The 144,179-nt window shown below is 42.2% G+C and overlaps 5 protein-coding genes across 8 annotated transcripts; 2 read left to right on the top strand and 3 right to left on the bottom strand.

The window, feature by feature from the left end:
* Positions 1-22,892: 22,892 nt before the first annotated feature.
* Positions 22,893-35,498, bottom strand: BATF3 (basic leucine zipper ATF-like transcription factor 3). Of its 2 annotated transcripts, none has more exons than XM_070396122.1 (3): positions 35,387-35,498; positions 31,710-31,814; positions 22,893-23,476 (listed from the first exon to the last, which is right to left on the bottom strand). In XM_070396122.1, the coding sequence occupies exons 1-3, from the start codon at positions 35,447-35,449 to the stop codon at positions 23,291-23,293; spliced, it is 354 nt and encodes a 117-aa protein (XP_070252223.1). In that variant the 5' UTR covers positions 35,450-35,498; the 3' UTR covers positions 22,893-23,290. The 2 variants fall into 2 exon arrangements, with proteins under 2 accessions (XP_070252223.1, XP_070252222.1); XM_070396121.1 differs by lacking the exon at positions 35,387-35,498 and adding an exon at positions 34,807-34,973.
* A 20,220-nt stretch (positions 35,499-55,718) lies between these two features.
* On the bottom strand, positions 55,719-82,751 carry NSL1 (NSL1 component of MIS12 kinetochore complex). Its single transcript, XM_070395761.1, has 6 exons — positions 82,505-82,751; positions 78,568-78,646; positions 72,515-72,645; positions 68,438-68,492; positions 58,047-58,114; positions 55,719-57,330 (listed from the first exon to the last, which is right to left on the bottom strand). Exons 1-6 carry the CDS (start codon positions 82,736-82,738, stop codon positions 57,052-57,054), a joined length of 846 nt encoding a protein of 281 aa, XP_070251862.1. The 5' UTR covers positions 82,739-82,751; the 3' UTR covers positions 55,719-57,051.
* A 103-nt stretch (positions 82,752-82,854) lies between these two features.
* On the top strand, positions 82,855-96,928 carry TATDN3 (TatD DNase domain containing 3). Of its 3 annotated transcripts, none has more exons than XM_070395762.1 (10): positions 82,855-82,960; positions 84,799-84,831; positions 86,464-86,537; positions 86,745-86,829; positions 89,062-89,124; positions 90,017-90,126; positions 90,286-90,341; positions 91,342-91,454; positions 94,186-94,266; positions 95,945-96,928. In XM_070395762.1, the coding sequence occupies exons 1-10, from the start codon at positions 82,895-82,897 to the stop codon at positions 96,086-96,088; spliced, it is 825 nt and encodes a 274-aa protein (XP_070251863.1). In that variant the 5' UTR covers positions 82,855-82,894; the 3' UTR covers positions 96,089-96,928. The 3 variants fall into 3 exon arrangements, with proteins under 3 accessions (XP_070251863.1, XP_070251864.1, XP_070251865.1); XM_070395763.1 differs by having other exon boundaries at positions 94,189-94,266; positions 95,945-96,581; XM_070395764.1 differs by lacking the exon at positions 82,855-82,960 and adding an exon at positions 83,013-84,228 and having other exon boundaries at positions 95,945-96,581.
* Positions 96,929-101,514: 4,586 nt separating this feature from the next.
* Positions 101,515-103,395, bottom strand: SPATA45 (spermatogenesis associated 45). The gene is made up of 2 exons (XM_070396096.1): positions 103,119-103,395; positions 101,515-101,597 (listed from the first exon to the last, which is right to left on the bottom strand). Exons 1-2 carry the CDS (start codon positions 103,393-103,395, stop codon positions 101,578-101,580), a joined length of 297 nt encoding a protein of 98 aa, XP_070252197.1. The 3' UTR covers positions 101,515-101,577.
* Positions 103,396-116,688: 13,293 nt separating this feature from the next.
* On the top strand, positions 116,689-143,921 carry FLVCR1 (FLVCR choline and heme transporter 1). Its single transcript, XM_070396024.1, has 10 exons — positions 116,689-117,426; positions 123,192-123,336; positions 128,285-128,425; positions 132,136-132,203; positions 133,139-133,242; positions 135,223-135,333; positions 136,011-136,116; positions 136,330-136,441; positions 140,364-140,431; positions 140,601-143,921. The coding sequence occupies exons 1-10, from the start codon at positions 116,788-116,790 to the stop codon at positions 140,673-140,675; spliced, it is 1,569 nt and encodes a 522-aa protein (XP_070252125.1). The 5' UTR covers positions 116,689-116,787; the 3' UTR covers positions 140,676-143,921.
* The last annotated feature ends 258 nt before the right edge of the window (positions 143,922-144,179 follow it).

The following is a 144,179-nucleotide window of genomic DNA, read 5'->3' as shown; positions in this document are numbered from 1 at the left end:
TAGTTTGCCCACGGCTGGTCTAGTATGTGCTCAATTAGTCCTTCTCTAAGTTGGGTCCCTGGGCAGACTGTAGCAAACATCTCCTGAAATGCAAATTAGAAATGGAAATTCTTGAGCCTCAGATATACTGATTTAGAAACTGCGGGCAGGACCCAGGGACTAGTACTTTTAATAACTTCTCTGATGATGCTGATACAAACTAAATCCACTTGGCTACATGTTTTAGTATGAATGTCTCAGGCTAAACGAATGTCTCGTTTAGTTGCATAAAAGCCCAAGGAAGTTTGTTTTCTCTGATGTACAGATGAGAAACATAGGGTTTGGAGGAGTTAGTGACTTGCCCCAGGTCCTCACCTGGCAAGTGAGCCCCAGCTCTGTGTGGCCATGCACTGCTACCCTTTCCCCTCACTACTGTAATGCCTCTCAGAAATGGGGTGGTTCTGCTCCAAGAGGGTTTCCTGCAGCATAGGTGGGAGGCGGAGTAACTGGGGAAGATGCAACATCCCCCTGGGCTGATGAACACAATAGGCAGCTATTTTTACATGATTTGCAAGACCAACTGGATTGTTGTCTTTTATAAAAATAGGCAAGTATTTAGTGCTAGGGCTGTCCCACTATTGAGCTGGCACTAAGAAGGCATCACTACTAGTTTGCAAGGCACCCTGAGCACCCGCCATCTGTCAGCATGAGTTTGGGCGGCACTGGCATCTATTGTGGTGCCTGAGGATGATGACAGCATCAGTGATGAGCTGGGCTCCCACGGCTCGAAGACTGTGTTCTAGAGGCTTTGCAACATATTACCCACCCAGTGTCATTATGCCCTTTCACAGGTGAGAACACTGAGGTCTAGAAAGGCTCAGAGACAAGAGGCTCAGGCTTGCCCGGCTCTAACGATCATTCCTTCCATTACGCCACGCGCTGAGAAGCCAACGCTCAGATCCAGACCAATCTGGCCCTGGCCTCCGCTCTCGGGTCCACTTCCCCGCTGGTCCCCCTGCCTCAGAACAAAGCCAACTGGAGCCCACGGCGCTGATGCGGAGGGTGTCAGGTGCTGAGCCCTAAGGAGCCCACGAGAGACCCGTCAGCGGCCACGAGATGGCGCTGTGGTTCAGGAGACTCGGGATCCTGCCCGACACCAGCTCCGAGGACCGAGGGCCGGGAGCCTTGGGGAATGAGACCCATCAAACCAGAGCCTCCCTGCTCGCGACCGGACCCGAGGGCGCGGAAAGAAATTGTTGAAGACGCTCTCCCCCGACTTCCAACGGAATCCCTCTCCCCGTCCTCCTACCCCTCCGACCTCCCTGGCGGGGAGGCCGCATCCGGGAGAGGCCAGCCACCGCGACTCCGCAGCGACTCTGTCTGCGCTCAGCGGAGCCGCTGCTCCGCCGCCGCCCCGCCCCCCCCTCCGTCCCGCCTCCCCGGCTCAGCTCCGGCCCCGCCCAGCCGCCAGCGCCGGCCTGTGCTCTCACGCATTACTGTCTCCGCACGCTCGCCATTCATTATTGCAAAAGTAAACATCAAACATGAGCTCTTCGCTCTAAGGCCAGTTCCTACTTCAAAACTAAGCCATCGAAGGTCCTTCTTTATGTAAAAAAATAAGTTACAAACAGGAGTCAGAGCCCGTGCCTGCTGTCACTCGTCTTTCCCGAAGTCCTTGCCATCACTTCACACACACACACACACACACACACACACACACACACAGGGGTGTCCTCTGTGCACACGCTCTTGCTGAGGCAGAATCTTGCGTTCAAATCCTGGCTCTTCCATTAAAAACCGTGGGACGCGGACCAAGGTCTCCTTGGGGCTCGCCTTTCTCGCCAGTAGAAGGAGACTCATACTAGCACCCACCTTATGGGTGGTCGGAAAAATTAAATACGTATAAACCATTGAGAAGCAGGCTTGTCACATAGCGAGTGCACAGTGAGGGTGGCCCTTGTTCTTTCTTTTCCGCTGGCACTGTGTGCGCCGGTCCTTCGGCATGTCATACGGGGTTTCTTTGTGGCTGACTTTTCTACAGGCCAGGGGGCTGGGTTACATATCTCTATGCTCACAAGGACCCGGCGCAAGCCCTCACCTGGCGCACAGCGGGTCGGAGCGGGTCGCAGTGACCGCCACCAACCACACCTCTGGCTGCAATTCTGCCTCCATCTTGTCTTCTCTCGGGTGATGGGTTCTTACCTGGACCTGCTGGTGCAACGGCAGGGGGTCCCCTGGCCGCCTCTGCTGTGGGACCGGGGGTGCCCCGTTTTGAGTGACGAGAGCTTTAGCCTCATACAGTTAGCGGCCCCCCCTTATCTGAGGGGGGTACATCCCAAGACCCCCGTGGATGCCTGACACCGCCAACAGTACCAGACCCTACGTATATATATTGTTTTTCCTGTACATACCTACCCACGATAAATTTAATGTATAAATTAGGCACAGTCAGAGATTCACGACAATGACAATAAACTACAACAATTATAACCCTATAGTTGTCATAAAAGTTATGTGAATGTGTCTCTCTCTCTCAAAATACCTTATGGATCAATTCACTCACCTTTTCACTTGAAGGAAGCACTTTACGGATTTTCTTGGGCATTTCTGAATTGCCGGCATCACCGCTCTTGCGCTTTGGGGCCCTTCGGAAGTAAAGTAAGGGTTCCTTGAACAAAGCACAGCGACACAGCCACAGTTCCCCATAACCAAGATGGCTGCTAAGTGAGCAACGCGGCGGGGCGTACAGAGCGTGGGGACGCAGGGCCACAGCGTGGGGACGCAGGGCCACAGCGTGGCGACGCAGGGTCCTCAGCGTGGCGACGCAGGGTCCTCAGCGTGGGGACGCAGGGCCACAGCGTGGGGACGCAGGGTCCACAGCGTGGGGACGCAGGGTCCTCAGCGTGGCGACGCAGGGTCCACAGCGTGGGGACGCAGGGTCCTCAGCGTGGCGACGCAGGGTCCACAGCGTGGGGACGCAGGGCCACAGCGTGGGGACGCAGGGTCCACAGCGTGGGGACGCAGGGTCCTCAGCGTGGCGACGCAGGGTCCACAGCGTGGGGACGCAGGGTCCTCAGCGTGGCGACGCAGGGTCCACAGCGTGGGGACGCAGGGCCACAGCGTGGGGACGCGGGGTCCACAGCGTGGGGACGCGGGGTCCACAGCGTGGGGACGCGGGGTCCACAGCGTGGCGACGAGGGACAAAGGGCAGGCTCACGTCCCAGGAGGTTCGAGCAAGATCACGCGAGATATCATTCTTACTCAGAATAGCGTTCAATTTAAAGCTTATGCGCCTGGCCGGTGTTGCTCAGTGTTTGAGCCTCGACTTCTGAACCAGGAGGTCACGGTTTGATGCTGGTCAAGGCACATGCCTGGGGTTGTGGGCTTGATCCCCAGTGGGGGGCGTGCAGGAGGCAGCTGACCAATGATTCTCTCTCATCATTGATGTTTCTTTCTCTGTCTCCTTCTTCCTTCCTCTCCGAAATTATTTATTTATTTATTTATTTACTTATTTATATTTTTAAGACTTATGAATTGTTTATTTCTGGGGTGTTTTGTTTTTTGTGTTGTTTTTGTTTTGATAATCCTCACCTGAGGACATTTTCCCCATTGATTTTTAGAGAGAATGGAAGGGAGGAAGACAGAGAGAGAGAGAAACGTTGATATGAGAGAGACACATTGATTGTCTCCCTCATGTGCTCTGACTGGGCTGGGGATCAAGCCTGTGACTGAACCCCCAACCCTTCAGTCTGAGGGCCCACACTCTAACCAGCTGGGGCTATTTCTGGGATTTTTCCATTTAATATTTTCAACCCGTGGTTGACCACAGGTAACTGAAACCTTGGAAAGTGAAACCTGGGTTAAGAGAGGACTACTGTATTCTCCCCTTCTGCTCGCAGGGGTGAGAGGCATGTCCAGAGTGGGTGGGTGGCGGTGTCAGAGTTGTTTTATTTCCACTTAGTGTTGGAGAGAAAGTGTGCTCCGTGTGCAGGCCAGCTTGGGCAGAGGGGAAGAGCCTGGCTCCAGAACCTTGGCCAGGTTAAGGCAGCACGGACCTCTGGCCTCTACTGTGCATGGCCACAGAGGTGAGCAGCTCGGCTTGTAGATGTTTGTGTCTGGAGTTCTTTGGGATTTTTATTTATGTCCTTCCTGACTTCTCCATCTCTAAGAGTCAGGTCTTTCCTGGCAAAAGGCATGGCTGGTGGTGCACAATCACTCCATGGGTGTTGACTGACTAACTGATGGGCCGATGGGCTCTGGGGGCTCAGCCAAGCGGGGTCCCAAGCAGATCTTTCAAGAAGCTGCAATCCATCTCATTGAGTCCCTCAGAGAGCCCTGCGGAAGCTGTTCACAGATCACTAAGATGTCAATAAAAAGCTAACCACATATGCAAATGAGGGTGTTAGAGGTGTGAGGTGACTTGGGTGGTGGAAAGGGCTTCTGGTTTATCTAGGAAGGCTTCCTGGTTTGGAGGTGGAGGGGGCTGAAGATTTAATTAAAACAGATGCAGTTTGACTGAGTGAGAGGAGGGTGGGGTTTTAGGACATAACCCACCCTTTCCTGGTTCAGCTCCTCAATTGAGTCATTCCAGAGTTCCCCTGCCAGCCACTGGGGAACGTTCTAGTGTATGACATCTCTCAGGAAGCTAGCTGAGTTTCCTGGAAAACTTCATCCGAAGAAAGCAAATCTACCATCTCCACCCCTACATCTTTCTTAGAAATCCTAGGTGTCTGCAGCCAGGAATGAATGAAATGGAGGCCGAGGATTAAGCAATAACCAAATCTTGGTTTGGGGTACCCTGGTGACTATCTGGTTTCTAGGCAGGGCCACTTGATGGCATCGACTCTGTGGGTGAGGACACATTCACATGAGAAATTCGAGTGAAGCCAGGGGAGGGAGGTAGCTGAGGGGCTCTGGGACATCCTGATCTCTTGCTCAACTGGCAGAGCAGCCAGCTGCTCAGTGGAGTCCCAACCTTCCCAGTTCCCTCTCAGGACTCTGAGAGGGATCTAAACCCTGGGTCTCTCATTCATTTACCGTGAGCTCATCAAGTTGTGTTTGGCCAGAGGCCTTGGGTGTCTCGGAAAGAGCTTTTGGTTTGGTTTCATTTGTTTTTGTTTGGTTTTTATTTTTGTCATGCTTTTCCTTTGAAATAGGAAGTCTGCTTTGCCAAGACTGAAATGAAACACTGGATTGGAGGTTGGGTTAGAGCACAAGAAGAAATTAAGATTTTTATCCTTTGTGTCACCCTCTTTTTAACTGTGAAATACAAAATACGTGTTAGCCAACATTTCATCTTGCAGATCAGGTCCTATTATTACCCCCACTTAACAAATGAGAAAGCTAAACCCAGAAGAGTTCTGTGAAATGCCCAGGTCCACATGGCTAGTAAGTTGCAGGCCTGATGTACCGGTGTAGTGCCAAGGGCCCCAGTGCTTTTGAGAGCTTTCCAAATATTTTAATTATTTTTAAATCAGAAGGAAAAAAATGAATTTTTAGGTCGAATACAGAGCAACCTGTGTGTGACAAAGTGCTAAGAGTTTGGACTAGGTAGATTACAAGAGGTTTCATGAAGGAGCTGGGATTTGAGGAGAGGGGAGTTAAACATGACAGGAGAGAGATGGGAAAGTGGAGGCATTTTGAAGAATGGAGAATTCACTGGTATGGGGGAAACTGAGGCAGCTGATATAGAGGTTGTGGTCATCAGTTGAAACTTAGTTCCAAACTTACTTTCGAATTTTTAACAATACATTTCACACCAAGAACCCACATTTAACTATTGAATGCCATCAGTAGGACTTAAGGCCTAATTGTTACTTAACTTCACAATGATTATCCTATATAATAGAAGGGAAAATAGGACTTCTGTTTTTGTTCATAGTTTTTCTCTGTTAGATATTAACGAATCTTCATTCTTTAGCAGTTAGTGTCCACCAGTAATTAACAAATTGTCCAAAAGGTCATAAGAAATCATCTCACTTCCTCGTTTTTGCATGAGAATGACATACACACACCAGCTTTGCAGTATGGTTTCCGTGGAGCCGACTGGAGGTCTACAGGCAGGGCTGCTCAGAGTGAGGGCTTGGCCAGGGTGTCTCAGGAGACGAGGGGACGGCACGGGCTGGAGGCTTGGGGTACTTTTCCCGGCTTTAACCTAATGTATATAACATATGAATAAAGGGCTTCAAAGAAACATTTCATTTTTATTATTTTTAAATTTTTTATTTATTAACCAAGAGAAAGAGAGAGAGAGAGAGAGAGAGAGAGAAAGATTTGTTGTTCCACTTATTTATTCATTCATTCACTGGTTGTTTCTTGTATGTGCCCTGACCCAGGATCAAACCCTCAACTTTAGTACATCGGGATGACACTCCAACCAACCAAGATACCCAGCCAGGGCAGAAACATTTCATTTTTAAAAAGAGAGTCCTTTAAAAAAAATACATTTGAAAATCACTGCTATAAGTACTTCAAGAAAGGTTCATAAGAACTCCAGGAACTAGTTTACTAGTATTTATTTATTCTCTGCCTATTTCAAGAATAACTTAAGGTGACTTACGAAAATAGATATGACACAGCAATATATATATATATATTTATATATTGAGGTAAAGAAAGAAATGGAAAGGAGGACAGACAATGCTAGGAAAAACCAGATGTCGCCATGGTAAGGCTTAGGCCAGTGATGGCGAACCTTTTGAGCTCGGCGTGTCAGCATTTTGAAAAACCCTAACTTAACTCTGGTGCCGTGTCACATATAGAAATCTTTTGATATTTGCAACCATAGTAAAACAAAGACTTATATTTTTGATATTTATTTTATATATTTAAATGCCATTTAACAAAGAAAAATCAACCAAAAAAAATGAGTTCACGTGTCACCTCTGACACGCGTGTCATAGGTTCGCCATCACTGGCTTGGGCCCTAATGCCCATGCTGAGGGCTGGCCAGCGGGTTAGGAAGCGCAGCTTCAGCTGGCAGGTGTGGTCCCCAGGAGGGTAACAGAAACACAATCATCCTCCCTCCATAGAAGGAGGAGATAACATCCTGGGCAGGGCCCTGAGCTCCCCACGGATGCTCCTAGATAATTAGAGAGAGCTCTTTAGAGGAATCATTTGACCTTGGACGGGCATGTCCTCCTCCCTCCTAGCCACCATCCTCATCCTCCTCTTCCCTACAGACCCCCAGACCAGGACAAGAGGAAAGCTCTGCCGGGCCACCTGGCTGTCCTCAGTCCTCTAGCCACAACCCCCACCCCAACACACACACACTACCCTATATGTACCAGTCACCCCCTCAAAAATAATCAGAGAGTGACAAGCCCAGAATTGCACACCCAAGTATCTCTACTAAATAAGAATGGTTAACATTTACATCTTGATGACTCTGCACCAGACACTGTTCCAAGCACGTTCTATGTGTTAAACACCTGTGCTGCTTACAACCCTAGGAGGTAGGTACTTTTCTTATCCCCATTTGACAGGTCAAGAACCAGAGGCACAGAAATAACTTGCTCAAGGTCATCAACTGTTGACAGTGCTGAGATCTGAACCCAGTTTGGTCCTGGGCTCTTAACTATTCGCCATGCAGCTCTCAGTCTGCCAACAGGTTACCACCCGCTAGCTGGGGACGGAAAGTTAGAGATGCTGTCCCTGAGCTGAAGTCCCAAGTTTTCTCCTCGAGTGGACCCTACAGCCTCATTCTGGTCTGTCCTGTTTGGTGGCTGCAGGTGGCCACTCATTGGTGTTGTGGGTCCCAAAGCAAACCTAAGCTTTGAGGGCATCAGGGACCTCAGGGCAGGCCTTCCTCATGACAATTCAGTGAGCAAGAATATGCAGGACGGCATCTTGGTTGGCCCATATTTTCTCTTACTCACAGTAATAATTACTGAGACAAGTGCCACTTAGAGCCAGATGCCGTTCTAGGGGAAACTGACCTAGGTAAGTTCAGTAACTCCCTAGAGGACATGGCTAATTCTCCTGGGCTTTCTCCAGGCCACCCACCCCTGCACTCTACCTGGTCACCATCCTGTGCCCTTGTGCTCCCTAAACCCATTTGCACAGAAGTTCCTCCTTGAACGTTCTCAGGATCTTTCTGTCCTTCAGAAGTTCCTCAAAAGCCAGGGCTGTTGTTTATTAGTTCTCTTCATGTCCTCCCCGCTCCAACATGAAGTTCTTCCTAAGGTGGACCCCAGTCAGTTAGATGCTCCAACTTCGTGGCCATGACAGCATTAGCAGCAGACACGCGGAAATGAGGAAACAGCCAAAAATCGAGTTCCCTGAACTTCATCACTCCAAACAGCTTTTTACCTAACCACCCCAGAAAAACACCTACCCATGAATGCCCACGGCCCAGCATCATGCAAATGAGGTGGCAGCTGCTGGGCAGGTTCCAGAGCCATTTGTGTCCACACCCACCACCCGGTAGAACCCAAATACAGGCAGGAAAACCCTGCCCCTCCAAGCTCATCCCTGCTGTGATGACTCAGAGAGAAACTATGCAGTCATTTACTGGGCAGCCTCTAAAGGCAGCCTTTTCACTTCCCTGCCATTCCTCCAGCACACCACCCTCACCCCCACCCCCATCCCACCCCCACCCAGCACAGGCTGGGAGAGGCCATTATAGTAAACGAGCTGTTAGCAGCTGTCATTTCAGGGCAACAACAGCAACAACAAAATACGATTGCTCAGCTTTGCTCAGGAAAACAATCACCCAATCCCGAGTGACCCATGGGCTGCAGGGCCACCAGAAGGACACTGATGCGGGGCCTGGCTTAGGTCTTAGGAAAACACCATTCATCTGGGCAGTACACAGACTACGGCAACGTAGTGGTTGGACCAAACTTAACTTGTATAAATCTATGAGGAAACGAATTTCTAAGCAAACAAATTTAATTATTTGTTTATTTGTTTAATGCACATATAAAAACACATGCAATGAGGACTAGAAAAAAAAAACTAAAAATGGCCCTGTTGTCAAGGAAAAAAGGGGTAAGTTAATGAATCGCAGCACCCTAATTCATGGGTGAGAATATGGGATTTTCCAGCTGTTTGGAGACCCTTGTGTCTAGCAGCAAAACAGACCTGTGAATCTCAAATCCTCCTTCCTTCACTGACTTGGAGCAGATCCAGGGTCTCTCCTTTTTAACCCCGTGTCACCTGACACAGTGATAATTCATATCCTGGAAAGAAATAAAAACCCTTGTGCTTTACAATACTGACGTAATTTACTTTTAAAAATTCACACTGCTCTCTCTACCTCGCTTTTTCTGAATTGGTGAGATGACCCCAAGGAATAACTTGTAAAAAAATCACTTGGGCTTCAGAATGTACTAAGTCCTCGCCACTCAAAGTCTGGCCCACGGGCCAGCGGCATTGGCATCAGGGGCAGCTTGTGAGAAATGCAGACTCTTTGGGCCCCATCTCCTGGGCCAGGATCTGCAACTCAGCAAAATCCCCAGACGCTTCCGGTGCACAGGAGAGTTGGACATTATCTTCCTGGGCAGAGACTTTCCTTGCAGAGTTTTGCTCCCAGTGATGCTAGCAGAGACTGGTCCTCTCTGAGCATGTGCCTTGTCCTGGGGGCGGCCAGCCCTGGGCCTTATTGAGGCTGGAGGGAGCCCTGCAAGAAAAGATCACAGAGGGGGGTGGGTGCATGTCTTGACCTTGGCAGCTGGCCTCCAGGTCAAGAGGAGCAATGAGGGGGAAGATGCCTAGAAAGCAGGTTCTTCCAGGGCACCGTGGGTGGCACAGGCGACGTCTGGACCCTGTAAGGGGAAGCACCTGTCTTGATGCAGGAGGTAGGAAAGGAAGAGAGGAGAGAAGGGTCAGCACAGTGGCCCACAGGGTCCTATTTCAGCCCAGCCCACAGCAGGCTGAGGAAGGGTCAAAGGCCAGAAAACAGGCTGAGAGCTGGACTCAGACCCAATTCAGAGGCCCTGGCCTATCTGCTCTGACGTGTGCTGAGATTAGGAGAGACACAGGCTATGTCCCGTGGACAAGGCGGTAAGAGCTGGCCTGCCGAGCCTCCCGCTAATAGACCAGAGGAAGACAAGGGGGAGTGGGGCTGGCACTGATTTAAGACAAGTCACGCCAACTGCTGCACAGGAAGGCTTATGTAACTCTCTCTGGACAAGCCCTGAACCCACAGGATGAGCGCAGGCAGCAGCCACACTCCCTCTCTCCCTGAAGGCAGAAAAGGCTGCAGTCAGCATTTCTCTCCCCTCGCCATTTCCCAGGCAGAAGTCACACGCCAGCTGGCAGTGTCCCCCAGACCGCAAGGACATAGATCAGCCCTTTGAGGTAACTGCTGAATTCCTCTTCCTTGACTTTAAGGGATGGAGAAAGCCCTCACAAATCCCCTCACAATCTCTTCTCTCTCCACTCTTTTATACGCTCAGTGTAGCTGAGGGGTTTCAACAGTCACGTCATCAGCTTTCAGCTAATTTTGGAGTAAATTTTGCACACAGTCTAGCATTTTCTTTGGAATGTAGCCTGTCCTGTAACTTGACAGCTGAGTCAAAACTTCAACATTAGCCCTGACCGGTTTGGCTCAGTGGATAGAGTGTCGGCCTGCGGACTGAGGGGTCCCGGGTTCGATTCCGGGCAAGGGCATATGCCTTGGTTGTGGGCATATCCCTAGTGGCGGGTGTGCAGGAGGCAGCTGGTCGATGTTTCTCTCTCATCGATGTTTCTAACTCTCTATCCCTCTCTCTTCCTCTCTGTAAAAAAATCAATAAAATATATATTAAAAAAAACTTCAACATTACATCTGGTGGTATGTGTCATACAAAAAAAATACTGGGAAAACCCAAAGTGTTTATCAATACTGGTTCAGTAAACTGTAGAATATTCATTCATGAAATATTGTGCAGTGTTTAAAAAAAAAATAATATGTGGCCCTGGCCAGTTTGTCTCAGTGGATAGAGTGTCAGCCTGCGAACTGAAGGGTCCCGGGTTCGATTCCGGTTGGGGCACATGCCCAGGTTGCAGGCTTGATCCTCAGTAGGGGGCGTGCAGGAGGCAGCCAATCAATGATTCTCCCTCATCATTGATGTTTCTCTCTCTCTCTCCCTCTTCCTTCCTCTCTCAAATCAATAAAAAAATATTTTTTTTAAATATATTTTATTGATTTTTTACAGAGAGGAAGGGAGAGGAATAGAGAGTTAGAAACATCGATGAGAGAGAAACATCGATCAGCTGCCTCCTGCACACCCCCTACTGGGGATGTGCCTGCAACCGAGGTACTTGCCCTTGACCGGAACCGAACCCAGGACCCTTCAGTCCCCAGGCCGACGCTCTATCCACTGAGCCAAACCGGCCAGGGCAATAAAAAAATATTTTTTAATAAAAGAAAGAATAATGTGTGAACTTGAGATGGTATCCAAAATATATTATGCAAAAAAGCAATGATCTAACTAATATTGTTATACTTGTGTCTGAAAGGAGAGGGGGAATAATGTTCACATGCATGTCTTTATGTGCATAGAATATTTCTGGACTTACATCCTAGAAATTGGATTGTCCACTGCTTCTAAGCAAGGCACCTTGAAGGTCAGAGTTTGGGGGAAAGACTTAGCTTTTCGTGTGTACTATTTAGTATTTCTGAAATTTTTTACTATGAGTATATATTACATTTTTTATTTCCAAAGCATTATAGAGCCATTTACAATGGTGATTATGGAAATTAATGTAGCAACATGGGAACTTTTGTGATGTAATGTTAACTGAACAAAGCAAGATCCAAAGTCATTATGTAAAGACAAGCAAGTAATGATGAAAATGAACAAAATTTCAAAATTTCAGAGTACTTATGTTACAGTGCTGGGATATGAAAAAATTTAAATTCCTTTATGATAAAATAATCTCAACAAATTAAGAATAGACGTGAACGTCTTCAACTTGATAAAGAGAAATTCTGAAAAAACTCTAGAGCTAACAACAGACCTAATGGTTTAAAAAACATAAAAATAACCACACAAAAAACCTGAATGCTTTTCTCTAAGATAGGGAACACACAATAAAATGATGATTGCTCTTAACACATTTATTAAATATTATGCTGCAGCCCTTAGCCAGTGTGTAAAACAAGAAAAAGAAATCAAAGGCGCAAGGTTTGGAAAGGAAAAACCAAAATCTTCTCTATTTACAGGCAACATGATTGTCTACATAGAAAATCCCTAAGAATTCAAAATAAACCCAACCAGACTAAATCTGATAAATAAATTTAGCAAGGTTAAAGTATATAAGGTCATACAATAAAACACACACACACACACACAATATGCCAGCAACAAATAATTGGAAAATTATAATCTTATAAATCCTATCTATAATAACGTCAGAAAGCATAATATATTTAGGGATAAAGTTAATGAAAGATGTGATAGACCTCTACACTGAATATTATAAAGCACTGAATAGATGTAAAACATTATATTAGCTGAGAGAAATTAAATCACATTCAAATAAATAAATAGATATATCACATGAAGGCATTGGCAGACTCAATATTATTAAAATGTCAGTTCTCCCTAAATTGATCTATAGATTCAATGCAATTCTGTTGAAAAGAGTGGTGGTTTTTAGGTTTGGACAAGGTGATTCTAAACTTATATGAAATTTTAAAATTAATACAATGAATCTAAAATAGAATAAAATAAGCTGGGCTGGTGTGGCGCAGCAGTTGAGCATCGCCCCAGGAACCAAGAGGTCATTGGTTCAATTCCCCATCAGGGCACATGCCCAGGTTTCGGGCTGGATTCCCCAGTGGGGCGGGGGGCAGGGAGCATGCAGAAAGCAGCTGATCATCTCATCAATGTTTCTATCTCTCTCCCTTTCCCTTCCTCTCTCTCTAAAAAATCAATTTAAAAATATTAAAAAAAATAAAATAAAATAGAATAAAATAGACCAATGCTGCAACAGAAACACATACAAGGTTCTACCACAGCACAGAAGAAGAAAGAATCTCTCTCACTAGGTAAGTCAGAGGAGGCTCCTTACAGAAGATGCCATTTGAACTGGGAGTTGAAAGATGATTAAGTACTTACCAGGTGGAGACATTCATGAAGGGTATTGATTTACTTAGGTTTCGTGCATCATAAGGAACTAAAACTCATTGCATTCGTCACATGATGGGATCGCATGTGGAACTGTCCAGGAGATAAAGTCCCATGGAAATCTTTGGTGAAACCTCACAAATGCTGGGCTTCAAGGGGAGTTCTGGATCTGAGGCTCCTCTCCTGGCCTCCGCAGCCGAAGGCCTGAAGGCTCTCTCTCATCTGTGTCCATCTTCTCACCTCCTACCAACTGCTTTGTTCTCTCTGTATTTTCAGAGATGAAGCTGGAGGGCTAGGTTAGAACCAGATGGTAAAAGATCTTGTTTGGCCAGGCAGGTTGGCTTTTATCATTGTAGCCACTGAAGGTTTTTAACCAGGAGAAAGAAAAGATCAGATTTGACTTGGAGGCAGATCTTTCTGATGATGTGTGGAGAAGCCAGAGGCAGGCAGACCAGGGAGTAAGGTATTCTAAGTAAGAGATACTGAAGGTCAAGACCAATGGAACTCAGTGAATATGAAGATTAGTTTGTAGCAAAATACATCCTACCCTGGTCAAATTTTTTTAAATTTCTTTATTGATTAAGGTATTACATATGTGTCCTTATCCCCCCATTGCCCCCCTATCCCCCACTCATGCCCTCACCCCCATGTTGTCTGTGTCCATTGGTTAGGCTTATATGCATGCATACAAGTCCTTTGGTTGATCTCTCCCCCTTACCCCCACCCTCCCCTACCTTCCCTCTGAGGTTTGACGGTCTGATCGATGCTTCTCTGTCTCTGGATCTGTTTTTGTTCCTCAGTTTATATTGTTCATTATATTCCATAAATGAGTGAGATCATGTGATATTTATCTTTCTCTGACTGGCTTATTTCACTTAACATAAAGCTCTCCAGTTCCATCCATGCTGTTGCAAATGGTAAGAATTCTTTCTTTTTTACCACAGCATCGTATTCCATCGTGTAGATGTACCTCGTCAAATTTTTAAAATATCCCCTTAGGAAATGAGGGGAAGAAGAGTTAAAGCATATGTATTTTGAAAATACAACTCCCCAGTTGATCCTGGTTGAGAACTACTGGTCCAAACAAAGTGATGCCGACGGAATTAGAAAAGTGAGAACAGATGGAAGGTAGGGATGGATTTGGGGACCAACTGGACTTGGTGGAAGAACCCCAGGTACCTCTGTGATTTTTAGCTGGGGAAGCTGGGTAGATAATGGTTTCATTTTTTCAGGATTTGTGAAATAAAGAGAAGTGTAAGTTTACATATGGGTGTGGGAATGAGAGACTTTGAGAGGAGAATTATGTCTACACACCTCCAGAGAGCTCAGGAATTCCGTCCCACTGAATGCACACCCAGCAGGCAGAGAGCTAGAGATGGACTCCAGTCCTCCCTTTAGTTTTTGCCTCTATGGGGCAGACCCTGCTGGTGAGAAAGGTATTCTCTGGGCATTCATTAGTTGGATAGATGCTGCATTCTAGGCCTCTGAATAAGTATAAAGCAATTCTCTTCATGGTTTCATTGGTGATGGGAATGTTCTTTAACATGGACTTTGTTTGCCCCTAACCAACTGGCCTGTAGTTTAGAACGCTGGAACCAATTTGACCCATATTGATCAGGATCCAGGATTCCACTCTGATGGTTCTACCGAAGAGCTTTTACAGAGAGAATTTACAGGGACGTCGGCAGGATTAAGGGAACCAATCAAGAATGTTGAGGCACCCAAGAGATATCAACAGTGGGGCGCTGTTACCATCTAGTCCTGAAAAGGCAGAGGGAGAGGATGGTACCACTGGGGCCCAGTGGAAATGAGCTGGGGAGCGGGGGTTGCAACAATCACTGAGGAATGCAGCCACTACCAGAACCCAGGCTGCAAACCAGGAAGGGCCAGGCAAGAAACACTGGGCTGACCTCTCCCTCCTCTCACCCTCCAGCCTCCTCTGGCTCCCTTTGGTAATGCTGATTGGAACCAGCCATCAGAGAGCACAGAATGGAGTACCAGTATGTTCGGGTTGGCCTCGTGACACAGAGCGAGGCCAACCACACACTGGAACACAGCCTGTGTGAGGCGGTGGCGTGGATGTGAAATGGCAGAAAGGCCAACCCCAGGAAGTCGAGATGCTTGGATTCCTGACAGGCCTGATGCACACCTCACACCAACCGTCTTGAGGGCACAACACTGGCATCTGGGGCCTTGACCGCTTCAGCTGTAAAATGAGTAGGTTGGATGGACCACGTGGCCTTCTCAGGCTTCCAGGTAAGATCCCTTGACTATGCTGTCAGTCGGCTTCCCCTTTTGCCCAAGCACAGACTGGGCTGGGCGCTGTGCTCACTGCTCCAGGGGCCCCCACCCCATGCCATAGGGTGCTGTGCCCAACAGAGGAGAACCCTGGCCTGGCCAGCATCTGGGACTAGACCAGGAGCGCCTTCCTTTCTTCCAGCGAAGCCTGGGACGTGCAGAGTCAACCAGGGGCTTTCTTAAATGTATTTCTCACTGCCATGAGGCACATTCAAAAGGAAAGCGAGCACATTCATTTCCAGAGAGCAACAGCTTCACAGACCTTGAGCTGCTGCAGCTCCAAGTCCTGGTGCCCCCCGCTCAGTTCCTGATAACTGAAGATGAAACTTGAACAGCAAAAGGGAAGTCTCCTGTCTCCTACAGGGTATCAAATCCTGTTTCTAGACAGTTTCAGTTCTGAGTGACACAGGATTCCATATTTTCTCACCCAATAAGCTAGAAGGCAAAGAACCTCCAGTGACCACCAACCACATTTGCAGGGACCTGGGGTGAAATGGAAGTGAACCGCAAAGCGTTTTCTGAAATCCGGGTTTGAAAGGGGGGTCTGGATATTTCTGAAATGCATCATCATCTTTCCCCTTATTAATGTGAAGAATTGGTCTGGCAAGTGCACAGATTTGCTCAGTCTCATCTGGGGCCCAGAGTGCCTCTCCTGCTTTTACTTTTGTAGCTTCCTACGGGGGTCAGATGACTCAGAGATGTGAGCCTCGTCCTTGGCTTTTGGAAGTGGGAAGATGGGTGCATGCGGGCCTCAGGGTCACTCCAAGGGCGGCCTCAGGGAGATGCCTACTCCTTTGTCGTGACCATGAAGCATCCTAGGCCATGGGAGAACAACCCCAAGGACTTCACTGCCTTCAAAGCATTTATTTGCAAGTACAGGTCCGGTTATGTGTTATTAATTGTATGGGCTCTGTAATTTAATACAAAGGATAAAAGAGGGAACAAAGAAAGAAAAGATGAAAAAGAAAAAGGTGGAAGAGGTGTTAGTAAGGGTTTCCAAGCATGTGAAAATACACAATTCAGAGAAAAAGGTGATGTGTCTGCTGAACAGAGGAAAGGGAGATGTTTCCGTTTGGGTCCAACCAAGTTTTCCCACTGAAGTCAAACGCCAGCACAGGTAGATACAAGGCGCTGTGGGATCTTTCACTTCAGGACCCGTTCATCGGTGTTTTAGTTATTTAAACGAGCAATAACAATAGAATGGGGTGTATGCTATGACTCACACACCAAGTCAAAGGAAGCACACAGTAAGAGCACCTAAACCAGTGGTTCTCAACCTTCCTAATGCCGAGACCCTTTAGTACAGTTCCTCATGTTGTGGTGGTCCCCAATTTAATTGTTACAAATTGAACATAATTAAAGCATAGTGATTAATCACAAAAACAACATGTAATTATATATGTGTTTTCCGATGGTCTTGGGCAACCCCTGTGAAAGGGTCGTTCGACCCCCAAAGGGGTCGCGACCCACAGGTTGAGAACCGCTGACCTAAACCAATGTGTCAGGGATCACAGGAGGCTGCTGGAGAAAGTGACATTTGGCCTGTGATGTAAAGGATGCTTAGGAGATGGAGGAAAAGGGAGGAGGAGGAGCAGCAGATATGAGGACCTAACTCAGGATAACACAGCCCAGGACAGCGGCGCAGGAGGAAGGGCCCCAGAGGCTCTGCTCCTTGGCGGTGACACTCAATGACACGGCCTGGCTTTCTCCAGGTCCCCAACAACACCGGGATCATGTCACCCGGTTTAAAAGAAATTTCAAAAAAAAGGGCCAAATCATAGCTGTTATTCAAATATGAAATTAACAGGTATTAAAAAATATTTACTTATTAAAAGTTAAATAAGATCATAAAGATTAAAGGTAAGATCAATAGGAGACCTGAGTGTTTATATCCAGTTTAAAACAGAATTCAAAGAACAGGCGTATTTATAGATTTGGAATGTTGAAATGAATGTGAAAATGGAGCCAAACTGGTTTTTTCCAGGGAAAGAGAAGGTGGAGAGTAAATTGACCTTTTATGGTCAAGACATAAATTTTGGGTCTATGACTATACATTATTATTATTATTTTTGATTTTTAAGAGAGAGGAAGGGAGAAAGAGAGAAAAACATTGATTGGTTGCCTCCTGTATGCGCCTGGACCGGGAGGATCAAATCTAAAACCTAAGTATGTGTCCTGACCAGGAATCAACCCCCAACCTTTTGGTGTATGGGCATGACTTGACTATACAAATTTCGGGCGCTGCAACCAAGGTACATGCCCTTGACCGGAATCGAACCCGGGACCTCTCAGTCCTCAGGTCGACGCTCTATCCACTGAGCCAAACCGGTCAGGGCCATACAAAATAATTTATAGCTATAACCCTGGCTGGGTGGCTCAGTTGGTTGCGGGTGATGACTATACAAATTTCATTTGTAACAATGAAATTGGGGGTCACCACAACCTGAGGAACTGTATTAAAGGGTCGCGGCATTAGGAAGGTTGAGAACCACTGGTTTAGGTGCTCTGACTGTGTGCTTCCTTTGACTTGGTGTGTGAGTCATAGCATACACCCCATTCTATTGTTATTGCTCGTTTAAATAACTAAAACACCGATGAACGGGTCCTGAAGTGAAAGATCCCACAGCGCCTTGTATCTACCTGTGCTGGCGTTTGACTTCAGTGGGAAAACTTGGTTGGACCCAAAGGCATTGCCCGCAACCAACTGAGCCACCCAGCCAGGGTTATAGCTATAAATTATTTTGTATGGCCCTGACCGGTTTGGCTCAGTGGATAGAGCGTCGACCTGAGGACTGAGAGGTCCCGGGTTCGATTCCGGTCAAGGGCATGTACCTTGGTTGCAGGCACATCCCCAGTAGGAGGTGTGCAGGAGGCGGCTGATCGATGTTTCTCTCTCATCGATGTTTCTAACTCTCTATCCCTCTCCCTTCCTCTCTGTAAAAAATCAATAAAATATATTTTTAAAAAATTATTTTGTATTGATATCAAGTAGCTACAATTTACAGAGTTGTAAAATGGCTCAAAGACACTGAACGACAGTAATTGGAATACCTGAGGGGTGTCCTCTAGACAACACATCCTCTTCCCATGAACTTTTCCCCTACAAGACCAACCTATTCAATTTCATTCCTTTTCCCTCTCCAGACCAGGGCACTGGTGATTCGGGTATGAACTCCTCAGTGAACACCTGGTAAGTTAAGTAACCCTGAGCAAATATTAAAGACAAAAAGTAACAACTGTGGAAAAAAATTAAAATATAGCTCTATTTACAATGTTTAAATAAAATTGAAGACAATGACTGAAGCGATGTGTTTCCTGTCCATTTTCTACCCCATGCCTCCACCTTATCATCACCAGCCTATTGTCACTTCCGACTCTTGTTGCAGGGCCTTTAGGAAGCAACGTCACTGCTGACTTATGGGAATCCCTAATTTACAACAGGCAATCTGACCGAGATGAAGAATTACAGGAACAAAGGAAGTAGGTCAGGTCCATGCTCTTAAATGGGGAAACCACAATGAGGAATTCACATCATAAATAGAGTAATATTAAGTGATTTTTAGAGGGTTGGAAGGGGGTGAGGGACTGAACTAGCTGAAGATGAGGGAAGGAGTAGCCATTCATTCAATCAGTCATTCAAACGGACACTTTTAGTGCTAGTCACCTGGGGTAGGTGCTGTGGTTAGCAACCAGAGATAAATGGGTAAGTAAAATAGGACCCCTGACTTATAGTTATTTAGAATTTAGGTAGGAGTGTTCCTTGATTCAACCAGATGAAAAATATCATGAAATTTCTTCTGCTCAAACTGAGACAGGTCTTCAGGTGAGATTTTAGAAGTTATATGATTAGGTGGCCCTTTAAGGTGTGTGTGTGTGTGTGTGTGTGTGTGTGTGTTGGGGGGTCTTCCCTTGCTGGTCCTGTTCCCTGTGACACACACAATGGGTATAACACTGCAGATTATTTGAACACTACCTAATTAGTAAGTAATTACAACAAACGATTAATAAATTATTTTATCATTTTAAACTACATAGTATTTATTTTTATAAGTAAAGGTATTGGTTTATTGCCAGAATAAATAAATAATTGGTTAAAATAGGTAGTTAACTATTAATAAGTTCTGTAATAAATAAAGAATCAATAGCAAAGTCCCCACCACAGTTCAAGAACTGCTGCGAGGTGCACTCGCTGGTTCTTTCCCTCCGTGAAGCTCTGGATGCTGGTGGGCCTCCACTGGTGGGTCTCAAACTCTCTCACTTTCTCAGTGTCAAAAAGTACTGCCAGGCGAACTGAGCCTTCTGAGGGTTTACAACATTTGGGAAGGTGCTTCTTTCTGCCTTGCCTCCCTCCTGTCTAGAGGAAAGATTGCAAGGAAGCTGGGCGAACGCCTGGAAAACAGCCCTGCTCTCCGGGCCCCTGAGCCCTGGCACCTGCGCTATCCATGAACAGGTCCCCCTGGATTTGTAGCGAACGCTGACGCCCTGCCCATGGTAGCTGAGAACTTAAACTAGTGCAAGACAAGTCTTGACTAACAGACAATAGATAAGGTAGCGGGTTATTAAGGGAAATCGGGGAAGTTCCGAGGGCACCTCTGGCATTTAAGGACGGTGTCTTTGAATGCGAACACTGGACTCTCCCTCACTTTCCCTCGGTGTTGTGGCTGGAATTCTGGGCCAGTGGCCTTTTGTCTGATCTGTGATGACATTTCTGATCTTCCTAAGAATCTTGTACCAGAAAAGGTCATGCTGAGCACCCAAAAGAGCAGATGCACTGCTCGGGGCAGAGTCTGCCTTGAACACAGCCCCGGATTTAGGACACAAGCTCTCCCAGCATGCCATGCCACACACAGGCACCGGCTGATGGTGATGATGTCCACGGTGACAAAGTAACCACATGAATCTTCTTTGTCCCAAATGGTTGGGCAGGGAGGGGGAAGGGGGGACGGGGAGACAATTCCATCAAGGTGGTCAATTTCCAAGTGGGTGATCCAGGAATGTTTCCATGACCCTAAGCATAGAGCAGTTTCCAGAGATTCTGGCCTTGGCTACCTCCACTCTCACTGGGGAGGGGCTTTCAATAGCATACCCTCCTGGGGACTCCGCATAACTTCCCCAGCAGCAGGGAGGGTTTCGGTTCTGAGCTCAAAGATCCCCATCACCTTCTTTCCTTTCTTCTCTTTCCCTTCTTCCTTCCCTTCACTCTCTCTCCTTTCTCCTCTCCATTCTTCTTTCCTTCTGCTCCCTGGCCTTCTATTATGAGCCTTCTTGCTGTGTCGTGGATGACTCTGCCAGATCCTCCGGGGCGCGGGAGGGGGCGTGCAGGGGGGGGGGGACATGTCAGTGAGATTCTCAGCTGCCCCTTTTCTTCTAGCTCCTGCCAGGGTAGAGCCCTTAGCCCTGGTAAGTCCACGGGACTGTGGGAACCCGAGCATTGATGGGAAAGAAGAGAGGGGCTTTTGGGCCTCTCACTTTCCTGTTCATTAGAGTCATCATTCTCAGCCAAGGTTTGGGGTGAAAACTGGGGCCTGATTCAGTGATGGAAATCCCAGACTTCAAGGCTGGGCTGGTGCAAGGCAAGGGCGGGATTGCGGACAGGAAGTGGTGTGGCTGCGTGGGTGTGAAGGAAGGGCTTCCTCCCTCGCTGACACTTTCTCAGCCTCCCGCCCCTCCCCCGACCCAACAAACAGCCAGCGCAGACGCCGTGCACAGGGCCTGGCACACAGCAGCAGTGTGGGTAGAACCAAGCAAATCCAATCCCACCAACTTGTCTACTCCCCTTGTCTACGCCTGGAATAATCGAATAGTTCTCAGATTTATACAGATTTTCTGCTTTGCCAGAATAGGAGCTGGGGAGCTGAAACAGCCCTAATGTTAATGGGAGCTTGATAAGAATATTCTTCACAGCCACGCTCAGTGAACATTTAGTTTTCAGAACTCTCGTCGCATCTCCAGTTGTCTTAGAGGGGACTTGGCCCCAGCACCATGACTCACACCCTGGGCTACCCTAGTTTTGGTTCCCTGACTCCAAATGTACTGTTTTGACATCAAAAGTGAAGGTCTAGCTGCCCCTACATGTGAGATCGACCTCAATGAATGCACAACTTAGGGAGGCAACCCCCAGTGTTCAGCAACTAATTTGAATAAAGTCCTTGATAGCAGACCAGGCCATTGGCACACTGGAGCAACGTGGCTGGACCTGGGCGGGGTGGGGGCATTAGGAACTTGGAGGAATCACATACGATGTGGAGAGTTAGAAAGCAGTCATGCTCTCTGGGCACCTGGGCACCTGGGCACCTGCACTGTCCATCAACCTGACCAGGTGAGTGATGGAGCCCTTTTATAAAACAGGTGAAAGCAGACCGAGAAGCAAGTTTGGAGGAAAGACGATGGGGTCATGGGTACAGCTTTGAACGTGTTGAGCGGATGCGCTTGTGAGACTCATGACGGGAAGCTGCACATACAGGTGGCCTGCAGGAGAGAGCTGGGTTCTGGGCACGGAAGGGGAGGTATCAGTCTAGGAAGAGATGGGGACTGAGGCCCCAAGAAGAGGAGCCCCTTTATACTGAGAAGCAGGCAGAGAGAGAGGAAGAAATGCAGAACCCAGTATCGTAGGCTGTTGGGAAGTTAGGGAGCTTGCTGGGACCTCGGAGTGGGCCGTTTCAGTGGGGTGGCAGGGACAACGGCTGCACCTTCTGTGGCAGAGACTACGAGTAAGTCATGAAATCCAGTTCCTCCACCCTGAGCATGAAGCTAAATTTCATTTCCCGACCTCCCCTGTAGCCGGGTGAGGCTGTAGGACTGAGGTCTGGCCCACGGAGTACGAGCAGAAAATGATCCCCTATCACCTCTGAGAAGTAGCCTCTCCCCACCCGCCCCCATGGACCCCTCCTCCCAAGTCTCCCAGGCAGAGTAGGGGATCCAGGGGGGCTGGAATGCCCTGGGGGTACAGAGCAACTAAATGGAAGGAGATTGGTCCCTGAGTTATTATCTGGAGCCACGGGGCTCGGGCCAGTGGGGCCAGCAGGTGCAGACACGCAGGGGTTAGCAGTGGAGTGGGTGAGCAGCCAGCTGGACGGCAGTGGCAGTAGGGATCAGAGCAGATCAGCGGTCAGGAAAGCTAAACGGGTCTAGCTGTGACCCAGCTGGGGTGACAGGGAAGTCCCTTTGGCCTTTGCTCTGCAGCCCCCCAAAGTCGCCTTCCCATCCAGCTTGGATGAGGCTGCAGGGGAGATGACCAGGAGGGAGAAGCAAGGCCCGTGAGGAGACAGTGGACACCCCTTCAGGAAGAGAAAATATATTATGTCTCTAAATTCCAAGAACTTGCCCAGCCAGTGTGGCACAGTGGTTGAGCTTCAACCCATGCACCAAGAGGTTGCTGGTTGGATTCCCCATCAGGGCACATGCTTGGGTTGCGGGCTGGTTCCCCAGTAGGGGGTGTGCAGGAGGCAGCCAATCAATATTTCTCTCACTGATGTTTCTATCTCTTACCCTCTTCCTTCCCCTCTCTCTAAAATTAACAAAAAAATTAAAAATAAATAAATTCCAAGAACTTGCCCAAAAAGAGAAACAATAACACTCTTTATTACCCAATTCTAGAGAAAATGATTCTGCACAACGGCGGAACCTCGTAGCTGCCATAGTGGAAGTGAAGTGAGTCATGAGGGTGGTCTCCCAACCTGGGTGACCTGGATCCGCTCAAGGCTCTGAGAGTCAGGTGCCTGTGGGCATGGCCCGGAGCTCCGAGGAGGAGGCCTGGGAAGGTGCCTCCCCATCTCACATGGATGTGGCTGTGGTGGGGGGATGACCAAGATCCATGAGCCACAAAACACCCTGAGGAGCTAGAAGACGGCCTCTCCAGGAAGAGGAACCGGAGGAGGAGGCCCAGCCACAGGTCCCCTGGATGCGGAGGGAACCCCGCTCACAGGTATGAAAAGGACCAGGCTCCTTGCTGGGCTTCACCGGGGCAGGCAGCCGGCCACCGGGTCCGGCCGCAGCACCGGCACGAAGTTCATGGGGCACAGCAGCAGCGGGCACATCTTCTCGTGCTCCTTCAGCGCCTCGCTCAGGTGCTTCAGCTCCTCCGTCAGCTTCCCGATCTCCCGCCGCAGCACTGCGTTTTCTTGCTCCAGGCACTCGTATTCCTGGGGAAGAGGGAGTGAGCAACTTCATTTCTTCCCCCTCCTCCTGGCAGATCTAACCCGCGCTGTGAGGCTCATCTCCTTTCCACAAAAACATTCTCGTTAACCTGTCCCCCCTCTGCCACTCATAACTGTTGGTGCATTTGCTTACTCAGTCACATCCCGCCAGGAGGACAGGGTCAGGAGGGCAGGCCTTTGTGCAAAAAACTCCATGAGGTGTAGTTTACAGAAAATAAAATACACCTACCTTATGTGTATAATTCAGTGAGTTTTGACAAATGTAAGTAACTATGTGGATCAATTCAGAATGCTTCCACCACTCCGGAAAGTTCCCTAGTGCCCCTGTGAGCCTCCCCTTCCCCCAACTGCTGACCTGTTTTCTAAAGGTCTCTGCTGGGTTTGCTGCTATAGCCCCGGCACCTGGATCAGTGCCTCGAACATAACACATGTTTGCTGAGTACTGAGTAAATGGATGAAAAGACCCCTTGCTTCGGCTTTGCTCCAATACTCATGTGTTAAGTTTCCTCTACGGCAGAGTTTACAGGGGCTTAGAACTGGAGGGGATCATAGAGACCCCTTAGCGCAGTGGTTCTCAACCTTCTGGCCCTTTAAATACAGTTCCTCATGTTGTGACCCAACCATAAAATTATTTTCGTTGCTACTTCATAACTGTGATGTTACTACTGTTATGAATCGTAATGTAAATATCTGATATGCAGGGTGGTCTTAGGCGACCCCTGTGAAAGGGTCGTTCCACCACCAAAGGGGTCGCGACCCACAGGTTGAGAGCCGCTGCCTTAGCGGCTAAGGTCTCTTAAGTAAGGTCTCTCAAACCCACATGATGTAGAAACCTTCCCTGTGTAATTCTAGCTCAGACGCCCAACTTGTGCTGAGCATTCTCTCTTTCAAAGGACAGACCCTGCCATCTCTCTGAGCTGCTCTATGAGGAAGCTCCTCGTTGCACTGATCCAAAAATTCTCTCTCCTTCAAACCCACCTATTGGGCTTGGTTCCACCTTATGGAACCACATAGAGTAAATGCAATACTTTTTCAACATCGCAGTTCTTGAAATCTTAGGAGGCAGCCCCATACCACTTCCCTTTAGGTATTCTCTGAGCTCAACGGTCTCAGGTCCTTTGGGCTCCTTGGGTTGTGGGAATCCTGGTCCCTGTGCCCTCTTGGACGCCATCCAACACATGCTCCAATTTGCCAGGGGCTCTGAGAGAATATCATTCCCAACATGCAGTGCAGGATTCCAAGGATGGCCTGAGCATGCAGAGGGCAGATTGTGCAGGTGATCTGCACTGGGCTAGACCCAAACCACAGCCACCCTGCTCCGGGGACTCCCCCTGAGCATGCAGAGAAGTGCAAGTTTTGTCTGTATCTGCTGCTTCTCTGTCTATACTTTAAGGACGATTGATCTTTTGGAGCTTGAGGATGGGCCTTACACCCACCTCTACTGCATTTCACCCTGTTCCCTTGAGCATCTTCCAGCCTAGCAGATCCTTCAGAATCTTGATTGTGTCGGCCCCTGGCTTAGTGAGACCACAAGCCTTACGCTGTCCATGAGCTTGGTAAGCAGGCCAAGCAGGTCTTCCTTTCTTTCCGCCAAGTCATGAATAAGTTCTGCAGTACTTGGCCAATGGCAGAGGCCCTCTTAAGGCTGACAACCTTAGTTAAGTCTTGCTGAAATGTTGTTTACAGTCATTTCTAGATTGATTCACACTATTGGGCTTTGTTGTGCCAGGCATATCATGTTTCCTGAGCAGGGGGGTTCAACCTTATTATCTGTCACACCTTTTCTTTTACCGGTCATTTTTAAGAAATATCACTTTTAAAAAATCTGATCTTGCAGGCTCTTAAGACACATGCAAATTCTCAACTCTGCCCCTGGACTGCCTTCCTCTTTCTCTCTGTGGGCCCAGCTCAAGTCCACCACCTCCAGGAAGGCTTCCATGATCATAGCACCTAATGGAAACATCTCTCATTGTGTGTGTCTTATTCAGTCTTGTAACATATTCCATCTTAAATAAGGTCTCTCTCCAAAGGTCAGAAATGTATATAGCACATGGGGCCTCTGCTACCCTTTCCTGTACCCCACCTGACAGGCCCCAGTGCTCAGGATCCCCTCAGCCCTCTCTCTCCTCTTACCCCTTTCCTTCCCTCCCTCCCCTATAGGCATCTTCCTCCCTCTAAGAACAAGGGGCCCAGAGGGGCTGATCTGCTCTGACCCCTACTGCCACTGCTGTCCTCTGCCTCCTGCCTTTCTTTCCTAGGCAGGCTCTCAGGATGGTCTGGGATACTCGGCAAGGCAGCAGGCTTCACCCCTTCTCCCTACAGGTTGTCCGGGGTCAGTCCGGCATCACTAGGACATTGGCCCTGTTCTGCCTTCAGCCCTCCTCCAACTCCTCATGCTCTCCTCTGGCTTCTGACAAGCTGCAGTCCTAGAGTCAGAATTCAGTCTACAAACACAGCAACCAAGCCCTCCATGAGCAAGGGGAGGGTCTGGATGGGAGGATGCGGGTGGGAGCCTAGGCATCCGGGAGGCCTGCCTGCAGCAGAGGGGTGAGAGGCGCGCGCACACACACACACACACACACACACACACCTGAAAATGCTCCCCACTTCCAAGTAAACAGAGAATAGAAAAGAATGGTTCCAATGAGCTAACGTTTCAACAGGATTCCAAAGAATAGGGAACGCTCCTCTTGTGGCAAATATTCCAAACTGACTTTCCATATTTGCTGCATTTTGTGACGAGACGCTGTGAGCTTCTGAGCTTTGTCTCTGGAAGCCACACGGAGTCGTGCTGCTTAAGGTACCACTGCTCTCCCCCAAACCCCAGCGTGGAAGGGCTCAGAGCTGCCCGCACAGGCACCCAGCAGGCCCCTCGCCTGCCTTCTCCGAGGGGACTTTCTCCTCTGAGATTTAAGTTTTACACAAATATGCTGAGGGACTTTTATCGAGCCGTGTGAATAAAAAAGAGAGAAGAAGTAAAAATCTCCTTCAGGTGAGACCAGTTCTACAAAAAATAAAAGGGGAGGAAGCAGAGGGGGGAGAACACTGAGAGGGAACACAGGGGAAAGAGTAAGGCCCCCTTCGCACAGAGAAGAAATTCCCTGGACTTCGCAGACATGAAAAATAATCAGGAACATGAGACCCTTTGCTATTTCCAAAGAGATGCTCGGTTTAGCTCAACGACTGGTGTTGGAGGTGAATGAGTAGGTCCTTTGCCTCAGGAGGGTTTGAGGATACTGGGCTGCCTTCCTGGGTATCTGCCAGGACGTGGTCACCAGGCAGCGAGACCTACAAATTAGAGGTGGTGAGGTCACTGCAAATCCCAGTTCTGCTCAGAAATGAAGCTGTCGAGGGCAGTGGTTCTCAAGTGGGGCAATGTGTCAGGCCCCAGGGGACACCTAGCGTGTCTGCAGACAGTTTGGGGGAGGGGTGCTACTGCATCGAGAGGGCGGAGGCCGGGGATGCTGCTTCAGGTTCTACAGTGCACAGGACAGCCCTACCCCCACCCAACCCCCCCCCCCCCCCCCCCCCACACACACACAACAAGGAATTATCTGGCCCCAAGGTTGAGCAAGCCTGGTCTGGGCATCTAAGAGCGGTTGACTGGGGGCTGTGGGGCTGTCTGGCGATATTCAGGGTCCAGGAGGCCTCTGAGGCAGAGGGAAGGATCAGGACTGGTAAAAAAGACGAGGAGGGTACCAGGGACCAGAACTGATAACTAAGGCAGGAAAGGACAGGACGGGGAGGAAATGGCCATCAGGACACAGCCACACACGGACGACCCCATTTCACAAGCAAGAAACTGAAACTCGGAGAGGCCCGGTGACTTTCCCAAGGTCACGTAGACTGGAGCCTGACCCCCGATTTCAAGGTCAACGGCAATGCTCATGCAACGACAGCGATTCAACCTTCCCTCGGCAGTGCCTGGACTCTAATGTCCCCATGGCGGTTACCAGCAGAGAAGGGCGGTACGCACTCAGGGTTTTACAAGAAGTCTATTCCCAAACCTTACCCGGATCCCCTTCCCGGCAGACACGTGTGTCACCAGCCAGGGCGGTAAAATTTGGCGTCATCATCTGTTTCTAAACCAAGTGGGGGACTAACGTGAAGCATTCTCTTAGAAAACGCAGTATCTGGAACAACCGGGGCAACACATACCACAACCGTATTACTCAAGACACGTGTCCGTTTGTGACATTTGGGGCTCCTGAGGATGGCATCGCGGCCTTCCTTTTCTGACTCAAAATTCTTTCTCAGTCTTATGCCTTTCGGTGCCTGGCTCCAACCAGTCTGACCCACTTCTGAAAGGAGCGTCTTTCAGCCTCTGCCTTGGGGCGCTGGAGTGTTCGCTGGGTTCCTATTTGTGAGTGTGGACTCAGGCGTGTGCCTACTGTCCAGAGATGAATGGGGGTCGAAATCCCCATGAGAGGTGTCAGCGCCTTGAATGGGTGCTTTAAAAAGCCACAGAGAGCACTGAGGTCCACAGGTACACATTGGGAACTGCTGTCACCACTGCAGTCCAACTTCCAGCAACTGCTACCCTGAGGGCAAAACTCTCCCCTGGCTTAGCCTGTCCCCACTCTCCCACTGGCCTGCCCTCCAAGGCGGGGAGGCTGGGGGCGAGGGGGGGGGGGGGTGCGGGGGAGGGGGCGCCTGGAAGGACAGTCCTCTGGCTTTGGCAATGGAGAACGGGGAGGGGAGGGAGGTGGCCGAGAGACTTAGATGAGCTGGGACTGGAGGAGGTGAGTGAGAGAGGTAGGCAGAGGAGAAAGGTGGGAATTTTAAATATCTTGCTCTAAATATTCCCCTTCTGAGTATTCAAGAAAGGCAAATAAAGATCTTGAGTGACTCTGAGATGTTTAGCAGTGCTACCCAGAGCCTGGGATAGAGGCGTATGGGACAGGGACTTTACTCAAATCTCCGTAGGGAGTAGCGGGCAGCCACGGCTGTCAGGTGGCTGTTTCCTGCCCTGGGCGTCTCCCAGTGAGCGGGCCCCTCCACGCACTGTGTCCCCTCTCACTTTCCCATCCTACCTGTGGCCTGGGAGCCCCAGGGGGCCTGCGGGGCTTTCTGCCATGGCTGACAGCAGTATGCTAGGTGCCCCGCCCTCAGCTCACCACATTTTTTTTTATCAGATGCCCTACCCCCAATAGGAAGATTTTTTTCAATGTTTAAAATATAGTCGATTTTTACTATATTTACTTTTTTTTTTCCACTACGTTGGCCATATAGAAAGAACATAGATCCCCAAAACTATGATGTGCTCCCTGGAAGGAGGCAAGGAATGCAGGAGGAGGGAATATTCATGTGGGACAGAGACGCTGCTCTTTCCTCTTCTACTGAAGGATTGGATATTTCCATTTTCCTGAGCCCGCCACCGGCTCCCTCACACCCTCTTGTGACCAGTGACGTGGGTGTGGTTAGCGGCAACTGAAGGCCTCCAGCTTTGGGGTCTGTATACGGATGGAGCCGCTGTCCTGGCCTCCTGGACGCTGTGTTTCTCAACCAAACTGGCCTCACTGATGGGATCCGCCAGGCGCACAATCCTCATGCATTCTTCTAGCTCCACAGAGGAAGGGGAGAAGAGAGTGTGCTTCCATGGAGGGACCGGCTTTCAGATCGACCAGCCCCATTTCTGGAAAGGACACCTGGCAGAATCAGTCCTGTCTGTGGACAGCGGGACAGGCGAGGAACCCCGCAGACGGGCCCTCCACCTGCGGTTCTAAGAGGGAGCATGTGGGAGGACGTGCGGCACCACCCCTACTGGTAAGTTTCCCAGGCACCTGGTTCATTTGGTCATTGAATCAAACAGGGACAGAAATGGAAAGACCTGTCTTAACTCTGTAGTAAATTCGCGCTGCTGCTTTCTGTGATAGAATAACAGCCCCCAAAGATGTTTACATATACTCTTGAGAACCTGTGATTATGTTACTTTAAGTGGCAACAGGACCTTTGCAGATGTGATTAAGTCAAGAACCTTAAAACGGGGAGATTAACCTGGATTATGCAGATGGACCCAATTAATCACAAGGTCTTTTTTTTTTTAGTGAGGAGTCAGGATCAGAAAAGGATATGTGCCTACAGAAAAAGTGTCAGCGCCATGCAGCATATGAGAGACTCGACTGGCCAGCTGGCTTTGAAATGGAAAGAGACCACAAGCCAAGGGACACAGAGGCTTCTAGAAGCTGGAAAAAGCAAGGAAATGGATTCTTATCCAGAGCCTCCAGAAGGAACGCTCTTCGTGTTAGCCCTGTGAGATCCATCTCAGACACCTGACCTCCAAAACTGTAAGATAATAAATCTGTGTTGTTTTCAGCCACCACATTTGTTATACTTTGTTACAGCAGCCGCAGGAAGCTAATACACACTCCCCGGAAATTCCTGTGCTTCCCATGGACAGGAACACGACCTCACTCCTTCCTTTGTGGCCCAAATGACAATGCCTTGCCCACAGCAGTGCTTCATAAATATTTGTGAGGTGAATCTACTTGAGCTTTCTCTATGAAAGATCTTGTTCAAGTCATTCACTCGCCTCTATACACATAATCACTCAGGACTTAAAACCGCGTGTCCTCTTGTTTTTTACATTAACGTACCTGCCTTAGACTAGAAGCTTCTTGAGGGGAAAGACCCGAGCTGTCCACCTGGCACGTGTTCTAACACAGGGCCATGCACTGTGAGCCCCCGGTCCCCTCCAGAAGCAGGACAGCTTTAGGAGGAAGCGGGGAGGGAGAAAAGAGGCAGGGGGCACTGCAGTTCTTCTGAGGAAAGGTGATGGAACTAATAAAAGCTGGGAAGGACCTTCCCTGACCCCAGTCGGAAGAGCCCAGGGCCCAGCCTTCCTACTGCCACGCTGTGAAGCTGTATCAGTGGGTCTCCTCTCCCTGGAGTACATACATCCTAACTCGGTTCTCTGTTCATTCTTAAAGGGTTTTCAGAGATTGTCATTCCCCCTCAAAACACCCCGGTCTCCTCTGCCGTCGGTGCCCCCAGACTGGATTGCTGAGACAATCTATGGCAAGAAAGCTTGGCAGGAGAGAGTTCAACTTAAATCATAGTGGTTCACACCAACGCTGTGCAAAGACGAGAGCTTGGAATTGGGCCCCACTCCTTGGAAAGACCCTCGGATGCCTTTGAGGCCAGTTCCTGATAGAGAGCAGTGCCCATGTCCTAGCCGTGAGATGATGTGGGGTTATGCACAGGGGTCGAGGAAAATGGAAGAGTTTAGGATAAATCCCAGGTTCCAGATCTGGGTGATGGGAAAGATGGTTAGCTCCATTAAGTACAAACGGAAGGCAGTGAGAATGGACTATCTCAGGGTCAGCAGGCCCTCTAATACGACCATGCTGCATGTGAGGAGCCTGCAGCAGTCCCACTGGGAAACTTTGAGATGTGGTTATGGCTAGAACAGAGGTCTTTCCCAGAGTGATTGATGATGGGAAAGCAGATTTATAGATTAAATTTTCCAGGGTGAGAAGAAACAAGGACAGAGTCTGATCAACAGCATTTAAGAAAACAGACAGAGACAGAAAAATCTAACAAAGAAATTGAGAGAAAAAGTGGTTAAGAGGGTCAGGAGAAGTAGGAGATGTGGGTTTGTTTGTTTGTTTGTTTGTTTTTTTAGAAGCTAAAGACCTTGAAAAAGGTTTTTTAAAAGGGGAGGATGAATGGTGTCAAATAGTCCAGCAAAGTCAAGGGTGATAAGACTAGTGGTCTCAGCGGGAGCAGCTTCTATAGGAAGAGTGTGTGCGTGTGTGTGTGTGTGTGTGTGTGTGTGTGAGAGAGAGAGAGAGAGAGAGAGAGAGAGAGAGAGAGAGAGGGAATGTTGGGTGGGGAGGGAGGCAGAAACAAAATCAGAGGACTGGGCAATAAATGGGAACTGAGGCCATGGAGCCAGCATGTCTCTCTTTAAGAAGCAGAAAAGTGAGGGAAGGAAAGAAAAGGGCACTAGCTTACAAGGGAATCAGGCTCAAAAGGGAGTCTGTGGTCTTTTTTTATTTTATAATGAAAGAAACTTGGGTGTGAGATGCAGCCAGTGGATGAGGGAGAAATGAAGAGGCCAATGAGCAAAGAATCAGAGCACTGGGCTGGAAGCACAGAGCAGAATTAGACGCGAATGTGGCCAAACTGGTGATGACCAGGACGTGACATCAGGGCCACCCCCGCATGTGAGCGTCTTCATGGCCCTAGCGTGGCTCTGCTCCGACCACAGCCTCACCTCATGGAGTTTGTCAGCCTTCTGGGTCTGCTTCTTCCGACTTCTCTGAGCAGCGACGCGGTTTTTCTCTCTCCTTCGGACCTTCCTGTCATCATCCTCAGGGCTCTGGGGGAAGACGTGTGGTCAGGAGTGACATGGACACCCTTCACCTCCCCGTCTGCCCTCTCTCCTCACTCCGCATGGCTCACTGCCTTCACCGCCGTCTCACCTGCAGCCACAGTACTGCCTGTTGCTACATCAATAGGGCAGCAGTAGCCCCTCGTGAGGGAACACTCCCCAGGTGCTATGGCTGCGCGTAGCTGCTAATCCCGACGACCACCCTGAGAAATGTGTGGTGTGACCGCCATTTAAAGGATGAGGAATTAGAAACTCGGAGAGGTTAAGGAACTTGCTCCAGGTACCACAGCTAGTGAGTGGGTGAATGGGAAGTGGAACTCAGGTCTGTTGGACTCCACCAACGTTCACCAACCTCTACCCCGCAGGGCGTGTGCCGGGAAGAGCTGTGGTGTTGGTGGTGCTCATCTGAGAATGGAAAAGGCAGCAGGCACCCACAGTCTGGAACTTGCCGTGTGCCAGGCCTTACACCACCACACACAAACAGGGGCTTTTAATACTCCACGCAGATCACGGTTACTCTTACAACTCCCTGCGCCCACACACCTCTAGCAGCACGCCAAATGGTCTTAAACACCACTGACACCAGGCTCACGTGAACCATGTTCAACTGGCATTTGGTTTCACAGGTCAGAGCAAGTCAGAAAGCAAATTGATGATGTGTCTCGGAAGCCCTTAGCTGTATCTGAGATTTAACCAAACCTCATCAAATCCTCCAAGAGTTACCATGAAACAGGCAGGCAGAGAACAATGTACCGACCATGGTAAAAACACTTCATTCGGTTACAGAAAACAAGAAGAGAGCAGCATTTGCTTTCAGAGCCCTGTGAGAGGATGCCAAGGGGGGAATGCTATCTTTAAAGAGTTCAAAAGTCGCCTGAACCGGTTTGGCTCAGTGGATAGAGCAGTGGTTCTCAACCTTCTGGCCCTTTAAATACAGTTCCTCATGTTGGGACCCAACCAGAAAATTATTTTCGTTGCTACTTCATAACTGTAATGTTGCTACTGTTATGAATCGTAATGTAAATATCTGACCTGCAGGATGGTCTTAGGCGACCCCTGTGAAAGGGTTGTTCGACCGCCAAAGGGGTCGCGACCCACAGGTTGAGAACCGCTGGGATAGAGTGTCGGCCTGTGGACTGAAGGGTCCCAGGTTCCATTCTGGTCAAGGGCATGTACCTTGGTTGCAGGCACATCCCCAGTAGGGGGTGTGCAGGAGGCAGCTGATCGATGTTTCTAACGCTCTATCCCTCTCCCCTCCTTTCTGTAAAAAATCAATAAAATATATATATATTTTTTAAAAGTTCAAAAGTCAAGAGGTTAGTGGGATACATACCTAGGAAAGCAACTCAATCATCCATGTGAATTGAAAGCAAACACTGATCACATACAGTAATAAATGTGATCAGTGATCATTTTATTTGGCCTTGTCTTCCAAATAGAGACACATGCATCTTCCCCAAGTAATGGGGATAAAGAACTTTTAGCATATGCAAGAATAAAGGAGAAGAATTAACAAGTGGAAGAGGCCTGGGTTAGGGTAGGGTTAAGGAAACAGATACAAGGTGTTAAAATGTAGTTCCTTTGAGGCAAAGAAGTCTTGGTACACAAAACCAGAACACCATGGGGAGGGGGGGGGGGCGGGGAATGTGGTGTAGAGGACAGAACTTTCGCTTTAGAATTGCACAGCTTCTGGGGGTTTTTCCCCCTCCTATTGTCAATATGGTCTTGGGGACCCTGTTCTCTGAATTTTCGGTTTTCTCATTTATTGTAAGTGTGATTCATTCGGTTCTTTCAATAATGTTAACCGAGTACCTGCCATGTGCCAGGCATGGTCCCAGGCCCTGGAGACACATGCCCAGAACTGCAGCTTGAGGCCGGCATGAGATAAAACAAGATTTTATCTTACAGCTCCCAGCACACAGTATGCCCGAAACAACCTCTGCTGAGGTTGCTGCTACTTGGTATGGAGTCAGCGAGCCCCCCATTGTGCTCGTCACCAAATCACGCCTCTTTGTTCTTCAGAATCCGAAAGTCATAGGGCAAAATGAAGCTGGCTGCAGCCTGCCCTCCGGAGCCCCATTCTAAACTGGATTATCAGCTACCCTACGGTCACACCTGACAACCCAGAAGACACATTTATCAAGGCAGAAAGAGGGGAGCAGCGAGTGGAGAAATTCCTATATTAGTAACCATATCTCAATGCGTCCTCACAAAAAAACATTAGAAGTTGAAATTATTATACGTACTCATATTACAGGTGGGGAAAACCGCAGACCCAAGAGGTTAATAAAACTGCCGATGGCTGTTCAGCCTGTGTGGCAAAGCCAGGATCAACCTGAGACCTGTGCGACTCTCCAGCATCATCCAATGACACTATGTGCCAACACCGAGGTGAGAAGGGGGGTGGAGGTGGGGGCGCATAACGATGGGAAAAGACTCAGTCCTACAGCAGCTGATGGAAAGCCTCGCACTGCCGACCCCGCAGGCAGCCTGGTCTCAGGTTCCCGAGGACGCAGCTGTCAATGTTGCCAGGACAGCGCGGAGGGGGTTCCTCCAGCGCCGGGGGTGGAGCGCCCGCCCTCTGCAGGCCCCCCGCCCCGCGCCCCGGGGCTGACCGCTCCGAGTTCCCCATTCTGGCGGCAGCCTGCAAGGGCAGATGCTGGGAGCGCCTGGGCACGAGCAGCCCCTTCGGGCTGAATTACCCCCCTCCGCGTCCTGGCCCCACTCGGAGCTCCCGAAAGGGCCACGCGCGCAGCCGAGTCGCACGGACCCCACGTGCGGGGGAATGTGGGCCGTGCGCCTCCCGGGCAGGCGTCGGCGCCCTCGGGTCACCGCGCTGGACGCCGCGGGTCCTCGCGCGCGCCCCTGGACAACCCCGCACCCCACGCCCCCACGCCCCCACCCAGCGCTCAGCCCCCCGGGGCCTCCGCACCACCTCCTCGCGCCTCCCCGCCGTCCTCCCCAGCCCCCGGCTCACTACCTGCGGCTGCGACTGGTTCCCCGGCGCCGCGACGTTCCTCTGCGGGACGCTGCCGGCGGCCGGGAGCCCCTGCGACATGCCGGGCGCTCGTCGGCCCCGCCGCCCAGCCGCGCAGCCTTGCGGAGGAGCGGCCGCGCGGCCCGCCGCGCCCTGCACGCGGGGCGCTGCCTACCCGCGCTCTCCCGCCCCCCCGCATCCCCGCCCGCACCTGCCGGCCCCCGCCCCGCCCCGCCCCGCCCCTCGGGCTTCCCGCTCGCCCCGCTCTAGCAGCTTCTGCGCGCCGCCCGGGCTTCCCCACCCCCGTCCCGGCCGCGGTCCTTCCCGTCCCCGAGTCTGCCCGCCCCCTCCGGCTCCCATCCCGCTTCGTTTCCTCCTCTGGGGCCGCACCTCGGGGTCCCAAATCCCACCCCCGCCGCGGCGGGCCGCCGCCCCTCCCCCGCGCTTCATGGAAGTCACGTGGCGGCCCCGAAACCCCGAGGGGAGGCGAAGCCCACCCACAGGAGACGGCGCCGGGGCGGGCGAGGCGCAGCCTGTGTGGGGTCCCTCGGCTGCTCTCAGGGAATCGGGGTGAGAAACACACGTGGGTGGTTTGGGGTTGGTGGGTTGTTTTCTCCCGGTCCCATCGCGGCATCTTCCTGCGCATCGGCCCCGCCTCCCCCGGCGCCAGGGTCCGGGTCTTGGGGGACTTTCTCCGTGGCGATCGGTCACCCGGGCGCGCGCCACTCTCACTCCTTCCGCCGCCCTGGGCTCCCCCCGCCCGCCCGGGGGCCTCCGGCTCCGGGAGGGGACAGACGGCTCTCCCGAGCCCACCGCGCGCCCCGAGAGCCAGGGGCGCCCCAGGGCCTTTCTGAGGGAGCCCTCACTCCTCCGGTCCGCCGGGCTGCGGGGCGGCCCCGAGGACGACGTCCCTCGGTGCGGGGCGGGGAGGAGGCTGCCCGGAGAGCGAAGCGGTCACGGTGGACGTGGCCGTGGACAGGTTTGGGGACCTGGAGCTCAAACAGTTTTTCTTTTTCAAGATGAAAGTGGCAGCCGCTCTGCTTAGGGGTTCAGTTGGGTGACTTCACGCCAAGCTGGGGACGGAGTAGAGACGCCGCAGGTCCCCCTCCACCTGCCTGCCCGTGGAGAGTTGCATAGTCAGGCCGTGTTGTACAAGGTCCCAGAAAGAAAAAGAAAAAAAAAAAAAAAAAAAAAGGCGAGCGGTTAGGGTTTGTGGTCTGCAGACTGTGAGCCCCGGGCGAGAACGCTAACCCGGAACCTGTGTGGGCGGGTGGCGACCAGGACCAGGGGTCAGACGTGGCGTCCCAGGGCGGTCGCTAAAGGTTTCAGGCTCCTGGGCTGCAGCGGGCGTGGAGGCGGGCACTTCCGACTCCCAATCCAGTGCACGTGGCTCTCCTCCCATTCCAGCTCCTTGCAGATGCTGGGAGGTGCAGCTTGCGCGACCTTGGCGACCTGGCCGCGGCTGGGCGGGAGGGCGAGGGGAGAATCCTGTGCGCGCAGGGGCCCTGACCAAGGCGCGAAGGGTGGAGGTGCAGGGCTGGGGAGGGCGGGAGGTGGACGCAGGCCTTCACAGTGACACTGCGGACCCCACACCGTCTATTCTGCACGGCGGAGCCGTCTCTACACCAGGTTATCCGCCTCCTAGACTTCCCTTCTCATCTCCCTTGGATCCTTGTCTTCCCTGGGCATCACTCGTGGTCGCCCGGAGCCTTTACTCTGCGTCCCGCACAGGCGCACACAGTGTGCGCAGGACTCATGGCAGCAGGTCACCTGACAGCCCTCATTCTTGCAAACGGAAAAGGACTCTAACAAGCCGTCAATGTTCAGAAGTGTTTTCCTTCCCCAGTGTTTAGGTTTATGGGGGAAAAGGGTAAAAACAGTGGATATTAGGTGCAGTCCCGCGCTTCATTCCGGTAGTCGCCACTCTTCTGTTCCCACTGAGCCTCTTCACGTTCCTAGTCCGTTGGGGGCTATAGCTTCCACCGAGCCTGGGACCGTGCCCAGCACACCAGGACACCTCATATGACATAGGCCCACTGTCCTAGTCACTCAAGGGTTCCTTCAACTCTCTTTCAAGGAGGAGGCTTGTTAGCATTTAAGGAACAGATCGGTTTGACCTACACCTCATACATCAAAATGAATGGATGAAATGATTAGATGTAGAAAATAAAATCAGGAAGGTACAACAGAATCCAATCCTACATCAAAGCCCTGGGAAAGTTCCATGGAGAGAATTTTCTGAGACAACCTGTGACAGGAGAAGTCACATGGGAAAGATCTGAGCCACCAAAGAACGTTAAATTGTTCTAGATGACGGTTGTGACCAAAGATTTAAAAACAAACAGATGGGGGAAATGTTCATGGTAAATCTGATAAAGGGTTAAAAATTTTAGTATATGTACAGTCCATGAAAAGGAACGAAAAAAATTCTGAGATAACCTCCCAAAAGTAAACTGCACAAGTGGCATGAACTGGCATTTCCCAACAGAAGAAATAAGGAAAGTAGATATTAAAAATTTATTAAAATGAGAAACCTTTAAAAATATTAAATTAGCAAATATCAAGGTTGTATCAAATGCCAGTGACAGTGGTGAAATTAGAACTGTCATATTTCACTGGCATCATTATAAATTGGTACAAACCAACTGGAAAACAATTTTGTTGAATTATTAAAAACCAGGCAAGAGTCGTCGCTTCTTACTTTGTTTTCCCCAGAAAACCAAGCTAGGAAGATCATCGGAAATATTAAAGAGAAAAATACTATAAGCACTAAAAATTCATAACATTTGAAGAATGAACATTTGTAAGCAGCATAAATGTCCAATGATAGGTGAATGGTTCAATAACATCTTATAGTTATGGAATGGAAAGAAATATTATGCATCTTTAAAATTACAAGCATCAGACAAATTTGCCACATGGAAGATTTATTTGATATGAGGTACAGTGAGAATAAAACCAGGATACAGTAAGTACAAATAGAACATGTATGTAAAAATGAATGTACAACTCTACTGTACACTTAAAAATGATGAAGATGGTAAATTTTATGTTGTGTGTTTTATACCACAATGAGAAAGCATATGTATATGAGAATAAAATTAGAAGATAATATATAAAAAATCCTAGCTTTTCTGTGGTGGTGGAGAAATTATAAATCATTACTTTTACTTGTCCTTTTTAACTTTTTGAAAAATATTTTATTGTGCTAACATCTAAAAATATTTTGTATTTACAAGCAATAATGTCTTCCTGGCACTAAGTTCATTGTCATACCAGAATGCCAACACCTCACTGACCAAGTGGGATGCTCTAATTACAGCCTGTTTTTTCACTTTCCTGTAACATTTTCTGATTCATTTTATTCTAAGTCAGAAGGGGGAAGAAAAATGAAAAGAGATAAACAAAAACAAACATTTCAAATGTGGTTTTTTTTTATTTGTATTTTTTCCTGAGAACTTGGAAGAGAAATTATATTACATGATTTGGCACTTTCCTATTCCTACCACGATAACCCTGGATTACATCTTTGGGGACAGGAGTGGGTGCAGGAGGTCAGTGATCAAATCCTCTGGTGATTCACTTAACCAGAAGATGGTTCTTCGTAAACACCACTTGCTCAGATGCTGGAAAACCCTGTCACTCTGTCACCTTTGCTCTCCCCTTTTTAGGGAAACTGGCCTTCCCGTAAGTGCATTTTCACTGATCTTTCTCAGAAGGAGATCCTATGGGCTTCCGGTGGGGCTAGAAAAAGGAAAGTTTAAGGCAAAGGCCCCAGCATTGACCGGAAATCAGTCATGTGTCAGGCACTGTCGTAGGCACTGGGGCACAGCAGTGAACAGAACAAAGACCCGCTTCTCGTGGAGCTCACGTTCTGGAGGAGGGAGACAGACAATCACAACGCGTAGTATTTATTCATTCTTATATATTTTTATTGATTTCAGAGAGGAAGGGAGACGGGGAGAGAGAGAGAAACATCAATGATGAGACAGAATCATTGATCGGCTACCTCCAGCACACCCCACGCTGGGGATCGAGCCTGCAACCCAGTCATATGTCCTGATTGGGAATCCAACCATGACCTCCTGGTTCATAAGTTGACGCTTAACCACTGAACCACGCAGGCCGGGCATAACACATAGTATTTAGATAGTGACGTGCTCTATGGAGAAATATGAAGCAGGGGAGGGAAATAGGGAATAGTGAGGGATGGTCAAGCCAGGTTTCCTGAAGGAGGCAAGAGAGAGTCCTGAGAATATCTGGGAGGAGTGGTCCAGGATGCAAAACAGTAAACACAAGACCCCCTTGGGAGCGTGCCTGGCCACTCCAGAAAGCGTAGGAGGCTGGAGTGGAGTGAGGAAGGGCTGGATACCAAGAGGTGATGTCAGGAAGGCAAAGAGCCAGGTCATGCAGGGCCATTGGGACTGTTGACTTTTACTCGAAGTGACATTGGAAAACATTGCAGGCTTTTAAGCAGAAGTGTGACATGATCTGACTTAAGTGTTTATGGGATCACTTTGGGCCCTGTGTTAAGAATAGAAAAGGGCAACGCTGAGAGCCCTGGAAGCTGGGTCCGATTATCCAGGAAGTCAATGAGCAAAAGCTTTAAGGCCCCTCACATGCAGCCCCCTAGCAATGCGGTCACATCATGAAAGACTAAAATAAAATTTGCAAAAATGGGATATTTTAACCACAAATGGTTAAAACCAAGGTCTCTTTCTATCCCAACTTCCCCTTAGTCCCTTCATGTCTGGTAGTTGCTGAAGTAGCTATGTGCGTTTGGGGGACCTTGGGAAGGAAGATTAATCAGAGATATCTATAATAATAAAAGTATAATATGCTAATTAGACTGACGTCCATAGCAATCATTGTACCCTTATATGTCTGTACTTGTCTGGTTGTGGCCTTAGGTTTAATTCCTAGTAGTGGAATTGCTATTCAAAAGGAATATACATAGTTTCAAGGTATTTGACACATATTGCAAAATGGCCTTTCAATGAATAGTCCTGCTAGCAGAGTATGGAAATCCTACTAGCTAATTAGGGAACATAATTAGGATTACAATTTTAGGACTACAATTCGGGGTCAGAAGGATTGAACTTGTTTCTTGGGTCATTTGTTGGATTCCTGATAAAGATGGGGGGAGGGGAGAAAGAAAAGAGGAACAGATAAATATAAGATGAGGACCTGCCTAAAACAACATGTCAAGGGTTGTTTTTAGCAACTTCCCTTATAGAAACATCTACTCCCTTAAGCTGTCTCCCTGGTGCCCAGGATTCCCCAAGGAATGGGCAACCCAAGAGCTCTGGGCTCTGCAGCTACTTCAAAACACATCACATTCCTCCATCCAAACTTGCCACTCGTCAGCCTTTCTCTCCCTCGGCTCTTACAGGAAAGATAAAGACCGTGAGTTAAACTGGGTGTCCATATTACCTCTATTAAAGGCATTTGCATTTTAAAAGGAAAAAGTATTAATGATGTATTTACACAAAAGACAAATTACACAAACTTATTACAGATAAACTGAGTGATCATCACTCCCAATTCTAGTCATTAGTTTGGTGTGTGTCTATCCAGTTCTGATCTATATGAGTGGCCTAGCCTTCATCTACACATCTGTCTCCCCCTACTAGATTAGAAACCCCATGAGGGCAAAGTCAATGTCTTAGTCATCACTTTGTCTCCATCCCCCAACCCAGCGTCTCATTGTAGGAATAACCAGCACTAGAAATGAGGGCACTGAAGCGCGGAGCCCTTAAGGAACTTGCCCAGGTTACCCAGAAAAATGGCAGAGTTAGCATTCAAACTCAGGCAGAGCATGCACTTACTAAAGGTTTAAAAGATAAATATATAATGAACATTCACGCTGGGACCAGTGACATTTGGATAGAAGAGTTGCACCCTAAGAAGGTCCAGCACATGCCATCCAAGCAGAAGTGAGTGCACTTCATGACTTACAGAAGAATCCAGGTAGCATGCTAAACACACACACAAAAATAGGTAATTCATTTTTCTTTTTTCCCCTTCAATTTTGTTTTCTCTGGAAAGACATCTAGTACAGTAACAGTGTTTTAACTAGTTGTGCAATGCTGGTATCTAGTGCAGCTCTGAATTGTGGAATACCATGGGAATTTTAATAGCCTAGTATCCGAAGCGATTGCTCATTATTCTCTTTAAAACAAGAAATAAAACATTTGTCATTTGTGACTCACTTTAAAAAATCGTTTCACTCATTTCCTATTGGACTTACCGCCACTTACAACTACTTTGTAATTTCCTTGGAGGATTCTCCAACTTCTTGTTGTGTCTGGCACAGGGCTGGGCTCCCAACACTGGTCACACATCTGCTGAGTGAGTGAACTGAGAATGACTTACACTGGTGTGGCTATGGATCTCCTTAGAACAGTGGTTCTCAACCTTCTGGCCCTTTAAATACAGTTCCTCATGTTGTGACCCAACCATAAAATTATTTTCGTGGCTACTTCATAACTGTAATGTTGCTACTGTTATGAATCGTAATGTAAATATCTGACGTGCAGGATGGTCTTAGGCGACCCCTGTGAAAGGGTGGTTCGACCGCCAAAGGGGTCGCGACCCACAGGTTGAGAACCGTTGCCTTAGAAGGAGCATAGCAGCTTTGGTATTCCCCCAGGAACTCCTTTCATATTCCTTCAAGAAATCTCTTCAACTGCCTGTGCTCTTGGCTTGTTTGGAGCAGAAAGAGTCTTAGGTTTGAGTAAGAAGGTGACCTAAAATGTGCTCATCAGACCCGAGGTACACAAAATTAGATTAATCTTTATTCTCAGTTCCTTATACTCTGTCGTCATTGGTTCATAAATGGACTTCCTTTAATTATTTATTACTTATTTGCTCATTAGTAATGTAACAAACATCTCTAAACCCATCCCCTAACCCAAGAACCAGAACATGGACAAACCCTTTCATTTACTTGTATGCTCCTCCCTATTCCAGCCACCTCTTCCCCATCTTAAATGTTGTGTTTATCATTTTGTTGCCTTTTTTCCAATTTTAATTTTTTTTCAATTACAGTTGACATTCAACATTATCTTAGTTTCAGGTGTTGTTGCTTTTTTTTATTGCACTTTTTTATTTTAGATATTTGTAGATCCACATTGCAATGAGAGCCGCTCTGCCCTTTACCCAGTTTCCCCCAGAGGTTAATATCTTGCAAAACTTATAATTCAGTATCACAACCAGATACTGACATTGATACAGTCAAAATACAGAACATTCCCATCACCACAAGGATCACTCTGTTGCCAGTACCTTTTGTAGTCACAACCATGTTCTCCTGTGCTTGGCCCGCCCACTCCTTAATCCCTGACACTACTGTTCTGTTCTCCATTTCTATTCTTCTGTCATGTCAAGAATGTCATATCAATGTAGTCAGTCATGCAGTACATAATCTTCTGAGATTGACTCTTTTCTTTCAATCAACATAATTCTCTGGAAGTTCATCCAGGTTGTTGCTGTATCGATAGCTCATTTTTGTTGTTGCTACTGAGTACTGTTCCATGGTGTGGAGGCACCACACTTGGTTTAACCGTTTACCCACTGAAGGGCATCCGGGTTGTTTCCAGTTCTTGGCTATTATGAATAAAACTGCTATAAACATTCGTGTGAACACAAGTCTTCATTTCTCTGGGGAAATTCCCGAAAGTGCAGTTGCTGGGTCATATAGCAGTTGAATGTTTAGTTTTTTAAAAAAAATTACCAAAGTGTTTCCCAGAGTGGCTGAGCCATTTTAAATTCTCAGTGTGTGAGTGATACCGTGTCGTGGCATGCTCTTCAGCATTTGGTTTTGTCCCTATATTTCATTGGAGCCATTCTGATAGGTGTGTAATGATATCTCATTGTGCTTTTAATTTGGATTCCCCTAATGGCTAATGATGTCGAACATCTTTTCATGTGTTTGTGACCTGTATATGCTCTTCAGTGAAATGTCTTTATGTCTTGTTTATTCTATAATTTTTTGCTATCCTGTTGCTGAGTGTTATATAGCTACACATGCAAAAAGACTGTCAAACTACAGCGGGAAGGCCAGGGAGGGTTGGGCGGGGGGGTGGGTAAGAGATCAACCGAAGGACTTGTATGCATGCATATAAGCATAACCAATGGACACAAGACACTGGGGGGTATGGGAGGCTAGGGGAAGGTCAAGGGAAGAAAAAAAAGGAGACATATATAATACTCTTTGTAATACTTTAAGCAATATAACAATTAAAAAAAAAAAAAAGGAGCCGAAACCGGTTTGGCTCAGTGGATGGAGCGTCGGCCTGCAGACTGAAGGGTCCCGGGTTCGATTCCGGTCAAGGGCATGTACCTGGGTTGCGGGCACATCCCCAGTAGGAGGTGTGCAGGAGGCAGCTGATCGATGTTTCTCTCTCATCGATGTTTCTAACTCTCTATCTCTCTCCCTTCCTCTCTGTAAAAAATCAATAAAATATATTTTTAAAAAATATATGCATGCATATAAGTCCTTTGGTTGATCTCTATACCCTCCTTCCCCTACTCCTCATCTCTGGATCTATTTTTGTTCATCAGTTTATGTTAATCATTATATCCCACATATGAGTGAGATCATGTGATATTTATCTTTCTCCGATTGGCTTATTTCACTTAGCATAATGTTGGTGTCCATGTGTTCATTTGATTTTTGTAGGCTTATTATTTGCTGAACTCACATATTAGTTTTAGGAATTTTTGGTAGATTCCTTGGGATTTCCTATATGGACAATCATGTCATCTGCAAATAAGAACAGCTTCATGTGGTCCTTTCTGATCTGTATAGTTTTTATTTTCTTTCTGACACTGAACAATTTCCAGCACTATATTGAATAAGAGCTGTGAGAACAAACCTTCTTGCCTTGTGTTTTGAGGGAAAACATTCAGTCTTTCATAATTAAATATAATGGTAGCTGTAGTGTGTGTGTGTGTGTGTGTGTGTGTGTGTGTGTGTGTGTGTGAAGATGCTTTTTATCAAATCGAGGAAGTTTCCCGTTTATTCCTATTTTTCTGGAGTTTTTACCATGAATCATTATTGAATTTTGTTAAATACATTTTCTGCACCAATTGATATGATAGCGTGATTTTTCTTTTTTTAGTCTATTAATGTGGTGGGTTATGTTGATTGATTTTCAATTACTAAACCTATCTTTTATCCTTGGAATAAATTCTATTTGGTCATGATGTACAATTCTTTTTATATATTGTTGAGTTCTATTTGCTAATACTTTGTTAGGTTTTTTTTCTATAAAGGATATTGCTCTGCATTTTTCTTTATTTTGTACTGAATTTGTCTGGTTGTGGTATCAGTGTAATACTAGCTTCATAAAATGAAATGGGAAATGTCTGCTGTTCTGTTTTCTGGAAGGGATCGCATAGAACTGGAGTAATGCTGCTTTAAACATTTAGAATTATTCATTGAAAACATCTGGATCTGGAGATTTCTTTTTCGGGAATTTTAAAATTACGAAGTAAGCCCTAGCTAGTTTGGCTCAGTGGATAGAGCGTCGGCCTGTGGACTGAAGGGTCCTGGGTTCGATTCTGAACAAGGGCACATGCCTGGGTTGCAGGCTTAATCCCCAGTAGGGGGTGTGCAGGAAGCAGCCAATCAATAATTCTCTCTCATCATTGATGTTTCTATCTCTCTCTCCCTTCCTCTCTGAAATCAATACAAAAAAATTTTTTAAAAATATTTATTAGCCCTAGCCAGTTTGGCTCAGTGGATAGAGCGTCGGCCTGAAGACTCAAGGGTCCCAGGTTCGATTCTGGTCAAGGGCATGTACCTTGGTTGCAGGCACATCCCCAGTAGGGAGTGTGCAGGAGGCAGCTGATTGATGTTTCTCTCTCATTGATGTTTCTAACTCTCTATCTCTCTCCCTTCCTCTCTGTAAAAAACCAATAAAATATATTTTTTTAAAAAATATTTATTCCCCTTTTCTCCTTGCTTTGGACTTATTTTGCTCTTTTTCTGACTTCATGAGGTCTTTTCACTTCAATTCAAGGCATTTTTTCCATCTTTCTTGAATTTTCCTATTTGACTCATGAATTGTTTAGAAGAGTGTTTAGTCCAAGTGTTTAAAGATTTTCCTATTATTGATTTCTAGTTTGATTTCATTGTTGTCAGAGAATATACTCTGTATAATTCTAATTCTTTTTAATTTGTTGAAGTTTGTTTTATGGCCCAGGATATATCTATATTGCTAAATGTTTCATGGGCACTTGAAATGAATGCATACTTTGCTGTTGTTGGGTAGAGTGTTCTGTAAATATCTATCTGGTCATATTGGTTGATGGTGTTGTTGAGTTTTACAGCCTGATTTTTGTCTACTAGTTTCATCAACTGTCAGATATCTTAATTTTTGCCTGTCTGGTAAGTGGAAAATTTTCTTATTGTGGTCTTGAGTTGCATTTCCCTGAGTTCTAGTAAGATTGAGAACCAAATTAAATATTCTCCTTCCTCCTTAATTACACTTTTAAAAACATGTCATTGAGACTTTACCAATTATTCAAACCTATTGGGTTTTTTTGTTTGCTTTGTTTTATTTTTACATATGTAGTGACTACTGCTGATGCATCTGAATAGAGAGGGAGGCCAAGAATATGTCTGCATAATTCTCCTTGTGCATCTCCACCCGGCACATTGCCACAGCAATTAGATATATACTTCTGTCAAAAACCTCCATGACTCCTCGTTAATACAGTCCTAAGCCTTAGTCTGCCATTTAAAGCCCGTATGATGCACTTCTGACTTAACTAATCCAGCTATGTCATCCCCTAGCTAAGTTGGTCCCTGCCTCCACACTTTTGCACATACCATTCCCTCTGTGCAGAATGTTCTTTGTCAATCAAAATCCTATTAGTGCATTAAATGTGGCTCACATGCTCCCTCTGTGGAGACTTTCTTGATCATTCCAACTGGAAGTGCCTCTTTCCATTGTCCTCTAACATCTGTTATATGATCTGCATGGCTTGGGTACTTAAGACACACATCTGGGAAACTGCTGGCTGGCCTGAGGTCAGTAATTCAGACCAGGACTGCTTCCTGGCTTGTAGGCAAAGTGCCTCTCCTTCACTCATAGAGTGAACATTATTACAATTCCATCTCAAATAACCAACTTCACCAAAGGTGGCATAATAGGCAAACCCCAATTTGTTGAGCAGAAATATCACCTATGCAATAAATTTAGAAGAATGAATTATTTAGAATGTTGGTAGACTCATGCTTAGAGTGATTTCTATATACATGTCAACTGTTTGTGGGAAATGAACTCTTCTCTTAATAGTAAAACTACCGAAAAAAAATGTAATTTTAAAATTTGACTTGTGTTATGGTGAGGGAAGTGGGCAACACTCCTCTGAGTTTTGGATTTTGCTTCTTCAAGCTAGGTAATAGTTTCAGTAGGCTGTATCATTAAAAGGGCTTTACAAAAAACAAGTCTAGATAATGCCCTGTGTTACTTTTAAAATCAGGAAATCCAGGCAAATTTCACACAACCTATCTATATAAAAGTAGCTATGAATTTTTATGTCTCATATGAACACAATTTCATATACCAGGCAATTCCAGTCTTCATAAAAAAAACTGAAAGGGGACCTAGCCAGTTTGGCTCAGTGGATAGAGCATCAGCCTGAGGACCAAAGGGTCCCAGGTTCAATTCCAGTCAAGGGCATATACCTTGGTTGCAGGAGGCAACCAATGGATATGTTTCCCCACATCGATGTTTCTCTCTGTCTTTCCCTCTCTCTTCCATTCTCCCTAAAAATCAATGGAAAAATATTCTCAGGTGAGGATTAACAAAAACAAACAAACAAAAAATAAATAAATAAAGGTGATTAAATGGTTTTTTTAAAAAAACTGAAGGGTTATCAGTGATGATGGAAGGAGACTTGACTTGAGGTGGTGGACACGCAATAGAGTGTACAGATGATGTATGGTGGAATTGTGCACCTGAAACCTGTATAATTTTGTTAATCAGAGTCACCCCAATAAATTCAATAAAAAGGAAAAAAATCAGTCACCCCAATAAATTCAATAAAAAGGAAAAAAATCAAACTACAGAAGACTAAAAAAAATTTAAAAAATAAAGATTCTCATCTAATTATAAAATGAAACATTTATTATAGAAAAATTCAAAATAACAATTATTGATAATTAATAATAAACTATTATATTTAATTAATAAATAGTTACAATAAATAAATTAGTATTACCATTTTTATTTCCTTCACCCAGCAACACCTGCTGATACTATGGAAGAACCCCTGAGAGACTGTTCTAGATCTCTTTGGGTTCATGTTTAGGCAAGACTATTCCTGCTAGATTTTTTTTTTAATGAGGAGTCTGTATCACCACTCCTCCCCACCCCCCACCCCCCACCCCGGGTGACCCGGGACTTAAAAATGCTGATGGTCAGCAGTTCTTCAGTTTATTTTCAGTTCCACATGCCGTTCTTCAAACCCATTTCCTCTTGTTCTCTCCCCAGCAGAGGCAGAGAGGTGTTGGCCCAAACGCTTCCACAGAACTCAACCACTGCACCTAAAACCTGCTCTTCTCTGGTGTGAATCAACCAGGTGTCCTCTCCTTGGCATTTGAGTCTCATTTTCCAATTATTTTATCTCTTGGAGGTATTCCCTGGGGCCCTCTAAGAGGCTGAGAGCAAGGCATGTTTTTCCGTAACAAACAGCCCACTTGATCATTTGGCATTCTCATTCCTGATAGTGGGAGGCGGGTCAGATGGCTCTGGGGGCTTCCTGCCACTTGTGACTGTATGTGCCTCTTCGTTGGGCCTGGATACGATTCTACATAATAAGCTTTCCTGGCTGTGTGACTCAGGAGTGTGGTTCCTAATGAAAGCACGAACGGTAAAGGGAGTTCCAGGAATTTGCTGGTTACTCATTGGTGGTGGGTCAAGCAGGGAAAATACAGGCCTCTACCCACTTCCTAGTCACCTCTCCCACGTGCATTGCAAAGGGGATGGTTACAAAGAACGGTCTGAGCGACCCCACATTGCTCCCTTGTAATGTGCTCCTTGGCAGGGGAATGCTCTGGGGATTATGTTTCAGGGAGCTCTGGCTTCATAGGAGCTGCTTCCCCCGGCGAAGAATGGGGCTCTAGGTAGCTGGGGGCTCGCCCAGGTTGCCTCCTCCTGGTTACCTTGTGTCTTTTCAAGGCAGCCACTTTTAAACATGGTGTTGGAGCTGTGCATCGCTGCACCCTGGTACCCGGGAACCTGGGAGATGCAGCCACGTTGGTCCTGTGCTCCCAGCTGAACCCTCTAGAAGTAGCTGGGAAGCAGAGTGGGCGGGAGCCTGAGCGCACTGTCAGGCCACTGCTCAGGCTCCGTAAATGGCCAGCTTTGGCAGAAGCAAGCGTTCTGGCCTTGGCAAGCTTTTGCAGAAAGTGCCTGGGCTATTCTGTCAAACACCTTCCCAAATTGGCCCTCCATTCTTTGCAAACATTCACCACCCCTTTCATTCATCTTACTCTTGTGTCGTGGATTTTTTTCTTGTCTTAAGGTCATATCTCTTCTCCCATCACTCAAAGGGTGCCTGAAACCACCTCTTCCTGGAAATCTCCCCTGACTAGAACAATGAAACCCTCTGCCTTCCTTCCACACTAACCACTCTCCAAGAACTTCCCCTTTGTTTCCACAGAATGTAAATGCTGCAATTTATTTATTGTTGAATGTGTTTTAAACAGATTCTCAGGAAGGACCTAACAATAGGTGATGCCTTCTGAGAAGTCCCATGCTGTCTCACTGATGTGCAAATGACCGCCACACAGAGCAGCCAACTAGTGCTGCTGCTATACATGTGACTCTGCAGGTGGTTGCTCAGAACCTGAATTTCCACATTTCCAGTGGTGCTGCTTATATGTGCAGCATTAGCCAGATGCTTCAGCAGTTAGCAGCAGGTATTTACTGAGAACCTACTACAAGCTAAGCATTGTTAGATATGGGGGATGTAGTGCCCATTGAAAGTTTTTCAAAATAAAAATAATAATTAAAAAAATTATATATATATATATATATATATATATATATATATATTTTTTTTTTTTTCAGAGAGGAAGAGATAAATACAAACATCAATGATGAGGGAGAATCATCGATTGGCTGCCTTCTGCAGGCCCCACACTGGGGATCGAACCCATAACCTGGCATGTGCCCTGACTAGGAATTGAACCGTGACCTCCTGGTTCATGGGAGGTCAACCACCGAGCAACTCCAGCCAGGCCCATTGAAAGTTTTTAAGACTATTTTGGTGGCCCATCAATTTGATGGCCCTAAATCAGCCGTGGGCAAACTACGGCCTGAGGCCGGATCCGGCCCGTTTGAAATGAATAAAACTAAAAAAAAAAAAAAAGACCGTATCCTTTTATGTAATGATGTTTACTTTGAATTTATATTAGTTCACACAAACACTCCATCCATGCTTTTGTTCCGGCCCTCCGGTCCAGTTTAAGAACCCATTGTGGCCCTCGAGTCAAAAAGTTTGCCCACCCCTGCCCTAAATCCTAAAGGAACTATGCTCTCTGTCAGCATTCACACCCTTGCATAGCCCCCAGCTCCACCATTTTTAAATTTATTGGGGTGACATTGGTTCACAAAACCATACAGTTTCAAGTATACAACTTAACAAAACATCATCTGCACTGCGCCGTGATTCATAGGTTGATGCTCAACCGCTGAGCCGCACTGGCCGGGCGTACCACATCTTTTTTGTCCACTTATCTACTGTTTCACGATTGTGGCTATTATAAATAACACTGCTAACATAGGGTGCAAATATTCTTTTGAATTAGTGTTTCAGATTTTTGGGGGATACATTCCCAGAAGTGAGTTCTTTCTGTCAAAAGGCATTTTTTAATTTTTTGAGTTTTCCACAGTGGCTGCACCAGTATGCATTCCCAGCAGTATGTGAGGGTTCCCTTCTCTCCACATCCTCACCAACACTTATTTGTTCATTTATTGATGGTAGTCATTCAGATGGGAGTGGGATGATATCTTCATTGTGGTTTTAATCTGCATCTCTCAGGTGATTAGTGACACAGCATTTTTTTCACGTCTATTGGCCATCCATATGTCCTCTTTGGAGACGTGCCTACTAACATCCTTTGCCCAGTTTTTAATTGGGTTGTCTTCTTAGTGTTGAGTTGTATAAGTTCTTTCTATATTTTGGAAATTTAACTGCTTATCAGACGTATCATTAGCAAATATGTTCTCCCATTCAGAGGGTTCCCTTTTCATTTTTTTTTTTTTAATGAGCTGGCCTGTGACTTGCTTTAATTAATAGAATATAGAAGTGATGTGCCAGTTCCAAGCATAAGCCCAAAAAGATCTGCAAGTTTTCTGCTTTTGTGGTTTGGGCAGCCCTGAGCTACTATTTATGGAATGATCTGTTACACAAAGATTGATACCTAAACAAACAAACAAACTATAATTCCTGAAAGCAGAAGAGTGTATGATCTTCCAAAGTGGCTTCACAATACTTTGATAAACCAAATACTTAAAAATTTAATAATCAAGCAGAGTCATGGTACCAACAGACCTTTTGAAAAACCAGTTCATACCAAGTTCTTGGTTTAAAACAATAACCAAGTGGTTATTTGCTCACAGTTCTGTGATCTGAGCTGGGCTCAGCTGGTGGTTATTCTGCTGGTCTTGCTGCTGGTTGGCAGGAGGCTGGGTTCAGCTGGGACTTGGGATGGCTAAGCTTCTCTCTCTTCTCTGTCGTCTCAGGGCCTCTCCCTTTCGAAGTGGCCTCTCTCCATGATTTCTCCAGGTGAGCAGCTGGACTTCTTACTTGGTAGCTGTGGTGGAATGGTGAGGACATCCAGCACACACGGCAAAGGGCCTTTACTGTGTAGCATAGGGAGAAACTGGAGGCGGGGTTGGAATCACAGCCCCTCACCCGACTGTGTACAGTCTGCAGACCCTTGGGAAGGTGTCAGGGTATAGACGCTCTTGGCATGTTCCTGGCACGTAGGAAGTACTCAACACATGGTAATTATTAGTATTTTATTACTGTTACCTTCAGCAAATAAATTAATAAGATTGTATTCAAACACTTATAGGAAAAAATTTTTGTATAATTCTGAGGCTATAGTAAATGTTTTATATGCTTGTTTTAAAAAATATACTGCTTTAAACAATTCTATAATTCATACAATTAATGGCCTTTCACCCAATGTTGCTACAATGTTACAGTTGTTGGCTTTACTTAATCTCTTCCTTTGGGTAATCTTTTATCTTGAATAAGAGTAGAATAAATTGTGACCTCATGTAGCTAGAACAAATCTGAGATAGTGAGTTTGCTTTAGGTATTTTTTTCAAATCACATTTATAGGGAGATATGAAATAAAAGTTTTTTCAGGGGAGAAACACACATGGTTTCCAAGAATTCTGAGGCTCTAATGCAGCGGTTCTCAACCTGTGGGTCACCAACAATGAAAATACATCCTGCATATCAGATATTTACATTACAATTCATAACAGTAGCAAAATTACAGTTATGAAGAGCAACGAAAATAATTTTATGGTTGGGGGTCACCACAACATGAGGAACTGTATTAAAGGGTCGCGGCATTAGGAAGGTTGAGAACCACTGCATGTGATATCTAGTGAAGGGAACCACAGGCTTATCTGCATGTCACATATACCGTTCGCCAACCTCTGCAGAGTGTAAGACCTTCACAGGCAACATGGGGGTGAACTTGATCATAGTCCCTTTGTTGACACATCTCAGCTCTTCCTCCTGTTTTTTCTCTCTGATTTAGATAACAGCAGGGAGGAGGGGAGATGGGCAGAGTACCCCCCAGCAAAGTAAGTCCAGTGTTTCAGGGGGGGCAAGTCTGGGAGTGCTGGGGGTTAGGGGTACGGTCACAGAGTCCGTCACCCAGGCAGAGAGAGTGCAACACTTATTTATGTTTTTGAACTTTTGTCCCCTGTGAGTGTGAGACAAATGAGGATTCATTTTAGTTAGGAGTATTTCTCATCTGTCAAATCTGAAAATCTCCTTTAAAAGAAGAATTGGGTTGGGGCTTATACCAAAGAGAAAATGCAAGTAAGTATTAAGATTTGCCAGTAAATTACAGGAATTTCTTAGTGTTCCATTAGTTTCCGAAACCAGGCAAAACAATTTCTGCAAACAGCTAATTCCACAGAAGTCTAAAAACCCATGAGTTTCACTCTCATCTTCCCTTTGGGTGCCTGGAACCTCAGCAACAGTATGGATTCCCCCTACCCCTCCCTCTCCAGTCCTGGGCCTTTCCCTCCGCCCCCTCTCTGTCACACACTGGATTCCCAGCTGCCACTGATGTCTCTTGTGACCAATGGCCGATGCTGGTGGGCAGGGTCTATGCTTTGGTTCAAGAATATCCATACACCTTAGCACACTATTCCGATTCATTGAGTGTTTGTAGAACCAAAGGTGTGATTATAAAAAATGATTTTAAAATATTGTTTGGAATGTGACTGGGCAGATCACAAGGCTCTGAAGCTGAGATGCGTGGGACGACTTGGAGCAGAGGTGCCCTACAAGTTGGCCACATGTCATTATTCTGTCACTGCCATCCCCTAATTTCTTTTTCTTTTTTTTTCTTTAGTCATCCCCTAATTTCTACACTCCCACAGGAACAGAGCTGGGTAGATATGGAATACATAGAGATCAGAGAGAATTCATACCTACACTTACTTGAACCTTTTCCCCTATCAAAAAAAAAAAAAAATTCTAATAGGGAAGGAAATAAAGCCAGATGTGTAGGTCACAGCATCCCCTCTTATTTTCCTACTTGGTCTTCTAGTGGTGATGCTCAACTGTAAAATGGCTTGAAAGAAAAGGAGCTTCGAAAGTAGAGACAAAGGCATGAGGGGGCTCTTATCTGGGAAAGAGCCACTGCACCAGCTGGTGCTCCAAAGGGCTGAGGTGGGGGAGAGGGGGTGCTGAGGGGCTGTTGGGGTGACTCAGGCAGCTAGGACCCTGAAGCGGTCACCACTGGCTGCTTCATGGAAGAACTAAACCTCAGAGGAGTTTGAAGGAACAACGATAATGAAACGCTCAAGTCTCAGATACTAGGGACTAGTGAAGAGGGGCATGCTCCATTAAGGTGACATGAGAAATGGACAGAGAACTCCAGTGCCATCATGGCGGAGGAAGTGGCCACAGAGCCACACACGTGGGCAGCAAGGAAGGCCCTGAAATCCACTTGAGCCCAAGGGCATGGGAGCCATTCTCTGAATGGGGCTAGTTGAGGTGATGCTAGGCGGCCTGACCCTTCACAGGCATAGACATGAGCTGCAGCAGGGGACCCCGAGGAGCCAGGTCTCCCCTGGCTCCCCCAGGCCACCCAGAAGTCAAGGGAATGCAGCCAAAGGAAGGAGGGCCAGAGGCAGATCTATCTCTAGCATCACAGAGTCAGTCTGAGGGGTGTGAATGCCACCCTCTTCTTGATCAGGCAGGGATCTGGGGACTAGGCTTCAAGCTCTAATAGCCAGAAAATGAGAATTCTAATTCAGAGTTTTCCTAATGACTTGCCCTCAGTCCTTTAAACCCCGCCTCCACCCCCATCCTCTACAAAAGTAAGCCCATCTTCTAAGCTGAATTAATAATGAATATGGACCAGCCAGCGTGGCTCAGTGGTTGAGTGTAAACCTATGAACCTGGAGGTCACAGTTCAATTCCCAGTCAGGGAACATGCCTGGGTTGCATGCAGGCTTCAACCCCAGTGGGAGGAGTGCAGGAGGCAGCCGATCAATGATTCTCTCTCATCATTGTTTCTATCTCCCTCTCCCTTCCTCTCTGAAATCAATAAAAATGTATTTTAAAAAATAAATCATGAATATGAATGCCACAAGTCATTTATGCCTGAGATTGTGACTTGGGGGAAGTGATAAGTTAAAAATTTGCAATATAAAATCATTCATTCATTCAACTAATATTAGCAAAGGGCCCATAGGGTACAAGCAATGTAGAGATACAGCCATGAACACGAGAGGACTCCTCAACCCTGAAGCTTCAAATAAATAAAATATTGATTTCTCCAAGTATTTTCATATAAAATCCCCACAAACCCTTCAGTGGTTTGCCAACCTTTCGGACCTCATAGACCACCAGTTGGCGACCGCTGCTTTAGAAATATTTTTTTTCCTTCATTTTTGTACGCAGAGGCTTGATAATAGAATCTATTTGCAAAACAAATAGTTGGGGGGAGGGGGGCAGGGGAAGAACTCCAAAGAAACCCAAACTAAACATCTCAGCTAAAAACAGGGACTACAAGTCTTATCTGAAATATACTGAAATAATGGAACTGATACCCTGCGGCAGCTTCTGGCATCTAATTTATGTCTTAATTCTCAATGATACGAAGATAGTGTCAAAGACAACTTATATTCACTTGCATTTGTGTTAGTTTTAAAATCATTAAAAACTCAAATTTATTTTTATGCAAGTATTTTATGCACATAATTAAAAGAATCAAATGTATAAGGCTTATGTCAACCACAAAAAGTCAGATCCTTTGCCTACTTCCCTTCCCTAGGTTCATTCACAAAGTTAACTACTTTCCACTCTTAGCTGTTTTTCCCCTAACCAGAGTAATATCCAAAGTGTGCTAGCTCTTGATTCAGCTATTTTAGAGATGAGGCACTGATGTCCCATTGTGATAAACATTTCATTCCCAAACATTCCCATTTTATTGCTGATATTCAGGCAGTCACACATTATCAGAGCAAAATTAACTTCTGGGCTAGTCGGGGCAGAAGCTTCCTCAGTGCCCTCTCCAGGCCGACCTGCCTGCTCTAGTTCCTGTGCTGGCACACCCTGGCCTTCCCCAGGACCCAGCAGCTAAGGGGGCCCTCCAGAACTCCACCACAGTGCTGGGACCACTACCCGTTCTGACTGTCCAGTGCCTGTGCTGTATTCATCAATTCCCAATCCTCTGACCTTCCCAATATAACTGTCCCAATTTCCTACTGAATTCATATTTGGGATGTTCATTATTATGTTTATACAAATATTGTTCACTGTGGAGTCAATCTGTAACTATGATTACATTTTTCTTGTACAGATTTCTGCTTTTACTGAAATGAATAAATGCCTCATTTTTTTTTTAAATTCATTTCTTTGGACACCTGAATACAGACTGCTCTAACTATGGAGTGAAACTTTGGACTTGCTGAGGGACTTCAAGTTTCAGCTGTCTGTCTGGGGGTTTTAAAATAGAACAAACTTGCCCTCGCTGGTGTTTCTAAGTGGTTAGAGCATCAGGCTGTGCACCGAAGGTTCTCGGGTTCGATTCTCAGCCAAGAGGACATACCTGGGTTGTAGGTTTGATCTTAGCCTTAGTCAGGGCACATGTGGGAAGTAACCAATCAATGTGTCTCTCTCACATTGATATTTCTCTTCTTTCTCTTTCTCTCTCCCTTCCTCCCCCTGCTCCCTTCCACTCTCTCTAAAAAAAATTTAAAAAAAAAAATCAATGGAAAAAATATCTTCAGGTGAGAATTAACAAAAAAATTAAAATAAAATAGAACAAAATTTTTTTAATTATAAAAATTTCCAGATACAAGAATATATCTATCACACAGACCCAATGTTATCAAGATTTTTACCACATTTGCTTAAGCTATTCCTTTTCCTTTTCCTTTAGCTGACATATTTCAGAGCAAGTCCAAGACATCAAGTTCATTAAACAATATATATCTCAATATGTATCATTTTTAAAAGAGAAATTTTCTTTTATAATCATAATGTAATTATCTAATCTAGGAGAATTAATAATTCTTTTGTTTGCAGGCTTTTGGAGTGAAATAATTCATACAGAATTATATACTATAAAAAACACTGCCTTAGAATAGCAATATTCTGTAGACTCAAACAATTTAAAAATGAAATTTAGTATGTTCTGAAATGCAAGGTACTGAGCTACCATTCAACTAAAGCTGGGTTCAAAAGTGCCTAAGACAACTCTTGCAAAAAAAACAGTATAAAGATTTTAGTCATTGCACATTATTTTAATAAAAAACAAACTGCTTTATACAAATATACAGATCTCAAATTGTAACATTAAAATACAGAATACCATAAAGTGGCTATGTAAGTTTTCCTAATTGAGACAGACTTTCTGTCACATTTTGACATTTATGATTATTAACACATAATAAACACAAGAAGTATAGATTTCCAACCTCATGATTAATAAATTCCTTTGCAAATGAATGAAGGTACAATCATCAAAAGGGGAAACAGTTGGCAAGTTAGATAGCCCTGCCTACATTGTGTTAATATGAGTAAAAGACACAGCAGGAGCTATAAGGAACTGTAGTTAAATATTCGAAGTAGGGGCAATATAGCTTTCTCAGACTTCTACCAATGATTATATCCTTGATATATAAACATCCTTAAATATAAAATAGTTCAGTATGATTACATCTATATTTATTCCACATGACAATTTCTTAATGTATTACTCTGATGTATATTTTTGAACTGGAGTCATATACAAAGAAATAATGAGAAATCCTTAAAAAATATTATTCACAAGTCAAATTATGCTTAAAAATTAAAAGGTCTATGGAAAACAATGTGTGGGCAAGAAATATTGGGAGAAATTCTTCCACAAATAATAGCTGTCTCGTCTTATAACAAAATAAAAACAAAACTTCCTACAATTAAACTCACAGACCTAAATTAGCTGAACTAGAGTAACAAAGTCAAAGCTAGTCTTTCATTTGCACATTCATTTGATAAAACAAATCACATTGAAAACAAAAAAAACACCAAAAAAACAAAAACAAAAACCCTCCATGTGTTCCTGTGCAGAACTGGTGATTCCTCTCAGCACTTAAATGAAGACAACTGTTACACAGCTCTTTTTTAAAGAAAGCAGTATATCCAGGAAACTGACAGAATGTTACTCATAAAATTCCATAAAAGCTGTAAAGCAGCCAAGAGTTGATGGCATTTAAGGACAGTAAAAGATTGTACTGTTTATACTCATTGATGGGCTTTGTGCCAACATTTAAAACTATGCTTTTCATCGACTATAGACGAAACATTGAGGAAATACAATATTACATCATACCCCAGGACAGTTATTACATCTGTATAAAGAAATCACTAAAGAGTTACTTGTTATTTTAAATGAAGTTCTGTCTAGGCATCAGACTTTAATCTAAATGCTGACAGTGCCTAATTTCAACTCCCGAGATAAACAAAAATAGCCTACGTATCAAGATAAATTCTCTTTGGCCGCAATGGATACCATTTTCTCTGGGGGCAGTCTTTAGTTTGCTTTCTTTTCAGTACCACGTTAGTGGTTTTGCTGGTAGAAGTCTCTGTTGGTGTGGTTTCTATTTGTGTTATAAAGCTCTCAGGTTTAACATCTGGCTCCCTATAACAACTGGAAAAGACTTCTTGGTGGATTCTCTGGAGTTGGATAACAGGCTGCATCTTCAAAACTTGGGAAAATCCATCACCTTGTTCAATTAATGCAGGCAAGGACTTAAAAAAGTAAACAAACAATAATACTCAAAATTAATCTCAGGTTGAAACAGAAACACACAGCTGCTAGCCTGATTGCCCCTAACCGCCTCTACCTCGGCCGCTGCCACTTTGTGGCTTTGTCCGGAAGATGTCCGGTCTAATTAGCATATTACCCTTTTATTAGTATAGAAGATATTAAGATTCCTATTTGATATGCTATATACTATAGTGGTTAACAATATAAGCTCTGGAGCCAAATAACCAGAGTTTAAATCCTGGCTGAGTTACTTATTTGGGCAATCTAGTTAGCCTCTCTGTGCCTCAGTTTCTTCAGCTGTAAAATAGGGAAATAGCAGTACCTATCTCATAGGGTTATTGGAAGCATAATGAGGTAATATATGTAAAGCAGTTAAGTGGTACCTGATTCATGTTAAATGCTCACTAAATGTTAGCTGGTATTATTATCCAAAATCATTTATTGGACTGCTAACTCTCAGAACTCAAAAATATAACCAACCTTTAAAGAAGCCAGGTATAATACTGGCACACAGTAGGTATCTAATAAATGGTAGTTATTCTGAATGTCACTGTTGCTTAATTAAGTCATTAATGACCTATTTTAAAAACTACTAAGAATTCCTATTACAATAGACTAAAACACATATGGCTGCTAAAAGCAAATACCTAGCTACCGATTTTGTTCATTTTATAATTTTTTAGCATATAGCTTTTACCTTCATGGCTTCACTGATCTCCTTAGCTACTGTTTCTCCTCTGCATCTCAAATTTTCCACACGAGAGGCTGCAAAGAAACCGCCAAACAGTATTTTACATTTTTAAATCTAATAACATCATAAAAGACATGCAGATGCTACCTAGATAAACATCTGTCAGGACTATTCACCTTAGTTCAAGCTTTCTTAGGATAGTTTATAATCTATTAAAACAAGTATCCTTTTAAACTTATCTAGATACATAAGACTAAAAACATAAGAACAGTAGAGTAAAAGAAACAGTTATACACATAAGATGATAGACAAGAGTTGTATTATGAGTAGTCTTAACACTGTGACTCCAGAAGAAAGCATGTTTGTTCCTATATTATTTACCATTATGTTTAACATCTTCAAGCCCTATCATCACATTTAAAATAAACATGGGCTAATATTTGATATTTATACTATTCTGAATTTTATAAAAATAAAACATATTTGGACTTTAGAATTTGTATTCACACTGCATCAAAGATACCTAAATAGAACTTCTGGAATAGATTGTCGGTAGTATATTAATTTTTCTTTTCTTACTTCTTTGATGCTTTTCTAATTCCAAATACATTTTATTTTCTTTTAATCTCTGTTATAAGTGTTCACGGCTACTTCATAACAGACCTGCATATTCAGGGATAAAACCTAAAACTCCAAGAGAAACCAGAAATGTGAAAAATCATTCCATTATGAAATTGTCTACAAATTAATTTTCAGTCACTAGAAATTTCCTTTTTATTTCCAGTGTCCTGACCGGGAATCAAACCTGAGACCCTTTGGTGCACAGGAGGACACTCTAACCAACTGAGCCACATCAGCCAGGGCAGAAATTTCATAAAGTCTAGGCAAACAAGTACATAACTATGTTGGACTATAACTTTATCAGCTTCAAGAGAATGGCAAATAAGTCAAGAAAATAATTTCTTTCATAGCTGCTATTTTCCTTTTCTGACTTTCTTTAGCTCAAAAAAGTGAGAACACTTCTAGAAAAAAAGGAAATGAATAGTAAAAGCAAATGAGAGAAAGTAGGCACTCAAAGTTGAAAGCAGGCCCTGAAAGAGTAGGCACTCAAAGGTAACATGATGGGCTCAAGAAAGGGTTCTTAACCATTTTTGTTACCAGAAATTTCTTTTGAAATCCAATGAAGCCTATAGACCCCTTCTCAGAATACTTTTTTAATATACTGGTTTTTAAAATTGACATATAATTTACATACAGTGAAATATATATCTTAAGTTTAGCATTCAATCACCTTTAACAAATATATACCAGGATGGACATTTCCATCACTCCAGAACATTCTTTTGTTCCCCTTCCCCAGTCAACTTTCTCTATAGGAAGCAACCATTCATGTGATTTCTATCATTATACATTAGTTTTGCTTACTCTAGAATTTCAGAATGTTTTAAAATAAAATTTAAAAATATGATTATTTAAAAGTTCTGCCCTGATCGGTTTGGCTCAGTGGATAGAGTGTCGGCCTGCGGACTCAAGGGTCCCGGGTTCAATTCCGGTCAAGGGCATGTACCTTGGTTGCAGGCGCATCCCCAGTGGGGAGTGTGCAGGAGGCAGCTGGTCGGTGTTTCTCTCTCATCGATGTTTCTGACTCTATCCCTCTCCCTTCCTCTCTGTAAAAAAATCAATAAAATATACTTTTTTTAAAAAGTTGTATATGTAACATGTGTCCCTTTACTAATGACTTAAATAACATCATCAAGTGGCAGGTCTAATAATTACTGTAAAATGAAAATAATGAGTATAAACAATATTGTGAAGTATCTGCAACAACTGAAATTGAAAATATCTGTGGCTTCTAGTAGCAAAAAAAGTTACAGGTATGGCTAGTATCACCACCATTTCCTGCATTCTAAATGGAAAGGAAATGCTAAATTTCAGTTTGAGGTTAGTGAAAATAGCAATGTAATTTTTTTCCTACCCAAGCCTATAGTCCCCTATATTCTAATAATTATATTTATTGTACACATGAAAATGCAATGGGCATATTACTTGAAAATGTATCTAACACACTGTTTAAAAATAAATTTATCCTGTTTCCCAACTATGCAGACACTCTGCATTCTAGAGCAAGGTAGTTACATGTGTTTATGTGTAGGTGGGGATATAAAGTCATTAAGCTGAGCACTGTATGTACACCCTAATACAGTATATACATGCATACACATAATAACGAACAAAATCTTTTTAAATATTTACTCTAGAAAATTGTCCTACTTATATGTATAGGGCAAGACAATCATATTCTTCATTGTTATTGCATGGTTTACAAAAGAATCTATCATCCAAAGTATCCTTAATTTTTTAAAAACATGTGCTACTTTTTAATTGTCTATAAACCCACACTGATGGACAACAACAGCTGTTCTCCATCTGCTGCACAAGCAATGACAATGTAAAAAGTACCAAGAGTAGTTTGGGTTTGTGTGTAAAAAGGAGTCAGGCCCCAGGCTTAGATAATTATAAACATATGTTCACACATAAATGTCTGGTGGAATATTCTAAAGTTGTGCTGGACATATAAGACATTCAGTATTCTTATCTCTTGACTACAAAATGCCAGCTGTACCCCCCTATTACTATGGTTAACCAAACACTTTCCAACCCCCACTTTTTCAAAATATATTTTTATTGATTTCAGAGAGGAAAGAGAGATAGCAACATCAATGATGAGAGAGAATCATTGATTGGCTGCCTCTTGCACGCCCCCTACTGGGGATCGAGCCTGCCACCCGGGCATGTACCCTTGACCAGAATCGAACCCGGGACCCTTCAGTCCACAGGCCCGACTCTCTGAACCCCCACTTTTCCAAAAGGACCACTAGGGGGCAGTACTGCCTCCAGTGAGAATCAAGCTGTTCATTATCAGAACTTGCTTGGGAACAAGAACCTCATTCTCTCAACCTTGGACTCCCCAGTGTTGAACACAATGCTTGGCATGTAGAGTGCTCCATGTGTATGATGGACAAGGCTATGATAGAGGGTTCTGTGGAGGCACAAAGGAGGGTGAGGTCAATCCAACAGGGGAATTGAAAGGAGTAAAAGCTTTACAGGTGTTACAAAGAGAGTCACCTTAAATAGATTTGGTGCTGGAGGCTGGAGAGGAGGCGGGGTAGGAGGTAAGGTGGGAGAGGAAGTGCTATACCAAAACAAGGGAATAAATCAAGAAAGAAGAAAACACAGGAACCAGGAAACATGATTCAAAACATTAGAGAAGGAAAGGAAATTCCCAGGGTGATGAGGAAAGGAACAGACAGGATATAAGTTTTGCACCAGGCCTAGAGAGCAACCAGTCCAGATTAGAACAGGAAGACAAAAGGCTCCCAGAGGAATACCTCAAGAAAAAGAAAAGGTTTTAAAAATGGATTTGATGGATAACCTGAAGTGTTTACCACAGTGAGAGGAATTTTACAGTCCTATCGGAGTGTACAGGAAAGAATTGATAGACACGAAAGCAAACAAAGCAAAAAGAAAACTAAAGCAATTAACATTACAAATATTAATACTGCTGTTCTTATGTTTTTGTTTTTTTTACAAAGGGAGAGATTAAAAGTGAAGCTAATCAGTATAGATTATTCTTTTGAGAAATTAGGTGTCAAAAAGAAAAAGAGAGTTCAGAGAAGAGAAACACAATGGCATGAAAACTTTCCCTAACTGATCCTCTGACAGCCCATCCCTATAGTAGTATGAGCTGGCATACACTGTCAATCAATCTGATGTAATACCTTTAGCAACCCTGTGAGGCAAGCAGGTTTCGTTAGCCTCCTTTTATAGATAAGGAAACAAGCTGCAAGAGCTGAAAAATGTACCCAGAATTGAATAGAAGTGGAACCATACTTCCTAGAATCCAAAACACTTGCTCTTCTATATTCTATAACTTTCCAAAACATCACTTTGTCAAAAATCATACTCTACTCATAAGAATAAAATCTAAAAGTGGTCAAAAATCAGCTCCAACATAATGAAATCCTCTTTTTTAAAAAATATGTTTTTATTGACTTCAGAGAGGACGGGAGAGGAAGAGAGAGATAGAAACATCAATGATGAAAGAATCATTGATCTGCTGACTCCTGCACACCCCCTATGGAAATTGAGCCCGCAACCAGGAATGTGCCCTTGACCAAAATCAAACCCAGGACCCTTCAGTCTGCAAGTTGACACTCTGTCCACTGAGCCAAACCAGTTATGGCATGAAAACCTCTTGAAATAAAAACATATTATGCCTAGTAAAGAATTAAAAATAGAACAATTCTACAGTTAAATCTATTTTAACTATTAATATTACAGTATGTTTAAGTTAAGTGAATTAAATTCCTTTAATTGAAAACTAAAAAGAATCAATAATTTTAAGAATAAAACCAAATACACAAAGATTAAAAATATAGTATATAAAGGGGAGAAAAACAAATACAAAAATGATCACTAAATATGTGACTGTTATCTGTAAATGCATCAAAAAAACATTTTCCAACATTAATATCTGCTTCAGAAATTTCAAAATATATAAACTTTTCACTCACTCTCTCAAGATTATTTTGTAACTAGTAAGAACATATAGATACTCCTGATATACAAACACTTAACTCAAGACTATCTCCATGCCAATGGCTGGTCACTGCCCTGAAAGAGATGGAGCCACACACATTCCCAATGGCTTTCTTTCCACAGCCTTGATGGGAATATCTTCATGGCACCACTATTTACCCTCTCATCATACACAAAGGTGTTTAGAGATCCCAAATCCTATTTAGACAACATGTAGTAGAACTAATGTGCATCTGAAATGGGAAATTCCTAATATTTTTCATCACAAATATAGTAGTTCAGCTACTTGATAGGTTAAACAGGTCTTTAAAGGTTGGCCTAGAAACTTATCCATTTATAATACCACTAGAGGCCCGGTGCATGAAATTTGTGCACTGGGGTTGGGGGGCCCTCAGCCTGGCCTGCACCCTCTCACAGTCTGGACAACCCAGGGGGATGTCCGCCTGCTGGCTTAGGCCCACTCCCTGTGTCCCCCTCGCAGTCCAGGACCCCTCGCTCCTTACCGCCCACCCGCTCGCTGCTCCTTAGCACTGCCTTGGAGGTGGGAGAGGCTCCCACCACCACCGCTGCGCTCACCAGCCATAAGCCTGGTTTTGGCTGAGCGGTGTCCCCCAGGCGGTCAGTGCACACCAGTCATTCTGGTCGTTCCGCCGTAACGGTTGCTTAGGCTTCTAGTATATAGATAGATTTGTGTTTTTCAGGGGGAAATGCATTTCAAATTCCAAAGCTCAGGTTAATTATGAATTCTTGAAACATTACAATTTGTAAGTGGGTGGCTACCTGTAAAAATGCTGGCAGTGGCTTAAGCAAGTTGGCATTATTAGGAAGAAGAGGAACTGGCTCTTAAGTCCTCTGTTTATAGGGTCAGCAAAAGAACTGGAAGTATCATCAAGTCTACTGTAGAGAAACTTAAAATAGCTCCTTGTCATCACTACATGTTTAGTGAAGGACGAGGGGGAAAAGTCTCTTTAATTAACTTCAAAGAACATTTTGAAAAAGAAGACAATATGGGAGCAATTATTAGTTTTATTAGTAGGATCACAAAAGATTATGAAAACTCATCCTATTGGTAGACAGCTAATCAGAAGATTGATGCAAGGATATTAAAAAAACAAGTTTGTTCTTTAAAATGTGGAAGTTAAGCACCCTTGAAGATACTGCCTTCCCTAGTCACTGGCTTTCTAAAACATAGGGAAATGAAAAAGTGGAAGTGAAAGATTGAGTAATCAACCTAGTTTTGCTTTCAGGTCACTGGACTGACTAAAGTAGGAAACATAAAATTCCAAAAGCCTGCAAAAATTCAGAAATTCATCAAAAAAGTATTAACTGAGTGCTTCCTTTCTATTTCCAATGTACTTTAGAGCATGAGTGAGCAAGCATGTACATGAGCAGACATAACATAGAATGGCTGGCTTGTACTGGTTCTAAAGGAGTAACTAAAAGCATAAGAACCGTAAAGAGTAAAGCAGCATCCCTGGTAAAAATGAAACCAAAAATTGAGCTGTGATTTATGACTTTCTGGAAGATAACCCTATGCTACAACTTAAACAGATCTGTAGCAGGTGTGTAACCTTCTGCATCCGCTCCCACCTGCACCCCACCAGCTCCTTCAGTTCTGTATCTCTCTTAAGGCACCAAAGACTTTCAAACTCCTAGTTGTGTTATCTAGCCTAAGCCTTATCCTGTAATGCTCTTTCCCTCTATCCCCTCCACTACAGCCTCAGTGGTCTTTTGTTCCATAAATATTCAAGCCCATTCTTGATATAGAAACTTGTTCTAGCTCTTCTCTCTAACTGAAAAGCTCTTCCTCTTGTCACAAGATAAATTCCTTCTTGTTACTTCCTCAGAAAAGTGTTTCCCATACCTAAACAACCACTCTAGTGCTGATATTATTTATTTTTAAATTTGTTTATACTCTTCTGTTCCCACGAGAATGTAAGATCCATAGAGCAAGGATCTTGTCTGTGTTGGCCACCATTATATCCTCCACATTGAGAACAGTTCTGGCCTATAGCAGACAATCAATAAACATACTGACTATGTAGATGAAGAGTGGTCATTCAGTATTTATTGAGCATGGTGCCATATGCTGGCTACATAATGCAAACTCAAGTAAGAAAGCTCATGGACCTTTCAGTTTTGTGAGAGACCATAAGCAAGGGAACACACGAATACTTGCATATTGTAACAAATGCTATTAAGGAAATAAGTGTTATGATTGAGAATTGAGGAGAGGCTATTTTAATTAGGGTGGTTAGAGCAAAAAGGAACGTGCCTGAAATGAATTTGGAGAGGTAGGTGGGAGCCAGATTATGTAAGGGGAATGCCAAGAAGTTTGAAGTTTACTGTATATTTTAAAATTGGAAGCTTTTAGGATTTTAAGCAGAGAATGAAAGCTGATTTGTGTTTTTAAAAGTATCTTAGACTTCTAGTCAAGTTGACTTGAGGTTCACAAACTCCCCATCTTTTTCCAAAACATCATTGAATGAATACAGAAAATTTCAAAAGAATATCGCAAGTATACACACAGTTAATATTTCTATGAACAAAAACAAAAAAAAGAGAAGTATAGTAAATCGGTTAAGTCAAATATCATGCCCACAGACATGCACCCTAGGCTTAAACAATTTTGTAGATGAATCTTATCCCCTCTTTGAAAAAAACAAATAACAAATAACCTCTACGTTTACAAACTTATGAGAGCATGAATACAAAGGATCCACTCAGCTTGAGGATAGTGGTTACTTCTGAAGAGGGAGTGGAATGGGATGGTGGAGGGCTACAAACAAAGTTTCAGCTATATCCATACCTTTTAGTTCCTGAAAAGGTCTGAAGCAAACTTGGCAAAATGTGAATAGCCCTCAAGTATGAGTGGTAGGTACAAAGATGCCATTATGTTGTACTCCATATTTTCTATGTTTGATATATTTGAAATAATTTTTAAAAAATCAATTGTGCCTGATGTCTGCACAATGAAATGGAAGAGAGCAAGAGTGAAACAGGAAGCCCTTCTAGAAAGCATGTGTAAAAATCCTGGCTAGAGTAATGGTGACCGAGACTCGAGGTGATAATAATGAGATGAAGTAGATTAAAGTAAGATTATATTTCCATGGAATAATTTGTGTAACTTATTGATAGACTGGATATGAGGAGCTCCGAAGAGGAAAAACTCAAGGTTAACTTATGGCTAAAGCAATGTGTACATGAAGGTGCCATTTTATCCAACGGAGAAAACTGGGAAAGGAACCAGTTAGAGGGCACGATAGAATCCTATTTTATGTTTATCTCCTATTTCTTCCACTCAGACATAAGCTCTTTATGGGGAGCATCTGTCTACTTTACCTTACCTCTGTATTCCCTAAAGTTCCTAACATAACTATGCCAAACCAATGTTATACAGTATACACTGCCTATGTTCAGTTGCTCCTCTGTATCTGGGATTCTATATCCATGGATGAAAAAAAGTTACATTGTTGCTGATATGTACGATGTAGTTAGGCCAGTGATAACTGTGTCTGTACTAAACATGTATGACTTTTTTTCTCATTATTCCCTAAGCAATATAGTATAACAATTATTTACACAGCACTTACATTGTATTAGATATAATAAGAAATTTAGAGATAATAAAATTATACAGAAGGATGTGAGTAGATTATGTAAACGATTTACGAATCTGTGGATTTTTATATCTGTGGGGGGTCCTGGAACCAATCCTCCCAGTAACCAAGGGGAGACTATATTGTTTTGAAAACCAGACAACCTTTTTAAAAAGTATCAGCTTTCAAAAACATTTGATATCACTTAATAGTCTAGTAACAAAAAGAAACTTTCAAGAAGTTCCAATGAGTTTTCTCATGCAGCTTATTTAGATTTTTATGTTCCATATAAATTTGTTTTCCACATTAAGCCATTTTAATTAATTTAATATGATTTTACCAACTAGATGCATTATAAGCTATGCAATATTAAAAGGCAAACCATTGTAAATGGGATAAAATTTATAATAGGGTTATTATTACATAGCATCTCCTTACCAATTACTATTCATGTATTTTAGTTATACAGAGCCCCTTATCTCATATGATTCATAAGCGACCTCAAATAAGTAGGCAGGAACGTGTCTGTAATATTTAGAGTTAGTATTCACACCGAAAGCATTAGGTCCCTTATCATAAGGAAACTAATGCTTGAAGTGACTTGTCCAAGGGTGTACAGCAAGCTAATATAACTGCAAGCTAATTTTGCTGTGCTTAAAGAGCTGATGCTATTCTAAGCTTATAAACATTATGAAAACGTATAATGACCAAATCTCCTCAAAATTTATCCAGAAGATAGACTCTAATTATTCCTTTGCTTACTTTTGAAATCAGAATCATATGATACAGAGATTTTTCTAATACAATTATTGGAATGGTAGGAATAAAATCATGTAGACCTTTAAGGGATCATTAAAGCAAATCTGTTTTCCTTCCTAAGATAAAAAGGTCACCAAGTTTCTTTAGAGGGAATTAACTGTGTCTAAAAAGTCATAATACTTGAGAATATTATGATACCACAAGTTTCGATTCTTATTTTTATGTTGCTCAAAACCAAAACAAGTATATTTCAACCACTGCATTTGGCAACTATCCCTTTTTGGTGAACCATGACAACTAAGCATTAAGTCTAGGTCAATTTTTATTTCAAACACAGTGAATGCTGTGATTTTAAGCACTTTCAGAGTATCTTTATGCTTGTATTTCCCCTTTGTAATTTATTCCATTAACTTGGGGGTTAGGGGGAGGGCAAGGAGACCTTCTGGTAGCTCAGAATTCAACAAAAGTAAGGTCCTCAAAGCCATACATATAACTATCCCTTACAAATTAATCAGGTCTTAACAATTTTTTTAATACCTCAGAAGCAGTACTTTTGCATGCCATAAGTAAATTCCAAAAGGTTTCTTAGGAAAATTGTTACAAATTTTTAAATGTGAGAATGGAGCCACTTAAAAATATAATGATCCCACATTTTTAGCAATGCCCTTGTTTCTGGGTTTACATAACTTTGTATCAATTTGATTTCTCTGTTTTAGAGCATGGATCTAAATGGAAACAGAATTGAGTTGAAAGGTGTAATAAGTGTACATCTCTTCTTAAGTTCAACATTGTATTTTTAGTGGATTTTATTTTGTAAAGAATAAAAACCAATGAAGGCGACACTGGGAAGTGACACCATGAGTACTTCAATAGTTTAACCTGGCCATAGTACAAAGTTAGAGATGGGAGAGTATTATAATAAAAGTTAGAGACTGGAAAGCTGTTATAATAGTCTAGGTCAGGAGAAAGCTTTATAAAGCCCAGATTTCTGGGTCCTATTCCTAGAGATTCTAAGTCAGTAGGTTTAGAGCAACTTCTCATATCCTTAGTAAAGAGCTAAACATGGCTGGCTGGTAGTGAGTTGGAGCATCAAAGGGAAGATACCCTTGATGCTGACACCTTTAAATGAGTATCAGGCCCTGACTGGTTTGGCTCAGTGGATAGAGCGTCGGCCTGTGGACTGAAGGGTCCCGGGTTCAATTCCGGCCAAGGGCATGTGCCTTGGTTGCGGGCACATCCCCAGTCGGGGGTGTGCAGGAGGCAGCTGATCGATGTTTCTCTCTCATCAGTGTTTCTGGCTCTGTCCCTCTCTCTTCCTCTCTGTAAAAAATCAATAAAATATATTTTAAAAAAAATAAAAATAAATAAATAAATGAGTATCAGGAACCCATAAAAGTTACAAGCTGATTCTGCATTTTTACCACAAATGAACAGACTCACCTGGATCAGGGTCATATTTTAGGTCCAATGGGCGTACAACAGGGTGGTATTCCTTCTAAACATAATATAAATTAAAACAGATTTAATTTCACCACTTAATGCCTCATATAAACATTTTCTTCAGCTAATGTAAGCAAATATACTATTAGTTGTACCATTCTTTTGCCCCCCAAAAAAACTCCCAAAATGAAATCCTGCAATTTGTAGGAAAGGGAGAGGAAAAGAAAAGATCAATCTAAGTCTGAACTATACCTTTTATAGTATTGCCACCTACTGCATACACTAAGAAATTACACCATAAAAAACTTAAGGGCGGCATAGATAAACACCAGAGACTGCCGCCGTGGACAACCACTTCAAAAATACAACTAAAAGTCGGAGCGGACATCAACCAGAACCACGGGAAGGCTGGATGAGGAGAGTCTCTTCAACTAGAAGCAAAAACAACAGCATTCCGACGCTCAGCGGAGGCGCAGTGTGGAAAATTTAAAGGTACGGCGGTGCGGTGGTGAGGGTGCGCGCGCAAAGCGGGCTGGCGGCTGAGGGCGCGATTGTCGTTTTCAATCAGGAGTGAGTCTCAGACTCTGGGCTACAGATCCGGGCGAGTCTCTAGGGACCCAGACTCAAACGGGAGAAGCGGGACTGTCTGGCTACGGCCCCTCCGAGGTTTGCAGCGATTGCTGGGACAGAGAGGCAGAGCCCCTGGGGACGGACTGAGAGCGGCCATAGCTGCTCCCTCCCCCCGCCCTGTTGAGCCCGCCCCGCCCAAACCCTGCGCACAGCCATTTGCCGATCGCCTCAGGCAAGGGCTGGACTAGCGCCTCCCCTGAGGACTGAAGTTTTCCCACAGCTGATTTCCACAGCCAGTCGGCCGGGTGGTCAAATCCCTCTAGTGTTAACTACAACAATTAAGGCTTGGCTAGAACAAGACTGCGCACAGAGACCACAAGGGGGTGCACCAAGAAAGCATAAAAGATGCGGAGACAAAAAAACATGACAGAAATGGAGGATATGGAGCTAAGAATCGCAATTTTGAGGGCTTGCCATAAATTTGTGCAGAGCCTCACGAAAACTAATGAGACCCTCGATGCTACGATAAAGAAATTAGAAAGTAAGCATACACGGACTGAAATAAAGAATATTATACCCAATAGCAGACCAGAGGAGCACAAGAATCAAAACAAAGATTCGACAAAAAACACCCAATTGGAAAAGCAAAATGAAAAAAGAATCCGAAAGTGTGAAGATAGTGTAAGGAGCCTCTGGGACAGCTTTAAGCGGACTAATATCAGAGTCATTGGAGTGCCAGAAGATGAGAGACAGCAAGATATTGAAAACCTATTTCAAGAAATAATGGCAGAAAACTTCCCCCACCTGGAGAAAGAAATGGACTTACAGGTCCAAGAAGTGCAGAGAACCCCAAACAAAAGGAATCCAAAGAGGACCACACCAAGACACATCATCATTAAAATGCCAAGAGCAAAAGACAAAGAGAAAATCTTAAAAGCAGCAAGAGAAAGAGGCTCAATTACCTACAAGGGAATACCCATACGACTGTCAGCTGATTTCTCAACAGAAACTTTGCAGGCCAGAAGGGAATGGCAAGAAATATTCAAAGTGCTGAATACCAAGAACCTACAACCAAGATTACTTTATCCAGCAAAGCTATCATTCAGAATTGAAGGTCAGATAAAGAGCTTCACAGATAAGGAAAAACTAAAGGAGTTCATCACCGCCAAACCAGTATTATATGAAATGCTGAAAGGTATCCTTTAAGAAGAGGAAGAAGAAGAAAAAGGTAAAGATACAAATTATGAACAACAAATATGCATCTATCAACAAATGAATCTAAGAATCAAGTGAATAAATAACCTGATGTACAGAATGAACTGGTGACTATAATGAATCAGGGACATAGAAAGGGAATGGACTGACTATTCTTGGGGGAAAAGGGGTGTGGGAGATGCGGGAAGTGACTGGACAAAAATCATGCACCTATGGATGAACTCAGTGGGTGGGGAGTGAGGGTGGAGGGTGGGGTGGGAGCTGGAAGGAGGGGAGTTATGGGGGGAAAAAAGAGGAACAAATGTAATAATCTGAACAATAAAGATTTTTTTTAAAATAAATAAATAAATAAATACGGATGTAACAAGAAAAAAAAAAAAAAAAAAACTTAAGACAAGCAATCAAGCAAATTAAAGGCACAGAGACTACATTTTTTGTTTCAAGTACTAGGTAGTCTCCAAATTATGAGTGAACTGTTTTTCAAAAAGTTCACTTTAAGACAAGGGTTTGGAACTCAGAACTCATATTCCCACAGAAACTGTTTTTAAAAGTGGCTGCCACTGCCATGTCAGCACATTAAAGCCTATATATCCTGTGATACACTAGGACTACAGTAGCAGAATTACAGGGACAGGATTCACAATTCAGGCAAAAAGAAAGAGGAAAATCTTCCTCCTTTCTCTTGCCCAAATCTAGCAAGAGCCAAAAAGGTTTTTTAAAAAGCTGTCTTGGGAGCTGGGGACTGGGGGTGGTAGTGGAGGGATTGAGCAAGAGAAAAAAGAAGCTGTCTTAGAATAGAAGTAATCCTGTTATTTGCAGATTTTTAATATTTCCTACAACTTTTGTGATATGCTGTTTGTACAGTTTTGGTGATATTATTATACTTAAAATCGTTTTTCTTGAAAACAAAAAAAATAATAAATAAAAAATAAATTTTAAAAAAGAAGCTGTCTTGCCCTAGCCGGTTTGGCTCGGTGGATAGAGCATCAGCCTGCAGACTGAAGGGTCCCAGGTTCAATTCCGGTCAAAGGCACATGCCTGGGTTGCAGGCTTGATCCCCAGTGGGAGCGTGCAGGAGGCAGCCAATCAATGATTCTCTCTCATCATTGATGTCTCTCTCTCTCTCTCTCTCTCTCTCTCCCGCTTCCTCTCTGAAATCAATAAAAATATATGTTTAAGAAAAGTGGAGTCTATGTCCTCTCTTTAAAAATTAAAAAATAAAACAAATAAAAATTAAAAAAGAAACTGTCTTTAGTATCTTCACCCCATCCGTTTTGCATCACTTTTAAACTTCCACAGCAGTACCTTGATTAGGCCTGCCAACTTTCTTTCTTTTATGCAATACTGATTACTAGGGTTTTTTCAGGGAAGGAGGGGTAGTTAATAGGAAAGGAGACACATTTTGAATGTCTTTCCTAAGAAAACTTTAAAAAGGGGGTGGGGAATGAAGTAGAGTATTTCTTTGAAGAATAAGTGCTACAGAAGAAAAAAGGAAAAATTCTGCTTATAAATATTTTTTCTCATAGAATGACTAAAATATTTTAGGTAAAGTACCTGCCTTTACTGTCTAAAACAATTCCTGAAAGTAATCAAAAGATTTTTATGTAAAGTATGCTCATTTTAAAAACTAAGGGAAAAGAGAATATCACAATGTAAAACAACATGTATTTCTAGCTGTAGAGGCCAAAGCCACTTCCCAGCAAACCTACTTTTGACCCATCATGACTTTGGGAGCTAAACAAATTACACACAATTCATAAAGCAAATTTCAGTATTACGAAAAGGTACTCAGTTTTCACCATGAATTTAACTAAAGGGTCTTCCAAAATATGTACTCATCTATACTTAAAATAGGGTAATATGCAAATTGGTCAGGATGCTATCACATAACGACCAATCAGCAGGAGGGCGGGGCAGCAAGCTACCTGCGGCAGAGAGCTACAGGAGGGTGGAGCAGCGAGCTACTTGAGAACAGATTCGTGTGCAGGGCCACTGGTATACAAATAATATGCTAAACACAAATGACAAATAGAAAGAAAAGCCTTAAAAAATAAATTTCTCTTTTTTTTTTTCCTTCCTGGTATCAGAATTATAAAGTCATTGTCAATCTTCCATCTTCAAAGTCTATGTTAGTATGTTAGAACAGGAAAAAGTCTTCAAGAGACAAAAACAGTAGTAATTAAAGGAAAAATAAAAATGTCATTTATCTCTACATGAATTCTATACTTTAATTTTTTATTGTAGTAAAACACACAACATAAACTTTACTATTTTAAAGATAAATCATCTTACCAGAATTTCTTGTTTTGCTTTTATAATTTTTATGACACATTCAAGGATCTTTCTGGGATACTGCTTACGTTTCGTGGCTAAGTCTACTATGATTTCATCAAAGTGATCTTCAAGTTCTTTGATATCAGAATCTATTTAAAGAAAAAAACATATCAAAAAAATTTCTTAAAACACTGTTTATATTCTACATCAGGGGTCCTCAAACTTTTTAAACAGGGGGCCAGTTCACTGTCCCTCAAACCGTTGGAGGGCAGGACTATAGTTAAAAAAAAAACTATGAACAAATTCCTATGCACACTGCACATATCTTATTTTGAAGTAAAAAAACCAAAACAGAAACAAATATAATATTTGTATTTGCATGTGGCCCGGGGGCTGTAGTTTGAGGACCCCTGTTCTACATAGACATGTAATGTAATTAAACTAAATTTAGAAAACACAAAGTAATTAAGGAAAACAAATATGGCAAGTTAGTGGATGCCCTCACTTTGGTGATTGATTCATTCATATATTGAACAATTGATTAATCAGAGAAACCTATTTTTTTTTTTAAATACTAAATACTAACTTCTATTATAATACTCTCACAGTTATAGGAGGAAAGAGGCCCCGGCCAGTTAGCTCAGTTAGTTAGAGCATCATCCCAATATGCCAAGGTTGCAGTTCGATCTCAGGTCAAGGCACATACAAGAAGCAACCAATGGCCCTGGCTGGTTTGGCTCAGTGGATAGAGCGTCAGCCTGTGGACTGAAGGGTCCCGAGTTCAAATCCCATAAGGGCACATGCCTGAGTTGTGGGCTCAATCCCCAGTAGGGGGCATGCAGGAGGCAGCCGATCAATGATTCTCTCATCATTGATATTTCTCTCTCTCTTTCCCTCTCCCATCCTGTCTAAAAGCAATAAAAATATTTTCTTTTTTAAAAAAAGCAACCAGCAAATGCATAAATGCGTGGAGAAAAAAAATCAATGTTTCTCTCTCCCTTCCTTTCTCTCTAAAATCAATAAATTTTTTTAAAGTTTTATTAAATACTAAAGGTCATAAGCTTAACTGGTCTAATAGCTTGTGTTCTGCTATGTCAAAGCTTCATTAGTGAGAAGAACCATACATATTTTTTGGAACCCTTTTTAGACACTTCTGATATATATCAGCATATATTTACATATTGGGTAGAGATAACTGAGGTGCAGTATGGCCTTTCATTTATGTAACAAATATTAAGTCCAACTAAATTACTTATTTTGAAGATTATTAAAAGAGATATGGTCATTTCTTACTTTGAAAAGTCATTTAAATAAGCAGCCTCCCCTAAATTTTAATTTATCCATTTGAAAAGATTAATCACTAACCTGAAAGGAAGAATGTACTATTTCACAATCAGCTAAAAAATAAAAAATAAAAAATAAAGTCTCCCAGCTAAATCTTCCACGTAGGGAAGAAAATGATTTTATAGCGCCATCTAATGATAAAGCTGTAAAAGTGAAATGTATAAACAATTTGAGCAGGGAAGAGTCATTAATTCAACAAATATTTAGTAGGTGCCTACTGTGTGTCAAACTAAGTGTTAAAAACATAGTAATGAGAAAAAAATATAGTCCCTGCTTTCAAGGAACTTATATTTTAATTTTTAAATGTGCCTGGTCAATCGTCCTAAAATCAAGTCCACTCAGGGTAGTTAAGGGGCAGAAAAGAAGTTGCTTTCACTTATATGTATATTCCTATGTTCCCTATATTCATTCATTTGCTCATTCATTTGTTTGTCCACTCATTTATACAATGATCTCATGGAATAAAATAGACAAAAACCTCTGCCCTTGTGAAGCTTACTTATTGCTTCTATGTATCAAGATCAGATACAAACCCTATTAATTCTATCTGCTGAACATCTCTTGCACCTTTTTCTTTCTCTCCTTTCCCACTGTCATAGGGCAGATCTTCATGGTACTATGCTGTACTACTGCAATAACCTCCCTAAGGTTTGCCTGCCTTGAATTTTTCCCTTCTCCAATTCATCTGCACACAGAGCCAGCAGTTAGCTTTCGTGTAAGTTCTACTTTAAAAGCCTTCACCAGCCCTGGCCGGTTTGGCTCAGTGGATAGAGCATCAGCCTGCGGACCAAAGGGTCCCAGGTTCGATTCCAGTCAAGGGCACATGCCTGGGTTGCGGGCTCCATCCAACGTGCAGGAGGCAACCAATCGATGATTCCCTTTCATCATTGATGTTTCCATCTCTCTCTTCCTCTCCCTTCCTCTCTGAAATCAATAAAAATATATTAAAAAAAAAAAAAAAAGGGGAGACCAAGATGGCGGCGTAGGTAAACACCGGAGACCGCTGCCGCAAACAACCATTTCAAAAATACAACTAAAAGACTGAACGGACATCACCCAGAACCACAGGAAGGCTGGCTGAAGAGAGACTCTACAACTAGAAGGAAAGAGAACAGCAAATCGAGGCTCAGAGGCGGCGCAGTGTGGAAAATACAAAGGTACCGAGGTGCGCGCGCAAAGCGGGCTGGTGGCTGAGGGCTCGGTTGTCGTTTTCTGTCGGGAGTGAGTCTCAGACTCTGGGCTCCAGACTCAAACGGGAGAAGCGGGATTATCCGGCATCAGTTGGAACCTGAGGGCAACTTTCTCTCCGAGGTTTGCAGCGGCTGCCGGGGTTCTGAGAAGCAGAGCCTCTGGGAACGGGACTGAGCGTGGCCATAACTGCTCCCTCCGCCCGCCCTGTTGATCCCGCCCCGCCCAAAGCCTGCGCACAGCCATTTGCCGATTGCCTCAGGCAAAGGCTGGATTAGCACCTCCCCAGAAGGCAGACGTTTTCCACACAGCTGATTTCCACAGCCAGCCGGCCTGGTGGTCAAACCCCTCTAGTGTTAACTACAACAATTAAGGCTTGGCTAGAACAAGACTGCGCACAGAGACCACAAGGGGGTGCACCAAGAAAGCATAAAAGATGCGGAGACAAAGAAACATGACAGAAATGGAGGATATGGAGCTAAGAATCGCAATTTTGAGGGCTTGCCATAAATTTGTGCAGAGCCTCACGAAAACTAATGAGACCCTCGATGCTACGATAAAGAAATTAGAAAGTAAGCATACACGGACTGAAATAAAGAATATTATACCCAATAGCAGACCAGAGGAGTACAATAATCAAACCAAAGATTCGACAAAAAACACCCAATTGGAAAAGCAAAATGAAAAAAGAATCCGAAAGTGTGAAGATAGTGTAAGGAGCCTCTGGGACAGCTTTAAGCGGACTAATATCAGAGTCATTGGAGTGCCAGAAGATGAGAGACAGCAAGATATTGAAAACCTATTTCAAGAAATAATGGCAGAAAACTTCCCCCACCTGGAGAAAGAAATGGACTTACAGGTCCAAGAAGCGCAGAGAACCCCAAACAAAAGGAATCCAAAGAGGACCACACCAAGACACATCATCATTAAAATGCCAAGAGCAAAAGACAAAGAGAAAATCTTAAAAGCAGCAAGAGAAAGAGGCTTAATTACCTACAAGGGAATACCCATACGACTGTCAGCTGATTTCTCAACAGAAACTTTGCAGGCCAGAAGGGAATGGCAAGAAATATTCAAAGTGCTGAATACCAAGAACCTACAACCAAGATTACTTTATCCAGCAAAGCTATCATTCAGAATTGAAAGTCAGATAAAGAGCTTCACAGATAAGGAAAAGCTAAAGGAGTTCATCACCGCCAAACCAGTATTATATGAAATGCTGAAAGGTATCCTTTAAGAAGAGGAAGAAGAAGAAAAAGGTAAAGATACAAATTATGAACAACAAACATGCATCTATCAACAAATGAATCTAAGAATCAAGTGAATAAATAACCTGATGTACAGAATGAACTGGTGATTATAATAGAATCAGGGACATAGAAAGGGAATAGACTGACTATTCTTGGGGGAAAAAGGGGTGTGGGAGATGCGGGAACTGACTGGACAAAAATCATGCACCTATGGATGAACACAGTGGGTGGGGAATGAGGGGGGAGGGTGGGGTGGGAGCTGGAAGGAGGGGAGTTATGGGGGGAAAAAAGAGGAACAAATGTAATAATCTGAACAATAAAGATTTAATTAAAAAAAAAAAAAAAAGCCTTCACCAGTTCCCCATTATCTGCAACCGTGGTTCTCAACCTGTGGGTCGCGACCCCTTTGGCGGTCGAACGACCCTTTCACAGGGGTCGCCTAAGACCATCCTGCATATCAGATATTTACATTACGATTCATAACAGTAGCAACATTACAGTTATGAAGTAGCAATGAAGATAATTTTATGATTGGTCACAACATGAGGAACTGTATTTAAAGGGCCAGAAGGTTGAGAACCACTGACGTACAAGGTAAAGTACAAATTCTTCAGCACATCCTAGAGGGCTCTGTGATCTGGCCCCAACTTATCTTTCTGACCATATCCGCCATTAGTTTTCCCAATTCACTTCTGACATTTTCAAAACATAGCACTCCTTTGTGCCTTTGCACATGCTGTTTCCTCTCCTTGAAATGTCCTTCCTACTTCCTTTCTGTCTAGCACATTCTCATTTATTACATGCATTTAACAACCTACTGTGTTATGTCTGCTCCCACTTCCCAAAGAGTATAGTGTCCTTGTCCATTTCCTTCCATTAACGATGAGTTGCTAAATGGTAAGGACCATGTCCTTGCATCTACTTCCCGGCATTTGGCATAGTGGTTGACATTTATCAAGTGCCCATGAAAAAAGCAGATTATAACTATTTTCCCTCACAGTTATAAGGGGGGAAAGGGACAAAGATATACATACTCCACCCAGGTTACCAACCTGTCAGGAAATATATGTGTTAATCTATAAATTGATTAATCCTATTGCTAAAGGCAATCTATGCCAATCAATAAAGCAATTCCAAAGTGACCTTAGAGAAAAAGAGTCAGATAAAGACACAGTAAAGGCTGTATAGCTTGAACTTCTAGATGGTTCTGATGTACTCCCTCTTCCCTACAATTACTCTAATAATATTTGAGAAATCCAATGTTACTGTTTTTAATGTCTTAATACGTAAACCAGAAAGTAGATATAGTAACTCTGAGGAGATGACTACTACATAGGGATGTGCAAAAGTAGGCTTATAGCTGTGAGTACACAAAACAGTTTATTCTTGTATTATTATTTATTAATTATTGTATTATTTGTTTGTATTACAATTGTAAACCTACTTTTGCCTATCCCTTTAATAATCCCAAGTCTTCTGGGCAAAGTATTATCTCAATATTGAGAAAAAAATTACAACCACAGAGGGTTATTTGATGGGCTTGGAATCAGCTCAAGGGTATCTGAATAATCAGAACAGTTAAAAGTGGTATTAAACTATGCTGGTCAGGTCTCTATAATATCACTATGGGGACAGACAAAACACGCTGGCCCACTTCTTCAGGACACTGCTGAAGAATTGTGCTTCTTTTCCCACACTGATCATTATTTTTCTACTGAATTTTTTCTTCCTACACTGAACATTTCCTTTCTAACAAAAACTTGGATTTCTTTAGATATGTCAATAACATTAGTTAGGGTACAATCAAGTCTGCTTTGGACCAGGAAAATGTTCTGTCTTTTTAAGGAGGTCTCTCTAAATATTGATCTCATACTTGACATAGTATTCTTATAGTTTAACTTCACATTTCTAAGGGTACTTCACTGTCTAAGGATCACTTGTAAAAATACAACTTGATTCATAAGGTATTAATCACAGGAATTCTCTGGGCCTTTTTCTTCATCTGGGGATAGTTTCACAGTATTTTCCAAGCAACTATTCACAAGGGTACTTTTAAAGATTGATCTGATGAAAGTCTCGTTGAGATGCCAGCAGAAATATAAAGATCAAGGTACCTACTATGTTGTTTTCCTCAGATTACAACCAATATTCTTCTAGATTAGTTTTCTCTCCCCCCTCCCATAAAATACATTTTAAAGAGAAGTAACACTGAAAATGAGGACTCAAAATAAAATAGCTACAAAAATAACTCAGAAATTAGCAACCAAAGGAGAAAGTTACATCACTTACCCCTGAAACAATCATCTGAAGCTTCTTGCCATGCCTGCCCATTAATGCTGACATTCTCTTGCACAGCAGATTCAAAAGTCTGCAATACATTCACAATAGTAATGTCACTAAAAATAACTTTAAATACTGAATTTAAACATTTTGGCAAGATAATCTGTTTTTTGTTAATCCTCGCTGAGGATATTTTTTCCATGGATTGCTAGAATGGAAGGGAAAGAAGGTGGGAAGAGAAAGAAACATTGATGTGAGAGAGACACATGGATTGGTTGCCTCCCAACATGTCCCAACCGGGGGCAGGGATCACACCTGCAACCCAGGTACGTGCCACCCTTGACTGGAATCAAACCCTTTGGTGTGTAGGCCAACACTCTAACCACTGAGCAATGCCTGCCAGGGCATAATTTCAGATTTGTGAAAGAGAATATTTAAAAAGTAGCAGACTAGCCTATTAGTATACTATTTTTAATGGAGATTCCATTGCAATTAATTCTACCTACACTTTCACTGATAGCCATTAAGCTACCTATGAGATAATTCAATCCAAAATTTCAGAATATTCTTTCAAACAAAAATATATATGCTTCTTGAATGAAATAAAAAAATAAAAGCTAACAAATTTAGGCTCAGTTGAATCTCAAGAGTGTAAGTACTACATATGCTGTGAATGAACGTCATTGTTAACAAGAAGAAAAATATATATGCTTAAAAGAAAGTGAAATTATGTCTGCTTTATAAAGGACTGTATTTTTTAGAGATGTATACTGAAATATGTAGGATGAAATCACATGACATCTCGAATTTGTGTGAAAATAAGAAGTAACAAATTTTTTTTTTTAGAAGTAACAAATTTTTGATAACTGTTAAATTCGGTGATGGATATATGGGTGTTCACTGTACTAGTCTATTTTTTTGTAGGGGAAGGCAGAGAGGGTTGGTGGGTAGGAGGTAATCAACCAAAGACCTTATATGCATATATGCATAACCCATGGACACAGATAATAGGGTGCTGAAGGCCTGGGACAGGGGTAGGGGGGGTGAGGGCTGGCTGGAGGGAGTCAATGGGGGAAAAAAGGGACATATATAATACTTTCAACAATAAAGAATTACTTTTTTAAATGTTAATACATTAAAAAATAAAGGACTGCCCTGGCCAGTGTTGCTCAATGGTATCAGCCTGCAAACTTAAAGGTCAGGGGTTCAATTCACTTCCCAACCCTGTTCGGGGCATGTGCAGGAGGCAACCAATCAATGTGTTTCTATCACATCGATGTTACTCTCTCTTGCCCCCACCCCCACCCCCGCCTCCACTCTTTTTCAATGGTAAAAAAAACCCTAGGGTGAGAATTAACAAAAACTAAAAGAAAATAAAAGATTAAAGGAATATGGAAGCACCACTAAAATTTTGAATGCACATTCCCTATTATCTAACAACTAGAGGCCCGGTGCACAAAATTCATGCACGGGGTAGGGTCCCTAGACCTGGCCGGAGATCAGGGCCGACCGGCAGGGCAATCAGGAGGCCCCTGCTGGCACCCACCTTGGCCGGCCTGGCGCCACCCCCGCCCCTCACCGCCGCTGGTCGCCTCCCTCTGCGTGGTAACCGGCAGGGTGAACAGGGGGCCCCCACTAGCACCCACCTTGGCTGGCCTGGGGCCTGCAGGCTGGGGACAGCTCCTGTGTTGAGCGTCTGCCCCTTGGTGGTCAGTGCACATCATAGCGACCGGTCATCTCATTATATAGGATGAGAATAGTCCTTTAGGTTAGGATACATTGCTAGAAGTGAAATCCTATATAATAAAAGCCTAATGTGCAAATTGACCAAACGGCTGAACGACTGGTCGCTATGATGCACACTGACCACCAAGGGGCAGACACTCATCGCAGGAGCTGCCCCCTGGTGGTCAGTGTGCTCCCACAGGGGGAGAACTGCTCAGCCAGAAACCAGGCTCACGGCTGGCAAGCGTAGTGGCGTGAGCCTCTCCCACCTCCACAGCGGCACTAAGGACCCCTTGGGCGTCCCAGACTGCGAGAGGTCATGGGCCAGGCTGAGGGCCCCCCTTCCCCTGCCCCAGTGCACAAATGTCATGCACTGGGCCTCTAGTAAGAACATAAAGAGGATGCACTAGGAATGTTTATTTTAGCACTGTTTGAAATTATAAAATACTGAGGAGAAAAATCACAAAATTTAAATTCAAAATTATTAGAATGGTTAAATATTCAATATATCCATACCATGCAATACTTAAAAAGAATGAAGTATATTTGTACATAATATTGACAGACATATTTGGTAAAAGAAAAAAAAATGGGGGAGAGCAGGTTGCTAACAATACATCAGCATGACAATTAATGTTTAAAACAAAACAAAAAACCAGAAAGAGAGGGGGAAAGAGAGAAAGTGAGAGAGAGAGATGTAAAAACATAAAGAAGGGTGTAGATGGATTATAACCTCTATGTACCCTCCAAAATAGTAAATTCTTTCCAGGAAAGAAGAGGGATGGGGAAGGGAAATTCAAAGGCTTTGCTTTATGTTATTTTTTTTTTTTTTTTTTGCAATGAGGATATATTTGGTATTTTGTATAATTTAAAATAAGCATAAATCAAATAATGCATAATTATGAAATAAAGTACATTATTTTACACTTTAAAACTTTTATAAAGTAAAATATTTACTTTATATGTGAACTTCCAAAGATTATCTGGGAATACAAATTATCATTGTAGTATTGGCACAACTGTACCAATACTATTTTTTTTAAGAAAATCTGTTACTATATTATGTGGTTTTAGACAGAGGTACATGAACATAATTAAAGCCTCTGCCTTTTATTTGTTCTCCTATTTAAAATAAAACACAAGTCGACTCCCTTGGTCGTTTCCCTTCGCAGTTCCTAGAAAGGGGCAACCTTTAAGATCGTTACACAATAAAACAGTCTCCTTCCCAAAAAACCACTGAGAGCTTCTATTCTCCCCTTGGTTACAGGAGGGAATAAGAGCCACTGTTTACACAAAACGGGCATACAGCACAACTCGGGGAGGATTTCTTCATTCGCCTTCCACTTCACCTTTATTTTTATTGTTTGCATTGTGATCATTCACGCTCACAGGTGTGCTGCATTTAAAATTTTTAAGCTTTTTTTTCTACATATAAAATGTGTGCTTTGTTATGACAGCCACCAATCCCTCCATTTGTTGTACCTTTCCCCTCAAAAAAAAAAAAAACCCAACAAAAAACCTATCTTCAAAGGCTTTATTTACAAAATATTTGAGAAAGGAAGAGGAAATGTGCTCTAAGGGCCAGTTATGATCTTAGGAGAAGTTGATAATCAAGAAAGCTTCCTTATCTGGTTTAGACTTATAGGGGAGATGTTTTCACTCTCTTCACAAGATATTCTTAAAAAACAGGCAAAAAGGAAAGGCCAAAAGCTAGCCTGGTGCCCGACTGACTTCCAGGATTCCCGTTCCTGGAGAAACCCTCCCGGACCTGCGTGCCCGCGAACGGGGAGCTGCCAGGCCTTGAAAGGCGGCTCATCCCAAAGAAGATGAGCTGTCCGTTTCGGACACCAAATGCGAAAAGCTGGGCGCTAACAAAAGCACGAAAAACATCTCCTTCGGGTTTTTAAAATTATTATTATTAAATTAAAACGCTCTCTTGGTCATAGTGGGTTAAGTAAAACATGTTATTGCAGTGAATTTCACCTGTCTTTTCTAACTTTTAATAAGTTACCTACATAGCTCGCCTGGTTCTTTTCTATTGGGCAGCGTGGGTCTCTCTAGGTAACTAACGCCCGGCGGCCACTAGATCTATTTCGTCCCCTCGCGCTCCTCGGGCTGCTCTTCCTGAGCGTGGGCACCGCTAACTCTGCCCGCGCAGCCCCTCGAGCCCCGAGACCGGGGAAGAGGGTGAAACGACAAGTGCCGGCTACTGGGCCCGTACCCACTGCGCGTCTCGCAGCGCGGGCTCCCGAATCTCCTCCGGCAGCGCGTCCCCGAGCTGTCGCACGAAGCGGCCGCACAGTTCCACCAGCTCCAGCACGGCCTGCTTCGAGGTGCAGCGCACGCGGAAGTCCTCGCGGGGAGTGGCGGGGCCCGGGGTGCGGTCTTCTGTCCCGGCCGCTCGCTCCGCGTCCCGCGGAGGCGAAAGGCTCAGCAACTCAGGAGCCCCCGCCATTTTCCCAGTTTGAAGCGGGGGCGGGAACTCTGGGAGCGGAAGCGAGTGCCACCGGGGGAAAGCGTCCGGGTGCAGCCGGAAACTCAGAGCGCCGCCGCAGCGAGGTTCCGGGCCGAGGCTGCGCGGGCGGATTCCAGGGCGAGGCCAGCCGCGGCCATGGGGGCGGTGGGCGGAGGGCTGGTGGACTGCCACTGCCACCTTGCCGCCCCGGACTTCGACCGCGTATGTGAGGGCGAGGCCAGGTCGTGGGAGCGGGGAGACCCCGGTCCCCCCGTACTTGTCCGGGCTACCTTTGCTCTCCTTTCTTAGGACGGAGCCCCAGACTCACCCAGGCCGGTCTGTCGCTGCACCGACTTGCTCCTGACTCCCTATTTATTAACCGCAGTCGTACTGATCTTTCTTTCCGATCTGCATAGCCTAAGCCCGGTGTCTCCTCTTCCATTTGCTGTTGCCGGTTACCGGAGTTCTTCCCCCTGCCTGCGCTTGGCCCGGCTGGGAATCCACTTTTCCCGACCCCCTGCAAACAGAAAGAACAATACACACACCAGATCAGAGTTACAAAGTGTCTTACCCGCTCTATTGGAAACCAGAGGCTTCTAATGGAGAAGGAAGAGCGGAGTCTATTCAAACAGAAGATGGGTGTAGGGCAGTGATGACCGCTGGCAGGTTGACCTGGCACATTGATGCTACCAAGTGCTGGATGGAGCGTGTTGGGCTAGAAAGAGAGAGGCGTGAAAAAGACCGAAGAGGTTTGCAGGGACAGGTGTGGTCGGTCAGTAAGGAGTTTGGGTTTCATTAAAACAACAATGCGAATCTTGTCTTTTTTTTTTTTTTTTTTTTTAAGTGAATGACAAGATCTGATATCCATTTACTAATAAAAAATTTTGCTGATGTGTGGCAAACAGGAAAGCGAGGGTGGAAGCTAGAAAACCAATTTGGAAGCTTCTGCAGTATATACACAAGAGGTGATGGTGGGTGCAGGGGAGTTTGAGAGAAGCAGATGGATTGAAGGTATATTTTAGAAGTAGGATCTATGTGCTGGGGAATTGGATGTGGAGAAGGAGGGGAAGCGAGGACTTGATGCTGTAGGGAGGACGGTGGTGCTGTTTCCTGAGCTGAGGGAAGGCCGAAGGAAGAGGTTTGTTGGGAAGAACAGAGTTGGCATTTGTTGGAGCCTAAGATCCATCCAAGTGGAGATGTCATATTGTCATTCTTTTTTTTTTTTTTTTTTTTTCAAAAAAAGGTTTGTTTGTTTTTTACATTTTTCTTTATAGTCATTCTTAAATGTGAATCTCGGGTAGTGGAAAGAATTATAGGCTGAAGGTAACAACCGGGGACTCATTAGCATAGTAATGAATGACACTTAAACCCATGGGTAAGATCACTTCACGTGAGTACAGAGAGAGGAGCATAGGGTCCTGAAGTCAGAGGAGAAAGAGCCAGTCAAGAAGACTGAAAAGTAGCAGCCAATAAAAGAGTGGTGTTTGCAGGTGAGCAGTGTTGCAGAAGCCAAGCGTGGAAAATATTTCAGGAAGGGAGGGGTGGATACCTGAGGAGCCCCTAAATCAGGGGTCCTCAAACTACGGCCCGCGGGCCACATGCAAATACAAATACTGTATTTGTTCCCGTTTTGTTTTTTTACTTCAAAATAAGATATGTGCAGTGAGCATAGGAATTTGTTCATAGTTTTTTTTTTAAACTATAGTCCGGCCCTCCAACGGTCTGAGGGACAGTGAACTGGCCCCCTGTTTAAAAAGTTTGAGGACCCCTGTCCTAAATGCTGCTGAGGGGTAAGTAAGAGACAGGGAAGTGCCCTCCACAGTTGACAGTAACAGTTTCTGTCTCAGTGGAGTGGAAACAGAAGCCAAATGTTACTAAGAGAAAGAAAGAGGAAATGAAAGGTGGGTCAGTCAGTGTAGGTTCTTCACATTCTACCACATTGTTACTTGCCATCGTTGTCATTCTTTATGGTGCCTCAACTGCTAGTACAGTGATATACACAGCCAAAGAGCAGCTACTTATTCATCTAAAATAATTGTGATAACTTGTGCTTATTTTAGGATCTGGATGATGTGTTGGAGAAAGCCAAGAAAGTAAGTCAGTATCTATAATTGCCCTTTTTTTTGTTTTTGTTTTAGATATGCTATATTAATGCTTCAGTAAGAATGAGTTGCATTTATTAAGTGTTTACTGTGTGACAAGTACTGACCTAAGCCCTTTCTGTACATTATTTCATTTAATGTTTCACAACCACCTTCTGAGGAACCTTCTATTTTTTAGGCAGCTATTGCCCATTTTGTAGATGAGGAAACTAAGGCCTAGAGACTAACTTGTCTAAAAACATACCGCTAGTAAAATGATACAGACAAGATAGTCTGAATCGAAACATTGCCGGAGTCCATTCATTGTCTTCACTAGCTGAGTTTAGACCAGGGTTGGGCAAACTTTTTGACTCGAGGGCCACAATGGGTTCTTAAACTGGACCGGAGGGCCGGAACAAAAGCATGGATGGAGTGTTTGTGTGAACTAATATAAATTCAAAGTAAACATCATTACATAAAACGGTACGGTTGGTTTTTTTAGTTTTATTCATTTCAAACGGGCCGGATCCGGCCTGCGGGCCGTAGTTTGGCCACGGCTGGTTTAGACAGACCCCCAAAAGCTAGTAACCTTTGAAGTCCTAGCAAAGGTCAGAACTGTGCACCACCCAGTTAATCTAGGAACCACCCAGTTAATTTAGGTAATAATAGTTGAAGCATCATCCCCACCTTAGTTCACTTAATTCCTTAGATACTTAAGTAGATCCTTGTTGACTATTGTTGATCAGATACTCTGCCTATTCCTGGAAATCATCTACTGATGAGCTAATCAGATACTTTGTCTATTCGTGGAAATTGTCTGGTGATCTGGGTGTCATTGAAACCTCCTTACCCTAAGGGCTACTCCAGATCAATAAAAGATTGGAGCAGCCTGAGCATGGGTGGAAGTCCTTCGGGACTTGCCCGCCTGGTCCCCCAATATTGCAAAATTATCTCGTGTCATTTTTCTCTCATTGGTTGTGCGGCTCCTCTTTCAGACACCGAACCCTACTCCACGCAGAACGTGGAGGGAGTGTTACTCGACAAAACATGTTCCCCCAGCCATCATACTTACCAGCAGTATGGAACAGATTATCCATCTGTTGGTTCTAAAATTAACATTACCCTGGGGATTTTGGAGAAATGATAAAAGTTTTGGGAACCATTTTGATTTGTTTGAGAAAAATTATTAATTTTTGGAAGTGCTTATGAAATTCATTATCACTAGCATTTCATGGTCTTCCCCCAAAGTATTAGTTTAGAAGCAGCTGCCAGTATATTTTTATATTCAAGCACCTTTCACTATGACATTAATTAGGAGTGTAGGCTTTGGAGTTACACAGGCCTAATGATCTTGGGCAAATTATTTCACTCCATCCAGAATTCTGTCTCCTGACCTATACAATGGATTATAGCAATGCCACCTCATAAGGTTGTATAGATTAAACTGAGGTAATATTTTTTTTTCACTGAACACAGTGCCCAAAACATAATAAGTATTCAGTGATAGCCATTATGATTATACTGACGGAGTATGGATGAGCAAGAATAACTAAAAGCACAGAAAACTTTATAATTCTATTTAATTATATTGGATGTATATTGCTCAAAACTCTAGCTAGTCTATTCTGTTCTTTTTTATTTCAGGCCAATGTTACGGCTCTTGTGGTGGTCGCTGAACATTCAGGAGAATTTGAAAAGATTATGCAGCTTTCAGAAAGGTGTGACTTCTCATTAAGAACTTAAAGAGTTGCTAATAAGGATGCAGTTATGATGTCATGTTCATGATATCAAAGATTATCCATTTTTAAAGAGAAAGAGAAGGAAAATATTAACATAGCCCTAAAAAAATATTTCCTACTTATTCTTTAGAGTAACATTGTCTGCTAGTCTAATATTCGGCTTCTCAATTCATTCTACACTGTTAGGTATAACAGGTTTGTCCTGCCATGCTTGGGTGTTCATCCAGTTCAAGGACTTTCACCAGAAGAACAAAGAAGTGTCACATTAAAGGTAACAGTAACAGTCAGATAAAACAAGAACCATGGAACATGATAATATCTTTGACTCAGTAGTCCTTCACTTTCTGATTTATAGTGTAAGACAATAATCTAAAAGAAGACAATGCTACCTTCTTTCCCAGAGATGTTTGTTGCAGAATTACCTGTAATAGAGAAAAAGGGGGAATAGCTTAAGGGTTCAGAAATAAAGGAATAATTAGTTCGCTTGTAGAGTAGTAAATATAATGCATTTATTAAAAATGAAGACTATAAGCCCTAACTGGTTTGGCTCAGTGGATAGAGCGTCAGCCTGTGGACTCAAGGGTCCCAGGTTCGATTCCGGTCAAGGGCATGTACCTTGGTTGCGGGCACATAGCCAATAGGGGGTGTGCAGGAAGCAGCTGATCGATGTTTCTCTCTCATCGATGTTTCTAACTCTCTATCCCTCTCCCTTCCTCTCTGTAAAAAAATCAATAAAATATATATTTTTTTTAAAATGAAGACTATAAAATTTATGTAGTAACATGGAAAATGTTTGCAGTATAATATAGGGAGAAAAGCAGGATACAGACGGTTTATTCACAATGAGTGGCATCATGTAAAAATATATCCTATAAGGAAAAGACTGTAAAGAAAAACAGAAATGATAGTAGTCGTGACAATCTTGTAGAATTACATGTAATTTGTTTTTACTTTTTTTTATCACATTGTTATATTGATTTGGCAGAAAGGTGATAAAGTATCCAGAGAAAGAAAGATACAAATTCATAGATGTAGCTGTGAGGGAACAGATGAGCTGAAGTACACAGTATCTTTGAACGTTGAACCATCCCTATAGGCGTGATCTTGATCTACTAAACTGCATGGCTTTCATACCCTCTCTAAAAAAGATCCTGACCATGAGATATCACTGACTCACCATAGCCTTGACTCCTGACTCAGCATTGGGGAGATGCACAGTTTCTTAAGCGCTTTATTACATACTGGGATCAACAGCCCCATTTTGAAAAAGTGAAGACTTTGTGTCACCTATGAATAAATTAAGAGATGAGGTCCATTCTTTCGTAATAACAAATCTGTATCCCTACATTTGAATACCCTAAGTAGCTCTACTTATTTTGCAACAAAATTATTTGAATTCAACTTCATGTAAAAATAAATACTTATTCTGTAACTCTCCTGAGTTGTTGATGTGATAAAATTTCCCCAGAGAGTTACAATTCCGAAAATGTTGGGGATCATAGCAGGATGGCATTTGTTTCATTTATGTAGAGATTTATAGCTATAGGCATTCATTTCGTTAGTCAACCAAGTGTGTACTGAGCTCCTACTGCATTCCAAGCACTTTAGAGTAATATCCCTCTCATGAAAGTAGGTTCTAGATGGAGGCAGACAATCAACAATTAGATACATGAACAGGAAAACTTTTGGTAGGACTAAGTGCTTTAAAGACAATAAAATAAGATTATGTGATAGGGATTGTGGGTGCTAGTTTTTAGATTGTGTAGTCAAGGAAGGCCTGTCTGAGGCGGTGACATTTGAACTGGAACCTGAATTATCCTCAGAGGTACCTTGCAACTTACATATCTTAAAAGAAGCAAATTTTCTACATATTTGCCTTTCCCTTGTCTGACAAGGGAAACCTCAGAGGGCAAATTCTCTAAGTGTAATAGTAATAGTATGGAAACTAATGGTACACAGTTACTTCAATGATTACAGACAAGCACATATATGATACTTAGTGTTTATATTGTTGAACCTGTAGAACAAAAATAGGCTAAACAGGATTATCAAGACAAAAGAAATCAGTGCAAAGAGTACAAAGAGTGTATGGGATTATCACTATGACAAACTCACAAACCAATGTTACCCTAAAAGGAGAACATAACATAATGCACTCCCCAAACCTCACTTACAAAGGTGGCTTTCTTCTCTCTTGCTCAGCTGTTCGGGGAAATCAGATCAGTCCTTCTATATGCTAGGAAATGCCTCCTAAACAGAAGAAAGTGTTTAAGTGTGAATCTTTATAAACAGTTTCATTCCTGTGACCTGAATAGGTATGGGATACTATCCAGATAGAAGTACTCACCATTCTAGAATTACTATTCCTAGCTCCTCAACTGGTTAAAGGAATAGAATATATGTAAAGAACCAATACAGCATAGTGCCTGGCATTTAATAGGTATTTGTAAAATAGCAGTTTCCTTCTCCGTCTGTTTTAACAAATTACTTTGTTTTCTCCCAGGATTTGGATGTAGCTTTGCCCATTATCGAGAATTATAAGGATCGATTATTGGCAATTGGAGAGGTAAACACCCATTAACTGGATCAAATGACTTCTGATTCAGACTTTCATGTGATATAGGAAAAGAATCTTTAATTCAATATTGGTGATTATAACTAACTTGGATAATTATGTTCACCCCATCCAGCTGAATAATAACTCATCAATACTTCCTCAATAAGCAAAAGAGCTTGGGGATGAAACAATAGAAAGCCTCATCATAGGCTTATGTTAATACTTTATTATCATTTCTATATTCTATGCTCTTTTTTTGCTTAAATATGGGTCATCTCTCTAGTTAGTTAAAGTAGTATATACAAAGCATACTTTCAAGAGGCTAGAGTGTAGTCAACATTTTTGTTAAATAATTTACAGTTGTAAAACATTTTTATCACTTGGTAATAAATTCCACTTCTAATTAAAAATAAAGATAAGAGATAAGAATAACAGTTAAATGCAGAATATAGATTATAACAATGAATGCCAAAATATATCAAGGAAAGCAGTCATTTATAATCTTTCCTGTTCGCTGTGATGACCACATGTAGCTATTGAGCACTTGAAATGTGACTGGTCCAGATTGAGATGTGCTCTAAGTCTTAGCACCCCAAAGAAAGAATGTAAAATAACTCAATAATTTTTATATTGATCATGTGTTGAAATAATGCATTACTATATAATAATAATGATAATGTTTGGGGGTATACTGGATTAAATAAAGTATATTATTAAAATTAATTTCACCCATTTCTTGTTAGTGTTTTTAATGTAGCTAACTAGAAAATGTGAAGTTATATATGTGGCTTGCACATATGGCTCCCATTATCTTTCTCTTGGATAGTACTGCTCCATAATATGCCTTTTTGGGTTCATTAAACCATGAAAAATGTAATTCTATTTGACTTTTCTGTTATAGGTGGGACTGGATTTCTCCCCCAGATTTGCTGGCACTGATGCACAAAAGGAAGCGCAAAGACAAGTCCTAATCAGACAGGTCCAGTTAGCCAAAAGACTAAATTTGCCTTTGTAGGTTAATGAACCATCTTCCGATATTAAATGCTATAGAGCAAATTAAAATGATTCTTTTGAAATGGAGCTCTCTATTTCTTTTTCTCTTAATTACTTTAATGGAACAAAATAATGTCACATTAAGTACTTAAAAGGATTTTTTTTGTTGTTAAACAGAAATGTTCACTCACGTTCAGCTGGAAGACCCACCATCAGCCTCTTAAATGAGCAAGGTATTTACATCCTGAGACAAATGTGCCTAATGTTTACATTTGGTATTCCAGTCCATCTTCTCATAGAACAGGCCATGTTTTAATATGATTTCTTACACGAAAGAAAATAGGGGAAGGGAGAAAGGGGAAGTCAACTAAAGTGGTTTTACAAGTCAGTCTACTTTCTACAAGGTTTTCAGTGTGATTGTGATATTTATAATCATTTGCCAGGGTAAAACAAATGAAAAATTGGATTAAGTAATTTATAATCCTAAAATTAAAATGTATCTTACAGCATTACTTTTCAAACTTTTTGAAGTGATACTAATATATACACATATCTACTTTTTTTGCTATTAAAAGTATGTGCATACACTGGTCAGTCTTGACCCACTAGATGGATTTCATAACTCACTTGTGGTTATAACCCACTAATGGTCATACCTGCCATTCGAAAAACAGTATCAAATAGTGAATTAAATGTACTTGCCTACATCTAGAAAGCATGGTATTTCCCAGTGTTGAGTGCTGAACCCTTTGGGATCACTGAGAGCATGATTTTTACGCAGGCTGAGCAGCCATTCTTTAAGAACCGGAGGCGATTTTATGAAGCTAATGCTGATTAGTCAATTTGTGACTCATTTAGCTCCCCATTTCCTCTTCCACTAGCATTCTCACTGAGGACTATTTGACTGCTTAAAAACCTCCTATTAGGAACAATAATTTGACAGTTCACAAAACTTCTGGAAAATGTTTAATGGTATAGGAAGATTAAATAATGGTTTAAAATTTTATATTTCAATTGTATTTAATAATTTTATTCTGAAAGTTAAGAATTGTTAGTATATTTCTATTCTACTGTTTGAACACTATATATTTATCCCTCCTTTAGAAGTCATAGAACCTCATATTTATATCACAGTGACCAAATTTCTGATCTTTGCTGTTCAATTTGATTAATGGAAAAACCGCTCATTGAGGACATAAATTGGAATTCTGATCTATCTTTTATTTTTGAGAGGTGCTGACAAAGTGCTGCTCCATGCATTTGACGGTCGGCCATCCGTAGCCATGGAAGGAGTAAAAGCTGGGTACTTCTTCTCGATCCCTCCTTCTATCATAAGGAGTGGACAGGTAAATTCTTTCATTAAACTTCCACCTATACTTTGTGAAATACACTTTAAAATAAAAGCTTCTATATTTTATATGTAATATAAAATATATATTTTATATATGATATATATTTTATATGTAATATATATTTATATATAACACTTGTGATATTATTCTAGTAATATTCCAAAAATCAATCTTAGGTCCCTACCTTATGTCAATATCATATTATCATGATTACATTAGATTTATAAGTTTTGAAATCAGATATTATGAGAATTCCAATTATTTCTTTATTTTCAAGATCATTTTGGCTATTCTAAGTCCCTTGCCTTTCCATCTACATTAGAATCAGCTTGATTTCTTTAAAAAAAAACTGGCTGGGATTTTTATTGGAATTACATTAAATCCATAGATCAATTTGGGAATAATTGATATGAACACACCATACCTCTTTATTTAGATCTTTGATTTCTCTCATCAATGTTTTATAATTTTCAACATACAAATCCTGCACATATTTTGTAATATTTATCCCTAAGTATTTCATATTTTTCATTCTATTTTAAATGGTACTGGTTTTAAAATTTTAGTTATCAATTATTCATTGCTAGTATATAGAAATACAGTTGATTTTTCTATATTAAACTTTTATCAAGTGACCATGCTGATTCATTAGTGCTAGCAGTGTTTTGTAGATTTTTTAGGATTTTTATGTAGATAATCATGTCATCTTTGAATAAAGATATTTACTTTTCCCCTTCCAATATTTGTGCCCTTTATTTCTTTTTCTTGCCTTATTTCACTGGATACAGCTAGTAGAATGTTGAATAGAAATAGTAAAAGCAGAAACCCTTGCCTTTTTCCTGATCATGGAAAAACATTCATTCCTTTACCATTAAGTATACTATGAGCTGCAGGTTTCTTATAGGGTTTAAGGAAGTTCCTTCTGTTTCTGGTCTGCTGAGTGTTTTTTTATCAAAAATGGATGTTGGATTCTGTCAAATACTTTTTTGACAATATATTATCCTTTTTATAGTTTCTTAGGTAGAACCTTAGATTATTTGAAACCTACCTTGTTTTCTAATAAAGATATTTAATGCAATAGTTGCATTAGCACTAACCACATATAGTTACAATCCACAAATATTAATTTGATTGTTATAATGAGGCTCTGTTTCTTCTAGTATAAGTATTGATATGGTCATAGGTTTATTTGTGATCTTTGCTGTATTTTCACTTTCTTTCAGTTCATAATGTTTTCTAATTTACCTTGAGACTTCCTCTTTGACCATAGTGACTATTTAAAAGTGTATCATTAATTTCCAAATACTTGGGAATTTTCCTGATATCTTTCCATTACTGATATCTACTTTAATTTGACTATGTTCAGGAGACATTCATTGTATGATTTCACCTCTTTTAAATTGGTTGAGGTTTGTTTAATGGCCCAGAATATGATCTGTCTTGGTGAAGAGAACATACACACTTGAGAAGAATGTGCATTCTGCTATTATAAGATGGAGTGTTCTACACATGTCACTTTATAGTCCAAGATTATTTTTATTTTTCCTACTTTTAGCTTTTGTGGAAAAACTTCTTATTTAGTAGTAACCTTGAGCTGTGGCATGTTTCTTTTTCAAAACTAAAATACATTTAAAGATAATATTTGTACATTATAGAAAATTGAATCAATTCAGAAAAGAACAAATTTTAAATTAATCCAGATTCTACAATTCAGAAACAATCATTGTTAACATTAATTCAGATAAAATAAGAAGATAATCTTACTCTTTTTGTTTTGAGTTAGCTTCATGGGTATCTAATTGTATCAATACATATGGACCTATCTCATCTTTAAAATGATAGTATGATATTTCATAATGTGGATGTACCGTAATTTATTTAAGCACTACTTTAAGTAAAGGTTAGACTGTTTCTAATTTTTTCACTGTTATAAACAGTGCCTGAGGGAATACCTTTGTACATCTTACATATGCACACTTGTGCAGTTTTCCCTCTAAATGGAATCACTGAGGAAAGGGAGTACATTTTAAAATTTGATTAAACTGTTACGTTTTCTTTAAAAAGTTTATGCTAGTTTAACTTTTATCTACCAGCAGTGCATGAGCATACCTATTTCTGTGCCTCTGAAATTTTAATCTTCAAACAATTCATTCTAATAATATTCCACTCTGCACCATGTGTCTCCCCCTGCCATTTTTAACTTTAACAGTGCAGTGGCAGCAAAAGAATTACGTTCTTGGTATAAAACTCACTGGGTTCATTGCAATCCTTATAATCCAGACAGAAAATTAAAAAGAATAAAGCCATCTACCACCTAATCTAAAAAGGTGCATATGAACTTTGGATTTATAAACAGAAAGCCCGAGTGGCTTAAAGTGAACAGTAGAAAGAAGCACTGAGTGTGGTGGAGAAGCAACAGAAGTCTCTTCCTGAGCTCTCTCAGTGGGATGGTGATGTCCGGTGTCTGACTTCCTAGCTGGGTGTGCTTTTGGTTACTACTCCCTGGGTCCCTGGAGTCTCTGGATAATTTCTGGCAATGAATGATGCTATTTAAACCTGATAGTAATAGAATGAGAACGTAGTGAGCATGTATCAATTGAATATTGAAGCATGAATTTTAAGCTCTTGCAGAGTAGAATGCATTGGCATGTGGGTTTAATGTTCTTTTTAAAAAAATTCTTTATCACTCCTTTTCTAAACTTACTAGCTTTTTCTTTTCTCTAAGAAGCAGAAACTTGTGAAACAGTTGCCTTTAACCTCCATTTGCTTGGAAACAGATTCACCTGCACTAGGACCAGAAAAACAGGTAAGTCATTTTCTGTTTTCCACATGATTGAGATCAAGCATGTAAAACTCGCAGCCTCGTTATGCCTGGGGCACACCAGCCGCAAATTTGATATGCTTGATTTAGATTGTGTCTTTCATTTGAGCTATTTTTGATTTGTCTGTGTTTCTCATCACAGTGTAAGTACAATGGAATCCTATTTTAACACTAGGTTGAGAGGTTATATCAACTTAATTTCAGGTCTCTTCTAAATATAATTGTTAGGCCCCACAGAATAATATTTGATATGGACCATGTCCTCGTCTATGTGGTAATGAAAGCCAGACCAGTATAGCAAAAAGTTCAATGTCAAGAGTCAGAAAGACCTAGATTCAAATCCTGTCTCTGCTACGCACTAGCTGTTTGACTTTGAGCAAGTTACTAATGTCTCTGAAATGTTCTTCACTTATAAAATGTAAGCAAAATAGTAAATACTTTGAAGTATTATAGTGAGAATTAAATGGAGTAATGTATCTGGCAGTATCTGGTATATGGTAAGATGCTCAATAAATGTTTATTTTTCTCCTTTTAATTAGATTGTTATAAGGAGGCCCTATTTCTTCTAGTACAAGTATAATAAGTGTATAATATTCCAGTGTGTGAATCTACCATAGTATATTTAACTTGATATTGTGATTTGGGTTGTTTTCAACACAATTATATCTGATGAATGTTATCAGGTTATTTATCTCAAACTTAATAGATATCTTATTCCTCTCAATATTATCATCCTAAGTAGATAACTTAATAACAATAATACATTTCACCAAATCTAAATGTACAATCTAAATGATTGTAGATGCACCACTGCTTTGAGACCATTAGAATGAAAAAGAAAAACACTGCCAGTTATACAATGACATATCATTGAATCCAAGTAAAATATGTATCAATTTCAGAGATGTTAAAATAGGAGGGAAATACATCTTAGACTCAGTGAAGTACCAGTACGTATCTGCTTAGCCTTCCAAATATGTGCTGGTACTTCTTGAATGTGTACGGTGACATTTCTTGAATCAAACTGTAATGTATGTAGCCTGTGAGGTGAAGGGGCCAAGCAGCAGAGCAGTGACCTTTACAAGCACTCAGTTAAGCAATAAACCAAAGGACAGCTAACCCATCGGTCATGCAGGTTGCCAAGTGTCCACTGTTTGCACACTGCTAGATGCTGGGACCTCAGTTGTTAATACCCCACGGCTCTTTTCAAGAGCAACATAGACTTACAGTCAGTGTGTAGCTATAGCTTCTAAGCTGAAGTTCAAGACTTTCTCCCCTTATTGCCTCCCACCATCCCCCGCCCCCATTAAAAAAAGAACTTGCCGAAGCCGGTTTGGCTCAGTGGATAGAGCGTCGGCCTGCGGACTGAAGGGTCCCGGGTTCGATTCCGGTCAAGGGCATGTGCCTGGGTTGCGGGCACATCCCCAGTGGGAGATGTGCAGGAGGCAGCTGGTCGATGTTTCTCTCATCGATGTTTCTAGCTCTCTATCTCTCTCTCCCTTCCTCTCTGTGAAAAATCAATAAAATATATTTTAAAAAAAAAAAAAAAAGAACTCATCGGCTTTGTTTACCAACTCATTTTCTTCTATTTTATCTACAGTGTTCAAGGATTGCTTCTTTTGACAATCATGTTTGATTTAGTGCCTGCTTTGTTCTCTTTCAGGTGCGGAATGAACCCCAAAATATTACCATCTCAGCAGAATATATTGCCCAGGTGAAAGGAATCTCAGTGGAAGAAGTGATGGAAGTGACAACACAGAATGCATTGAAATTGTTCCCCAAGCTCCAGCACCTGCTCCAGAAATAACTTCAAAGCCAAATGAACTGAAGGGGGCATTTGAGAAAAAGAAATGTTCTGGCCCTATCTGGTTTGGCTCAGTGGCTAGGCAGTGATGACGAACCTATGACACGCGTGTCAGAGGTGACACGCAAACTCATTTTTTTGGTTGATTTTTCTTTGTTAAATGGCATTTAAATATATAAAATAAATATCAAAAATATGCCGAAACCGGTTTGGTTCAGTGGATAGAGCGTCGGCCTGCGGACTGAAGGGTCCCAGGTTCGATTCCGATCAAGGGCATGTACCTGGGTTGCGGGCACATCCCCGGTGGGGGATGTGCAGGAGGCAGCTGATTGATGTTTCTCTCTCATCGATGCTTCTAACTCTCTATCTCTCTCCCTTCCTCTCTGTAAAAAGTCAATAAAACATATTTTTAAAAAAATAAATAAATAAAAAATAAAAAACAAAAATATAAGTCTTTGTTTTACTATGGTTGCATATATCAAAAAATTTCTATATATGACATGGCACCAGAGTTAAGTTAGGGTTTTTCTAAATGCTGACATGCCGAGCTCAAAAGGTTCGCCATCACTGGGCTAGAGCATCAGCCTGCTACTGAAGGGTCCCGGATTCAATTCTGATCAAGGGCTTATGCATGGGTTGCAGGCTTGATTCCCAGTAGGGGGCATGCAGGAGGCAGCCAATCAATGGTTCTTTCTCATCATTGATGATTCTATCACTCTCTCCCTCTCCCTTCCTCTCTGAAATCAATAAAATATATTTTTTTAAAAAAAGAAATGTTCTAGCCAAAACCGGTTTGGCTCAGTGGATAGAGCGTCGGCCTGCAGACTGAAGGGTCCCAGGTTCGATTCCGGTCAAGGGCATGTACCTGGGTTGCGGGCACATCCCCAGTAGGAGATGTGCAGGAGGCAGCTGATCGATCTCTCTCTCATCGATGTTTCTAACTCTCTATCTCTCTCCCTTCCTCTCTGTAAAAAATCAATAAAATATATTTTTTAAAAAAATGTTCTGATTAGTAATCTGAACTGAAGAAACCATTATATAGGGATAAAAAGATTATAATTTTAGAGAAATATTTGTCATCTGTTGTTAATCCTCACCCGAGGATATTTTTCGATTGATTTTTAGAGAGAGTGGAAGGGAGAGGGAGAGACAGAAACATCGATATGAGAGAGTCACATTGATTGGTTGACTCCTGCATGCTTTCCAGCCAGGGCTAGGGATCACGCCTGCAACCGTGCATGCATGCCCTTGACCAGAATCAAACCTGGACCCTTCAGTCCACGAGCCGACCCTTTATCCACTGAGCCAAACCAGTCAGAGTGAGAAATATTTGTCTCAAATAAAACTGAGTTTGGAACCTGAAACCATGGGTTCTAATTCTACCTTGCACTGCTTTTCAATTAATGGACTCCTAGCAGGAGGTTGGGAGACACTGCTGCTTCTTACCTTGCCCCGTTAAATAGAACCACCACATGAACTGAAACCATTTTTTCCAGCAAGGGTGGCTCCCACAGGTAATCATTTTCTAGCCTTTCTTGCAACCAGGGCACTGATAATATGACCCGCCCTAGATTTTGAATGAAATGAGTCACGAAGAAGCCAGGACTGATGGTGGCAGTATGACAGCTTGGTGAGGTTGGCATTGTTAGCTGCAGGGTCTGTGCCCACAGGCTGTGTCTTTATGCTTCTAGTTCAGCGGTATGAATTGGTTTTTCTACCCTCCTGGAGATTTTACTAACTATCCATTATCCTTCAGTAAATTCATTTTCTTCTTAAATTAGCCAAATTTAGTTTCTGTTGCTTGTATCTTTAAGAACCCTGCTTGATGAGGAAATTCATACCCTAAAGTAGTTATCACAAAGAGACCATTAGGGAAAGGAAGGAAGAGAAGGAAATCTGAGACTCATTATAGTGACTGGATCGCTTTCCAGGCAGCAAAATACCAGTTAATTGTAAGGGATAAGATACTGCCCGTCCATAGCGGATGGTGACCAATGTTGTGAAAGCATGTTAAAAAGACACTCTGTGGCAAAAGGATATGTGCTGATTTGGGGGCAGCCCAAAGGGTACTACATTGAACATTTTTATTCTTTTTCTTCACTTTTTTCTGTATTTGTGGAACCTCTTACCTTATGAGGCAGAGGTCATCTTCCACTGTGCCTGGCTCTTCCCTTTGGACCCATCTTCCAGGCCAGCAAAGAAACGCAGCTTCCCCTGCCCTGGCCTGCAAGACCCTCTCCAGGGAAGAGGCACTGGGTGCTGGTAGCTTCAGCAGCAATGGCAGGCCACGCCTTAGCCTTTTCTGCATACCAGGGATGCCACAGAGGGCCTTCCTGCACCCGCATTAGTGGCCTTGACTTGGAACTCACCGCAGACAGCTCTGCAGGGAGGCGGAGCAAAATGGAGGGAAATGACTGTCTGCCCATCCCCCTGTGTCTACTGAGGGAACAGGTGCATCAACAAATCTGAAACTCCTGGGAGGGGCAGAGAGGTGTCTGGACTTACTATGATTTCAGGTAGGGTCAGAGTCCAAAATTGATAGTTTTGTGACTTCTGATTTTCTGGTTTTAGCCTGAGGCTGTTATAAGGTGTATACAGGAGGACAAAGTAGAAACATCTAAGGGGGAAGTGGAGGGAGAGCTTCCAGGAGAAGGTGGTATTTAAACGAAAGTTAGCCAGGTGAAGCGGGGGTAAAAGAATAAACAGAGAACCCCAAGTAGTTCCATAAAACCAGAGGTGCATGAGGGAGGAGACAGAAGAGCACTGGAGAGAATTAAGATTGGAAGGTTGTTGAGTGTATTATACATAACCTGACACTCATGTACTTCGTATTTATTCCCTGATTCATCTTAGAACGAGCCAAAGAAAGGATGCTGTGTTTGATAGTCTTTATGTGGGCTGGGAAATAATTCTCCATAGGTCTCCCATTTCTGTGTATCCCTGGGGCAGAGACACTGACAGCTTTTGTTCCAGATTATCTTTATTTGAGAGAGAGAGAAACATCAATTTGTTATTCCACTTATTTATGCATTCGTTGGTTGATTCTTGTATGTGTTCTAACCAGGGATCAAACCCGAAACCTTGGCGTATCAGGATGACCCGGCCAGGGCCCGGATGATCTTTTCAAGGATGTTTATATAGCCAAGGGCCTTGGAAGACAGATAATGTCTCCCACTGAAGCAGAGGCAAGTTTATTTATTCTACATTATAATCAAGAGCATGTCTTCCTCCAGTCAAAGGTTGGGTTCCTTCCTTCTTTCCTTCCTTCCTTCCTTCCTTCCTTCCTTCCTTCCTTCCTTCCTTCCCTTTCTGTTGTTAATTCTCACCTAAGGATATTTTTTCCTTTTTTTTTTTTTTAGAGAGAATGGGAGGAAGGGGGAGAGAGAAAGAGACAGGGAGACAGAGAGATGTGAGAGAGACACATCGATTGGTTGCCTCTGGCATGTACCCCAATGGGGGCTGGGGATCGAACCTGCAACCCAGGCATGTGCCCTTGACTGGGACTCAGACCCAAGACCCTTCAGCGAACAGGCCGATGCTCTAATCACTGAGAAACACCAGCCAGGACAAAGGTTGGGTTTCCTAAGCTCAGAGATTTTCAGCTGTGAGGCAAAGCCTCTGTGTGCATGGCATCTGTCTGGATGACTTCACATTATTTGGAGGGGGTGGGGTAAAGACAGAGGGTACCAATCAGAACATGATGCTTGTGCTGCTTGCTGCTGTTCAAGAAAGGGCCACATGCTAACTGACAAGCTCAGGGGAGGCCTGTATGGCAGTCTTGCAAACTCAGAGACCTGAAGTAACCACAAAGGATGGTCTGAAATTAAACTTTAACTAAAAGCAGTTATGGTGGGTAGTTATGTCCTAGGCCCATATCTTCACCTACATAGTCAACCTTTACCTTAAGTGAGCCTATCTATCTTTTTGCATCTATGATAACATAGCTTTGAAATGTCTGGGTAACTTGTAACTTCCCTTTTTCCGGACCCCTTGGGGCATGTTCATTGTTGACTGTTAACTATCCTGCACACACATAAGTACGTGTCCATCATTTTACTTTTTATCCAATCCCAGAGGTCCATCACCCTCCCCCTTTGCTTTCTCCCACCTCTCTAATCTACCACCAATGGATTTCATATAACCCACCTACGTCCCCTCCTTTGATTGCAATGTATAAAAATAGATGAAAAAACCACCATTCTCTAGAGCATTATCCCAATTCCCAGCAATTGTCAACAGTTTGGCTCAAAAAAACTCACAAAAATTCTTTACAGGTTTTTACGTTAACATTGTGCTCTGAGCAATAAAGTCCTTTGCCTCTGAACCAAGATTCTTATGTCTTCTGTCACTAAATGCCCATGAAACTGTGGCAGGCTAACCCTTCATAGCTCTTGATACTGGGAGTTTTGTTCTTTTTTGTTGTTGTTGTTCTTTTTTTTTGAGAAGCAAAAAATTAGCTTTGGGCCTGGCTTTTTAATATATACCCTCAGGGTCAATGAATCTTATCCCCACTGTGCCCTGGTGCAGTCCTAGCTGAGATAGGGTTTTAGGCCAGTTGACTTATACATATCCTTTCCAATATTAATATGCTTTGGCTTGTGAATCTGAGCTTTCCATAAAGGCAAATGGCAACCAAATCAAAGGTGAATATTTCACTGATATAAATACAAATGCAAAGCTGCACCTGGGTTCCAAGCCAAGTAGTACCTAGCTTGCCATATGGAATAACAGGCTATTGGCTCAAACTGCAAAAAGGAACACAAGCCACGTCAAAACCTGAATATTAGTCTGCTACCCAAGAAGGAATGACACACACATAAATCTAGCAATGCTCACTTCGGGAATGGACAATAAAATAAAAGCTCCACCTTGTTAATCTCTCAAGTATGTACTTAGTCAAATTATCAAAATCCTTGCTCTGAGTTCATGCAATTCAGTGTTTAGAAGCAAGTTGTTAACTTTGAGGATTAGTGGGATTGGTCGACATACTCCACCAATTTATAGAAACAAACCATTTAAACATTTTAAATTAATAAAGAGAAGATCACTGTAAAGGACCTTTTAGGTGATACATATTTCAAAGTATTTTTTTTTTAATTTTTTTAAAAAGTTTTGATTTTAGAGAGAAAGGAAGGGAGAAGGAGAGAGAGAAAAACATTGATGTGAGAGAGGACCATTGATCAGTTGCAACCTGGGTATGTGCCCTCACCTGGAACCAAACCGGCAACCTTTCAGCATACAGGGCAACACTCAACCAACTGAGCCACACTGGCTGAGGTGAAAGTATCTTTAATAAATCATCCCTTCAAAAATATGACTAATAGAATGAAATTAATGAAGATGTAATACTTGTTATATACTTCACAAAATATTTCCTTGGCGATCTAGCAAATACTTTTGGCTTCTTTTATAATTAATATTTATAAATAGTTCAGATAGATACTGAAGAAGGATAAAGAGATGGTATTTTTGTGTGTCTCTGGGGATGCACTTTATCCAAATATGGCATTATCTGAAAAATAAAAATAAGAAAGACCATGGATTCACATACCGATTCCCATAACATTTACATTAGGTCTGTACTTATCCAGCATCTTGTCATCATAAAGTGGAGTTTCTGTTTAATTCTGTTCACTTAAAAGGAACAAAGAGCTTTTCTGCAATATTTAAAGGTTATTTTAATGTTCCAGAATTGTGGGCTTATAGCCTCTATATCAGCCGTGGGCAAACTATGCCCGCGGGCCAGATGCGGCCCGTTTGAAATGAATAAAACTAAAAAAAAAAAAGACCGTACCCTTTTATGTAATGATGTTTACTTTGAATTTATATTAGTTCACACAAACACTCCATCCATACTTTTGTTCCGGCCCTCCGGTCCAGTTTAAAAACCCATTGTGGCCCTCGAGTCAAAAAGTTTGCCCACCCCTGCTCTATATCATTAATGTTGGTTATGGAAATTATCTTTGTTAGACTCTGTTTTGTAGAAAACCATGTGCATTCATGTGAAGTGGTAAACTATGTCATAGGAGGTGGATTTCTCTATTAAAAACTTGTGAAAATTAACCTACTACCTGTGATTTAACTCATCTAGCTCCAAGTAATTCAACCAGAATAAAAGGTAACACTAGAATTAGGAACACTAAAGGCATTCCTCCTTCTAAAGGAGTTACATTTTAATGTAAAATAAACACCTGACTGTTACAGATTAACTTTAACACACAATGGAGAACCTCACTTGTCCAGGCCATACTGTTTCATCCTCTCAACACCACCTACCAGGAGCGTGGGACAAATGCAAAGTCACAGCCCCTCATCAAAGAAGTTAAATCTCCAAATCGCCAATATAGCGATTCTTTTGTTTCTGGTCTAACTGAATCATGTGTTGGTTGTATTTACTATACTTATACTCTCCTTTTACTTTACTTTTCTTCTCTTTTTTTTCAAATAAAGGAGAAAAACATCATCAGTTGTTTGCCTTGAATTAGAACCAAGTATTCACCATCAAGGTAGCTACCAGTTCCTCCTCTTCCTCCTGCAAAATACTACCCCCAGGGCACACCCTCACCCCAACCTCCGTCCACATTTTATTGTTTCTGGGGCCTTTTGTTTAATATTTGTCATCAAAATAATTTCCATTTCATCTCGACTTTGCACATGAAATTTTTGCAGAGGCAACAAAATTTGGCGAGATAGGCGGCCTCCTAAGTCGTTGTGGTCTATTATAACTACCTATCACAACTTTTCTCAAAATACGGTTCTCAGGCCATCAGCATCAGAATCACCTTAGCCTGCGGAGAATGCAGGCCCCAGGACCCACCTAGAGCCTATATTAAATGAGGCCTCCTGGATGTTGCGCCTGGGATTCTGTAGGCACAAGAAAATGAGAACCTCCATCAACTAGCCTCGTTGACTGATGCTTTAACTTCAGACAGGTTGCCCTTGAGCTATCCCAGAGCACCACTATGACATTCTCCCTAATTATACATATATCCCTCCTGTCGACTGGGTGGGAAGCCTACCCATAACATCTTACTTTTTGATGGAAAGTGCCTCTTCTCTATGTGAGCAAAGAGACTCAGTTTGACCCAGGAGCTCCTGCCACTGTCGGGCACAGGTTCTTTGGTTTGGGAATGAATATGGCACTTATAGGCACAACTGAAGTGCCTCCGCTGAGCTCTCAGTAAGCTGACTTGATTGCTTCTTTCCACCAAGCAGTTGGACTCACGCTTTTCATTGATCTCTTTCAGGAGACGTTGTCTGTCGGCTTTGCATTTTATAATTGTTTCATTGGTCCTGTTTATAGTTGTCATTATGCTGACAGACTAATCATGAGGTGCTTCTTCGTGTCCTGCAAACAAATTTTTTAAAAAATACCATCAGTTAGTTGCCTGATTGATCCAGAAGCCAGTGCTATTCACAATCAGGTAGGAGCCAGTCTTCTCTCTCCTCCTGCAAAATACCACCACTGCTGCCCTCGCCCCACACCTCCCTCCATTTTTTATTACTGTTTTCTAAGGTCTTTTTTTTTGTTTGTTGATGTTTCTTCAGAGGGAAAAAAAGTTTTATTTTAAAAAAAAGGATATAGTAGAAGATTACATTTTGGTTTTTAGATACTATGTATTGATTCTTGCTTTTAGGGTATTTTGTTATTTCTTCTGATTATAAAAAAAAATTTAAGAAAATACAGAAAAGCATAAGGTAGAAAAGCTAAAATCACTCTTGATCCAGAAACAACCAAATTCACATTTCGGATCTTTCTTTCACAGTAAATATCCAAAGGAATTTTATTATAACAAATACAGAAAAAAACAACAACAATAAATTGGCTATAGTAGAACATAAATTTTAAAATGTATAAAGGTTGTTAAGTACTTAGGAAGACTTTGCTTGTTAGATCTGCACATTTGTCTTTTCAGGCATTTGAAGTGCTTAAAAATCAGATGTTAAATTTACAAAGGAAGTTTAAAATATTTATAGATCTTGTGTTAACTAAATTTGTAAATGGACTGATTACTTAGAAGTGTTCAGTTCAATCTATTCAACCTGGGTTAATTTCAGAAAAAATAAGGGTGATCGTTCTTGATGCAAAGTAACTCAATTTATAAATAGCATATAATCAAAGGTTGGCAGAAAGGTTTTTAATGTTTTAATTTTAGAAAATCAGTATTAATAATCTCACATTAACATTACATATAGATGAACAGAACTTCCATTTAAATAACTATGGCAAACCAACCAGTGTTGCTCAGTGGTTGAGCATTGACCTATGAATCAGGAGGTCGCAGTTCGATTCCCAGGAGGTCACAGTTCGATTCCTGGTCAGGGCACATGCCCTGGTTGCTGGCTCCATCCCCAGTGGGGGGCGTGCAGGAGGCAGCTGATCAATGTTTCTCCTTTATCATCTCTCATCTATCTCTCTCTTCCTTTCTGAAATAAATAAAAATATATTTTAAAAGTAAAATAAAAGACTATGGTGGATTAGATCAGCGATCTTCAACAGGCGTGCCACAAGTATTTTTAAAATGTGCAATACCTGACTGTTTCCAGTCTCCCTTGGAAAATCATTGGGCTCAGGCATCATATTCTCTCTTTTTAAGAAATACGTTTTTATTGATTTCAGAGAGAGGAAGGGAGTATCAGTAATAAGAGAGAATCATTGATTGGCTGCTGCCTGCACACCCCCTCCTGAGGATCAAGCCCGAAACCAGGGCATGTGCCCTGACAGGGAATAGAACTGTGACCTCCTGGTTCATGGGTCAACGCTCAACCACTGAGCCACACCAGCTGGGCAGATATCAGATCTTTCACAATAACTTTTGGAGTTTGAGCTCAGTATAATTTAGGAGCCCAATAAAAAGCAATTGACCAATTGACCTTTTTGCAGGTATAAATCCAGTGATGTTTGCTCACAATACAAAAGATAATGTACAACCCACCAGAAAACGAGCCCTTGGTATTCAAGTGATTTAAGTAAATAAGCAAGATGTCAATTACAAAAGTGAAAAGAGAAATGAGAAGATAACCTTCCTACATTGGATCTTGCGAGATTAAATTGAAAGAAGAGCCCTGGCCGGTTGTTCAGTGGTTAGAGCATTAGCCCTTGGTCCAAAGGATTCAATTCCCAGTCAAGGGAAGGTACCTGCGTTGCAGTTTCCCCAGCCATGGTAGGGGCGAGTGCAGGAGGCAACCAATCCATGTGTTTCCCTCTCTCTCTCTCCCTCCACCCTCCCTTCCACTCTCTCTTTAGAAATCAAAGAAAAAAATATCCTCGGGTGAAGATTAAAAAAAAAAAAAAAATTTGAAGACAAAATATTTTACACTCAATTAACACTAAAGAATGAAATTGACCTCAATAAGGCTAATTCTATTCCAATCACCAATTAATTACCCAGTGTCGTGGAAACAAGAAAATACGGTTCCTACTCAAGCCGTGCTAACCCTAAGATACCTTCACTAGTCCTTATATGTTAAGTGTCAATAATACCCAACTCACATGGTGTCATAAGGATTAAATGAGAAGCATCCATCTTATATAAAAACTGTTGTTTGAAATTTTAACCCTGCTATTTCTGGCTTCTGTAGATGCCTGCTGGCTTAAATAATAAGGAAAATAAGACTACTCCCATTTCAGAGAGGCCATTAAACCTTCCCCAGACGAAGTTATCAGTGCTGGCACCAGGCCAAGCCTTTGGTCGACGTCTCAAAGCTCCAGCACACAGGGCCCTTTAAGAACTTGCAAAGGGAACCGGAAAAACCCCATATTGAGGAGACAAAGAGGGTGAGATAGCATAAATACAAGAAACTTCCTGTGTGATTTCACCCAGAATTTGAGAGACATTTTCCTCTGGGCCCCGCGCGTAATAAATGTAACTCCATCTCTCTAAGCGTCGCTCGGTTCTTCTCCGGTTTTTCTGTAACACTAATACGTATCAAGAGCTTATAATTGCCAGCCCTCAATGAATGGGAATTTTAATACATTAGGTACTGTGGATAAAAGGACTCGTTCAACTGGATAACAAAGTGATATTTTTGTTCCTGGGTTCGTCTGTTTACTTGTAGTGTGTGACCTGGACCAGCTAATACATAACGTAATGCAGAGCCAAGTGAAAATGCGGGGCCTCTTGTTCAAAACGCATTGAGAATTTCAAGCATTAAACCAAGTGCGGGGCCCTTCTGAGCACAGGGGCCCTACGCGAGTGTAGAGGTCCCATGCCTATGAATCTAGTTGGCTCTGTATGTGCCCTGGCCGGTGTGGCTCAGTTGGTTGGATGTCGTCCTGTGCTGGTTGGAATCTCGGTGAAGGCAAAAGCCTGGGTTGGGTTTCGGGCTTCATCCCCGGTGCGGGGCATGTAAGAAGCAGCCGGTCTATGTTGTACCTTCGAGACAATGTTTCTCTCTCCCTCGCCCTTCCTCTCTCTCTTGGAAAAAAAAAAAGAAATTAATAAACTATTCTTTTAAAAAAAATTAAGGTTGAAGTAACAGTTATTTAAAAAGAGTGTGTGTGGGGGGGTATAGTCTCTTAAATGGAGATAAGTAATGGGCATAACCTATGGCTTTTAAAAGGACTTTGAATACATCCTTATTATTCATGGACTCCATATTTGCAAATTCACCTCCTCACTAAAATTTAGTTGTTGCCCGGAAATCAATACTTGCGGCACCTTCATCATTGTTCGCAGGCACGGGCAAAGGAGTAACACATTTGAGTCTCCCTGACTAGCACATCCCAGCGAAGGTCAGTTCTCATACTGCAAACAAGTGTCCTTTTCACGTCTATTTAGCGTCACAGTTTTTGCACTTTGGTGCTTTTTGTTGATTTCACTGTTTAGAATGCCCCTCAAGCGCAGCCCTGCTGTGTGGTGATCCTAAGTACAAGAAGCTGTGATGGTTCTCATGGAGAAAAATGTTTATTAGACAAGCTTTGTGCAGGCACCCCTTAGAGTATCACTGGCCGTGAGTTCAGTTAATGAATCAACTTTTATCACCTCATATTTAATATGTATTAAATGAGGGGCCTTTAAACAGAAACACACATAAAACAAGGTTATGTATTGATTGTTGACAAAAATGTTGTCACCAGAGGCTGGCAGGAACCTAATCCTGTACTTCCATCAGGAGCCAGGTATTTAGTATTTGCTAAGTCAGCGTTTGGGGAAACTTTATAGAAGATAAGTACCACAAGAATGAGAATCTACTGTATACATAGTCCTCCCTTATCCTGGGGGCATACATTCCAAGACCCCTCCCCTCAGTGGATGCCTGAAACTTTGGATAGTACTGAGCCTTTATATACAATTTTTTTTCTATACATATATATCTCTGATAAAATTTTAATTTATAAATTAGGCAAAGTAAAAGATTAATAACAATAACTAATAAAATAGCATAATTTTAACAATATACTGTAATAAAATTTGTGTGAATGTGGTTTCTCTCTCCCTCTCTCTCTTTCTCTCTCTGGAATTTTTTATTTAATGTTTTGGACTGTGGTCGATCATGAGTTAACTGAAACCATGAAAACTGAAATCACAAGTAAATATATTACTGTTTCTTCAAGTACATTATTTTAAATTACCTTTAACATGCAGCAATCCAAAGCCTACTTGAGGTCCACTCATGTGGATCAGTCCATTGAGATGTTACCCTGGTGATGGAATGTTCTGATTGTGCCATTCCAACTTTGTTCTATTTATAGAATCCTGGTTAAGGGAAATTTTAGCCCTAGCTGGTTTGGCTCAGTGGATAGAGCATTGGCCTGTGGATCGAAGGGGCCTGGGTTTGATTCCGGTCAAGGGCATGTACCTCAGTTGCAGGCTTCTCCCCAGCCCAGGCCCTGGTTAGGGCACATGCAGGAGGCAACCAATTGATCTGTTTCTCTCTGTCTTTCTCTCTCTCTTCCAGTCTCTCTAAAAATCAATGGGAAAATATCCTCGAGTGAGGATTAAAAAATATTAATAACAAAATAAATTCTTTTAAAAAATATATTTTATTGATTTTTTGCAGAGAGGAAAGGAGAAGGATAGAGAGTTAGAAACATTGATGAGAAAGAGAAACATCAATTCAGCTGTCTCCTGCACACTCCCTACTGGGGATGTGCCCGCAACCAAGGTACATGCCCTTGACCAGAATTGAACCTGGGACCCTTCAGTCCACAGGCTGACCCTCTATCCACTGAACCAAACCGGTTAGGGCTAAAATAAATTCCTTAAAAAAAGAAGTTTTAGAGTCAGAGAGATCAGCCATGTGTCCTTGAATAGATTACACAACATCTCTTAATATCAGTTTCAATTTTAATCTGTGAAGTGGGATAAAGATACATATTTCATTAAAGAGAGAGAAAGAGAGAGAGAGAGAGAGAGAGAGAGAGAGAGTGTGTGTGTGTGTGGTAGGACATGGGGAGGGAGTTAGAATTAAATGAGATATGCTTTTCACATTGTGCCCGAATCCGTTTATTACAAGTACTGATATTTCTTGAGCACCTATTCTGTGCCTGGTGCTGTCCTGCTACTTGGGACAAATGGGAACCTGCCTTTGTGGAGCCTATCTCTAACAGTTTTTAGTAGGTACTTAGCAAATGATAGCTATTTTTATTGATTTATTAAAACTTCATATTCTACTTGGAGAAATATGCAAAGAAAAAGCTAGGTAACATTGCCAGGAAGAGTTCAATGAGTGTTTTTAACAGTGTTACCAGAGTCAGGAGCGGGAGAGGTCTCGGGACCGCAATCATGAGATGGATTTAGGAAGGAGGTGGGAAATGAGCTGATCTGGACCATAAAGGATGGGAAGGATTTGGCTAAATTGAGAGACGGTGGAGAGCATTCCTTAGCAGATCATGAGGAAGATGTCATGATAAACATGGACATGGCGTGCTGGTGGCACCGAGTACATAATGTGGTGTGATTTCTTTTCTGCCCTGCTAGTCCGCCTCTGCTGTAGGTATCCTCTCCGATCTGCACACTCAGTCATGCCCAGCTCTTTCAGTCCTGACCAAAGTACATTAGCAACCCCACACCCTCAAGCCTGGAGATCAGGAATTAGTCTTGCTATGGTAGCTAATACATCTACTACCATACCAATGTGGCATTATGATTTACAATAAGAAATACATATTTGGAGGGAGGGAGGAGAGGGCATGTGCTGGGGTGTGGGGGTGGCTGGGGAGTGGTCAATGAGGAGAAAAGGAGACTGATGTAATACTTGAAGCAATAAAGAATTTATGTTTTTTTAAAAAGAAATATGTATTTGGTCTTCATTCTTGTTTCTGGCTGAGATCCTAAAACCTTCGTTTCTGTGAAGAGAACAATAATGGTCTTTTGTCATGTTAATAAGGTAACCTTTGGAAAGCACCTAAGGATGGTAGCGGGTTACTCCCCGCACCTTTACCCCGCCCCCCTCCCCCATACACACACACACACACACACACACACACACACACACACACACACAGGTCCAGGGAAGGAAAAAGGGCTGGAGGCTGAATCAATCACCTATGCCAATGATCTAATTAATCGTGCCTATGTAATGAAGCCTCCATAAAAGTCCAAAAGGACTGGGCTGGGAGAGCTACTGGGCTAGTGAACGCATGGATTTGCAGGGAGAGTAGCGCATAGGGCAGTGATGGCGAACCTTTTGAGCTCGGCGTGCCAGCATTTTGAAAAACCCTAACTTAACTCTGGTGTCGTGTCACATATAGAAATTTTTTGATATCTGCAACCATAGTAAAACAAAGACTTTTATTTTTGATATTTATTTTATATATTTAAATGCCATTTAACAAAGAAAAATCAACCAAAAAAATGAGTTCGAGTGTCACCTCTGACACGCGTGTCATAGGTTCGCCGTCACTGGCATAGGGCATGGTAGCTCTGCACTCACCCTTTCCCGTATGCCCTGCCCATTATGTTTCTTCCTATGTCTCTTCTTTGTCCCTTCCATCTGGCTGTTCCTGAATCATATCCTTTTATAATAAACTGGTAATCAACTAAGTAAAATGTTTTCCTGAGTCCTAGGAGCTGCTCTAGCTGTTGTATTGTACCCTTCGAATCACACAAGGACGCCTCAAGAAGTCGAATTAAGGGGCCACATTTCTTTCAAAGCCGAGACTACTACGAGGGGGCAATGCTCTCCAAATCTCGTAGTGCCCTCTTGGCCAAAACATCAGACTTATATAGGCAAATATCACAAAGGTATTGATTACATCTCAAGGTTTGGAATGAGGAACCTGGTTTGCAATAAGCAGTTTGTTACAGAAGCTTAGATTGAGCAAGTTAGTTACAAAGATTAATTATAGTTTCGGGTCTTGGGACCACTGAGTCAAGGGAAACACTTTATCTGGAGCCACTGAGGCTATTTAGAGTAATTGTGCTGTCCTGGTCAGGTCCTGAAACCACTGAGTCAACAGAAACACATTATCTGGAGCCACTGAGGCCATTTAGAGTAATTGTGCTGTCCTGGTCTCCAGGTGCAGAGGAATGTGTTTCAAAAGACCAGTAAGATCACTATCAATGGGTGTATTCAAACCACAATCAATGGAGTATTCAGTCGAATGGGATAACTCATATAAGTTTAGAAAATCAAAATAACTTTTATATTATTTTAGCAAGCAAATAATTACAGAAGCCAAGTCAGCAGGGTTAAAATATTAAAATAGCAATTTTTACCCAAGCATGGTGCTTCATAGCAAGTTAATCAAGCCCAAAGAGTGGGCTGTGGGAACTTGGATCTATACACTAGGACAGCCAGTCTGTCAGGAGCACATGTTGAAATAAGAATGTCCAAACAGAGGTTATACTTGGCAGTGAGATCTCCACAGATTGAGACAAATGCTTCAGAGAATAACCGTTTGCAGTTTCTTTTATGCATTCGAGATTGCATGAAGGTGGGAGAAAGCAAAGAGGGATTGGATTCCAGCAGCGTTAAGATTGTGCTCTCTTGAGGGTGGTCTCGTAGACATCAGATCACAGGGTTGCTCTCTTGAGGGACGTCACACTTTAGAAATGTGGTAGGCAGTTAGAGAGACACGAGCAGAGCAAGGATGATGGGCCAGGTACAGAAGGCCACCAGGGCTGAAAGCTTTGGGTACCTAGCAAAGGACAATTATAGGGCAGGACCTGGTCCCCAGGGTGACCTTTCCTCCCCTAGCGTATCGCTGGTCATTTGGTTTAGACCCCCTGATCTTTCCTCCCTAGAGATAACATTTAGGCCTCGGTTATATTTCAGCTTCAGGCCCAGAAAAGCAACAAAACCAGACAAGCAACACCATGGGTAAACACAGGACCGGCTGCATTGGATACACTGTATTGGTGCCAACCAATCAATCAGTGGAGATCTAGACCCTGAAAGGACACACCTAGAAAGCTGATGAATATTCTATTGAGATCTGCCCCTAAAATTGCCACCCTTAAAAACCCTTAGGGCAGAGGACCCATCGCATTCTCCTTTCCTCCTCCCCCTTTACCCAGGCATTGCCATTACCTTCCTCACTCCCAAGCTCCGACGGTCCTTCCTTTATCTCTATAACTTGTTTCCTCAGCCCATTTCTTCTACCTCTGTGATTTTCCAAATAAATGTTCTCTTATAGTTTGAGTCTTGACTCTGAATTCTTTCCTAGCCAGAACTCAACTACCAAGGTTACCGAACCCACGTCGGGTCTGACCCCACTGGTCTAACACCTGGTTGCTTGCTTCCATTCCACTTAATTCTTTTTTTTTTGGAGATTTCTTCTGTTCTTTCATTTGTGACATGTTTCTTTGTCTCCACATTTTGGCTGCTTCCCTGTGTTTGTTTCTATGTATTAAGTAGAGCTGCCTCCTGCACTCACACCAAACCTGCAATCCAGGTACTGCCCTTGACTGGGAATCGAACCTCAGCCCCCTCAGTATTTGGGCAGATGCTCTAACCATTGGACAACACTGGCAAGGGCTAGGCCTGAGTTGCGTTTCAGCCCCAGACCCAGAAAAGCAGCAAAACCAGGTGGGTGACACCAGGACCGTGTCCAATGACTTAGGTCCCTGTCTCAGCTCTGACCAATCGGTGGAGACCATGGCCCTGAAAGGGCACACCTGGAAAAACTGATGAATATTCTATTGAGATCCTCCCCTAAACTCCCAGTCTTTAAAACAAAGGATCCAGCACACACCTCCTGGGAGCACATCTGAGCCTTGCCCTTCCCCTTTTCCTTCCCCCACAGGTGTGCATCTCCTAAACTCTAAGGCACCCCAGGGGACTTGCAACCAGGGGAGCAATGGGCAGTGGCAGCTCATCTCAGGCTAACCCTCTGAACCTGTCATCTAGGCCCCCTTTTCTCTGCCTTTCCAGTGAGCTGACAGCTGCACCACCCAGGTCCATTTCGTGCCTATAACATGTCTAGAGAGCCGAAGCAGCCCACCTAGGCTCCTATTGTTTCTCCCACCCTAGGCCCTTTCTTGTTTCACTGTCCCCAGCTTTAATAAATGTACTCTCAACATCACCTGAACTTGTGTTATGAAATCTCTTCTGTGTGAATCATGAACCCACACACTACTGGCAGAACCCACACACTCAGGGCCAGGTCCCCTTTCTGGGAACACTAAGAGCAGGAGATTGAAATATGACTTAGACTGAAGCTTAGTTTGGAGGGAGAGAGACATATACGTTGTATAAAGAACAAAAATTCAACTGAGCACATTTAAAGATCTAATTGGCTTTATTGAACAATTCTTGAATCCGGGCAGGTTCCCATCTAACAAGGATGATAAGGGAGGGGGGAGCAGCGGTGGAATTACCATCAAGCTAATATAGATTAAGCTTCAGGATGTCCTTGAAAGTCTTGTATCTATTTTTTTGTCATTTAATTTTGATGTCAGTTTCTTAAAGAGATCCTGAAAATGATTAAGCCTCCTCCATCCCTTCATTCCCAATGTAATCATGCCACAGAATAGAACAGCATAGCTGTGGCCGTTCACGTGAACCGAGCACGGTAATAGTGGTGCACTCTGAGGGCCAGGCTGCTAAAATCTACTCCAGCCCCATGAAAAATTGATTTTTACATTTAGTGGCACTGCTCTGCTTTGCAGCTTACCCTCTTAGACTGCAGGAAACCTTTGCCCAGGAACAGCCACATCACTCCTAATAGCTTCTTGGACCTTGGCTTCCAGATCTCATATTGTTGAACTATTCCTTACTCAAATCTCTCTCAGACTTGGCATTCCACACCCATAATATAGCTCAATCTCATCTGGACTCCCAGCCAAGTGATGCTCCCAGTCGTGCCCTCACTGGCAGAGATTAAGGTTCATGTTACATTACACTAATACATCCGAATGCATGATGTTTATATGATTTATGCCTAAACTGGTTAATAAGTATCTCCCATGCAACCCTCCAGAGAGATAAGGTAAGGCTAATAGATTAGAATGACACAATAAAAAGATACCGCTGAGTTTCCCACTTTCTGAACTCCATTCTTTATTTTACACAACTTGGTTGAAATAGGTATGTGAATTGTGTCTAATGCTTTCCTTGGAAATACCTAATTTTACTTTTCGTAAATCACAGAAACTTAAAAGCAGAAGAAATTCTAGATCTCACATAGCTCAGTCTTCCATGGAATTCATGAATCCTAGCCACAATATACGTGGTCCAACATAGACATCATCTAACTCTTGTCTAGATATATCGCATGGTGGTTCACTCAACTGAATGATAGGAAAACTACCTCTTGTTAGGCCAAAAGTAGTTAGTAGACGCCATTGTGTGCTGCTCTTTAAGGGGCATCCACAGAGCACCCTCCAGGGAGGGGCTCTGCAATCATAAATCCAGTCTGAAAAGCTTGGAGTAATTCCAGGACAATCCATGCAGCCTTGAATAGACAAGATAGGGTCAAATCTAAGATAACATGAGACTGAGATATGACTTTGAGGAAATATGAGTTGATGATAGTGGTTATGGGTAACATTTACAGAGTATTACTATAGGTCAGAGGTCACTCAGGCACCACTTAGGTGCTTTATATTTTTTAGCCATTTATTTCTCACAATATTTTCATGAAGAATAGTCTTCATTTTCCAGTTGTAGAAGCTGAGGCACAGAGTAACTAATGCAAAGTCATGTAGCTAGTAAGTGAAAGAGCTAGGATTTGAATCCAGGCCAATGCGACCTGGAGTCTGGCCCCTTAACCACTACAGCAGACTACCTTAATAATTGTTAACTAGTTGAGAATGTCCAAACCACGCACCAGGTGTCATTTACTTATTTGATCCTCATAAGAGCAATCCTATGAAACATGAATGGTTATAGAACATAAGTAACTTGCCCAAGGTCCTGCAGCTAGTGAGTATGTACTGAAGCTGGTATTCAAACCCAGGTAGCCTAGAGCTCTAGATCTGATGCTCTCCCAATGTAATCTGCCAGTTTCTGCTTTCAGAAAAGGAGTGGGACGTTTGTAGATTCCTGAATGTTTACTATCAACATGTATAATGGAGGTACAAGTTGAGCAGGCAAAGAAAGGTCCATTTAAAATTCTACCTATTGGATTCCTTTTCTGAACAGCTTTGTGTGTGTGTGTGTGTGTGTGTGTGTGTGAGAGAGAGAGAGAGAGAGAGAGAGAGAAAGAGAGAGAGAGAGAGCTACGTAGGTTTCATGGTACATGAAGGACTTAAAAATGCCCTTAAATACTGAGTAAGTTGTGCTGAATATTATGCAATACATGCAATACAATTAGCCAATTTTTCAGAAATCCATAAAATAAACTTCTTAACTAAGACTGAAGGCCTTTGGATTCCATATTTAGTTATTTTTTTTCATTCAGAGAACATAGCTCAGTAAAATGAAATAATGACCAAATAAATGTTTAGAAATGCGTATTTGCAGAAGAAATTTACAAGTTTTTTTTTTTTGAGAGAAAAAAAAGGATTCATTTGCAAAGCAAATATTTTAAATATTCAATGCTTGTTAGTCGCAGTCATTCAGCAAATATTTATTTAACACTTATTGTATTTAAGATTAAATCTATTGTGAGAAACCCTTAGTTTTTTTTAATTTAATTTTTTATTTTTTAATATATTTTATTGATTTTCCACAGAGAAGAAGGGAGAGGGATAGAGAGTTAGAAACATCGATGAGAGAGAAACATTAATCAGCTGCCTCCTGCACGCCCCCCAGTGGGGATGTGCCCGCAACCAAGGTACATGCCCTTGCCCGGAATCCAACCTGGGACCCTTGAGTCCGCAGGCCGACGCTCTATCCACTGAGCCAAACCGGTTCGGGGAAACCCTTAGTTTTAATTTCAGTTTAATAATGACTATTCAGAGTTGGGTGTGTGGGGTTTTTTTTTGTTTTTGGTAATTTTCTTTCTCAAGAAGTAGCAGGGCTGACTTTTCCTCTAGTCCAGGAAGACTCGCAGGGCTACATGTGCTTATTTTTGTTGTTGTTAATCCTCACCAGAGGACATTTTTTCCATTGCTTTTTAGAGAGTGGAAGGGAGGGAGGGAGGGAGGGAGGGAGGGAGGGGGGGGAGAGAGAGAGAGAGAGAGAGAGAGAGAGAGAGAGATTGTTGTGAGAGGGACACATCAACTTGTTGCCTCCCGCAGACACCCCCACCGAGGGCAGAGAGCGAACCTGCAACGCAGGTACGTGCCCTTGCCAGACACTCGAACCCATGACCCTTCGGTGCGCGGGCCTCTGTTCCCACCAGCGAGCCACACCGTCCAGGGACCACATGTGCTTTTGAAAACAGAGACCATGTCCCTTTTTTTTTATTTTTTACACCCCAGGGCCCATGATAGTGTCTGGCACACACCGTTCAAAACAAGTTTGGTACCTGGAACCCACTGAACCTACTGAACGCGTGTGTCCAGCAATGACTAACCACACGTGGTGGCCCCAGGGCGAATGCTGAGTGACAGCGTCTGCTCCGTCACCCGGCCTCACCCGCCTCCCTTGTCGGGGCGTGGGGGTGGGGGGATTCCAACTGCACAAGAGCAGAATCTAACGGAATCGCTTTATTTGGACTGGAACCCCTTCGGGTGTGTTTCCTCTGCGGAGAGAGCACGCATTGACGGAACGTGGCGCTGTCTGCTCTGAAGGCAGCGTCCGACCTCGACGGACAGCTGTGCTGGCGCGAGGGTGCAAATCCGACCTCCTCCGCTGTGGGACCTGGCCCTAGGGGCACCCCTCGGGGCGCATCGGTAAACTCACGGGTCACCTGGGCCTCTTTGTCTCCCCCAGTTCCGCCCTCCTCCTCGTTCCCCGCCGGGAGGCGCCTGGTCCTCCACCGAGTCAGCCCCCGGACTCCTTCCAGAGCCGCCTCCGCCTCCCGCCCTTGACGGAAGCTCCCGATTGGCTTCCGCGCCATCACGAGGTGATGTGACACCGTGGGGCGGGGCGACTGCCCGCCCCGCCTGGCGCTCGGGGCATTTACTTTGCTTGCGGATCCAGGCTGCGTGAGTTGTAGTTCGGGCTCCCACCGGCCTCTCCCCGTCGGAGAGCGGGCCACGCACCGGAGCGGTGGGCCAAAAGGTTGGGTTGGGGTGCCGGGAGGGCCTCGGGCGCTGGGCAGGGGTGCAGGGCGAGGGAGAGGGCTGGGGGCGCGAGGCAGCACCGGGGAGCCCAGGGACTTGGCCGGGCCGGACGACGAGGAGGGGGGGCGGGGAGCGGTGGCGACCGGGCATCCGCCTACGAAAGGATACCTCCCGGTCCCCGGGGGCTCGCCGGCCGGGAAGATGAGCGCGGAGCCGCAGAACGGGCCCAAAGCCGGCTGCGTGGCCCTGAATGGGGTCCCTCGGGACAGCCCCACGGCCGTCTCGGGGGCCCTGGGCAGGCTGCAGACTCAGCTGGCCCCGGAGGAGGAGACCCAGATTCGGCTGCTGCCCACGACCCCCGGGGAGGAGCCCCCAGGGGCCGAGGGCTCCCCGGCGCCCCGGACGGCGCTCTCCGCGCGGCGCTTTGCGGTGCTCCTGATCTTCAGCCTGTACTCGATGGTCAACGCCTTTCAGTGGATCCAGTACAGCATCATCAGCAACGTCTTCGAGGGCTTCTACGGCGTCTCCTCGCTGCACATCAACTGGCTGTCCATGGTGTACATGCTGGCGTACGTGCCCCTCATCTTCCCAGCCACCTGGCTGCTGGACACCAAGGGCCTGCGCCTCACCGCCCTGCTGGGCTCCGGCCTCAACTGCCTGGGCGCCTGGGTCAAGTGCGGCAGCGTGCAGCAGCACCTGTTCTGGGTCACCATGCTGGGCCAGGCCCTGTGCTCCGTGGCCCAGGTGTTCATCCTGGGCTTGCCCTCCCGCATCGCCTCGGTGTGGTTTGGGCCCAAAGAGGTGTCCACAGCTTGTTCCACCGCCGTGCTCGGCAATCAGGTAAGGTACTAGGTTGATAGATGAGAATCGGATGCTTAAAGGACCAGATAAAGTGATAGGCCATGTGAGCTAGGCATACGGATGGACCTTCCGGAGGCCTGTCTAATAAAGGGATAGGAGTCAGCCTTGGCTTAAAGGGGGAATTTTGGTCTCTTTGTAAGGAAAAGACTTTGAAAAAACAGGTTAAAGTGAGCACCTGATCACTTCGCTTTGAGAATTACCTGTAAAATAATGAACTGAAATGGCTCCTATATGCCTGGCATCATAGAAGACTTGGCAGTGCAGTAATGAATGAGACTTGGGTAGGCACTATTTTTGTCACCCCCGTCAGTGTATTTGCAAAAGAGGTATTGGATTCTGGAAAGTTTGTTCCATTTGAGTGGTCAATGTGAATAGCCCTGTTTAGTTTTATATAGTAGCAGCCTGCAGAGTGCTTGGTACATAACAAACACTTATCCATGACTGCTAAATAGATGTTCTAGAGATAAAAATCTCACAAAATTCCTGAGTCCAATGACCAATTTTTAACGGTAAGAAAATGAAGATAAATCACAGATCTTGGAACCCATTGAAGAAGGGTGGCTTACATTGCCAAGTCTCCATTAAGGTGCTTGTTAGTCTTTTCTTACACCATAGGTCCGAATTCCATTAGCATGACTAGGTAGAATGTGTGGTTTTTTTAGAATTGCAGATTGATTCTCTTATAACTTAAATTTTGCATATGGAGTTCTATACTTTATGTAAATTGTATTGAGTGTTCATTAGCTTGAGGAGAACCTAGTTAAAAATCTGTACACCAAGAACTTCACATCTCTCTGTACTACATGTAGCAATATATGTAGTTATGTAACAAAAGAATGTTACTTCTGCCCTATCTGGTTTGGCTCAGTGTGGATAGAGCGTCGGCCTGCGGCCTGAAGGGTCCTGGGTTCAATTCCAGTCATGGGCACATGCCTGGGTTGCAGGCTCAATCCCCAGTGGGGATCGTGCAGGAGGCAGCCAATCAATGATTCTCTCTCATCATCGATGTTTCTCTCTCTTCCTCTCTGAAATAAAAATATATATATTAAAAAAGACACTAATAAAAAAAAGTTACTTCCAATCCAATACTTGTTTCAAGATCACAGTAAGATTTATTTAAAATCCATAAAAAAAAGACAAACTCTACATGCTTTTTATTTATTTCCTTTCTCTAAAAGTGCAGAAGGGGTAGCTTGAACTATAGTTGTTTTGTATCCAAAATATTTTATGACCAATATTTTAGTTGTTTGCTTCTGCATGCTTGGATAGGAACTGTTTACTTAATGTATTATACATTTACATGCCCTAACCGGTTTGGCTCAGTGGAAGAGCCCCAGCCTGCGGACTGAAGGATCCCAGGTTCGATTCCGGTCAAGAGCATGTACCTTGGTTTCGGGCACAACCCCAGTAGGGGGTGTGCAGGAGGCAGCTGATCGATGTTTCTCTCTCATCGATGTTTCTAACTCTCTATCCCTCTCCCTTCCTCTCTGTAAAAAACCAATAAAGTATATATATTTTTAAAAGTATTTTACATTTATAAAATTATATTCAAGATTAAGACTTCATTGAGCATGACAAATATTATCAACTCCATAGCCATGGATTATCTATTTCATGGATAACAAATGGAAATGTCTTCTCATAGGTAGATTTCCCTCTAACCATCAGCACATCTCTGGGCCTTCTTCCTATATCTCCCTGGGTGTTCTCATCCTTCCTTGACTCCAGTAGCTCATGACCCCCATGTGTGCAACTTCAGCCTAGATTACGGAGTGATCATTTATAATAATATACAACATTATTCAGCACTCATTAAAACCTGGCACCCTATTAAGTCCTTTACTTGCATGTGTCATTTAATTTAGTAATGTAAGGTAGGAACTATGATTCTCCCCAATTTATAGATACAGAAATCGAGTCTTGAAGGGATGAAATTATTTCCTGAAAGTCACATAGCTAATTAGTGCCACCATTCACACTCACGTCTGTCGGACCCCTGAATTCTAGATTGAAATTAACCGTCTAATATTGCCAGGTCTCTAACCTGAGAGAACCTTTCAAAACATATCAAGCCATTGCCCTGCTTTGAACTTGCCAATGATTGCCCATAGTTCTTAAAATCTGAACTCTACTTTGAATTATACAACCTTACTAATATGTCTGATTTGGTTCCTTAAACAATACGAAACTTGCATTTTGCATAAGCACCTTTGCAGAAGCATTCCCTCTGCCTGGGATGTTCTTCCTGCTTAGGATGACATTATTACATCCTTATGGTCACTGAGTTCTCAGTTTAAATTCATTTTAAATATCACTCAGTGGCAATTCTTGAGAATCCCATTTAGAGTTGTCCAATCATTCTCTTATTACATAATTATACTTTAATTCTCTATGTAGTGCTTATCACTGTCTGGTATATTTATATGTTTGTATATTAACCATTCTTTATTACTCACTCCCCATCCCCACCATCAGATTGTAAGTTTCATGAAAATAGGCACGAGGTCTGAATGTACACACTTGTATCACCAGCATTTGTTACAATGCCTGGCACATTGTAGAGTCTCCGTAAAAACTGCTTGACTATATGGATAAGTTTCAGATTCATTGATACTGGCCAGCTGGATTTAGCCACTTGGATATCCCATACGACCCCACCAACCAAAATTGACTTTGCCTCCTAGCTCTTTTCTCTTCATTTCTACTGCCACTGTCTTAGCTTTGGCCTCCTGCAGCCGTCACCTAGAGAGCTTGCTAACCGACCTTTCCGTCCGCAGCTCTTGCTCTCTTCCCTCTATTCTCCACATCCATCCAGTGTGTTCTTTCTAATAGCTCTGTCTGGGCACTCCCCTGCAGCAGCTTCCATTGCCCTTCGGATAAAATTCAAACTGTCTAAGATGACTTTTTATATGCCTCTCTGGTCCCAAGATTATAGCCAGGGGTATAGCAAGGTCACCAAGAATAACTTGGAGGTTGTGGTTGCCAAGGACTCCTTTTAAAGTTTTCAAATCTGACTGAGAACTCTGACATTTAGAAGAAGAAAGAATTCAAACTATTGTGACAATGTCCGACGTTCCAGCTCAACCTCCTGCCAGTTCCTCAGCTTCACCTCTCTCCACACCCCCATCCATCCTCACATGCCTACTCTTTCTCTGCTCTCAGGGAAACTGTGTGCTCTGCTCACAGTTTCTCACAAGGTCATGCTCTCTCTTCCCTTTGTACATGATGTCCCCTTGTCTGGGAACATTTCTACTTCACTTGGCTAACTCCAGTTTCTTTTCTTTCTTTCTTTTTTAAAAAAAATATATTTTTGTTCATTTCAGAGAGGAAGGGAGAGGGAGAGAGAGAGAGAAACATCAACGACGAGGGAAATCATTGATTCACTGCCTCCTGCACGCCCCCTACTGGGGATCGAGCCTGCAACCCGAGCATGTGCCCTTGACCTGAACTGAACCTGGGACCCTTCAGTCCGCAGGCTGACGCTCTATCCACCGACCCAAACCGGCTAAGGCTAACCCCAGTTCCTTAATCAGATCTTTGCTCCTCCAGAAACTTTTCCTGAACTCCAAGTCTATATAAGGTGCTCCTCCAAAGTACTCTTTTAGCTAGGGTGACCCTCAGTTTGCCTGGGACAGTATACCTGTTGTCCAGTATAATTACTCCCGGAGTCCCTTTCACTCTGAGTAGTATTCTTGTTTGGATCATGAATTACTTGATCTTCCCAGTCTTATCACCTACCTCTCCATTATCATACTATACTTACTACTCTCTTGTAATTACCTGTTTAGTTATCTCTATCTAGCCTTTTGTAAGGGAGCAAATGAAATATTTGGTAAATGTTATCTCTGCCTCCTTTTTTTTATACTCACCTGAGGATATGTGTATTGATTTTTAAAATGAACCACTTTTGGCTCTTTTAAAAGAAAATGATTTGAGAGAGAGAGGAAGAGGGAGAGAGAAACATCAATGTAAAAGAGAAACATCAACCAGTTGCCTCCCATATGCACCCGATGAGAATCGAACCCACAACCTGAGTATGTGCTCTGACTGGGAATTGAACTGGCAACCACACCAACCAGGGCTGTTTATTGATTTGAGAGAGAGAGGAGGGGGTGGAGAGGGAGAGAAACATCCATGTGAGGGAGAAACATTGATCAGTCACCTCCCTCACCCAAAGAATCTAATATTTCCTTCCATTGAGCCTCCTTTAGTACTTTGTTTTTATTTCCCGTTCTATGATTATCATACTCAGCCTTATTTTTTCCTTACTGATGTGAAGTTCACATAACATAAAATAAACCATTTTAACGTGAGCAGCTTAGTGGCGTCTGATGCATTCACAATGTTGCACAATCATCACCTCTGTCTAGTTCCAAAACATTCTCATCCATCCTCAAATAGCCAATACCTACTTCACAGTCACTCTCATTTCCCCATTCCTTTTGCCCCTAGCATCCACTAATGTGCTTTTTCTCTCTGTGTTGATCTATTCTAGATACTTCACATAAAGTGAAGTCATACCATACGTGACCTTCTGTGCCTGGCTTCTTTCACTTAGCCTATTTTCAAAGTTCATCCATGTTTTTAGCATGTATCAGCACTTCATTTTATGGCTGAATATTTCATTGTATGGATATACCACATTTTGGTTTATCCATTCATCCACTGATGGGCATTTATTTGTGTTGTTTCTACCTTTTGGCTATTGTGACTAGGGTTGCTATATTATTCATATACAATAGTCAATATTTGTTTGAAAACCTGGCTAAATAGCTAGGAATGGAATTGCTAGGTCACACGGTAATTCTATGTCTCACTTGTTAAGGAACTGCCAAACTTTTCCACAGTGACCACTTCATTTTACAACCCCACTAGCAGTGTACAGAGTTCCATTTTTTCCACATCTTGCCAACATTTCTTATTTTCCCACTTATTTTCTATTTTAGTGGATATGAAGTAGTATCTCATTGTGGCTTTGCTGTGCAATTCCCTAAGGCAGTGATGGCGAACCTTTTGAGCTCGGCGTGCCAGCATTTTGAAAAACCCTAACTTAACTCTGGTGCCGTGTCACATATAGAAATTTTTTGATCTTTGCAGCCATAGTAAAACAAAGACTTATATTTTTGATATTTATTTTATATATTTAAATGCCATTTAACCAAAAAAAAAAAATCAACCAAAAAAATGAGTTCGCGTGTCACCTCTGACACGCCTGTCATAGGTTCGCCATCACTGCCCTAATGACTAATGATATTGAGCATTTTTTTTTCACGTGCATATTGCACATTTGTGTAGCTTCTTTAGAGAAATGTCTATTCAAGTCCTTTGCCCACTTTTGAATTGTGATGTTTGTCTTTTTGTTGTCGAGTCATAAGAGTTCTCTATATATTCTGGATAGTAGACCCTTATCAAATATATAATTTACAGATATTTTTTCCCATCCCATAGGTTGTCTTTTCTCAATCTTATTTTGCATATTCTTATTCCCTTTTTTATTGTAAGCATCAAACTTTTGAGCAGCATTATTTAGGTTACAGGAGCTCAGTGAATGCTTGTTGATAGGGAAGAGATCTGTCAGCAATTCCTCTTTAACAGTACCATTGTAAAAGACATTAGAACGTGGTGCTTTAGAGTTCACAGAAGCACCTCACATACACTAGCTGTCCTCTTTGTGTTGTATTAATTGGCAGTACGTACTTCTTTCTCTTCTGAGATAGCTGTTAACAGGACTGTTTATTTTACAGCTTGGAACTGCAGTTGGCTTTTTGCTACCACCAGTGTTGGTGCCCAACACAGTGAACAACACAGATCTTTTGGCTTATAATATCAGTACCATGTTTTATGGAACATCAGCTGTCGCCACACTTTTATTTATTTTAACAATAATTGGTAAGTGAATTATTTTCCCTAGAGCTTAAGTAGATAAATGCATGACAAACGTACGAAAAGAAAAATAACCAACCCTAAACGTTGTTATTACTATCGCAAATGCCATTTGCTTGTTTCATTCTTGGCGTAACGCTGTCTTGCTCAGGTAACGAGTGTTACAGCTCTAGGGCTATGTATGGTCCATCTATTTTAATACTGTAAAGGGTTTGAAGACTAATTCATCTCACTTGCCTCCCTACTAACTTTTCTTTCCTGATAACTGTTGGTTCTCAAACATTAACTGCCTCCTCCTTGCATATTCCTCTACATCTTCCGCATCTTCCGCTAACCTAGCCAGGGACAAGTTCTTGTCAATGCTTTGATATGATGCAGAAAGGCTACAATCTTCCTTTTAATGATAAGTCCTTCTGAGGATCCTCAATGTAATAATTGATTGGATCTGAAAATGTTGACCAGTGAATGACCCTGGGCAGTGGCAAGCTGTTCAGCAGAATTTCAAACTGTGGCAACTATCTACTTGTTAGGCCACGCCAGCACAGTTCTGCTGCCACCCTCCGCCACTGAGTCCTCTCGCCGGGGCCTGTGTCTTGAAGCAGTCAGTCAAAGTCAGCTGCAAGCAGCCATCATCAGTTTGGAAGAAGGTTTGGGAAGGTCTGCTTTTTAAAGTTTATTTTTAATGGGAAACAAGTTTGATTTCAGGGAAAGGGCTAGGTAAGGTTTATTTAAGTAACATACCTGCTAACCTAACTATAATACTGCCCTTTAGGCGCTCAGTATATCTTAATGTGAGAGGAAGGGCACTTTAAAGATAAAAGGCCATCTTTTAATCATTAAAATTTACAATTAAATTGGGGTTTTTCATTTATATATTAATTTTTACCATGGCTCTCATAGTAACGAAAAATTCAAGTTTTATGATCTCCAAATATGAAATCCTCAATGTTCAATGAAAGGTATGCTGAAGACGATAGAATGTTTTGATAGAGACTGCCTTCATAGATGAACCTCAGGTATAGGAAGCTCGGCCATATATTTAATTTCCCTTAAGTAATGAACAAAATATTTTCTTGGTAGCATAAGGAATATTCTGACATATTCAGTCTACTTATGGTTGGTTTTGGTGTTTCAGTTAGTGAGTGGCATATTTGTTGTGTGCAGACTACTGAAAAAGGACAAATTATCCCTGTACTATTTTAGCAGTTTAACAAGGTTTTAAAATAAATCTATATATCTTTAATATATATATATTTTATTGTCTAAAGTTTTACTTATGTCTCAAAGAAATCTATATTTTTAAAAAGCAAACTCTTAAGTATATTTTTCTGATAGCCATATTTGATTTGCTAGATGAAATATAGTTCATATGCATTTTGCATTCATGAGTCTTCTATTAGCAACAGGGATTATTACAATATAAAATTCTCTTTCCTTCGATTGCTTATGAATCTTCACATAAATTCTGGTTTTCCTTTTCTTTATTGTTTTCAAATTGTATCTTTGGAAGAAGTGAGAGTAATAGATTGTATATGAGATATCTATAGATATGAAGTTACATATGTACACATATGTGCTTAAACATATATAACAAGATGCTACAAATATAAGATTTTTATCTGTTAAGGGAGAAGGCCAAAAAAATATAACAACCCCACAATAATCAGTGTGACCATGGGCATATCACCCTGTGCTATTTGAGAATTTAAGAGAGAGCTATTTATGTACATAATTACTTATTTATGTACTCATAGTTTATAGTAGACAGTGAAAATAGAAATGGGGGTGGGAGAATGTAAAACATGGACTGGAAATGGAATAGGAAAAAAAGGGCTTACTGTCAAGTTTTGCTTGGTGACCAGTCTTATGATATCAAGCCTAGTGTAAAAGCAAAACTATACACAGTTGTGATGTGAATGTCTTAGGTTGAAAATTGTGACATTTAAATTAAAATTTTAATTTGAATAAATTAAATATGTATCCAAATATTTGCTGTTGAGGAAAATTTGGGTTATTTAAAAAGTCCTTAATTACTCAAAGGTCCTAAGTTACTAAGAGACAATCCTACTTTCTTCTAAATTCTACCCATAAATACTTTGGAAGCACAGCCTAAATTATTTTATAATTAATGTTTTTAGCAACGTGACATAACTAAATTGGTCTTTAGCAGTCTTCCTAAAATACTGTCTTGAGGGTTCATGCCATGTAACTCTTTTACCCTCCCTCACAGAGCTTGAGTATAATCCATCTGGCGTTTCTAAATTAACCCAAGCCCTACACTAAATTTACACTACTACCCCCTTCTTATTGGGAGAACTCTATTACGGCCTCTAACATTTGATTGCTTGATATGTATCAAACATGCACACTATATGCTTATCTCATTTAATTAATTGTTTTATTGGCACAAGTTTTTGGTGGAGAAAAGAGAAGGGGGTAAGAAGGCAGTTGTTTTTCAGTTTCAAAAGATAAGGAAAAAGCCATCTTTCATCCTCTGAAAATGCAGTACAGAGTCACAGACCAATGGTTTTTTGTTCCTTTTTCTTTCCTTCATATAGACATAAACCCAACGTTATTATATCGTGTAGCTGGTAGATACACGCCTGATTTTGTTCCAGAGGGCAACTGACTGCCTGAAATGAAAAGATCACATTTCTATTCAGAAAATAAATCTAGTGGATTTAAAGACTATAAAGAATCGTTTTTATTTTGCATTTGAGTTCAGATCTGAGCCATTTAGACTCATTTTACCATAGTAAATAAAAAACGAAGAAAATTAAGATTCAGTAAATATTCATGACTACCTTGTAAGCATTTTTGCACTCTGAAACTTTGCTTTACAACTGTGTGAGTTCTGTATGACCAATATTAATAAAAAAGATATTTCCTATCTTAACTAGGACCCTTTCAGGAAAGGACAACAGACTTCCTCAACAGTGCAAGGAGCAGATAGGGTGAAAGGAAGAGGAGAAATGGCAGCAACTTAAACATTTATGTCTACCAGTCCTCCAATGTAAGGATATTACAACGTAAATATGTATGAGATATGTCTCCTCTTGAATTAGTTGTGAGACCTGTAAAACTAGAAGTCTATTTTAGTTATATCATAGTTAATCATGTTTTGGTGAGTAAAGAACTTTAAGTTTTTAATTTTTAGCAGCAAACAGGAGAATTAAAGAATTGCAGTATTACATGGAAGCTTTAAGGATCATTTCTTTTGCAGTGATTTTCCCAGCTGGCTGGGTATTGATAGCATTTGGAGAATTTTTTTTTTAATTTAAGTTCTTTATTGTTTAAAATATTACATAAATCTCCTTTTCCCCCCATTGACCTCTCCCCAGGCACCCTCAACCCCCAAAGAGTTTTGTATTTAATACAGATTCACAGGTTCTGTTCTGGAGGTTCTGATTCATTGAGTCTTGGATAGTCTCATAAAATCTGTATTATTTTAAGTTTTCTACGTGATTATGATTGACAGGCAGGTCCATCAGATCTAGCCCACTTTTAAAAAATATATATATTTTATTGATTTTTTACAGAGAGGAGGGAAATGATAGAGAGTTAGAAACATTAATGAGGGAGAAACATCGATCAGCTGCCTCCTGCACACTCCCCGCTGGGGATGTGCCCGCAACCAAGGTACATGCCCTTGACCGGAATCGAACCTGGGACTCTTCAGTCCACAGGCTGACGCTCTATCCACTGAGCCAAACCGGTTAGGGCGATCTAGCCCACTTTTAAACAACAAGGCAGGCCTTCATTGTTGGAAGAAATAGCCACTATTAAAAAAGAGAGCGAGAAAGAAGTTCTGGTCTTTTAGAAAATATTACTTTTTTTCTAATCTTTACTCTCTTTCATTGATTCTAAAATGTATACTTTTATCAAGAAATCTCTGAAATCAAAATGCTTTTAATAATTAATGGCATCTAAGATGAATAAGTTCCACATTATGCCCATACTTAACAATACCATATTGTGAACTTAAAATTTGTTACGAGGGTATATTTCGTGTTGCGTTCTTTTCACAATTAAAAAAAAAATCGCTGGCCTATAACATTGGTGCCAACTGAGACATGATTATGTGAAAACCTTCTATTGATACCTAGCAAGATCATTGCATGCCAGCATCAGACCATCTTAGATTTCAATGAAATACAGTATTTTCCACTTTATTTTGGTTTAAATTTTTGAGTCAGTACTAAGACTAGATTTTGATTTCTGATGTACCAGATTTTAGCGATAGTGGAAGAAATAGCCAATATCTAGCCAAACCCTACAGAAATCTCTCCCTAGCTATCTGTTGCAGGAAGTTAGTAGATCCTTCCCTGCCCAGCAAAAGGGCAGTCTCTTTTGAGACTGTGAAATCTGTCCCTAACTCCATAGAAATGGGCGGTGCTATGACTTATAGAATCAGAAACCATTACACTTTTCTGTCTCTCAGCTCTACCCCTAGATTGCCCATATGTAGCTAGAGTGAGTCAGCAAGCAGTACCCCTGAATCCACCTGGACCTTTTCAGTTCTAGAGGTGGGATTGGATAGATGATAACACTTATGCCAGTTTTCAGAAGAAATAGTTACTAACTCAAGACAGTCCTCTAGAAGTTCAATAATATATTGGCTTGCTCCTACCTGATGTTACCTCTAACTACAAATTGAACTAAAGTTAGAAATAGAATTGTTGAACACTCAATAAAGATTACTCTTGCTTAACTAAAACTGGAATAACCAGCGGGCAAATTTGTAATGTATTGCTAATGGTTTTACAGTTTTGAATGGGCCAAAATCTCTGAGTTTTAGTCAGTTTCAATGCCAAACTAGTCATCACTTAGAAGTCAGTGAAAAATGAAAAGCCTTACTCTTGTACTTTCACTGCCTCTTTGAATGTAAACTGAATTTAGTCACCTCACTAAGGAAGATGCATTTATTTCATGGCCTTTTCATGTACGTTTCCAGCATTCAAAGAAAAACCTCGCTATCCACCAAGTCGGGCTCAAGCAGCCATTCAAGACAGTCCCCCTACAGAGTACTCCTATAAGAACTCAATAATCAACCTGTTTAAAAACATGCCTTTTGTCCTGCTATTGATCACATATGGTAAGTGGTTTCCTTTTTTCTTCTTTGATGTCTCTATAAACCTTTGAGCATTGTAGATTCTTTCCATTTAATCTAGTGGTTTGAGCTTTCATTAGTGCAGTAGGGTTGTTAACTCTATAAAAGTAATGATAGTATAGTCATAAATTTAAATGAAAAAAGCAAAAACTTTAGGGTGGATTTTCTTACATGTTTTTAAAATAAATGAATAAACCTTGAGTAGAGGAGCAGTGCCTTCTTTTGTGAGTTCCATGGGTACTTTAGATGCTTTCTGAACTACAGTTAGGACTGCTGTAACCATGTGGGAAATGGCATCAACATTGTCTTGTTTGGCCCTGTGCAGACTAGAGTCTATCCTGACTCCTCCATCACAACTAGACATTAAGGAGGTCACCTTGACCAGTTATAACTTAAAGGAAATTCTCACCCTCCCAGATCTTTCCAGATGGCTGACAGATACTCATCTTAACTCTGACTTTAACTGCAGTTTATTCTTTGTTTCTTATATTAGCACAGTTATATTCACCACCAACACCTCTTATATCTGTCTTACTTGCCTTCAGAAATCATTCACTTCTATTTACATTATTGGGGGAGTACACACCCTAGTATATAATTGTTTTACAGGTTATAACAAATTATGCCCTGACCTAAACTCTTACCCTTTTATCAGAATTAATTCCTTCTTCTTTTATTTCTTTCTTTTTTTTTTTAATCTAATAAATTCCGGAATCTAAAACTTCTAACTAGGAAGTAGAGTGGTTCATTTTATTTCACCAGATATCAGATATCAACAGTAGTGCCATAGATGCTGTGTGAGCTAGGAAGAAGCATGATACAGATATGATTTCTGTTCTGAAATAATTATAATCCAATGGGAAAATAATAGAAACATCTGAAAAGTAAACAACAGTGTAAGAGATGTTTATCAAAAGGTAATAAGTTGTACAGCAAGTGCATGCTAAAGGCACGTGCTTCCATGAATTTGCTCTATTATCTCTTAGAGCAAATTCATTTCTTTAGCCTGTCACTTAAGGTGGCTTCTTTCCTATGCCCTTTTATCATTCGCCGTTTCCCAATACAAAATTCTCTTTCAGCCAAATTTATAACCAACCTCCTGTCACAGACATATACAATCACACACACAAGTATGCCTCCACATGCTTATATACTGTTCATTCTAGTCTCTGTGACTTTGTGCCATTATTTCTTGTACCTGAAATGTGCAAGCAGTTCTACAACAGCTAGCTTAACAGTTATCTCACTGTTGTTCATTTTATTTCACCAGTAATTATCAGATATCAACAGTAGTGCCATAGATGCTGTGTGAGCTAGGAAGAAGCATGATACAGATATGATTTCTGTTCTAAAATAATTATAATCCAATGGGAAGATAATAGAAACATCTGAAAAGTAAACAACAGTGTAAGAGATGTTTATCAAAAGGTAATAAGTTGTACAGCAAGTGCATGCTAAAGGCACGTGCTTCCATGATTACTAAAGCAGAAAATGGGAAATGTCACCTTTGCTCACATTTAAAATCTATGGCCATGCCACTAAGTGCCTGGGAAGAGAAAATCTGGAATAGTTGTCAAGAGCTCTAATGACTAGAACATTATGCAGATATAAAAATGTGATGTTTGGCCCTAACCGGTTTGGCTCAGTGAATAGAGCGTTGGCCTGTGGACTGAAGGGTCCCAGGTTTGATTCTGGTCAAGGGCATGTGCCTTGGTTGCGGGCACATCCCCAGTGGGGGGTGTGCAGGAGGCAGCTGATCAATGTTTCTCTCTCATCGATGTTTCTGGCTGTCTATCCCTCTCCCTTCCTCTGTAAAAAAAAAAAATCAATAAAATATACTTTAAAAAAAAATGTGATGTTTGGCAGAAGAGAAGCTATATAGTAAATTGCCCTGAGATCACTGATTACCCATACAGGAAAAGCAGAGTAAAATTAGGTCTCTACGTCATACCATACACAAAAATGAATTGTAATAAATTAAAGACAAAGGGTAAACATCAGAAATTTAATGTTTTAGAAGGAAATATAGGAAACCACATTAGTACTCTTAAAAGAATTTCTTAATGCAAAAAGTACAAACTTGAAAGAAAAAGATTGATAAAGATGATTGTATCAAAATAATGGTCTTTTCTAAAAAGCATCAGTAAAATGTGAAAAGACATAGATTCTGAGAAAAGTGCCTGCAATGTATATAACCGACAGAGGCTTAGTACCTACAATATAAAAGTAACTCTATTGATCAACAAGAAAAGAGCTAGCAATCCAAGGAAACTGGAAAGCATTTATGTGTTTGTATGTGTGTAGTGCTCATATGTATGCTCAACCTTACTAATAGCCAAGGAAATGCCAGTCAAAACCAGAGCAAAGTATTCCGGTAATATTGCTCAAATTGCCTCTCCCTATAATTTTTTAAAAATTTAGTGAAAACAGGTTTGGCAAGAATGTGGAGTAAAGGAATTCTGCTGATAGTGTAAACTGATGCAACCATTTCAAAGAGCAATTTGGCCTTATCCAGAAAGTAGTCCTACTCCGAGGTATATACTTAGAGAAACCCTTATGCATAAGAACAAACACAGAATAATCATTACAATATTGTATTAGTGAAAAACTGGAAAACATTTCCCTATCATAATCTCTAGTAAGTTAGGTGTTAATTGATCTGTGTTTGTTGACAGGATAAGAGATACATAAATTGCAGTGTATCCACACACGGACTATTACACAGCAGAGAAAGCAAATGAACAGAACTAAAAATATCAGCACTGATAAATATCAAAACCATAATATTGAGAGATGAGAACAACTTGCAATGGATACAAATAATATATTATTTATATAAAGTTTAAATACACACAAAATTCTAATTGTAGTTTATGAATACACATAAATAGCTAAAATAATTATAACATCTAAAATGATAAATCCCAAGATCAGGATCAGGGTTATCTCTGAGAAATAATAAGAGAAAAGGGTAAGATTTTAGCTAAGGTCTAAAAGTTGAATCTGAAGCAAAAGATGGTCAAGTGTTAATGTTCAACAAAGCTGGGTGAAGAGTAAGAGTGTTTGTCAAATTATTCTCTGTACTGTTTTGTATGCTTGAAGTAAAGAGAAAGAGAGAAATAATAATAAAGAGAAAGAGAGAAATAATAACCTTAAGTTTCAACCAGGTTAAGAGACTTACCTAAAGCCACACATTATGTGCAAGGAAACACCAGGATTCAAACCTAGTCGTATGCTTCCTGATAACCAGCTGTTTTATTTCTCTCTTTTAAAGTATTCTTTAATTAATATTGTCTTACTAATTGCCTTGTCAGTCTTGATGCAGGGGTAAGATCTCTGAAGCAGGGATTGTGCCTTATGCTTTAACATTCATTAGCTCAAGTACACTGTGGGTGCTCAGTAAGCAATCTGTTGCTTCATTGCCATATACATTGTTTTGCGTGGGGCTATGATTCATGGTCAGTATATCAGAATCTAAATAGTGATAAATGGTGTAATGACAGAATTTTCCTGTCATATTCTCTAGTAAGTTAGGTGTTCATTGATCAGCTCACATCCTGAAATGGCAAGAGTTCTTAATTTTCTCTGTCAACTGAGAAATATATTGTATTTTCACAATTGCCACAGAGAACTCCATAGCACTTTATGAACTGGTAATGGTACATTTATTTATAGCTTTCTGCTTATTATTATAGGTATCATGACTGGAGCATTTTATTCAGTCTCAACATTATTAAATCAAATGATACTGACGTATTATAAGGTAAGCTTCTGCCGATATTGTGTTGCATGCTTGGCCAAGGATTTTCCGTTAGCAGTAGAATTGCTGTTTGCATGATTATAAGAGTAACGGTTTATGACCTTGTTGCTGTAAAAGATTTATATTTGTTTCAATTGAGAATACATTTTTTAAAATATATTTTTTATTGATTTCAGAGAGGAAGGGAGAGGGAGAGAGAGATAGAAACATCAATGATGAGAGAGAATCATTGATCAGCTGCCTCCTGCACACCCCCTACTGGGAATCGAGCCCACAACCCGGGCATGTGCCCTTGACTGGAATCAAACCTGGGCCCCTTCAGTCCACAGGCAGACTAACCACTGAGCCAAACCAGTTAGGGCGCAATTGAGAATACGTTTAATCTAATTTATAAAACACACGAAATGAAAAGCAGAAAGTTGTTATTGCTTTGACAATGCCTACCTTTTTAAAATTACTATTCTTTTTTAAAGAAATAGTGTGACTGGTTATATGGAAAAAGACAAAAAACATTTTAAGGGAAACCAACACAAATACGAAGAAGTAAATATCAAGCCCTGACCTCTCTTTGCTTCTGAAAGGAGAAAGCAGTTGTAATATGTAAAAGCTGTCAGATTAACCTCTTTTTGAGGCATCGGTGACTTACTTAGGAAGTCTAACAAAAAATCACTGTACTTCTAATTATGGAGGATCAAGAAAATTCCCCTTTTTGATTTCTCCATATTTTAGGGTTTTTTTCTGGTTTGAAAATAGAATGTCCTTTATAATGTGCTTTACCTTCCCACACTCCCATCCTAAAATACAGACCAAATCTTCCTATTATGTGGTATGCTTAATTCTATCTGATTATTTCCATTGACTATGTGAAGGTATGGGAATGTGAAGGATGCATTAGAATTAGAAGTGTCTGATTAACTTCTTATGAAAATTCTTTTAAGGGAGAAGAGGAGAATGCTGGGAGGATTGGGCTAACACTGGTGATCGCTGGAATGGTGGGCTCCATTCTCTGTGGCTTATGGCTGGATTATACCAAAACATACAAGTAAGCGAAGGTAGATAGATGTATGGTGTTCATTTGGTTTTAAAGAAAACTTTGCTTTTTAGTTTAAAAAAATAAAAAAAAAGTGTTATTACTACAAGACTTGGGATTCTAGGCACTCCTGGGTTCCCTTCGCTTCTGAATGTTTCTGTAGTTTACATATTGTCCAACTTTGTGGGTCATATTTATTTAAAGTTTGAGAACTTGGATACATTATGAACTGTTCTCCTCCAATAATACTCATGCATACCACATCTTTAAAAAAGTCCTTTCTGAGAAACACTTAACTCTGACAGAAGTTTTATGCTGCTTTTTTCTCATGTTGTGAGCTTAAAAACAAGCAAAATGTTGTTGTTTCCTATCAGAAAATTATTATTATTGAGCATAAGGATTTTTTTGGTAAAAAAGTTTGACTACAGTGTCCCCAGCTATAGCACCACTTAACTATAATATAATACACAATATGAAAACACTATATTAATTGTACATCTATATGGAATCGGCAAAATGATAATACAAAAGGAAAAGCGAGTAATACCAACTGGGAGACTGAGAAAGGGGTTTCAGAGGCAGCATTTTTTGTTCTGAGCCTTAAAGAAATAGCTACAGTTTTTAACAGGCAGAAACTTTCCATTTGCTTGGGAGGAATACATGGATGAATGAATGAAGGAAAGTGAGGTGAATAAGTGAAATAAATAAAATATGGAACTGTGTCCTGTCTACCTTCAAGGCCCAAAATATGTTTAATACCATTATCTAACCCAGTGGTTCCCAACCTTTTTTTGGCCATGTCCCACCTAAGCATCTCTAAATCCTGATGCCCCCCTGTGACATAATTTTTATTATTCAAAAAGTGAACTCCTATTCACAAGGAGGAAGCCTAAAAGGCCATTAACTTGGTCTAAACAAGCTTCCAAAGAACATGGCATCCGTGAAAGAGAAAAATAAAAGAACGAACGGAGAGTTAAAAAAAAATAATATGAAGTGATATAAAAAAAGCAAATAAAGTTTCAAAACATATAATGGAGAACTGAAATGCATAAATATGTCACAATATATATTTATATTCTGTATATGAGGCCCCCACAACCATAAGAAATGCAAAAAATTCAGTTAATAACTCATTCTCACATTGCCCCCCTTAAAAATCAAATTGCCCCCCTGTGGGGCATGTGCCCCACCTTGGGAACCATTGATCTAACCCCTTTCAAATTATCTCTGATCTTGAATTCTCCAAGATAGTTCTCCCATAATTTAAGATAGTACTTGCTACAGCTTCATTATTATGAAATGGTAGCTAGAGTGAAACCCATTAAATTTATAAATGAAGGGATCTTACGTAAGGGATTAAACTTAATAATTTTTGGTCCATTATATAATTTAAAAACTTGATAGGCATAGCAATGTGTTCTCTGTTGCCCTGGCTGTCTTCTCAGGTTAGCTAGGAATTGTAGCAAACAATATATAGTCCCTGTCCTTAAGACACTTGTGGCCTAAATGGGGAAAACAAGTCAGTCACATAAAAAAGATTAAATAATAATAATACAGACTAAAATAGATGTCATAAGTCCAATAGACATCAAGTACCAATTATTTGGATAGTAAAATGATAAGAAGTTTAGAAGAAAGAAACAATGTTGTAAGCTTCAATGGTTAGGAAAGGCATTTTGGAAGAGGTAGAATTTAACCCAAGTCTTGAAATATGGATAGGGAACCATCCCATATGGAGACATAAAAATGATGTTATCCATATGAATATTCCTTCCTGTACTAGCATTAGATGTGGTGTGGGTTTTGTTGTCTGCTGTTGTTGAAATTTAAGCTTTGAAGTCCATGCTTGGGTGGAAATATTTTCCATAGATAAGGGAAACCTAATCTTGAAAACCAAAGTATTTATTACTGTGTGGACAGAGCAATGGCTAACCACACGATGATTATGGGCTTCGGATATAATACTAACAATTTTGTTTTGTTTTGTTTTAGACAGACTACTCTGGTAGTTTACATTTTGTCTTTTTTGGGAATGGTTATATTTACTTTCACACTGGACCTTGAATACATTATCATCGTGTTTGTTACTGGAGGGGTGCTTGGGTAAGTATCAAAAGGTGATTAGGAGGAATAATAGCATGCTGTTATGATTCTGAAATATTACTACTGTGGGTTTTATTTTATATTAAATGTATTCTTATTGATTTGAGAGAGAGAGGAAGGAAGAGGGGGAGAGAGAGAAAACCATCCATCGGTTGCCTCCTGCAGGTGCCCTGACCTGGGATCAAAATTGCAACCTTGGTGTGTGCCCTGATCGGGAATCGAAGTGGTGACCTTTCGGTGCACAGGACGACGCTCAACCAACTGGGCCACAGCGTCTAGGGCTACTGTGGTTTTTTAATTTTTAAAGTTCATCCAAGGGTTCTTTAACATTTTAAACTTTAAAAGATTCATCCTGTGCACATACATGTGTAATACTTCAGAAATATAAAAAATAGTTTTAAATTGGATTTTTTTTGGTATTTGTAGGTGAAAGTGGATATGCCTTACTTAGTCCAAGTAGCTTTATTTTTCTCAGAAAAATATTAGACATTGTTTTGCTTCTCAGTTCTTGTGATCTTGGGGGTCAATGGATGCACAATAAAAGTGCCTTACTTTCACATACCAACTTCAAGACATTCCCTTATCTGATCATTCGAATGGGCCTGAGAGGTAGAATGACTGCCTCTGTGCGACATTGCCCTTCTGCTAATCCTGTAATTCTGGATGCATTCTCCTAGTTTCTTCATGACTGGTTACCTCCCCTTGGGCTTTGAGTTTGCTGTGGAAATCACGTACCCTGAATCTGAAGGTACTTCATCCGGTCTTCTCAATGCTGCTGCACAGGTAAGCCTCTGACTTCCCTTCCGCCTGAGATGACTGGGTTTCCGAATATTCCGGCGGATGATGACTTTGACCCTAGTTTTTGTTTTTAAAATTCCACTTTTTAATGATTCTAGAAGTCAAATCAAGTGAGTAAAAGCGTTAAGAAAATTCTGGGGAGAACGTTGTACTTATTTTTCAAAAGCAAATTTGATGAAAATAATTACTTTATTTTAGATTTTTGGAATTCTGTTCACCCTGGCTCAAGGAAAGCTCACATCAGACTATGATCCGAGGGCAGGAAACATATTCCTCTGCGCTTGGATGTTTGTAGGCATCATTTTCACAGGTAAATCAGGCTATTTTTCTGGCAAAAGTACTTGTATCAGATTGTCCTTATGTTTAATTTTCACGAATACTGATTCTGACTGGCTTGGCAGAACTCAAGACAAAAATGAGATAGAAAGCAGGCCATAATTTGTTTTCTTCCAATGATATGAAGCTGTTAATTTATCTTTCAGGTTTCAAATTCAATACAATCACTCTGCACAGAAAACAAAACTGTTGCAACAAGAGTCAGTAGACAAGCGACTTCACCTTTCAAATCCTCCTTTCCTCGTTTATGCAATAGGGCATTTAAAAGCCTGCCTTCGAGGGTTGTTATGAGGATCAGTGGAGGTGTCTGGCACCTAGGACAAGCCTAATCATGTTAGCTATTACTACAATGTGGTGGTGGTGTAAGAAGTCAGATGGTGGCGATAGAAACAGCATCTGGCATGGTTAGCCAGTTCTTACGCTTCTTGGGTGTAATCAGAAGAGCCCTAGCAGGATAGTGGGTAGTGCCCCACCTCCAGAGAAAGAGCGTGATAAAGAACTTGGATCCATGCTTTGTCCAGACATACACTGTAAAATTGGATTCAGAAGCAACGCGTGTCCAAGTAGTGCTCTCTGGTCCATACTGGCTTCTACTGTTATTTCACTTGCTCATTTCTTTCTGCCGCCCTTACCAACACGAGAGACAGAATCTATCCGGAAGATGGGAAGCAAGGCTTCCTTCTTATGTTTATTGAATACCTGATCGTTCTTTTTGAAATCCCCAACATGAAATCTTACCAGTAGTTACTGCCTTAACTACTGATCTGTCATAAATAATTCCATGTTGACTCTTAATTTCCAGGGAAAGTAACATATGTCTATCAAATAGTGTTATTATTATTTTTTAATATATTTTTATTAATTTCAGAGAGGAAAGGAGAGGGAGAGAAACATCAATGATGAGAGATCAATCATCGATCGGCTGCCCCCTACTGGGGATCAAGCCCGCAACCCAGGCATGTGCCCCTGACTGGAATCGAACTGGGACTCCTCAGTCCGCAGGCCCACGTTTTATCCACTGAGCCAAACCGCCTAGGGCGTTATTGTATTTTTTTAAAATATATTTTTGTTCATTTCAGAGAGAGGACAGGAGAGGGAGAGAGAGAAACATCAGTGATGAGAGAGAATCATTGATAGGCTGCCTCCTGTACACCTGCTACTGGGGATCGAGCCTGAAACCCTGCACCAGGAATCAAACAGTGATTTCCTGGTTCATAGGTCAATGTTCAACCACTGAGCAACACTGTCTGTGCTGTTATTGTTGAACTTTTGAAAAAGGGAGCTGTTTTGAACTCTGTTTTCACATTATTTTTATAATCAGATTCATAAATGTCAATTCAAACAAATCAAGTCTAGAAAATTGATTAAGTGAAAAAAGAACTTTGAAAATGTTTTACATTGATGCTTCTCCCATCTAAAAATGCTAAGTAACTTCTCTCACATGTTGACTATTTTACTAGAGGGAGTGTGATGGATTCACTTGTATAGACAGGAAAGAGGGCTGGGAAGTCCTGAGGTGTGAAGAAGGTGGTATCTTTTCTTTTTACATTTCTTCCCCTGGAATTGCTGGGAGTTCTTGCTTTGACATAGGAATTAGCATTTGAATGCAGTTCCTGTAAAGCACGTTATTTGTCCACAGCCCATCTGCATCCATTGAAAAAAGTGGGTGATAATGCCATTCATAGTGTTTGTAAATTCTACAGTTAGTATTAATGATAAAATACACATTTTCTCCATATTAAAAAAATGAGTAGCCTCTTTGATTTGGCAAATTGTATAACATTGTAGAGCTGATCAGTCAATGACAATCATGGCTGCAATTTAAAGCTTAGTGTTTTAATATCTAAACTGCTTTTAAATATGATCTCATTGCACAACATCACCAGTTTCTTCAAAGTCATTTACATGTGTCCAATTAGCTCAGCATAAATATCTGAATTTCTAAACTGTTGGTATCAGCAATGGAGCAGAAGTATAAGGGAGAATGTGGATTTCAAAGGATGCCTTAGACTAACTTTTATGACACCAATTTTACTTTATTTTATGACTGACTAGAGTAGTGAACTACCCACCAGCTTTTATCTCCTTTGCTTATTTCACACTCTCCTTGAGCGGTTAGTCTAAGTGGATTAACTACCACTTACACTAGTAACTCCAAATCTGTGTCTCCAGACCCCGATCTCTTTTACATCCAATCATAGATTTATCTTCAGACCTGGATGTTCTGTGGGCATCTCAGCCTGTCCAGGACTGAACTTACCATCTTCTCATCACACATATTCCTCTTGTATTTTTAGTTTCAATGACTAGGACCACCATCTATTCATTCAGTTGCCCAAACGAGAAAACTTAAGTCACTCACTTTTTTTCTTCCTGTCCTCCCTATGTTTTTTATATTCTTTGTAGGTGTGTTATTGAGCATTTAATGACTCTTTTTACCTGCTTTATGTCCATTTTTCATATTCTATCAAAGCAACAAGTCTTACGCTTCTCTTCTCAAATATCTCTGAAACTTGTCCCTTTATCTCCATTTCTCACATATGCATGCTTCACCATGCCTCTCTCAGCAGGATTAAAACCTCTTAACTGACCTTCCTGTCTCTAATCTTGTTGCCAATAATGATCCTCCTTGCAACTGCCAGACTGAGCTCCTTGAGTTATCAGTCCCAAAGTTTGTGCGTGTCCCCGAAGCTTCAAAAGGCCAATATTAAAAATTTCAGAGCTTGGAGTAAGGAAAAGTTCATTTGATCAAGAAGGCACCACCAGCTTGAGAAAATGAGGGTGCCGTAGACATTCCTCAAATCCATCTTAAGAGAGCCCAGAATTCAGGCTTCTTTTATGTCAAGGGAAAAATAAGTGAGGAAAGGAGGGAGGGCAAGATGTGATTGAGGACTCCAGATATCTGGGTGCCAACAGGGATCCAGGGAAGAGGGTAAATCTCTAAATCTCTTTGTTCCTGGTCCACTGATGTTGACCCCTACTAGTCTGAGCCTGCTCTTGAGGCTCCTGCAAATCTTTGATAAACAGTCATAATTTTGTACATACTTTCCTACCTCCTCTGAGAGGCACCCCCTGGCAAGGGCTATTCTTTCAACATCTCAAGCCTCAAGCAGCATTCCTCTAATGATTAGCATATCTACAGCAGGAGCTATGTGCCTGAAAGCCTTGGGGAAAATGCAGGCTAGAATTAAGATAGAGTCAGAGAGACTGATAGAGCGTTTCACTCTATTACACCCCTGATAACATCCTCCCCTCTCAGATGCAGTGTAAACTCTTTACACGGTGTCCACAATACCTACCAACCCAGCCTCATATCCTGCCATCTCCCTCAATGATCCCTGGCTACCTCTAGTGCCAAGAATAGGCCTCTTCCTGTCCCAATAGCTTTGCATATGCTGTAATCTGCCCGCCCAGAATGCCTTCCTCTGTCCTCTCATATGTTTGACAAGTTCCTACTCATTGTTCAAGTTTCAATTCAAATGTGTCTCTGGCAAGCCTTCCCTGATTTCCTTTGCCTAACATAGGCATCTCCCCCCACCCCGCCTCCACCTCCATGCTCCCATGACACCTTATACAACCCTGAATTGCTGCAGTTCATTATATACTGCCAACGTGTCAATATCTCCCTACATGGGAAGGTGCTTTAGGGAAAGAACTGCACTGTTCATCTTTGTATCCTTGTTTCCTGGCATCTTGTATTTCCTCACTAATGAATGACTTGCTAATTAAGTCAATGGCTTAGAGAGGTACTATTACTTTTTCAGACCACAAGGATGCTGTTGAATATTATGGCACCATGGTGGGCTAAATTTGACAAGATCAAAAAAGACTTTGCACTACTTAGAGAAAGTACAATGCTACTTACTCTGCGGTAACTGTTGGCGCTTCTGTTTCAGCATTAATCAAGTCTGATCTGAGAAGACACAATATAAACACAGGAATTACAAACGGCGATATTAAAGCTGTAAGTAATAAATACTTCTATGATTATAGTATTGAGAAATGTGTGCATGGAAGAAGTGTGAAGCCAATCTATTCCTCAGCTCTTTCTTTGTCCCTGAGCCGATTGCTGATCTCGCATAATGCATGTGCCAGATGTTATAAACTTTCTCATCTTCTGATTCTTTCCACAGGTGCCAGTTGATAGTCCCACAGATGAAGAATCAAAAACTGTTATGATGTCCAAGCAGTCAGAACCAGCAATTTGAGCTGAAAGGAAAAGTTAGTATCATGTGATATTTGAGCTGTAAGGCTTGGTTCATAGGTTATGAGGAATGGACACTTACTTGAAAATTACTGTATGGCTCCTACATGCAGTCACTGTTTTGCTTAATTGTTAACTGAAGCAATATTTTGCTTACATCCTTTTAACACTACCATTATCTAACGAGTGTCCCATTTTTAGTCTTCTGTCATCTATCTCAAAGTAAGCTTCTTGATATTTATTTTTCAAAAGTCAATGTTTTTTTTTGTGGAAAGTGGAAGCTTACATGGCTTTCTAAAATGATCGTGTAGAGGTCTAATCCCTTTAAGTCACAGAAGAGGACGTGCAATTTATACGTAAAAATACCCGATAGGACCAAGTGTCCTATTGGCTCCCTTTCCAGCTGTCGAACCGCCTGAGTGTGAGTACAGTGTAGCGACAGGACACTTCAGTCCACCGAAGGGCAGTGCTGGGATGCTACTTCCAGACAACTGCTACGGTTTCCCGTTTCTTACATTCTTGTTACAAAGCGCTTTGTAACAGGTACTGACATTGACCATAAAACCATTCAGTGTACAGACTGAACCCACCCACGACTTGGGTCTTATGTTCTAGTTCAGCTCAGGAGACAGACACAGGCTCAGCATCTTGACTTCTCTGCTCTGCCTTCTTATCATGGGAGAAATGGTAACCTATATTTTTTCACTCCGGTTTGAAATAGAAACGTTTTGTACCCACTGGCTTTTTTACTCGCTCTTTTTTTTTTTTCAATATATACCTTTCTAGTAAGAAAATGTCATCATATGTGTAACTGGCTTTTTCATGATTTCTTGTATCACATCGTATACTTTTGCCTTGAAGATCCCTACGATAAGGAAATCTGTGCTCAGCCTGGGTGGTCCGATTTAGAGGAGACCGCTTAAAAAATGCTGTCTAGCCCTGGCCTGGTGTGGCTCGGTTGGTTGGAGCATTGCCTCATGCGCTGAAAGGTGGTGAGTTCAATTCCCAGTGAGGGCTACTCAGGTTTCAGTTCGATCCCCAGTTGGGGTGAGTACGGGAAGCAACTGATCCATGTTTCTCTCTCTCTCCCCTTCCTCTCTAAAATCGATAAAAAGGGCATGTCCTCAGGTGAGGATATTAAAAAATGCTATCTATGCTAATTCTCCAGTGTCATTTTTTAAAAATATATTTTATTGATTTTTTTACAGAGAGGAAGGGAGTTAGAAACGTCAATGAGAGAGAACCATTGATCAGCTGCCTCCTGCACACCTCCTACTGGGGATGTGCCCGAAACCAAGGTACATGCCCTTGACCGAATCGAACCTGGGACCTTTCAGTCCACAGGCCGACACTCTATCCACTGAGCCAAACCAGTTAGGGCTCCAGTATCATTTAAAAATTTTTTTTTTATTTTTATTGATTTTAGAGAGGGAAGGAGAGAGAGAGAGAAACATCAATGATGAGAGCAATGATGAGAGAGAATCATTGATCGGCTGCCTCCTGCACGCTCCCTTATTGGGGATTAAGCCTGAAACTCGGGCATGTGCCCTTGATGGGAATCGAACCTGGGACCCTTCCATTCACAGGCCAATGCTGTAGCCAAACAGGTAGGGCTCTCCAGTGTCATTTTTTATGACTATTCTCCTTTGAGAAATACGGTACCCAGGCATGTGCTGCCTCGGTTTGTCAAGAGAGGGGGTCTTGTCTTCACCACTCTACAGTCTCCATACTGTAGGAACAGTCGGCGCTTTCACACGCTCAGGGGAAGCAGCATAGGACCAAATGTGTTTCCACAGTGCCTACCTCCGCGTTTTGTTTACAGTGAGAATTTAGATGTTGTTCACATCCTGACTCTCTAAACTGATAAGGGAATATCCTCCTCAGAGTAATGACATTTAACAGCCGTGATATTTATATTATGTCCACACAAACAAGAAAAGCCAACCCGCTGTACCCTTGATACCCTTGAAGTGAATTAGCAGCTCTGATCTGAGCATCACGTATGCATCGCTTTATCCTGGAACGATAACATCGTCTGTAATCAACCGATTATGTAGAATCTTACCCAGAGGCTGTGTCACCAGAACAACTCGGCTGGGAGCCAGGAACTCCAGGTCCTGGATCTGTTTCTAGCTGTCCCTTCATCCATATAATGAATGTATTCAATTTGATCTCAAAGAGCTTTTAAAAAGTCATCATGGGGTGGACCAAATCATGGTACCACAGGAACTTAACTAAAATATAGCTGAGACATTCCCTGGGCAATTGGATAAACAACTATGGTTGTTACTTTGTGGATACGGGGATTTAAAATCTGTCTTTAGCCTTTTTATTCAGTTGGTGAGAGCTCTGGCAGAATATGCTGACTCGTTAACTTCCTTAGCTATTTACATGAAGATTTCATGGCCCCAAATATATTCTAAGGTCCCTCCTCTGAGTGATTGTTGTGGTTTATTTGTTTGTTTGTTTTTTAAATATATTTTTATTGATTTCAGAGAGGAAGGGAGAGGGAGAGAGAGGGATAGAAACATCAATGATGAGAGAGAATCATTGATCGACTGCCTCCTGCACGACCCCCAATGGGGACCCAGCCTGCAACCGGGGCACATCCCTTGACTGGAATCAAACCCGGGACCCCTCAGTCCACCGGCTGATGCTCTATCCACTGAGCCAAATCAGCTAGCGCGGTTGTTTTTTATTTTTAAACTATCAATGTTATTTGAAATAATCATGTACTTGTTGAGTTCCTGAAATTACAAATAAAAATTGGAATACTTTATTTCTGAAAAGCATATACTAGTACATGTCATATCTATTTTTCCTTGTTGATTAATAAAAGAATGAAATATATGAGAAAATACAAAATGAATTGATAATTTTCTGTCACTTAGTTAAAGTTATCTGTAACATGTCAAACAAGAATATCATATAATTCTGTATCATATCTGGGAAATGGAGTTGGGTAACCAACACGTGTGTAAATTTTTAATCAAATGATTTGAGAAAGAAATCAGATGCTTTCCATAGCTGTTGCATTTATAACTGTCGCAAATACAGCTTTTGCCCTCTATGAATGTGGGAAAATGTCTTTAAAACTCTGTTTATGTGTAAATCAGAGTATTTTTGGGAGAATCCCTGTCTGTCTTAAGTCATTTTTCATGTTCTGATTTACTTGCTCTTTGTAATACTTATCTGTATGCTTGTTCTTCAGTATTTCAGACTGGAAATAAATTTATTTTTTTAATGTTAATTTTGTATGGCTTTTTTTTTTAAGATCAGATACTTAAGTACCCAAGGGGAGTGGAAAGAGATGATAAGATTTCAGAATGGGCGGGGGAGGGAGCGAGGTGGTTTGTGGAGCTAAGTCAGTGTAGCATGGGGGGCTTATTCCGCTCCTTTCTTTGATGCCTGTCCCCTCCTGGGCAGATTGGCTGCCCGCAGTGAGCCACCCTGGGACACTACACCTAAGCTTCAGACTTCTCTTGACCTTTTTCTCCTGGTAGCATGT

Source organism: Myotis yumanensis, unplaced genomic scaffold, assembly GCF_028538775.1.
Source record: "Myotis yumanensis isolate MYYU_CA2020_CCGP unplaced genomic scaffold, mMyoYum1.0.hap1 SCAF_17, whole genome shotgun sequence".
In the NCBI taxonomy this organism is placed as follows: domain Eukaryota; kingdom Metazoa; phylum Chordata; class Mammalia; order Chiroptera; family Vespertilionidae; genus Myotis; species Myotis yumanensis.
Note: the sequence above shows the minus strand (reverse complement) of the source record. Positions and strands in the feature narration are given on the sequence as shown.

Excerpts from the sequence above, each read along its gene's own strand:
- BATF3 (XM_070396121.1), bottom strand. The coding sequence starts at position 34,884 with ATGTCGCAGGGGCTCCCGGCCGCCGGCAGCGTCCCGCAGAGGAACGTC. Across the intron at positions 31,815-34,806 it reads GGAACCAGTCGCAGCCGCAG|AGCCCTGAGGATGATGACAG; the intron begins GTAGTGAGCCGG and ends GTCTTCCCCCAG. Across the intron at positions 23,477-31,709 it reads AGGCTGACAAACTCCATGAG|GAATACGAGTGCCTGGAGCA; the intron begins GTGAGGCTGTGG and ends CCTCTTCCCCAG.
- FLVCR1 (XM_070396024.1), top strand. The coding sequence starts at position 116,788 with ATGAGCGCGGAGCCGCAGAACGGGCCCAAAGCCGGCTGCGTGGCCCTG. Across the intron at positions 132,204-133,138 it reads TGATACTGACGTATTATAAG|GGAGAAGAGGAGAATGCTGG; the intron begins GTAAGCTTCTGC and ends AATTCTTTTAAG. Across the intron at positions 136,442-140,363 it reads TGTAGGCATCATTTTCACAG|CATTAATCAAGTCTGATCTG; the intron begins GTAAATCAGGCT and ends CTTCTGTTTCAG.
- SPATA45 (XM_070396096.1), bottom strand. The coding sequence starts at position 103,395 with ATGACAACTATAAACAGGACCAATGAAACAATTATAAAATGCAAAGCC. Across the intron at positions 101,598-103,118 it reads GAGGCACTTTCCATCAAAAA|ATAATGCCATATTTGGATAA; the intron begins GTAAGATGTTAT and ends TTTATTTTTCAG.
- TATDN3 (XM_070395762.1), top strand. The coding sequence starts at position 82,895 with ATGGGGGCGGTGGGCGGAGGGCTGGTGGACTGCCACTGCCACCTTGCC. Across the intron at positions 82,961-84,798 it reads CCGCCCCGGACTTCGACCGC|GATCTGGATGATGTGTTGGA; the intron begins GTATGTGAGGGC and ends TGCTTATTTTAG. Across the intron at positions 89,125-90,016 it reads GATTATTGGCAATTGGAGAG|GTGGGACTGGATTTCTCCCC; the intron begins GTAAACACCCAT and ends TTTCTGTTATAG.
- NSL1 (XM_070395761.1), bottom strand. The coding sequence starts at position 82,738 with ATGGCGGGGGCTCCTGAGTTGCTGAGCCTTTCGCCTCCGCGGGACGCG. Across the intron at positions 78,647-82,504 it reads CGCTGCGAGACGCGCAGTGG|ACTTTTGAATCTGCTGTGCA; the intron begins GTACGGGCCCAG and ends AATGTATTGCAG. Across the intron at positions 58,115-68,437 it reads AAAATATGACCCTGATCCAG|CCTCTCGTGTGGAAAATTTG; the intron begins GTGAGTCTGTTC and ends GTTTCTTTGCAG.